We start from the raw sequence: 144,179 nt of genomic DNA on the forward strand, positions 1-144,179 counted from the left end.
TCCTAGGGTTGGGTTGATAAAGTGCCATAGAAACTGATGCACAATAACAATATAACTCAGTAGTGCGAAATAAGTCAACAAAATGACTTATTTCCTGAGCTTGTAAACAATATATACAGTAAATATATACAATATATTTGCACAACTCGAGAAAAACTGATATTTGTGAGAAGAAAAGGGGAAAATACCGATCCGATAACGCTGTACTGATGATATTGATATTTGTATAATGCCCCCATCTCTACTGGGATTCTCACCTGGATGTTCCAGTCCAAAATACTGCTTATGTGGCACATACCACTACTGTGGGGGTGGGGATCTCGACGTGGGATGTGGAAAAACAGGATTTGTCTTTATTTTGTCTCATGATTTGTGGTTCACCAAGTGTGACATTAACGTGTGTGCAACAAATAATGTCTTTATCATACAGCAACCCTAACGCTACGATAATGATAGTCGCCATCACATGGATCCCCCCTCCTCCTCCCCAGATGAACAGTCGCGGTCGGAGGAGAAGAGAGAGAGTTAGAAGGAGGAGGGGGGGTACTCTCCTAATTTACTGAGACACCTCATGTGACCAATGCTGACAGTGTCGCCGCGGGTGGACGTGCTTCTTTACCATTCTCGCTCGCTTTCTTCATGCATATTCGCGCAGGAGATTCCACGCAATCGTCTGGTGCGTCCGGAGCCCTCAGGTTACTTCCCCGGGTTTCACCGTCATGGCCTGGAGGCGATCGAGAACACGGTTCTTGTATCACCCAATCCGTTATATCAATTAGGATCGGGATTACTTGGGAGCAGGAGGCTCGGAGAAGAAAAGGTAATTTCATGCTTTTTAACTTAACACTTGAACAATAAGACGCGGTTATTCCTTGTCCTGTATCACGGCAGTCATTGGGTTTAGGGGAAATCGGGGCTCCCTGATTATAAAACCACGCAAGCGTGAATGTTTCTATGCTCCCCTCCTCTCGTCGTCGTTGTTGTCACGCAGCATTATTTGTATTACGTGTCTTTTTTGCATGTGGTCGTCCGTTCCTCGCAAAGTTGCGTCAATAAACCAGAGTGCGGTCACATTTAGCCCGCTAGCGTAGGCCTGCCGACTACATCCCACCGTGCCAGCATAGCCTGGTTAGCTCAGGGAAGCTAACATTTGCAGCAAAAACACGCAGCAACACAACTATGAGACATTTCCCTACCCTTGAAGAATTAATCGCTGGGATAAAAAGCCAATTTTTGTGCTAATTTCAGTGACGACTTGTGTGACGATGCTGAGGCGAGCGGTTGGAAATGGACAGCCAAGTTCCGTTATGTTTGTTTAGCTAGCAGCTGTGACACTTCCCAGCTTGTGACGTTTGTTTGAACGGTGTTCCACTATGTGTCTCATTTTAAATCGGACTTTTGAACAGTTTTGGAACTTTTGCGTGCGCAAAAATCAGACGTGTACGAGGTGAGGTCTGTCATGTTTAGATTGGCTGTTGGCCGGTTGTACTAAGGTCTGGCGACCTTCTGCCTCTACAATATATCACATTGAAATTCAGTAAACAAACCTTAAACCATATAAGTAAATCCACTTGTCTAAAAATGTAAAGCGCATTAATCAATTGGTAAGAAAGTGGCTAACTTTTCCAATGGGATGTCAGCCTCTGCGCACATTGCTACTAAATCTTCCTGCTTGGAAGATGTAGTCACCCATGCAAGTCCTACTGCCTAGGGAAGATATTTACGACACTCGGTGCAAACGGCTCTCTTATTTTGAAAGACGGTCATGGAAGTGTGTTCCGTGTGCGTGGAGAATGTGTATTTATGAGCTACGTTCAAAAATAAACATGCTTCTCGTATTTTTTTCAGAATTTCCACATCAAAAAGGAGTGCAAAACTATGTTTAAAAAACAAAACAAAAAACAAACTGACCTCTAAAGGCCAGAAAACATGCATCAATATTTAATATTGTCACAAAGTTCACCAGTAAATAAGTTTAATAGTTCACACACCGTGACGCGTACTTTGATACATAAGATAAATGAAATCCTGTCATCGTGAGGATAAAGGAAGGTTCATATGAGGGAATATTTACTTGGCAGACCGTTCTCACTATATATCACACTAAATCTCATCCTACTAAACTAAAATGGTTGTTTGCCGTTGAACTGTTTAAACAAGAGTGTCATAAAAAAATATCTGTATTTGAAGTTAATCACGAGCACAGGCATTACAGTTTGTTGAAGATTTTATAGCAACATGTGCAAAGGCGGTTTGTTACCAATAAATAAACGTGCGTTACAATTTGAGAGTGTATTTCATTATATGGGTTAAGGTTTGTAGCTTTTTTTAATTTGCCGCCTACAATAAATATAGATAGTAGGAGGTAGCTCTTTGGGACTTTGGGACTCTTTGGGTCATTTTAAAAGTCAGGTGAAAAAGTGAGAACACCCCTGAAAAACGTAGATGTCTCAACCCGGCAGTGACAACATTTATGGAGCTGAAATGGAGCACAAACGGCTTTTGACACGGAGTCAAAAGCCAAGATAACAGCACGAGATCAGAATGGAGCCATTCAAAGAGATAGCTGAGTCTACCACGTCTTCTGGAACAAGAGCAGGGGCGGCTCGCAAGACTGTACTATCTTGACGACACAGAATGGCAAAATTGATCCGTGTTTGTGAAATGACCAGTAAAACGGTCACGGTCATCAAAAAGCAAGGGCCATATCCGGCCCGCGGATCGCCACTTACTATGTCTGCTCTGGATTATACATGCATATCCTCAAGGATGAAACATGATCAACACTGATTATAGTATTTCTCGCAATTTATGTATAGCTGGACATGAAGATGAAAAGGAAATGTGGTTGAAAGCAGTTTTATGGTGCTGGGCTACAGTCCATAAGACTGTAGACAATTTGAGATCTTGAGTTGAAAATAGAGAGTGGGCCACTGCTGGATAGAGCAATGTTTGCTATCATATGACATTCAGACTAAGGCACATTTCCCCTTTTTAATAACTGTCAGTCTAAAATTGAAAAGATTTTACACATGAAAACAGTGTATTGAGAGAACCATAAATGAGTCTGCCTTTTTTTAATGTAACTTTCATGCTTTCTGCAGACGTGAGGGTGTGGTTTCCTGGAACTACCAAGAAGAGTTTCGACTAAAAGGTGTCTAAAGTAGAGATGTAACCATTACCAATATTAATGATAGGGTTGGACAATGTTTGAATTCAAGTGATTCCACGTTTTGATTCCTGTTACTAACCATCCTCCAGGTTAAAAGGTTTAACGTCAGGTTGTTTGTCTACGAACAAAAACTACACGGCCTGACGTTTGCTGGAGTTGGCCACCATATATGGTTTTCTCCGGGTACTCCGGTTTCCTCCCACATTCCAAAAACATGCTAGGTTAATTGGCCACTCCAAATTGTCCATAGGTATGAATGTGAGTGTGAATGGTTGTTTGTCTATATGTGCCCTGTGATTGGCTGGCCACCAGTCCAGGGTGTACCCCGCCTCTCGCCCAAAGACAGCTGGGATAGGCTCCAGCACCCCCAAGACCCTCGTGAGGATAAGCGGTAGAAAATGAATGAATGAATGAATGAAACAAGTGTTTTGCCATATACACCATAATTAATGAACACTCATAGTTTCGCCACTAGGGGGCGGTGCAGCGATTCTCCCCTACTAAAAGTACTGACTGGAATTCCTCATTCCTCTGAAGAAGGCTTGATGGAGAAGACATTGCTTGCATGTCTCATTTATTGATTTTAGTTTTAAAAGGTGAGTAACCATTCAGAGTATCATAAAATACATATATGAAGTATTAATACGCTTAGAAACAACTATATAAGTGGCTTTGTAGGTACATTTGAACAGTCCGACATTTCCGTTTTTTCCCCCGCTCGTCGGTGCCTTTGTCTTTGATGAATAGAGATTCTCTTTTTGGCTCCAGACTTTGATGCAACTTTGATGCAATTTAGTTTGTTTCTTTCGGCTTTTTCCTGATTACGGAGTCGCCTTTGCAGATCTATGTATTTGATCCGCATACTGATTTTTACATTCCGGATGTCCTTCCTGATGAATACCGATGATGCTTACAAGTGGAGATTCGAACCCGCGGCGTCCACTCCAAAGTCCAGAACGCTACACCACAACGGGCTCGCAACTTTGAAGCAATATTGATGTTTATATGTTTGTGACTTTTATATATTAAGGTAATGTTTGCACTTTAAGGGAAAAATGCCTTTTTTTGTCTAAGCCTGCCATTTCATACATGTATTCACTCTACTATTAACAGCCAAATGCTCGTCTGTTTAATAGTTGAATATGCACTATGAAGTAATATTTGCTTATTAATGCAAATTGTCTCATTTTAGTAAGAAAAGTGTGATCTTATTTTTGAAGAATTTAATGTGATACATAAGATCAAGAACAATTTGTATGTCCATGAGTATTGATGCAATGTAAATAAATTCTCCTGAGGAAGGCTTGATTTAGAAGACATTGCTTGCACGTCTCATTCATTGATTCCACAAACGGTGGAATTATAATCTGTTCACGGGATCTCCTACTGAAACCTGTAACACATACGATGGACAGAATTTATTATGACTTACCTTCCTGGTTGGAAGAGGTCCAGCGTCGCGTGTCAATAACGCTATAATCACTCGCTATAATCACAAGCCGGAAGTGTTTAATCATGTTAGTGGTGAAGCCTCCTTTGCATGATACAACGGGTTTGAAAACGTTTCACATGGAATTGTTTACCACAAAGAGATTGCCCTTATTTATTATAGATAAAAACCAATTTCTATCTGTGGATTAAATGCGAATAATTCAGAGTTAACTGTGGACAATGCAATTAATCATGATTAAATAATTTAAATTGATTGACAGCTGTGAATTAGTGTCAAAGTTAACGCGTTAGTGATGTGTTAACCGAAGTTTCCTTTTATGGCGGTAAATTTTTTGGACGCGCGATTATTGTGGGCTCCTCCTGTTTAACCCTCAGACCACACCGTAGTTTCTTTGAGGCACGGTAACTCTGTAGCCACAAGCTGGAACAAATGTTGAGCAGAAATGGAGAATGAAAAGAGTATTTTGATTAGTAAAGTTAGCTTTAAAGCCCACACTACGGTGTTCGGTGGCCCAACCGGAGGAGCGCAAGTTAATTGCGTGTCAAAAAATGACCACCGTAAAGAAAACTACTGTTAATGCGTCATTAATGTGTTAACTTTGACAGCTTGACGGCTATCAGTTGATTTAAAATATTTGATCGTGATTGATCACATCTTGTCCAGTTAACTCAGAATTAATCACATTTAATCGCAGATAGAAATAAGTTTTTATCTACAATAAATAGGGGAAAACTCTTTTTGGTAAACAATTCCATTTGAAACTTTTGCAAACCCGATAACGCGTTGACTTAAACAGCCCTAATTATTTCAGATTTTGGGTATGCGAATTTATGTTAATGTACAGTATTATATCCTGTGCATATTAATGGTCTTATTTCATATATCGGCCCATCAGCTGATGTATGGGATATTGTTTTTTCTCCCAAATATCAGTATCGGCCCCAGAAATCCCATATGGGTCGGGCTCTACAGACTGGTGGAAATTAAGCAAAGCAAATGAACACCAGTGTGAATGACACTCTGCCATAGTAGTCACACGGCAATTGTGGCCCTGGTACCTGCCACCACTAAAAGACCTGTTCTTTCCCATTGAATATTGTATTCCTCTCTCTTTGCTGTTATGCAGGTGATGACCTGGATGGTGCCATGTGAATGAGTGAAGACCATGAAGCCCACACACAAGCTGCTGTTCGTCCTGTGCCCCATGCTGGTTCTAGGCTTTATTTACTACTCCTCCTGGAAGCTACACGTATGGGGCCAGAAGTCACGTAAGTCACACCTGTAGTCTGACTGTTGCTAACGTTTATTCCTCACCTTATCATACCAGTCACAGCCTGATATCATTTGGAAACCTGTGCACATTTTCTCCTCTTTTTTTATTGAATAATGTCTCTTTCTGTGTTTCTGCTTTGTGCTGTTTGCTTGTGAGCCGTCTGCCCTTTCCAGCCTGTTTCCTTCCGTTCCAATTGGCCCTTTTACAAAGGGGGTCTCACCCAGATTCTTTTGTAGAAATCATGCTAAGAGACCAAATATTAAGTTTATCAATGTAATCTTCTATGCGAGTGAATAGTAAGGCCATTCCACTGGAGGAAATCAGCTGTTTGGAACCGAAGCCCAAAGAAGCCGCGAGCGTTTCCTCCTGATTTTACATATTTATCTTTCTATTATAACTTCTACTCCTCTCCCTGTTGGGTGTTTGGAGTTGGCCTCCTTGAGTAAAGTTTGTAACCACTGCTTCTCCTCACAACTTCAACAGGGCAATGTGTGTAAATGGCCAAGATAAGAAGTCCAAGTGGGAGATACGTCCTTAGACTAGACTCTTTGTTTGTGTGTGCTCAGAATTATAAACAGGAGGTGATATGTTTGAGGAGAATAGGACGTTCTGAGGAGTATGTTTGTCAGACATAACACACTAGTCAGGTGAAAAAAGATTTCCTCTCACACTTCATTTTTTTCCCTTCTTTCTCCGCATGACTCTGTGAGACTTTGAGTCTTTGTTACTCATTTCATAAATGATAATCCATGTTGAAAAAACCCTGAACCTTTCTAGTTTTGTTGGCCTGTTCTTCTTTGAAGCTGTAGAAATCAGTAGACCCAAATAGTACCCAAATGGGTCGTGTGATGGAACATTTTGCAGCCCTCTTTCTAAAAGTGATTACATTTACAGTTTCTCTGGACTTTTAAAACCACCAGAAGGAAATGACGTCATGAGGTTTCCACTTGAAAAATATGAAAGGGTACCTAGTTGAAAATGTCGTTCTCCAATTGTAGATTCTGAATCTGTTTCACTTTCCAACAAAATTGGCTTTTTGAAAGCTTCTGTACCAAGTTCAGAGTCAAAGTAATTTTATAATGCTGCTTAAATTGCATGAGCAAACCCCAAAAATTGTGCATGCTAATGCAAGTACACTGTTTTTTACTGGTGTGAAAGTGGTGAGGACTGCCCTATTTAAATTATTTTGCGTCTGTTACTAGCTGTTAACGAAAAATGAGGTTTGGATTTGGAGGTCTTGGTGGAGGATACAAGTAAACGTACTGGTGAACTCCAGCAGAGAAATGGCATGATAATCTTAATGCTGGATTAGTGTATTTTACAATGCAGTGGTGTGTGTTTGCCCCCTAAACATAATGATTAGTTGGACCACCCTTAGCAGCAACAACTCATCTTTGCAGAATTATTGTCATTCAGCCACATTGGAGGCTTTACCAGCATGAAACACCTTTGTAAGGTCATGCTTCAGCATCTCAATAGGCCACTCTTTATTTTTCTTCAGCCATTCAAAGGGGGACTTGCTGGTGGGTTTTGGATCATTGTTCTTCTGCAGAACCCAAGCTGGTGTCACGACCAGCTGGCAGGATGTTCTCCTTCAGGGTTTTTTGGTAGCCAGCAGAATTAATGGTTCCATTTACCACAGCAAGTCTTTCAGGTCCTGAAGCAGAAACACAGCGCCAGACCATCACACTACCACCACCATTTTTCACTGTTGGAATGATGTCCTTTTTCTGACATGCGGCATTACTTTTACCCCAAATGTAATGCCACACACATCAGTTCAAAACGGGATCTCTGCATACAACTTAAAATGTGATATTATCTTCCATTCTTGTACTTTCTCTTTTTAAATATTGTCGGAACTGAATTTTGTTTTGTTTTGCCATAAATTATTAAAGCCACAGGGTTCAAAGCGAGTGAGACAATTAGCTTATAGATACTCAGATAATTGCACAGCCAAGTGAAATTCCCGCCATTGCACTAAGGCACACCCAAATTGACAGGGCCACATGGTACTAACTACGATGGTCTGTTGGAATGATCCAGATGCAATGCCGTTCCAGCAGCTCTAAAATTGCATTGCTGGATAGACGATATGTTACTATTTTCATTTCTGACAGTCCAAATACGTTGACCGGCGTTGTGTGAAGCCTCGGGTAAAGCTGTGGTTTGTACCTGCCTTCTAAGCGTGGCGAGAATAGATGCAGAAACACCGACCGCCGATAGTTGCAGGGTTTGATAAATCACTTTGAAGATATGATTAGATTGCATTTTCTTCTCCCAGTGGTTAATTGGATCTGATACAGTATATCTGCATATTCATGAAGTAGGGTTGGGCGATATATTTCATGTATCGGTATACCGTTATAGATTCTTCCAATGATAAAAAAATTACTTATACAGGTATAAATGATAAAAGTTACAATGGAATACATAGCATAATTCAATTCACAGTAGCACATGTCCAAAAGGGGTTGGAAAAAGTAACTCTTTATTATATATTATACATTTATTATATTTATTCACTTCCTGTATTCCAAATGTGATTTATTTATTTAATTTTTTTTTGTAAGGTAGTGTAACCATATACTGACGTAATGGTGATTTTCGCAACCATCATAGATAATGATCATAAATATAACAATCAAAATGGTGATAAATAATAATAGAGATGATCTTCTTTCTCTTTTGACCTTTCCCTTCAGGGTTCACCACAGCAGTCTTCTGCATCTGTCTCTCTCACACCAACTACCCTCATGTCCTCCTTCACTACATCCATAAACCTCCTCTTTGGTCTTCCTCTATGCCTCCTACCTGGCAGCATCCTTCTATCAATATATTCACTATCTCTCCTCTGACTTTATCTCCAAGGCATCGAACATGTCATGTCCAAACTGGGACATCATAGCCATAACACTAGATCAGGCATTTTATGAGCCGGTGCCTTTTTCCTGCATAGAATCCAGCAATCATTCCGAATAACTGTGTACACACCATGACTCAGCTTCCCACAGTAAGCTAATTAGCCGCATGGCAATGCCAGTGCCAATGTAAGACTTGTCAGACAGTGGCAAACGCTGTATAAACATGACCTTGCCCCCAGCGCACACAGCATCCTTTACGGCATGCTTGGATGAGTGTGCGTGTGTGGAACAATTCATCATCAGTGATCTTGGGCTTAGCAATTGTGTCACGAGTGGAAGCCGTTATAGCTGCAACTATAGTTTCTTCCATTTGAGCCGTGATCACTTGGCCAACTACTTTGGTATATGAACATGCTCCTATCCGTATAATGGTTGAGCGTAACGTCCTATTCTTTCATGTTGCATTCAAGCTTTCCTGTGGGGTTTGCCATCTTAACTACTTTGGATTAGTTATGGGATTAATGAGGAATGTTTGCTCCATTAACTGCTTCACGCCACCCGAGATGGTGTTCTGAATGAACCCTAAGATAAATCATGTGGTGGACAAATTACAGTGATGTCACCAGACTCTACCATCACTTCCAGTTGTCACTAAGTATGCTTTCCCCAGTCAGTGTATTAGCAGTGAACATGTTCTTCATCTCTCTCCAGTCCCTGAAAGCAACTAAAGTCTGTGGTGTTGCCTAATGCTAATGGCATGCTTTTTAAAGCATATTGTACATCTATTTTGAGTTACAGCCATATGTTTGGATGGTTTGGAATGGTAAACCCTGATCTGGTTCGTGTTCCACCGTGGATGCATGGTGATAGCTTTGTCAGCTACGTAAAAATGTGTGATATCTTACCAGCATGATACAGCGCAGCAAAGAAAAATGCGACATAGTACCTTGTTTATTCATAAACAAGAAATCCAAGCGGCTTTATTCAGCCTCCCCACCACCACCGCCCCCAACCATAATCCCTGGTATTTGGAAAATGGTGTCTGTTTTGTTCTGGGATACTGTTTTCTTTTTGTCACACTGATATGATTAGCAATCATAATCCATGGAATTCCGAAATATAGGATTTGTGTTGGTTTCCCTTCAAATAGTCAATTCTCAGGTCCGTCACTGATCTTCAGTTGACTTTCACCAAGGATAGAGTCTGTAAACTGCCTTCATTTGACAAACATGTCCACACAATTCAAAAGTCACAACAGGACGTGCAATTTTTGGCTCAACATGCATGGAGGACGTACAAAAAATATCTGAACATGCATTGGCGGCACTAATTAGTTATGTGGGTTTGCTAATGTGGAACACGACACATACAGAAGTATGCCAGTGCAAGGTACGGACGAGTACCTAAAAAAACTGGTAGGACAAAGAACCTTTACACCTCTGTGTATTTCTTGCGGGTTTTGTTTTTTTTCATGTAGACCAGCCGTGAGCGCCCATACAACTGGTTGTGGCCTAGGCTTAAGTCTGCAGGCTTGTGGTTCCAGATGTTTGGTCCTAAAGAGGGTTAAAGGTTTAAGAAAGAGGCACATATTGACAGTCATGCCTGTCTTCTACTCTGAGCAGCTGAGCTTTGCTCTCTCATTAAGAGGATCACTTCTCAATATTCATCCCTGCTCGACCGTGGACTTTAAGTGCAAAAATGGAACCTATAGAGGATTATGTTCTGCTCGTCATACTGTGCATACTGTATATTGACAAAGCTTCTCTGGTATTGATGATTCTCACTGCCATGTACTCAGGAGTTGAGTGGATGCTTAGTCATCAGGCCTATTTTCATCTCACTGTGGGATATGAAAATCCATCTGATCTTAAAGCCTGTAGTATATCACGGAGCGCGGCTTGGAACATACCACATACCACAAGCATTATATCCAGCCGGCTTTTGAGTACGAAAACTGCACTGTGGGTAATGAGCACAGTTTTATTTATGACACACTAGGATACACAAACGGGTGGCAGATAGCTTATTTGTCCTTATTTTGAAGGACGGTCATGTGATGTGCGTTCTTGTGTTTCGTGTGTGGACAATGTCTGTTTACGGCTAAGATGAAAATAAAAATGCTCGTCTTATTTTTTCCCACTCAGAACCTGCACATTGTAAAACATTTGTTACATTAAACCTGAGTCGCACGCATAGTACAACCACACGAGCGTGCTAAACTAAGTTAACCCCCGCTCGCTTCCATTCACGCTACGTGTTTAGGTCAAGGAGGGGCTGTTTGGTGTTTGAATCCGCTGCGATTGAGCTATCCGTTGGGAAACTACTTCCTCACATAAAAGTTCCTTCTCACGACGACAACATTCATTCGCATTATGTCAATCTGTAAATGCAGAAATTCTAGGGCCCTAGTTTGGTACCAGTATGTTGGAGTTTCTGAAAATGACTTTTTCCTGTGCCCAAAGTTTGCTACCTCAGAGAATCTGGGCCAAGCTAATGGGACTGCTGCCAGTACTTGGCTGGACGAGTGTATGTACAGTATGTACAACTCATGCTGCTGTAGTATATGTCATTGTTTTAAACCAACAACTTTGTCTCCCCCCACCAAAGTGCTCTCAGGTGATGTGGCCAAGAATTATTTTAGCTGACGGGCACAAGCTGTCTGTATTAGTCATTCTGAAATCACATGGCTGTCTATATGGTTATGGTTATGTGGAAATAGGGCCTGCTGGGACACTGTTAAAACCTGAGCTTAACTTTTCCTTTATGCATCACGAGGCATGTTCATTGTCCTCTTTAGAAGAAGCATTTTGTTTGTAAGGAGTCTGAAGTAATATCGATTTACTGAACAATTTGACCTTTGGTAGTAAGGGGGGTTTAATTGGGTGCAGCAATGGTCAGCAATCACTCCAGGGCGTCGGGTCAGGACAGCAATTCTGTTCAGGCGAGTGCAGTAGCAATGAGGAACGTCCACATCCAGATTTATGGCTGCTTTATTTATTTGGATCACATGTCACATCACAGGTAGGTGGGTGCGCATGGGGGCATGCGAGTGTACATGTGTGGGTGTGGTTTGTTTATAGACACACACAGCTATACATAGCATCAACCACGAAGTCCGTGTGGACACATCAACGCCCGGAGCTAAACAGTTACCGTGACATCAACTCCCAAAGCTAGCAGCTACCCTGATGCGTTCAAGTACCTGACCAGCGTAGTAATTCCGAGCCACGCTCGCACACGTCAGCCTGAAATAAACCAGAACAGAACAGGGTAGAACAAGGAGTCTTTTGTACAGCCGCCCTCAAATTTGTTAAACAAATTTGACAATTTGGTGTCATCAATGTCCTGAGGTAAGGCTGGTAGCTTGACAAGACGAACAACTGGCCGCATGTACGTCCGGTCTTTCACTTGAATTACGGCTGTCCTCACTCGGCCTTCTGCTCCAGGAACGACAGTCTTCACTGTCCCTATTTGCCAGAGGGCTCTTGGGTCTTTCTGATCTACAATGAGGATGACTGTGCTGACGGTAATGTCATCACTCTCCGTCTTCCACTTCTGTCGGGCTTGAAGGTGGGAAGGAAGTGCTGAATGTTTCCAGAAGTGATCGGCTAGAATCTGAGAATGACGCCACCTTTTCCGACTCAGCAGTTCTGTTGCAGGGTAGATCACTTGAGGGAGTGATGAGTCCGGCCGCCCCATCAACAGGCAGCTGGGCGTGATTGGATCAGGGTCAGCAAGGTCAGAGGATACAAAACCCAAGGGCCTTGAATTGAGGATCCTTCTATTTCAATTAGAACAAAACACGTCCTCTGGCACTCTCTGGGCTACCAAAGTAGTATGCAGGGCATTCTTGACAGATCTCACTTCTTGTTCCCAGGAACCGGCAAAGCGTGGAGCATTAGGTGGGTTTGAATTTGAAACGGATCTGTTCAGCTGCGAGTCGGTCCTTGATTGCAGGTTCTAGGGCACTGAAGACTTCATGCAATTCTTTATTTCCTCCTTTAAAATTGGTGCCCTGGTCCGAGAGTAGTTCATAGGGCTTGTCTCTGAGAGCAACGAAGCTCCTCCTCTCTGTGCGTCGTCCCACTTTAATAATCATTGGTCCGAAACAATCAACACCAGTGGAATAGAAGGCGGGTCGACGTAGCCGCAAACTGGAGGGGGGTATATCAGCCCTCCTTGGTGCCTGTGGGCGGCTTCTCCACTTTCTACAGTCCATGCAGTAATGCTGGTGCTTCTTGACTGCTTCTCTGCCTTGCAGTATCCAGTACCCAACACGTATCAGACCTGATGACTGGTCATGTTCAGGAGCTAGGGTTACCAGTCTACTGTTTACCCATTTTGAGCAGGGATACTTCTGGGAAACTCCTTTATTTGGGTGTGCCTGAGGAGGGTCAGCTCTGCTTCATGGTAGTCTGCAGCAGTGGGTGGTGTGTTGTCAGCCGCCCCATCCAACTTCTGCGTGGTTGCCTCCAGAAGCTCTTGAAATGTTCTAAACTGAAGGATGTCAGGTATTGCTGAATCGATTGAGCTGACTGTCAAGCCACAAAACATAGCATTCCTCTGCTTCTTCCAGGACTGGACTGGGTGGTGATTCAGGCCACTGGTCAGACGGTTTTAGAAGAAAGGGGGGTCCATGACCCCATTCCAAGTTGATGCAGCATTCCGACAAGTGCACGAACTTTGAGAGCGAATGACTTAAAGGCCTTAATATCTCCCATCCTGATGTTGGGCCCATCCATCAACATGGAAATCCGCTTTAGCGCCAGCTGCTGTGGTTGGCCATATACATCTCAGTGAGCGCCCTCATGGTGTCCGCAAATGGCTGTGGACTGTTGCTGTAGGGGTCCGCAATGAGCAACATTTGAGATGATCCATGAGGATTTGGAACTTGAAGTGCTCTGGAGCATCATATGGAAGTAAATTGTCCAAGGCCAATTTCAGTCTTGCAAATTCACAAGGGTTTTCTGACTTAAAGTCTGGGATGGTTGGTTTCGGTCCACGGTAGAAGTCGAAAGCTGGCATTCGGCCATCTGGAGTGGTGGAAGGGTATGAAGGATATGGCGGGTCAGGTGGGTATCTCTCCTCCCTTTGCCGATTGTCATGTCCATAAACAGCGGTGTTATAATCATCTAGGTGACCTCTATAATCCGGAGGGTTTCGTGCCCATAGTAGCGGCTTTCGTGACGGGCTCTTGGTCGCTGCAGTAAGGATAACTTGGGTGGCGTGGAGTATAAGGATGATGATATTGGTTGTCACGGCTACAGGGGGGTTGTGATAACGCTTGTCGTCCTCTTCATAGCTTCAGCGATGCTTGACATAAGACTGACTAGGTGCAACTTTAGGCCAAGGTTGTTGGCCATAGTTAGACTGGGGGTGAGTTTTACTAGGTGGTGAGCTGTCTTGGTCGTCGTGGTGACGCAGCTCTTGGCACTCTTTTTGTGTAGCTCATCTCAAATTTGTCTTGCGAGCAAGGAGTTGAAATGCCAGATGTGACTTGTGACTCGGTGTGCCTGATTCCTGCAAACACTGTCTGAGGTCCTCAACAAAGTCACTTTGGTTGCCTTGTCAGGGCTCTACATTAAAAACCAAAATGACTTGCCCATAGGGAATCCTTAAGGTGAGAACTACTTGCCCGAACTTGCCCCATGTAAAATGAAAAGACTGCCATAATGATATCATGTAATTTTTTGTGGCATCACATGAGAATCTCAAATAAATCAAATAATAAAATAAATAATACTGTAGCGTTGCGTGTGTGTTGTATTCCGGGCTGTAGTTTCATGCATGGACGCTGGGGGGCAGTCATGTTCAGCTCACGGTCTTGGAGCGGGCGTTTTGGGACCAAAGAAGAGGAACGAGAGGGAAAAAAGGAGAAGTTCGGTTGCCGTGCGCCCAGCTAGTTAGTTAAGTCTGCAACAGGCCAGTAAGTTGTTTTTCATGCTGCCTTGGAAATAAAAAACCATGCAACGATAGAGGTTCATCACTTTTTGCTGTTTCCTTCAGAATTAGACGATGTTGGCAGCGACGCCATGATGGATGTTTTCGTAGTCAAACGATCGCTGATTGGTTGATTGCGAACAACGGTGTGGGTAAAACGCGGACTGTGGATTACGGACCGCGGTCTAAATAAACGATTCTGATTGGTCCATTGCAAGGATTGCTTTGCAAATTACCACCGGAATTACGCAGTCCGTGTTTTACCAACACCCAACAAGAACCGCTTTAAAAAAAACTCTTGGCAGTATGGAATGCCAAAGTGCACTTGCCCGATGGGAATATCACTGATTAGATTTACTTGCCCAAATTTTGTTTTAACTTGCCCCAGGCCATCGGTACATCGTTATTGTCGAGCCCTGCTTGTGGAGGTGAAGGAGCATCGTTGTTCACCAGTGGATTAATGAGTGGCTGACGTGGGCCTTGATGACCACTAGATGGCGTCGGCTTGCTGGCGATTGCCAGTGTGGTGAATATTTCCTCCATTTGGGGTCTGGACTGTGTTTGAGTCCTTGTGGAGGCTGCTGGGACACTGTGGATCATGTCTGAAAGACGTTGGAGATGTCTCCGCAGCTGGTCATTTTCTTCTCTCATGCTCTGGATCAATCTAATAATTTCTCGTGAAGACATTCATCTGGCTCTCGCTCATCATCACCAGGAAAGTGGCACCTCATAGGGTCACTGACCTCGTAGTCCTGAAGATGTGACGGCAGTTGTCTTACTCTTTGTGGGCGGTCCACACCTCTGGGCTCCCTCTCCTGTGGCCTGGACATGATGACTGAAGTGGTTGTTTCTATCCGGCTCGAAGGACCAAAAAATTGTAGTAAGGGGGGTTTCATTGGCCTTTATTATTATTTCCTAATTACAGTGGAACCTTGTTGACAAAGACAGCGAAATGGTAGCAAGATACACTTGGATTCCCCCTTTGTGTTTTGCTATGAGTTATTTATATAACTATATACACATGCAACTTTATTTGCCTGTATTGTGGGTTATTTCACAGTCGTGATGAGAAGAAAAGCAGGGACTTCTGGTTTAACTGTTGGCAGAGTCAACTGCTGGTGACACAGCGGACTCCCGGTTTCTGTTTCTGTTCTGTTGGCTCGCAGCATTTCTTTGCTTCACAAGGTCTGACTAGAGAAAAACCCACGAATACGTCATACCTTATCAAATAAAGAAATGAAAGGTCTTCATCGAAGACCTGATTGTTCCCAAAAAAACAATGTGGCAGTAAAACTCCACACGAACACCACCTTCTTATTTTGCCATAAATTATTTACTGAATTCAAGAGTGCTTCTCACCTCAATAACCCAAATTCTATTGTGAAGTTTACCGAAAAACATGCTAACCAAGTGTCCACTGTATTAGCAAGCAGGCTGCTAACAAGAGTGTTTTCTGATAAAAAAAAAAATACATTAAGAAGGCAGTTGAAATGAAGCAGTGTATTAATAACACCACAAGACTTGGATCACATTGTACGCTAACCGGAGAATGCACACAAACGGGCAAAATTTTACATTATACTTTTTTACATTGACTGAAAAATGCTAGTTGAGGCGAGGTTCCACTGCATTATTAAAGCCGCGAGAAACTTCTTTCACCGTGCCTCCTCAGTGCGTGAAATATTGTCTGATGGATGATCACTATTGAAATCGCCAGCAAAAAATCCTGATCAGAGTATCCCTTCTAATTTGAATATTGTCAAACATGTGGTCTATCCACTATGTTAAACGTAGTGTTTGCATTATCCTATCCCGGAGTTTGTTTTGCCTTTTGAGTCCACCCCCATGTGGTGTTGCTATGCTAAATCACGGCTTTTAAGGTGCCTGTTATAGCCTGTTTTCACTTAACGCTATCAAACATTCTAGATGCACCCTTTTAAATGTAAACACCCACATCATTTTCTCTTCTTTAGAGCTTCCAGGGTCAATAAGCTTGGTAACTGTGCATGTACGCAGCCTGATGTAATACATCCCTTACACACAGATTAGTTTTCTCCATCAGGGATTGTCTCTCTTTATCCTATAGTGCCCATGCACATATACAATTTCAGGAACAGAGGAATCAACTAGAGGAATTTGATCTCACAGAAACCTTTGCATAAAGAAGTTTTTTGTGTAAGCTGTTGAATTTGACTGGCATCAAGAGGAGCATGTTTTAATTTAAGACCTCGTTTTACACTTTTTTTGGCAACATTAACAAAACACGCAGCTAAGGGGAATTTGAAGACTAACAATGAAGATACCAGATACCCGGCTCGTGTTCTGTTCTTGCTCCTTCACGTACCTGGAGCATCAAATCACATGATCTCACCGTCTCAATAACAGTTTGCTTGCACAGTAGGAAGGGTTGCTGAGTGCTTCACACACATACACACTACATTGTTGTTTGCTGTGCAATTTATTGTGTTGGCGTGTACTTTTATTTTCGGACATGTTGGACAATCATTTTTTGTCGTCCAGAAATGAGGCTTACGTCACATAACCTAATTTACTCATGAGTCACTTTACAGTCCCGTATGCTATTCACCAGAATGTAACAGCCCTATGAGACATGCACACGGAGTCGGTAAATGAATAAGTGACTACACCCCTCCATGATTTGAACACCTCTTGTCACATCGGACTGAGCAATTATTTCCTCTTTTTGTTGTAGCGCTGTCTACAAACCACTCTCTGTGTGTGCATCTTTAGTTCCTGTTGTGCGGATATCATTCTCACAACTCTAAACCAGTAATGATTTTTCAGTGTCTTAATCAACTTTTGTTTTCAGAGCTTGATGCTGATGTGGCAACAGTAGTCCTGACTAAAGGGACTGAAGTGAAAAGAATTGCAGGTAGTAGGACTGGAATCGCATATTTCAACTGACTGTCTTAACTGCAGGCAGCTTGGTGGTGGTTGTTGATTTTTCATGCAATATAAATCACTTCTAACTGAACATGTTTAAGCTTAGGCTTTATTACTTTCATCTTCCTTTCATTTTATCACTGTGTCTGTGTTCATTCCATGTCCATGGGTGGCTATGTAATAACAACCTTAATTTGAGTGTTGGAATTATCAGTGTCACATTATTTATTCAATCTGCTGGGCGTAGGTGCACTAATCTGTCTTTCTCCTCCTTGTCCTTCTGTGCCGTCAGACACAGATTGTTCTCAAATGCGGCTAACTGACCCTTTTGTTTTTCAGAGCTGGAAGCGGATACCTCTGTAGGACGAATAGTAGGCTCAGGTACATCTGCAGCTCTACCGAGTGAACCCTTCCTTACCTATCCTTATTGTTTCTCTGTCAATCAAGAACTGAAAAATATTTTTTTTACTAAAACTAATCAAACAGCCACATTAAGGTGGGAAAAAAATGTCCACGTCTTCACTATTAGCAAACCCTCAATACCAGTTTAAGAATAAGCCCGGAATGAAAGAATTGTGATGTAACACTGCCCTCTGCTGTCATGGTTAAGTAGCTGCATAATGGAATGCTGGTGCATTCACCATATTGGATTTTAAATGCCTTTATTTGCCACCCTGCGTTATGCTTCTCAACAGAAACATAATGCATACACACTCACATTTGTCCTCCTTCCTGCTTTGGTAAATGTCCTCAGCCTCCAGGGCATTGCTTGGATCCTTCCCTAATGAGCTGTCATGCGTTCCCATTTTGCTTGTCTTTATCTTCTTCAGCTTCTCTGTGAAGACGAGCTCCACCACCACAGGCGTAATACTCTGCTCTTTCTACTTCCCACTAATGCTTATCTTGATAGACATTGTCTCCTCTCGTACTCTGTGGTCTCTGCATTGAACAGAACCCAACTTTTTGAACGTTAAGCATCACTAGAAACTAGTGACTGTCTAGTGTCCCACCAAGGGAACCACAGAAATGTCTGACACAGGTCAGTTTTATATGGATCATTTACAAATGTTGTCTGATGGTAACTTTACTAGTACAACTTAACCATTTTCATTTATTTTAAATGTGTTTTTGATCAACATCTTTTATGGTACATACAGTAATCCCTCGTTGATTATCGACATTTATTGGTTTCAGACCTGACAGTGATGCGTGAATTTCCACAAAGTAGGATTCCTTCTTTAAAAATGGTATGTTTTGTAGTTATGGCATAGAAAACCTGCTTACAATTTTCAAAATAATTAACATTATGAGAGCCCTCTAGACATGAACTAACACCCATATAGTTGCCTTTACATATTCCCCCATATAGTAGACACACTACAGTACAGACTAGTGCTTGCGCACGTTTCTATACATGTATTCCCTTGGGGAGGTGAGTGCTGGGTGGACAGGAAGTGACATCCAAGATTCAGAGTTGAGTTTTAGCCCGGCGTTTGCCTTTTGTGAGATAATTTAAACCTCCAATAAACATCTAAAACCGCTCTAGTAACTTTTACAATCATATTACCCTGGAAAGAACATTTCATATCATTTTAAAAGTCATCTAAGACAAAACTGGGGCCCGTGTGTCACAGAAAATGTGTTCTGGTGAACAGAATGGGTGGCGTAGATGTGACATCGGGGGTTTGGGGTCGAGTTTTCGAGTGTTGTGTGTTATGGCTGGAACAGCTGCCTGTGTTGGTATTGTGCTTGTTTTATGATTATTTAAACCGGCAATAAAAGCCTGTTGTTGCGGCAATCAAGTTTCACTGAACCATTACTGGCACCAAGTGACTAATATAGAATACACCATTCACAATTTAAATTGTCTGCATAAATCTTATTTCTTATAGTTGTTTATAGGATCAATTTAGCCAAATACTTAATTTAGCCAAAAACAACATACAATTTGCTTAAAAAAGCAATTTTTTTAACAAATAGGCCGATTTATTAAATAACCGCAATAGATTGACTCCGCAAAATCCAAACCACGATGTAGCGAGGGACGACTGTATACAGTATCATAAACAATGGTCGATGTGGCCATGTAAGACCATGTATAGCTCCTGAATACGTTCTCATCACTTCATAAATACGGGGTGTCCGAAAAATGTATACACACTACAAGAGTCATTATGTATTTGGTGTCTTTTTAGACTTCATCAAATGTCAATAACAATGGCAGCCAGACTAAACTTTAAACAAAGGAGAGTCATCCGCCAGGATGTTGGAAAGTACACATACAATGTTTCATTTGATATCCCATCCCTGGAAATGAAGTTTGAAAACCAATGATGCCTGTAGATCTTCTTGCATTTTCTTTTCATGTTTTGGCCTTCATGATAATGCAAAATGTAATACGTTTTTGGACACCACTGTATTCCCATCATTCTGTGCCTCTTGTCTTTTAAATGGCTTTCCCCTCTTCAACACCATAGCAGGCACCTATTGGCTGCCGCTTTGGTTGTCCATAGGTGATCGCTAACGTTTTTATTCCTCACTTTACTTTAGACTCAACAGATTATTTTGGCTGGCTTCTCCCTAACCTTTGCTTGTTTGTCTCAACCCTTTAATTCCAGTTCCTCTGTGTGTAAAAGTAATTATGTACACCTACACACATAGACAATGTGTTAAATGGTAATCAAACCAGTGTGAATTAACCCAACATGCTATATTTTCACTTTGCCTTCAACCTAAAAACCCTTTTTTGTCTTTCTCTTTCAGTGTTCGATAATCAGGGCTTTTTGCTGCAGCTAGAGACAAAATTGTGAGTATATTTTTTGTCTTATTTTTTATGAATGCATTACACAGCGCTTTTAAGTAGCTCACTGATGGGGAGATTGCCTTCAATTTGTCATGTTAAGAACATCCAAATTCGCAGTTAGACCTTAGTTGTGACAATTAGTAGGGATGCTCCGATCAAGGTTTTATGCTGCCGATTTCGATACTGATCATCCATTAGAGAGACGACATTGGCCGGTACTGATCACATTGATTATCTGTAGATTTTTCACTTTACTTATCGGTATTGGACAGGGGCGCAGAAAAAAATTGACTTAATTCTGCGATTGGCTGGCAACCAGTCCAGGGTGTACCCTGGACAGCTGGGATAGGCTCCAGCATAGTTGCAACCCTAGTGAGGCCCATAGTGTCGGATTGTCTTTTTTTGAGACATAATGAGGCGCAGAAAACCATTTAATTGGCGGACAAGTGGCATAGAAAATGATTTACACGTCAATGCCACCTCTGTCCACCAGAGGGAGCGATAGGACCCAGTTCCCAGAGCGAAGCTGAAGTCATTTCAGCGCCCCAATGGATGCATAGCTCAGACTCAATGCCTAATGGGAAAACTTTAGAATGTAGTGTTTTTCATTTGAAACTCATATTAGGACATGTTTGTATGTTTTTGAAGTATACCTTTGGACGATGTATTACTGTTAGTAAAGTGTTCTTGGTAACATTACACTGTGAGTCAGACTGTTATGTTATGTTATGTAATGACCTCCTGCGTTTTCCAGTATGTTGGCAAGCTAGTTGTGAGTGCACTGATAGCTCGCGATTGGTTCCTGCCGAAGAAAGAGCTAACAATTAGAAATAGTTCTGAAGTAAAAGAGATGTCACAAGATTAGAATTTAGCCGTAAATTAGCCGCACCCCTGCAGGTTCTAAGTTTAAGAAAAAAATAGCAGTTTATACAGCGGAATTTATGGTATCCTTATTCCGTGTAGCAGCCCATGAGGCACACAATGCATCTTTTGCAGCATGCAGCGTTGCTCCAGAGTGGCTGTGAACTTGCAAATGTTTGTCAACCAGACAGTGTATGTCTATGGTATCTGGATTGAGTATAATTTGCTGGTTTAGGCTCCAGCACCCCCCGCTACCATTGTGAGGATAAGCGGTAGAAAATGAATGAATGACTGAATGAATGAATGGTTAAAGTGCCATCTCCCTGAGCTCCACAAGCACACAGGCAATAATCATAAGCAGCTATCACCACCATGGCTCACAGGCTGTGTCTGTCGACACGTTCCAGACCGTAAAAACACTTTGTCAGTCCATACTATCAGTTGTTATCACATCGGCTCATTGTGTCTTGTGGGGCTTCTTACAATGCTGTGTTATTAATATGGACATCTACCATTTTACCTTTCTGTTTAGCATTAACATTGTGTACATTTTAAGCAAGCGCACCTTGGTCAAGTTGCTGTTTCTGCCAACTGTGGCATGTCGGGCCTCCTTCTCCTCTTCTCTGTTTATTTGAACTAGATTCATGGAATAAAGTTGTTTACGATTATGTTGCTAATCTAGCGGTTCTAGCTTTAGCCCTGCTGTCGTGATTATTTGTACAAGGCCTCCTCTGCTTCGTCTCGCCACACACAGGTGATATCCTGAGCGCTCGCTGACTTCCTAAGCATCACTCAAGAAGATTGTTTGACAAGCTTGGTTTTGAGTGTTATCGCTGTGGGTTTGATTAATCCCTGCTTCTGCTCTTTTCATGGACAGGCCACCAGAGTTGGCATACAAGTACGGCAATCTCAGTGAGGGAGCATGCAAGCCAGGATATGCAGCGGCGAAGATGACAACCATATATCCAAAGTGAGCAGGATTACCTTTTTCATTTACACGCAATCACATTGGAGTGTAGAGATGTTCTTTTCTTTTGATTTTGAAATTTCAGAGCTCTGCAAATAAAAAATTTGATGGCGTGTCATGAGGGGGGAGAGATACAGAGCTAGATGATGTCACCTCTGAAGACAAGTGTGCCTCAAGCGTTTTGTGATAGAAACAGAGAAACCCCCACATTCTTGTGCAATCTTCCCCAGTTTCAGTCATGCTTCTATCATCTTGTTCCCAACCACAAAAACTCGACTGTTGTCCTCATGCTCCCCCATTGGCACAAAAGAACCATTGTTATTTGAATACAAGGTCCCCCATCTTTCTCCTATCAAATTCTGGATCTTCACAGGCTTTCTCTGTGAACTACACCAACCAACTTCCTGTCCGTCGTACCATGACTCATCACCCACTTCCTTGTATCCAGCCTACACAGAGAATACTCCCCGGCCCTCTCTGATGTCATTGGCTCTTTTGATTTCTCGGGGTCCTCTTATTTGTTGCCCGTCGCAGTCAATCTATAGGACATTGTCCCGCGAGGCGCTAGGAGCACATTCTGGCCCGTGGGACTTCCTTCCAGTACAGCAATATCCAGTATGCCAAATTGACCCGTTGCCTGAAGATGTGAAATTTTTTGCACTGGAACTATAATGGTTTACTCGAACATTTGATGGGATAAAACTGAGGCCCTATCCATACGAGAACTTGTTTTTGTCGGATAAGTAAATAGTCTCATCCAGAGGGGAATGGATCACTGGGTGAAAATGATGGAAACAAACACGCAGACACCAAAACTTAAAAAAGAAAAAAGAATACTTGTGCATAAAGTGTCTACCTTATGTAGACTTACGACAAAGTAGAATTGCCTCAGCAAATAATTCAAGTAAGTCAACAAAATATCAGGAGAATGTTGACAGCAGTCAATCATGCCATTTGAACTATTCAGATGTTATTATGTTGGCTTGTCACCAACGCTTGCATGTGGTCATGTGACGCCGCCTGACGCCGATTTTCAGACAGTAGATGTTTGCTTGTTCTCACTGAAACGACATCAGATTTTTCCACTCTGGAATACCGTTTCAGGTCACGCAGAATGGTGTGGAATAGGTACAGATTCTGGAAGATCTAGAAAGTTTTCTGTGCAGGTTATTGTGTGTAGCTGCTCTACAGGAGTCCAAAACTCAATACAAAGGATTGAAAAAATAGCATAATGGGTCCCCTTTAACAATCTGGCGAAGTCTCCTCCTCCCGGTGGAGGGAGGGAAAGGGAGGGGGGACAGGGGACGGGGGTATTGCAGATTTGGCCGACATAATCTTGATACTTTTTTTTTTGTTTGGCTGAGAGATAGATAGACTTCCTTTATTGTCATTGCACAATAACACAGCAGTGAAATTGCCAACAAAATGTATATAAGTATAATAATAATAATGTGGAGAATTAAATAGATTACCTCAAATATGAACAACAATGTACAGCGTAAACAGTAAATTGCACAGATAATTTAAATAATTTTGAATAAATAATAATTTAAAGTTTTGCATGTGCGTGTGGGCAGGTAGAGGGGCTTATTTGGCATTGAGCCGTCTGATGGCCAGGGGAAAGTAGCTGTCTCTAAACCTGGTTGTTCTACAGCGGATGCTGCAGAGCCTTCTCCCCTCAGAGTAGATCCGATGGGCTCTTGATACGCAGCGGCTGTTTGCTATGTCCTTAATGGGGGTGGGGGCGTTGTACCAATGGTCACTCTCTGCACTCTTATCAAGATTGGGTGTCTATTTAAGCTTGTGTGTGGTTGAATCGACACAACCGTGCATATTTTGGTGTCTTTGCAAGGTAACAGGATAAATATTTTGACGGTGCAATTTTGATGGTGACCCTGCGGAGAAAACAGATCAATCAACATGTTCCAGTTGGTGTTGTGTCAATAGGTGTGCCGGGTTAGGGAGGAAAAAAATGACTTAACCTCCAATAGCGAGGTTTCGGGTCTCTCCTAATCATTTTTTGTTTTCTTAATGTTTGTCTTCTGACACTCCTGCTTTCTACAATCCAATTAATTTTCCACAGCTACCCCTCTCTCCGCTTTACCCCAAACGGTATAGACTGGAGTCCTTTATCAAGTGTTACCAGTGAACTTCCAAGTGGCACGGTTATGAAAATATTGCCAGTGAGAGATGGATTTAGCAGAGGAAATGAAGACAATGCGTTTTAGCCTTTTGGCTGTTTTGCAAGCCCTCATTATTTGACAACAAGCAGTCGCCTGTCTGCTTGGTCAGTGACGGACTGGACTGTTGGTCAGGGCTCAGTGACTTGCATTAATCTCTGTGCTTTGCTTTGAAGCCAGAGGATAATGAGGCTATCTAAAGACATATTAGGGTACATGGAAAGGAAACCAGGTGGAAGTAAAACTGGAAGGCCTCCACCTATTTCTGCCATGTTTGGTCAGTATGCTGCTGATATTTCTTCTGAAACCGTGGCAGTGTTCTAGTAGCAAGCGGTCTAGGGTTAGATTCCTTCTGAGAAATAAAGGGAAGGTCATAATTTTTTTGTTGTCATTCTGATAATTCAGACTTTTGTTGTCATCTGCACAAACAATACCAATATAAACACCTGAGACGAGTGAAGCATACCGGAAAACGGTGCCATAATGGTACCGATGGTCGTAACCAGACCAAAAAACTTAAGTAAATATTGGGAAAAAAAAACATAAAACAAAAAAATCAGATGGGAGAATCCTTGCAAATTGTCCCACACAACCTTTGTTTTTTTTCAGTGCACGACCCTTAGTGGAAAAAGTTTGGACATCCTTGATTTAGTTATTGAATTTCTACTGTATGAATTTGAAGAAAAGCTTTGCCACTTCATCCGTGCCAACATCTGAAAAGAGATGTATAGATTCTGTCCGTCTCCCTTGGTGTCACCACACCTTAGCATGAGGTCAAATAAACACACATCCATCCTGCAGCCCCAATCGAAGAGATGACATGCATTTCAGCAGTCAGGTCATGGGTGTGACTCTCAGGAAATGGCTTTCTTTTGATTTTTTCCAGCATCAATTTGTCATTTGAGAGGGATATATACAGACACACAGGATGGGGAAGAAGGGATGCTGGAGTTTAGAGGTCGCGGAGTATTAAAACATTGGCCCCAAGTATTTTTTGTAGCTGTCGAGAAAATACAGTATTTATTTGCTTTCTTTCACCGTGCTGTCACTCTTTACGGGCCAGACAAGTGTGTTTGGATTGATGCGCGTTAGAATAAATGATACTTATTGGATGTTTGTTTTTGCAGTGGTTTGTGTGGACTACTCAACTCTTCTCTTCTGTCTTACTAAAGGTTCATGAAAGTGGCACCCATGTTTCTTGACCCCAACTTCAAACGGCTCTCAAAAGTCAGCAGTTATTTGCCTCCGTTTGGATTCAAAACACAAGGTAAGAAATAGTTTTTGTATACTTGATTTTTTTCGTTTGTCGTCAAGGCAGACCAATGATAAAAATCAGCGACAGTGATGCTGTTTATGTTTAATCGCCCGATTTAGATGGATGAGTTTAACATTTGCAAGAAGAGTTGACCTAATGTGTTGCCTATCTATGTACTGATCACTTGACTGAAATACATGAAACGCTTCAGATACAATACCACTTCACAATGGGATATGGGAACGTAGGAGATAACATTCTACAAGCTTCCATGATGTACTTCAAAGCGTTGGTGCAGCAGTGAATGTTACCTTTGTGCTCTGTGAAGTGTTTTCTGTCACACACACAGATGCCCTCACTGCCGCACTCGTTATCAATAGTCCACGCTCTGGGTAAGCTTTACACCTGCTTTCTGTTTTCTCTACGGGCTACCATAGCAGCAAGGTTTTCCTTTTATTGGTGCTCATGTGGAGAGGTGATATGTGTCTTGAATAGACCGACACAAAAGTTTCTATGTAGGGAGCATAAACATGGATGAGATAGGCGCTTTCAGTTGTCAATGTGGTCTTTGAAACTTTGAACAGTTAGGGTTGATCCATAATATTTTCACACTAAATACCACAGTATTCAGTGTCAAAATGCGGTTGTGTGTACTCGCACAGTAAAAGCTTAATCGCATTTGCAGCTTGACGAAATGCATCATCTAGCTGCATCCATTTTTTTTTAGTGCCATGAAGTTTAATTTGTACTTTGTATGTTTTGAATGCAAAATTCCCATGCCATGCCTCATTACCGACTTTTTAAATACAGGTTTTGCCATTATTAGAGCCTTATAGGCATGAAATAACACCCCTATAGTAATCTTTACACATCAATTATTTTGAAAGGCTGAGATGATTTTTTTCTGAATGGTGCCCGGACTCTCCTTTAGAGAGAAGGTGAGGAGCACGGTCATCTGAGAGGAACTTGGAGTAGAACCGCTGCTCCTTCGCATTGAGAGGAGCCGGATGAGGTGGCAGCAGTTCCTCTCCAAGAATTGTAGATTGTATTTTCCAACCTTGCAACCTTTTCTTACTTGCGACCATAATTACAAAACGTCAGTTGTGGAAAATTAGTCTCACGCAGATGCCGCACAGAGGGGCGTGGTAGCAAAAGTGAAGTCATTTTGCCGGGCAGCACAGTGCAGACCTTGCTGATGCATCAAGCATTAACCAAGCTTTAGGTTGCTGCCCCTGTGACCCGACCTCGGATACGCGGTAGAAGATGGATGGATATTTTTTGTTAACACCACATTGCACAGGCTGCAGGATCACTGCAGGGACACAAGAAACAGCTGCAGGATAGAATGCTACAGACCAAACTAATTGGCCTCAAATTTACTTATTCATTACTTATTTATAAGAAAGTGTTTCAAACAGAGTGAGGGGTGGGGGGGACAAAGTAAGAAGCCAAAAAATGTCCACTTCCACACTGAATGGGAGGTTAAAAAAGTTTCACTTTGTCATGTTGGACATGCCATAGCGCAACTCTTAAGGTTGCACTGCTGTTGATGTGCACGGGTCAGAATAAAGTCATAAACGAGCATCACTCTGTGTGACTGTGGGAACGCTCTGTGCCCCCGTTTGCAGTCAAGGCAGAGGTTTAGCTTGCTATGATGTGCATAATAATAATATTATGATGACAATAATTAATGGCAACATGGAAAGACGGAATGTATGATCCTATCATGAGGGCATTTCTTGAGGTTTCTTTTTATCACTGCAGTGAATGAATACATACACAATGAATATATAGTGTGTAGGGGGCCATGAGGGGCCAAAAGAGAGAGAAAAAGTTAAGAGATGCAGATTGCCAATACATTACACAAGCCGTTCACTTTGGCAAACAAGCCAAATGATTAACCTGCTGAAGGGAAGAGAGCAAAGCAAAAGGCCATTGTTTGGGTGTGGTGTCGATGTCTGGCATCAAGCATCACCCTGAGCAGCATAAACACATCGCTGAGGACCACACCTGAATCCGAGTGGGTGAAAAATGACAAATCTCAATGAGTAGGATGACATGATAGCTAACTGTTGTAAGCACCCAATGTAAACATTTCAGTCGAGTATGTTCCGTGGCACAGGCAAAGACTAAAAGCTACATGTTCACAAAGGGTCTCCACACTAGTCTTCAATGACAAAAATCTTCATCACGCAACATATAAACACAGACACAGTGCTGGGAAGAGCGCAGCCTAAACAATATAAAAACATCAAGTCATCTGAGAATGGTATTTCATAAGGCTTGCGTTGTTGTAAACTTTCTGACGCAACTATGATTGTGATGAAGGAAATATTAGTAGGCCATTGTTTGTTCAATTGAATCCAACTATGTTGAAGAATATGCAATAATATTGTTCTTGTCTATATAGCAATGCTTTAATGCCCATTGTACATTGTTTATTGGTTCACTGCAAAAAAAGTTTTACATTCATTCATTTTCTACCGCTTATCCTCATGAGGGTCGCAGGCGTGCTAGAGCCTATCACAGCTGTTTTCGGGCGAGAGGCAGTGTACACCCTTGACTGGTTGCCAGCCAATTGGAGGACACTCACATTCATACCTATGGACAATTTGGAGTCGCCAAGTAACCGTGCATGTTTTTGGAGTATGGGAGGAAACTGGAGAAAGCAGAATCGAACTCGGGTCTTCTCGCTGTTTGGCCTGCGCGCTAACCACTAGTTCACCATGCAGCCTATAAACTCTACAACTACAATTTAAAAATAGCATGATTTATGTGTGGGCTGGAATAATTGTGTGAAACTGTGATTTATGAGGAGATTTACACGAAAAAAAGGGAAGTCACTATTATGAGAAACAAATGCATTGCAATTGATAATTACTAATAGTCGGAATATTGGGAAAACATTACAAAATAAAAGCTGTGCAATGAAATATGCAATATTTTAAATATTGTGATTACAAAAACAAAGCAAGGACAAACTAAAAAGTGTAATGTAAAAAGGAAACGTTCATACCAATAATAGGCACAATGTTGCTCCCTACACCTGATTTCCATGACTTCAAGTAGGACCTACCTATTCTGATATTACGGGTGAAAGAATTTCAAGTATGAGTCTCCTAAACAAGGCGAGGAGAAGCGGTAATATATGTAACGTCTAAAGCCGGAACCGTGACTCTTACAGAACACAACGTTGAACATGGCAGGAATGTACACTATGACTAAACATCCCCATTCTTCACCCTGCGATCACAGGGGTTCTCGCCATGCAGGGAGATGAGCTCAATATCTCCCACTTCACCGGGAGAATGTGCTTGTTTGAAAACAGCATTCCTCGCTAAGTGTTTTTTATGGGAGAGTTTCTTCATGCAGACGCATACCATTTAGAAAGCTTCTTGTCTCGTTCTTCCAGGTTCACTATTCTATTTTCCCCCTTCAATAGTTCCAGTGCCACCATTTCCGAAAGTTGATTTTGTCACACCTTATCTGTCAGGTGTTCTCTGCGCCAAGTCAGCTACTTTTATCTACCTGTGGTGGAAGTGTATGTGAAATCCTTGATGTGTTATGTGATTCTTTTGAAGCACTTTTCACTGTTAGGAACTTTCAGGTATACTCTACTGTTTGTTTTTGCATTCTTGGCAGTCGTCTCTTTATTCCGCAGAAAGAATCATTGACAGCATTTTAACCACCACCAAAAATTTTGGACTTGGAGATGAGTTGGACAGGTAATTTCATACTCAACTGGATGTCAAAAGGAAGTCAGTGTTTGCATTTGGTTTGGGATCACCAATTCTTAACCTGTCTGCCTTTCAGTCTCAGCTGTAAAAAATGTATCATTGTGGGCAATGGAGGCATCCTCTCTGACAAGTCGCTGGGTTCCCGTATAGACGACTATGATGTTGTGGTCAGGTGAGACATGAGTTTTGCTGAAGACACTAAGATGAATTACTGCAGATTTTTCTCAATAAACAACGGAACGCATGAATCTTCTTAGGTTTTTTTCTAAAACCCATTTTCCCATATTGTATTCACTTTGTTGCAGGTTGAATGAAGCCCCGGTGGCTGGCTACAGCAAGGACGTAGGGACCAAAACTACAATGAGAATTACCTATCCAGAGGGAGCTATTCAGAAGCCTGAACATTATGAAAAGGACTCGCTTTTTGTTTTTTCTGCTTTCAAACCACTGGACTTCAAGTGGCTTCGGCAGATGGTCTTCAAGGAGAGACTGGTAAGAACTTTCTTATCACTGTGTCTGTGGTGGGACAGGTTTGCTCACACGTTCTTAAGTTCTGTACACCTACAAGTTTCCCCTACCATTGTTAGGTTGCGCTCCTACTTTCAACGGACATTGTTCATGTTTTAGTTTACATGCTAGTAATTTTACCACTTAACTCAGACATTTTTCCAAAAACTATTGGCCATCATTGGCCACAATATTGTGGTCTGTGGCTATATAAAAATGGAATCCATTTTCTGTACCACCTATCTTCACGAGGGTCGCAGGCATGCTGGAGCCTACCCCAGCTGTCTTCGGGCGAGAGGCGGGGTACACCCTGGACTGGTGGCCAGCCAATCACAGGGCACATATAGACAAACAACCATTCACACTCACATTCATACCTATGGACAATTGTGGCCAATTAACCTAGCATGTTTTTGGAATGTGGGAGGAAACCGGAGTACCCGGAGAAAACCCACGCATGCACGGCAAGAACATGTAAACTCCACACAGAGATGCCTGGGCGGGGAATCGAACCCGGGTCTCCTAGCCTGTGCGCTAACCACCCACAGTGCAGCCACCTCTTAATATTTATAATGACCTTTTCATGCTTGGCATCCTGGTATAGCATTCCCACTTTTTTTGTGTGGCTATTGGTGCTTGTCTGTTTTTGTCAGCCTCCAACCCCCCCTCCCCAAAGGGTGCTCAGTTGCTCAAGTATGTAAAATCATGCCAGTCTTATTATTGCGATTGTATGTAGCGTACTGGGATGTGACAGTACACCACACACAATCTGTCCACCAACAGAGACCTGACTCAGTACCTGGGCTGACCTGTGAGAGGCAGCAATGTGCCGCAGTGTACCCAGTCTGCCGGAAAATCACATCAAATCAATAATAAGAAGCTAGACGAGCTGTCTATTTTTATAAAGCTTACAAGAAACAACCAGTTGAGTATTTGTTCCAATTCAGCTGCTACAACTTCTTTCCTTCCATCTTCTTCATTCGCACCTGATCGGCTCTTGTTTCGTCATTCCAAGTCTTGGACTCTGGGCTTTGTTCACCCACAGAACAGGATTTATATCGTAATTATTGAACATGTCTAATACCTGTGATTGCCACTTTTGACACACCTCGAACAACAGGATCATCTTTCCGAGCGCTCTTTATGGTCGGATGAATCTGGCTCATAATCCACCTGACAATCTTTGTGTATCATCACATGATTATCATTAAACTTAAAAGGCAGGAAGATGCTTCACATAGTCTATTTCGCTCTTTCTTATTTAACCTTCTTCTATTTCACTCTTTCTTATTTAACCGTCTTCTATTTCGCTCTTTCTTATTTAACCTTCTTCTATTTCACTCTTTCTTATTTAACCGTCTTCTATTTCACTCTTTCTTATTTAACCTTTTTCCCCCCATATAATTTCTGACTGACTGACTTGCACCCCACAGAATTATACAGTTGTACTGAAGACCTGTACTTTATTTTTAGGATGTTTAACTGTTTGAGTATCTGAGTTATGTGTTCCCTTTTTAGCAAAACATAGCAGCCTAACCTCCGATTACATTCTGTACATTCCTTCCCTGGGAAATCCTTAAGAGGACATCATGAATGTTAACCGTATGGTGGAGAGGTTTTAGATGGTTTAAATTCTTAATCTGGAAAGAACGGTCGAGGAGGGGGAAAAAACAATGGCTAGCATGCAGACCTTTCTCTCTGTGAAAACAACTGACATGCTTTTTTTTTTCTTTCTCAATATTATACTTCTCTTTAGATATTCTGGTTTGAAGAGATTATGAAAAGCGCTCCAAATCAGCAAGTTCTGACTGACCATACTGCGTTCTTATCTCTTTGAATATAATACACAGTGTTTTTTTAATGGCTTTATCTCCTCCCCATTCATGGTCACAATAAAGCTGTCATAAGCACTTTAGCTTCTCTTTGTGTCGAACCTTCCAAGTATCTCTACGACTGAGATTATTTCACTGGACAATGGGAAGCCTATTAAAGCATTTTAATTAAGCCATTTGAAAAACGACTAACACATACTGTCGACCATGTTCTACTGCATGGCATGACTTAAAGATAATATAGTCGGGGTCTTTATGCCCAGAAAGAATATACTATCTTAGCTTGGAGTTTCCGTTGAGTCTAATTGACATGTAGCACATCTGGACACAGCTAACAGTCATTACTGTTGTCATTAGTCATGAGAGTTGATGAACCCTAGGGGGACGGCAGAGAGCTTATCGCCCATATAAGGACGTCCACTCCTCTGTGACATCACAAAGGGGCAGTTTTACCACGCCTTCTGAAACCAAGCATTTTGAGCCATCCATTTCCAAATGTGCAAGAATCCTACATTCTAACTACATTTATGGGTCATAAAAGTGAAGGATAACAGGCCCCCTTTTTAAACTTTGTAAATGTGGGTTTTATTTTATTTTTATTATTAGAGCCCTGTATACATGACATAATACCCTTTTACACTCCTCTCATTCATCACATTGCTCAGGCTAATGGATCACTGCAGAGACATAACACATGGCCGGCGCTAGCATAGCAAGCTACAGAGGTGACTAGTTCGCCTCTCCAATTGACTTTTTCCTAAATGTTTCAAATTGAGTGGGAAAGAAGAACAAATAAGGCAACAACTTACCACTTCCACACGGAACGAGAGGAAAAAGTTTTTTTCGACTCGATCTCAGCCATGTGATGTTGGCTCGACTCTGCTGGCTCAGTAGCCAGCCTCCTTGAAGTGTGGAAGATGATGTAATCTAACATAATCTGTCATAACATTACTGAAGTCCAGGACCCTACATACTATATTCATTCATTCATTTTCTACCGCTTTTTCCTCACGAGGGTCGCGGGGGGTGCTGGAGCCTATCCCAGCTGTCTTCGGGCGAGAGGCGGGGTACACCCTGGACTGGTCGCCAGCCAATCACAGGGCACATATAGACAAACAACCATTCACACTCACATTCATACCTGTGGACAATTTGGAGTGGCCAATTAACCTAGCATGTTTTTGGAATGTGGGAGGAAACCGGAGTACCCGGAGAAAACCCACGCATGCACGGGGAGAACATGCAAACTCCACACAGAGATGGCCGAGGACGGGAATTGAGACCCTACATATAACTTGTTAAAAAATCTTTTGACTGTGTCTGAGCTATTTTTATGTATTTATTGTTTTAAATACTTATTAATTATTTGTTTTATTATGGTTATATGTGTGTGTGTGTGTGTGTGTGTGTGTGTGTATAGCTATATAGATATACGGGGGGTGGGCTCTGCGGGGGTCTGGCGCTGGGTGTTCCATCTCTGCCGCCTGGTCCTCCATGTGGTAGTGGGTCCAGGCCTCTGTCCCGGCTGGGGCGGTCCTGTGGCGGGGGCGCCCTTCTGCCCGCAGGTGTGTGGCCCTCGATGCCCTTCTGCCCTAGTGGGGTATGGTCTCCCCCCGGTCTCGGGGGTGTGGCTCTTCTCCGGCCTGCTGCCGCCCTGTTGCTGGTTGGTATTGCTCCTCCATGGCCCCTTGCTGGTCGCTTCTTGGGGAGTCGGCCCACGGGGCCGGGGGATCTTTGGTGGTGGGGGCTTGACCTGGCTGCGCGGGGCGGGGTTTACTGGATGGTAGAAGGCAGTCCCTCTCCTTTTGTCATTCTCAGTGACAATTACACATTCACACACACGCATTCACGCATATGAGCACACATATATGAATATATACACAGAAGTACACACCTCCTTATGTAGACTCACAGCACATGGGTGCTTCTCTACACAATCTACCATCTTATCCCTGATGTCTATATGCTATTGGTATGCTATTATTACAATAATAATGATGTCAAGCAGTGAGATTTTAATTACTGTAACTGTATGTTACTTGTGTTTGTGTAATTGTGTTTACTATCACGGTTCATGCCTCTCTCTCTCTAATGTCCTGATCTGTCCTAATCTGTTTAGCATTTAGATCAACAATACTATCTGCCCCAATGGCTGGATTGGACACAAAAAAAAAAATATATATATATTTTGGACTAATAATGGGCCATAGTCACCCACGAAAGAGCAATAATTTATTTATTTTGAGAACCACTGCTCTGAAGGAAGTATAGAAATAACTGATGTTTTTAATACAATCTTAAAAACTAAACAAAAATAATCCTCTGTCTAATCTAACCCACTTAGGTTTTGTCACACTCAATATGTGCTTTGTACAGTTTAGCTTGAAATACTGCATATAGCGAATAGCACTTTTTTCCAAAACAAAACTTGTTACTGCGGTAACTTTCTGTTTATGATGGAAAGTGGGTTTTGAGTCTTAGCTTGAAAGGAACTCTCGTTGTGTTAAAAGACTGTTATCCTAGCTTTATTTAGCCTGACTCACACCCAGCACTCGCTAATGCACTGGAAACATAAACATGCTATGAGTGTGAGGACATGCTATTGTGTGCGTATGCACGTGTGTCCTGTGTGCGCTCATTGACACATACGTGCATTTCTAGCAGCAATTCATAACTGCGTTTTTCATCATTGAAATCAAATATATTAGTAGCGGTCAGAATGGCGTTTGTTTTAAGATTCGTTTCGAAAGATCCATCCAGTTGCCGGACTTGATGTATCTTTCCAGTGTTTTGTCAAGTCCATTTCCTAGGGTTTTCTACGCAAAATAACAGCTGTAGGGGATGTAGGGCCTTTGCACTCCGCATAGTGTAGTGCCTATTTGTTCTTTTTTCAGTGCATGGGAAGAATTGTCTCACTTAGCCTCTGGTCAGTGAACTTGCCTCTGCTGTGCTTCTGTGGCTTTCTCGGAGCCCACGGCTTGGTCTCGGTTGGCTGAACAGAATTTGAATCTGTGAGGCAAATCCACCGTCTTTTATTCGGTGTCTTGGACACACACACTCAGTGTGTGTTATTTAGATTAGAGAACTACATATGCGCAGCTCTTTCTCTTGGATTTTCTGTACCTGATTTGCATATTACATGTCTAGATAGGTTTTCACAGTGCCGCATGTGTGCCATAGCCAGGTTGGTTACTCAGTTACATGCTATGCTCAAACGTGCTTTTGCAAATATCTTCTGTCTCTAATTTTGATTTGAACCTTACCCTCGGTGTACAGTCATGGTTCATGAAACCTGTCAGTTGTTTGTATACACAGTGATATTTTTCAAGCAGAGCCAGTGAAGGGAATACAGCAAGCAGTAAACACATGGTTTGAAGGTGGAACGTCGGTGTTCGTTCACCCTGGTTTGTTTACAGGAGCTCTCCCAAGCTCCCCACCGTCCTGGAAGATAACTGATGCATAGAGACAATTCAAGAAAAATAGTACCATGGACGTACATACCAGATATTTTGAGGAAGCTGCTACTTGTCTATTTATAACAAGTCATAAGTACCATATCACTCAATATGTTGTCGCACCCCATTCAAATAAAAATGCGTGTCTTTGCAAGCAATGTCATAACTAAATATATGCAATTTGTCAGATCTAACATCAGTGCAGAAGTCCAAAATAGATGCATATATGTGTTCATAAATATTTACATACTTGTAAACATGGGATTCAAACCAACCCCAGTTGACTAACATATGGTCCGGATGTCACTGATTAGCAGTGAGAGTGTTGTGTTTCAAAGATGACTTGCCTACCAAGCCTGCGCTCATTTACACCCGGACCTGCACCGTTTTATAGTTTTAGAAATACAGTGGAGCCCAATAGCAGTCTGCACTACGATTTACAGTATAGTCCTTCATCTACCCACTTTGAGCCACTGTGAGCCCCCTGTCGGGGGTCACCACAGCAAGTTGATTGCATGATTTCAAAATCAACGTCAACAAAATGCCAAAGAACATACATAATACATATATTGACATCAAGTGGACATGATGACCTTAGTGAAAAATACCCTGTTATAATGGGAGCAAGTAGAGTACATTTTCCTTTCAAACAGACTTTTTGAAATGACCCAACATGTACACAGTCCTAACAACCTGTAAACAGCTTTATGTGTGTTTGTTAGCAGTTCAGAGTTGTCATTTTAGTTTTTAAATGACTTTCAGTCTACCTTCCGCAATCCAGTCCACATGTGTGTTTTGTCCACTCCGTAATTAACATCACCTCTAACAACCCAACCACATCCTCACTCTTGTTTACAAGACTGCAACTGCAGATTGTGTGATGGAATGAAGGTCACTTTACTTACTGTATGTTGTACTGTAGATAGTAGTAATGAGCTCATTCCAGAGAAGTCCATAAAATGACTTCGAAATGCCAAACCTTCTAATCCCAAAAATTGGATTAGCTTGCACATGATGCTCCTGCTGGAAGTCACGTCAGTGTTTTGTTTCTGTGTGTGTGTTGAGTTTAGACTTTCATTTTGTGCAGCTGCAAAATAATGTCTTAAATCATTTTATTGATGTTATGGGTAGGCTTAGAAGTGCTAAGTAATACATGTCCAATCGTAAATTCTTACCCATTTTCCATTTTAGCACAGTGCCACTTCTTTTGGTGTTTGATCCCCCCACTTCTCTTGGCTTATAAGTAGGCCTCCTCGCCCTTTGACAGTATCTCGATCTAATCCCGGGCATTAAGATCTTTGGTGATGATTTCTATGGCTATGATTTTCCTGACAAATAAACTTAATTCGTAAAGTTCGTAAAGCCTTTGTTGTAGTCGACACTGAGAGGCTCTAACTTGGAATGGTATTAAAGAGGGATTGAAACCAATTAGGGTTGCACTTCCACAAAGTTGGGCAACATTTAAAAGACTAAAGAATCTTAAAGTATATTATCCCGGGTTGCTATGGAAAATGGCTAAAATATCAGTAACATTTGAGGGTGGGAAAATACAACCAGTACCAACAAGTTTTATTGCAAAATAGGAAACTTTGTTTCAAAATTGTGTGCATTGACGGAGTCATCATTTCTTCTGATATTCAACCCCTAGAAATTGGACTTGCATGTGAAATTTTGTGCCAATATTGTTCAATTTAAATATCAGGGGGATGAAACTAGGCCAAGCCATGTGACGTTTTCCCCGTTGTCCTATGATTCTCCTGTTTGGAGTCCGAAAAACCTACCATTTGGTACGGTCAATTGGGATGGTCAATTCGACGGTCCAACGGAGACTTGGTGTGATTGCGAAGTGTTAAATGAGACCTTTTAAGAATCATGTTAGTATTACCATATACAGTCCTCCCTTATCACGTTTAATCGGTCCTAGACCTGACAGCGATGCGTGAATTGGAAAGTTGTGACAGTGACGTTGGAGGTTCAGAGTTGAGTTTTAGCTTGTTGTGGGTTATGGGTTATTTGGATGATTATGTTATTATTGTGCCTGTTGTGAGATAATTTGAACCTGCAATAAACATCTGTTCTGGTGATCACGCCTGGTGCCTGTCTCGCTGAACAATTACAGACACCTATTGGCCAATCTACAATACTACAGTCACAATTGGAAGGCTTCTTCAAGCTCACCTAGGTAGTTCATTTAGTCATTTTTATGCTTGAAAGGCTTAATATAGGCCAAGAATAAGTACTGTTTTTTTTTTTTTTTTTACTAAGAATAAGCTGTATTCAACCATGAAACGGTGTTCATTAATTAGTTTTTGAAAAACTCAATAGAGTGATGGTGTGATGTAGCTAAGAAAAACTGTATAGTGGAACCTTGGTTAGTGTGCTTTTCTGTTAATGTCATTCAAACTTTTGCCTCGGTTTGTGTACATTTTCTGGTTAGCGTACAATATGGCGTGCGCCTTGTCATGTTAATGTAGCTGTGTTGTTAATGTATTTTTTTTTTTGTCACAAGCTAACCTTGTTAGCCTCCTATTAGTTTAGAAAAAGTAACCGGAAGTCAGCTCAGATGCCTGTCTATGATGTCATCAGCAGTTGACTCCGTAGTTCTGTTCTGATTAACACAGTTACGCCACTTTTCTTCACAGCTGCAAAATAACTCAGAATGGAGCCTAAGAAGCATTTTGACAGAGAAGGTTAGAAACACTATTGAATTCAACTCAATAACTCGTAGCATAAAACGAAGGTGATGCCTGAGTGGACCTCACAGCTACATCTCTAAACAATCACATATACAGTCAAAGGAAAAGTGATGTTAAATGCATGTTTTGTTAACATTTTTGGTTTTCTGGAACAAATTCATTGGATTGACATTATTTCTTATGGGGAAAAATTGTTTTGGATCAGGGTGGATCTTCTGGAACGGATTCATGATGCTAACCAAGATTCCTCTGTATTCATGATCTTTGTTTCTGTGAACATGTGTAGTGTTCAGATGAGATGCCAGAAGTGTTAGGTTATAAAATTGGGCTTTACGGCGAGAACCACCAGAATGTTTGTTTAAATTATACAGAGAGGCAATAAAACGGCTGTAGGTCCTATAAGCTGCTTGTAAGTATCCATGTTCAAAGTTGGGTTGTAGTTTGTTAGGGCAGTGTTTATTTTATAACGGCATGCTTATATAATGCCATCCTTTTGTTTATCTTCTGGGTATAATTGTTTTTTGATAGTGCTTCCTCCAATCAACATCATTTCTCCCATGGGAGACCAAGTCAACTCGAGTTGAACATTATTTTAAGTTTAGTCCAGCGTATGTTGCAATTCCCAATTAAAGCTTGTTTTAACAGGTGCTTTATGGAAGCACACACACTGTTGAATTGAACCATAAACAGTTGCAGGAGATGAGAAAAAGCCATTTCCTCTCCAACCAGTGAAAGCCCAAACTCCAACTCCTGCTACCTTTCGCACATGTTTGTGTCACAGACATCAGTGGTGGACCACTTCTGCAGCTTCCTGTTCTGTCTGTGTTCAAATGCCACTGGTGCAGCCGTGTTGCTCTTGCCTAACTTGCACACTCACACGGGGGTAAGCAGTCAGGCCAAAGTGGAGGCAACATCCTGTTCCCTGGAGGCTGTTTGTGAAAGCTATTTGAGTGCTACTCCCACTCTTCTCGCTGCTTCTATTGTCCATCTTACACAAGATGCGTTTAATTAACCTTTTTAAAGCTGCTCCCTTACCACTAACTAATACTGTGGTAAATTCTCACACCGATACGGAAAGGGCTCTAAAAACATTACAATGGTAGCTTTTTCATTGAACCCGGCCCTTTTGTTCAACTGTAGGCAACTTTATTGTGTTTTCACAGCTTCACTTTATCTTGGCTTTATTGCTTTGTAGTAAAATGTGGCCTATTAGTAAAACAAGTATGCATATTGAAGTGCATTTGACATATCTTTGCCCAATTTGAGCATTGTCAAGCATAAAAATATGTCATTCAGCACAACAAAACGAGTTAATATGAGCTAGCTAGCTACGGTCATCATTGCAAATACCTATTTTGACGCGAAAGCCTTCACAAAAAAAACAGCAACAGTGTTATTTACATAACTGACTTGTATATTAACCAAGCTACAGCAATATTATTATTGAAGCAGCTAACATGAAAAACTATTTATCTCGCAGATTAACACGTGTCGCTAATCGCTTGTCTCAGCGACGGAAGAGTGGATACCAAGCTCTCAATTTTGCTACAAAGACTCTACAAGATGCTTGTTTGTCGTCAGTATTTTTTACCTGAGAACTGGAGCACACGTCTTGTGCTGGAAGATACAGCCAACCATAGTGTTGTCGCTGTATCTATGCTGCTGTTATTGCCAAACTAGCATAAGTATGTGTGTCAATACGCCCTCGGAAAGACGTTTTGCTAGTGTTAGTGTTTTAAATCATCAAAATACCGCAAGATAATGCATGATCACTGCATGTACTATATCAAGCGATGCAACATTTTTTTCAGTTCCCCTTTTAGATGGCTTAAATACCCTTATTATGGCTACTATATCTGTAATATTTGTGAAAATGTTAGTATAGGGGTGTTAGTTTATGTCTAGAGGTCTCTAATCATGTTGCTAACCATATTAAAATGTTGTAAGCGGGTTTCTATGCTCTAACTTGGACTTTTAAAGTATATAAATTTTATATTTATTGCTAATCAATACTCGCTAAATACAGTCACTAAGGTAGTAACACCAATCTCTCCTGCTACAGAGGAAGTTCAACATACATTCACAGACAGACCCGATATAAAGTGTTTATGAGCGAGGGCTACCACAAATAAATGAATGTATGGGAAACATATGGGTGTGTTGTCCCGGCCGTAGTACTATAAACTGAGCCGATGACGTTCGCTGTAAACAGCTGCAGCCAACACACTAACAGCGCTGCACCTTTTCTCAAAGGCACCTGTACTTGTCCAGTTTTTTGTGAAGATCATCAAAGAGTTCCTCACCCCATACATGCCGGGTCATTGCTGTGCAAAGTGAGGGCGTGTATTGTGTGTACCATTTAGCTTGTCTCTGTCCTCAGATAAAGAAAAATATGCTTCACTGTCTTTTATTCAACGTACCCAAGACATACACACATCCACACAGATTCCTGGCAAACACAAGCTGTGTTGACAGGAGAGATGAGCTGTTGTTCCTGTTGCAGCTTGCCAAAAGCACAGCACTGGGCCTACGTTCAAAAAGAGCCGCCACTGTTGTTAAATCCAGCAGACTTGTTACCTTTGCCAGAGCGCATGCACGACACACACAGTCATGCACGGACGTATCAAAGGTAGCCCAACAAGCGCTATTTGAACAGGTGATTCCCATTTTCATTTTCTGATCCGCCTGCCTTTTATTCCTTGTAGGAAGTCACACTATTGGCCAAGTCAATCACGCACTGCCGGTTTGTTGCATGGACATTCTGTTTATCATGCGACACCTTCATGTGGAAGAAGAAGGCGAATGCCATAGGAGGTGCAAAGCCATTGTCAGGAAGTGTAATGCGTCGACAACAAGGCCTTGCATTTGATGCGTTGCATGACTGACGGGAGCAAGTGCATTTCATTAAGTTGAATTATTGTGTTCAGGTGCTGCAGCTTGTCTAACATACTTCCCAAGCACCTAATGATGAGGTCTCTAACAACGCCCTCAGGTCAAGGTGTGATTTTGAATCACTCTCATGTAAGTTGAGGATAATGTTTCAACTCCACCATCCTTCTTTCCAGTCAAATTTGTCTTCATTTCTATGTCCTTTCTTATCAAATGAGATATGTAATGCACACTGTACATATGTATGGAAGTAATAAGTGCCGATCTAGATTCACAGAGCCTAGTTGATATTAGTTGAAATTGTCTCAACAAATCAAACGCCATTTGTTCCACTAATGGAAACACACATGTGCTACAGAAACTCATTTGCATACCTGGAAGAATATTGTCCCAAATAAACATCTGCCGCCAGAAAGTAACATATAAACAAGCCCATATTGATGAAAAGGACTAAATTTAACTTGTTCCAAATTATATTTTTTGAACACACAATGTTCGATACCCTTCATCTACCCTCATGATTGCGTCGTGACCAAAAGGCTAAGATTGCATGGACAATTGACCGAAACGAGTTTCACCCGTTGGGTGGCCATGCTCTCCCTTGGAGATAAGGTGAAGAGCACTGCTGTCAGGGAGAACCTCACAAATAGAGCCTCTGTAGAGGAGCCGGAATGATGTGACGAGGGAATCTGGTTAGGATGCCTCCATGGTGAGGTGTTCAGTCCGTCTGGCAGGAGGCCTGGACCATGGACATGTTGGAGAGACTATGTGTCCAAGCTGGCCTGGGAACTCCTCAGGGGGAGCTGGACAAAGCAGCCGAGGAGAGGGAAGCCTGGGATTATTTTATGTTGCTGCCCCAGCGGCCACACCTCGTACAAGCAGAAGAAGGTGGATGGATAGATGAATAGTGTGATTTAAATTGTTCTGACTTGTCACATAAGGCAGTTATCATATTTTAGAATTATTATTCTCACGGTTGGTAGCACAGTACCAACACCGTGAGGCAAGCGGTACCACTCACCAACTAATTACCGATGTCCTCTGAGCCCCTTGACCTTGTGGAAAATGGAAATGTATGATATTTTGAAATGACACCCATTTGTCTCTTTCTTTCTTTTCCTTTTCCTGGATTGCACCCTACCCCAGCGAGGAACAGAGGGTTTTTGGAAGTCTGTGGCTCAGCATGTGCCCCGTGAGCCCAGTGAGATGAGAATCCTCAACCCCTACTTCATCCAGGAGGCTGCCTTCCAGTTCATCGGCCTGCCGTTTAACAATGGCAATATGGGAAGAGGGGTAAGATTCATGCAGGCACACACTTGCACCTTCATGATGAGCCAACAGTGAGGAATTACCCGCATTAGGCTTGGAAATTGGCTTATAATTTCCTCTTCTGTGTGTAAGGACAGAATCAGGAATTTGTTCAGGATCACAGAAAACAGACAAAAAGCATTCTCCTTCCTAAAGTGATTGAGAGTTGGCAGTCAGTGGAGCCTAAAATGCTCTCATCTGGCGTGAGTACATCAAAAACAAACGGGAGAAAGTAAGAGAATCAATCCCCAACTTAACTCAATACTAGTAACTCTTTTACTGTAAGAAAACTGTGTAAACTTTACCAATGCCAGAAAAATACATCATTGCACAATCTGCTGTCTCATAAGCAATAATTGCCACGAAGCCAAGCATGTTCACAAATGCTGTTTAACTGTTTACCTTTCCCTAAAGGTCACAATTCTAGTACTACCACATTTTTCTCAAATTGAGTTTGAAGAGAAAATGTTGCATATTGTTTTACACCTGAATATATTCTATATTCTAACATGCCTATATGTATTCTTGCAGGGTCTGTCAGCGTGTATATATCCATCATTTCTCTGGGCTGTGTTTACATGGGGCTGCAGCATCTGAATTGTGGGTGTGCGTGCCGTACATGTGTGCAAGGTTTATGTTTAGCCAGAAAATGAAGCGGGAATACTATCAGTGAACAAGCGGGGACATGGGGTGTATCACCCCAGCGTTGCCCTATGGGTCGTTCAGAACACCCCTTCATGAACCCCACATGTGTTCAACATGTGGGCATGTGGTGAGAGTGTGTGTGTGTGTGTGTGTGTGTGTGTGTGTGTGTGTGTGCGTGCATCTGCTCATTTGTATTAGCACATTTGTGTTTGTGAATGTAGGACTGTTGTCTCATGCAATGCAGATGGCAGGATTTTGGTCTTTTGATGGTTCCCTCCAGCCTTTTCCCGCCTCCTCTTCTGACCATCTACTGTATGTTTATGTATGTGAAAATGAATGAGTTGGTTGATTGGTTATGTTTAGCTTGTGTGTGTGTGTAAATTAATCTGTATCAGGGCGCTCAGTAGGGGGTTGGCCAGGTGCTGTCCACCTACCCCGAGGGCTGCAAATCAGGGTAATGATTTAAATGGGGTCTCCCTCCACTCTTTCTTCTTTTAAACAAAACACACACACAGTCCGTACCCCCCACGCCTCCCTCCCCGCGACCTGAGGCAGCCCGAGGCGAATAGGAAGCACAGTTCAACCTTGTAGATCACGGTGTGATAGAAGGGGGTCACGTCTTACAGGTAATAGTTAATCACCCCGTGTTCAAAGTCAGTTAGCAGAGCTGAAGACAGAAGGGGATACAGGAGTCAGATTGGACCCTTGGACCCTCAGCAAGTTTAAGACCATGACATCACAATGAAATTGAGAGTGATGAAGAATTTCTGTATTTCCCTACAGAACATTCCAACGTTGGGCACGGTTGCAATAACGATGGCGCTGCATAACTGTGATGAGGTGGCCGTGGCCGGTTTCGGCTACGACATGAGCATGCCCCACGCCCCACTGCACTATTACGAGACTGTCAAGATGTCTGCTATTAAAGAGGTGAGTGTTACACACATTCAAGTGTGCAGGTCAGTGTAGTCTATTAGCCGCTGCTCCATTCCTGTGCATACGTAGCGCTACTTCACAGCTATTGGAATGACTTGCACCAGTGATGGGCAGTGAGGTTCACAGCGAGTAAGGCACTGACTCTCTGGGTTTTTTACAGTCAATACAGTCATCCCTTTGCGGTTCAAATTTTGCAGCTTCACTTTAAAAAAAAATATTAATAAATCATGCTGATATGCCCAAAAAATGAAGCATATTTTATGGCTAAATTAACTAAAATACAAATATAAGGCATTCACAAAATGTATTCAAAGACGTTATGACGGATATGTAGCATTCTATACTGTCCACTAGGTGTCAGTAATGTTAGTGTGATGGTGAAAGAGACCACCAGACCTGATTGGCCAGATTCGTCTCACAATAATCCCTACTAAAAACATTACTGTGGCCACAACCTAAACCTTGAACCTCGGCCATCACTTTCTGTCCACTCACCACTCGGCTTCACTAGATAACACATTTATAGTAACACGCACAAGTCTTATTTGTTCTTTATGTGTTATTTCATATCTACAGGGCTCCAATAATGTTAAAAAATATATTTTAGAAGGTTGTAAAAGTCAGCAGTAGTAAGTTATCAACAAAAACTTTGCAACTCTAACACAAACAGGCCATATCTATTTAGCCAAAATGTTTATACAATGCTCCATATAAACACAAATAAATAGTTTTACATGGAAAAAACAATATTTTTACAAAATATAACACTATGAGCTAACAGATTGCTGCAGAGCATGCACTTCATTGGGAAAGATGCAGGCTGGGCTCTTATAAAATGCACTTCTGCCACCTTGTTGCCGTATTTTGGGGTCTTAAAACTGCGCCCAACATGCTCTCTTCTATCGTGGCGTTGCATCATCTCCTCTAAACGTAAAAGACATAAAAATACGTCTTTGGCAGTGAATGAATCAAGCTAAAAGGAGGAATACGCCTCAGATTCATGTCAGCTTTCTGCCCTGTATTCAGGAAATATGCTTCAGAAAATATTAAAAATGATTTCAATTATACAGACAGTGAATTTATTAACACAGTTCAATGGACAAATATTTATTTTATCTTTAGTATTTTTCATTAGAGCCTCCCTGACCACACTTTAAATGGTATTGTAAGGATATGCTTTTCCAGACTACAAAGATGTCACTTTTTCCAAATATAAATCGCAATGTCTGAGTGCTGTTGCAAAAGTTAATATGGTATGTCAGCGTTCATACTTACAATGAATTACACTGCAGATTTGTTTGGTTTCATGTGCATCATCAATTCGCTTTCCAATGATCTATTTTGTGGCATGGTTTATTCCATATCCATACGGGAGTTCTGTAAAGCTGCGTCTGGCAATGAATTTATTTTTCAGCGACTCGGAGTATCATTTTTTCTGGCCAGTGTTTGGAAATGGTGGAAAAATGAGTTCACAAATTATAAAATAAAAACAAAATAAACCGCATGCCTTTGTTGTTATGACTCAATGTAAGGCCACACCAGCAATGTGCTAAATCGTCTTTTAGCCTCTTTCTCACATGTTTATACTGAAAGCCGATCAGCCGAGCAGCGATGTCACCCGAGTGCTGATGTATGTAAACCATGAACGCCGTTTGATGATAACCTTCCTCTAAACTCCCAGTGAGATGTTGCCGTGTATTATCGCCTTCATCTGCGCTGTCATCATTCGCCATTCGTTGTGGGCGGCGTGCAACGTCTTGATGGCTGCTGTTTGGTCTTCTGAGCTCAGATAATGAAGTTGACCAATAGAGAGAGTCTTCTCTCTTATCGGGTTGTTGTGTTTCAAGGGCAGCTTGTCACTTGACAAAGTACACAAAAATGTCCTTTTTTCACTTTTCACTTCACTTTTATGCTTTTTCCACTTTTCTGACCTGTAAGTGTTGTTCAAATGCTTTATCCTCGTGTTAACGATACTAAAGTTTCAGATCAGGAGGTTTGCCCATTTGGAAGTGAGCCTTGAAGGATGTTTGAGATGGCGCTGTTTTTTCTAACAGAGTCGTCATTGCGATAGGGACTACAGATTGCCTGCACTCAGTCATGGCGGACCTACGTCTTTTGTTTTGTTTTGTTCAAATTCTCTTAATTCCATTAGCAGTGAAAATTACTTACCCTTTTTAGTGAATCAGTAATCCCTCACGGTTAATTCCTTATTCATAAATGGAACATTTGTATCGTAGTTGAGCCATAGAGAACCTGTTTACCATATTCTAAATACAGTTTTTAACGTAATCAGAGCCCCTTAGACATTGAAATAAGACCCCTATAGTCACCTTTCCACTCATATGACCCATCATATTAGACATAACAGTAAATAAGCACATATCTTAAATGGCTTAACAAAATGCAACCAATTTTTCATGAGCTAAACTCTGAGATATTCAAGTTTATCTGTGGTCACTAAAGGCCTATGGCACTCTAATATTATTCGTGGCATAGCAGGATTTTGATGAGTGTCTTAGGTTGGCTACAATAAAAGGCTACTCCAAAATGTGTTGTTAGGGGTGATCCGGAGCGGTCCAAAAACCAGTCAGTATCTGCTGTGGCCATTATTTGCCTCGAGTACTGCATACACCGATCCAGAGTATCCCAAACATTTTTGCATATGTAAGTTTCAGCAAAATATGACTTCTCATCCAATAATTATCAGCCCAGTATCAGTATAAAAATGTCATATTGGTATCAGATTTTTTTCCTGATCATGAAAACAGATATTTAAGAAATGCTGTCCACTTATGTGTGTTCATTCCACCACAGGAAATATGTCATGTTACACATATTGATAACAGCATTGGAAATTGGGAGTTGGACGATATCGGCATATCATTTTTCAGCAAAAAAGCCAATATCAGACAAAAGGCTTTTTGTGAAGATGCATTGCAGCCATAACTTTCACTTTGACACAAATTTAGCCACATATATTAATCCAAAATATCTAAACAATGATGCCACAACACAAACACAATAAAATAGTTGTTTTACATGGAAAAGATGCCTTTTTACTTCCTGGTTGCCGTGCTGTGTCTATTTTCAATAGAATAAATGCAGGCCTTGATGAGTCCTTATAATGCACTTCTGCCACCTTGTGATTATTATTATTTTTTGGCCTTAAAACTGCATCAAATATGCTCTCTTTTATTGTGGAATTGCATCATCACCTCTTTGTGCCTCTCACTCAAACAAAAAAAACGTAACAGACGTATAAATACAGTACGTCTTAGGTAACGATTGATTTAATTTAGAACACTTGCTTAAATATGCACATTTTTTGACTAATAATATGCTGTATTCAATCAGGAAACTGTGTGACTTTTATTAAAGTATTCTTGGAAAGCTGCAAAACTGCAAAGTGGCCAGGATGGATTCCTGCTACTCCAAACTAAATTGCGGTTGAAGTGTAATAGCATAAAAATAATAAATATGGTTGGCTTAGGTCAGGGGTCTCAAACTCAATTTACCTGGGGGCCAGTGGAGCTAGGGTCTGGGCAAGGCTGGGCCGCATCAGGTTTTCAAAAAAAACCCCAAAAAAACGCATTTATTAAAAACAGAAAAATATACAAACTCTTTCAGAAAAGCTCTGATAAAACATTCCACTGTTCTCAAATATCTTAATTTTTATTTTTCTACACAAAATAAGATGAAAAATAAATAAACAAATCAAGAATAAAGAAAATCAATCAATCAGTAATAAATAATAAATATAATAATAATAATAATAAAACTGCAAATAATAAAAACTTATGAAACCACATATAGTTGGTGGGTAGACAAATTATTTTTTTCAGATTAAAATGAACAAAGCATTATTAGAGCCCTGTAGACATGACAAAACACGACTATAGTCACATTTATACTCTTTTTATTTACAACATATTGCGCAACTGCAGGGTCTTGAGACACATGCTAACTCGCAAACTAGAGAGCTAGCGACATAAACGGTAGCCTTCAAGTTATTTCCTTTAAACTTAAATAGCCAAAAACTTACTACTTCCACACGGATAGGGAGGATAACTATTAACAGTTATTTAACCTTTAACATGAACATGAATCAAACGTAATAATTTTTTCTGGGTACATGATACCATACAGCATCCATATCAAACTTGCGCGGGCCGCACTAACATTACACTTTCATATCAAGGCGGGGGCCTCAAACTAGTGTCATGTGGGCCACATTTGGCCCGCGGGCCGCGTGTTTGAGACCCCTGGCTTAGGTTGTGGAGATGTGCCCTGCTTGACAGCACCAATAAAAATGGACATTAGATCATAAAATGAAAAGTGTGGTCAGAGTTTGTACATGATGTGCATACCCATGTGAATCCATGATTCCATATCCATATATTCCATGAATCCATATTCCTGTGTCAAAACAAATTCCTCCCAATTGTTTCCTCTGATTCCCCCAGTCTTGGACTCACAACATATCTAAGGAGAAAGAGTTCCTGCGCAAGTTAGTAAGGGCCAGTGTCATCACAGACCTCACCAACGGCATCTGAGTGTACGCCACTCTGGTCTCCGGCCCCTTCCCGATGGACCACAGCGCAGGAAGCCGGGGGCAGGAAGCCGGGGGCAGCAAGGAAGAAAGAACGAAAGAAAGAAACCCAAGTGTCCAAGCGGCCTTCACACTGTGGGCTTTTTCATATCAAAGGAGAGATGACTTGGAGTCAAATGGAGGTTTGTGGTGATGTGCGCACACACGTGCCTTCTGAACCAAAGACGCCGACTGATCACCCCACACGGGGCGAGGGGGGGGGGTTGACTGGATCCGCCCATTCCCTGTCTGGTGCCCCGCATTTGAACATTTACCACTTTAAACTCCGGTGTCACATGAATGACTTTGGAAGAGCAGACGCGTCCATCTTGGGGTCAAGTTGACACGGTGGACGGGCGGACGAGTATTAGCAGTGCCAAACGTACCTCGAACAAGGGAGAGGTGCTCCTCTCTCTAGTTTTTTTTTTTGCTGCCTGAATGTATTCACACCTCAGTGTAAATAGCAGATTTAGATTTTTACTTTTTAACCAGCTGCTGCAGCAGCCCCCCCCCCCAAAAAAAAATTCCTGATCATCCGTCAGCTCATCATCCGTGGTAGGTTTCATTTGGACGCTGGATGGCGTGCGTGCGTGCATGTGTACTGTCCGCCTCGCCACGTGAAGGTCAGCACTGATCTGAATGTCACAACCGATTCCGTCCTCCCGCTGCTGCAGATCTTCAGAAATCAGTGACATTTTTTGGGATTGTGGACTCAAAATATATATATATATATATATATATATATATATTCATATATATATATATGTTGTCATTATTTATTTTGTTACTGAGAGCCAATGTTAGATTCACAGGCTGGCCTGCTTTCTCTTTGTCGTGTTGGAGGAAACCCGAATCCATTTGGCGTCACCACGTGTGCTTCCTCCGAGATTGCGGCCACTTTGGTTTGGTGGGAATTAGTGTTTTTTTTTTCAATTGTTTCAATCTCAAAGTCCTCTTTGCATCTGCACACATCTGTCATCTGTTCATCTCCAATCAATTGTTTTTACTCAAGTATTTTCATACTGCAACGTGTACTATATGAATATGTCCAAATATGTGTTTGCTTGCCAACGTTGGAACAAGATCATCAGCTTTACGTCTCCATGCTGCTTCACCAAAGCAGAACGTTCTTGATTTTGTCTGTCTCAGGTGGGTTTTCATTTCTTTTCTGGAAGTGCATACTTACTGTAGCGTTCATGTTGTTACTCTCGGGAACAGATGACCTTTGAACTCTTAGCAGGCGCTCACACTGCCTTACATTTCATCTCCTGGAAGCTAGAATGAGAAGAACCGCCGCTGACCCAGTACGGATCGTCAGCTGTCGGTCGGGAGCGGTCACTTTTCATTTTGGAGATTTGGGTGCAGTCCATTGTGTGTGTGTGTGGGGGGGGGGCTTGAAGACACTGGTTGTCTTATTTGGAGTTTTTATCCTCCCAGTGTTAAGGTCCAAAGTGCAGCCCACAATGAAATTGACTCTTTCTTACTAAAGTTGAGTACGTGTGTTGTTTTTATTCCACATAAAGTCACCTCTATAAACGGCCATTTCACCGACTGCTGGCCGCTTATGCAGCAGGCCATGCTCGCTGTCATTTGTCCATTTTGATTTTACAACACGGCACATAGTGTGTTGCAGCAGCTTACTGGTGTCCTTGAACGCACCAACATGTTTGGTCCTTGCTGACAGCATCTCGATGCTGTGCCACTTTGGCTGAAACCATGACACATCAAAGTGTGTTTTCAGTCGGACACTAAACAGATGGCGGGTGGGGGTGAGTGCTGCCCCCAACCCTCACCCCCCCAACCCTCACCCCCACCCTTGTTTTAACGTCAACGAATGCAATTGGCATTCAGATGGACTGGACCCAAATCTCCCCCCTTGATGAAGAGGAATGTATTCAATCAGTCAAGTCTTGTTGATTTTTTATTAGATTTTTGTTAACATTTCAGCATCATCGATGTCGAGGGGAAGTGATCAAAAATGAAGGTGTTACAGTCTGTTTATATCCAAGTGTAAATTGCTTTCTGCAACTCGATTAAAAGGTTTGTAATGGACATTGTTTGGCGTCTGTTCTTGATTCCTCGTGCTCAAGGTACACCTGTATCATGACAGATCTCATTTGTCACCCTGCTTTAGTCATCTTGGCGCAAATTACGATACTGAAACCTTAAAAGTGTCAATGGAAATCATTGTCTTTCACCAGGTGTACCTAAGAGTGTTAATCTCCCCGATGGTTGAAATTCATGCCTTTGCCAGGGGTCTCGAACACACCGCTGGGGCCAGAGACCAACCCGCATCAATTACGCCACTGTAGCATCAGTGTTTCCGGCTTCCCAGCATGCCTTGCGGCACTTGTTTTGTGGAAAGTCGCATAAGTTACATATTTAGATTTAACGTAGTTCCCAGATAGTAAGTTGACGTTGAAACGATGTGGAATCGACATTGAATTGTTCGATCAGTGTTGGACTTCCAGTTTTCCAGAGTTAGCATCAGTTTGCACCCGTTGCTAAAACTGAAACATCGACTTTGTAACCACAGATAAACACTTTGGATTGTTTCCACTCATGTGAACATTGAAATGTTTACAACGCCCGGCGTGTGTGGACCACACTAATAGGAAACTTTGATGTCAAAATATACTGGAGCCCGCGGGCCGTGCGTTTCCTACCCCTGACCCACCCGCTTCCCTCCTCGTTTATTCTGATCCCAGTTTTGTGTCCCGTGAGGTAGATGTAGTTTTATTGTTGTGGCCCTGAGGGACCTATTTGAGGCCTGTTGCACAGACACGCTATAAACACACAACTTGTCAGCTGCTACGTCAACCTCCGTCTTCGAGGAACCAGAGGAGCGTCTGTGGGAGGGTCTGTGGGAGCGAGTGGCCAGTCCAGCTGTGTTGGCCGCCTGAGGAAGGACGAGGCGCGGAGGGCCCATTAGAAAGCAGTGCTGGACTGACCCCATCCTGCTGTTAATAGGGTGCCAGATCCCCCGTAAAAGTCACGCCTCGCCGTTCACCCGAACACCCTGAGCTCTGGTCCCTCAAACGGCTCCTTCTGCACGGCTGGGTGGGATTGAGAGGCGGCTGCAGCGGAGGGACGATATTTGCCACATGGGATCTCCTGCAGGCAGCTGGCTGACCAGCAGACCGCCGCGTGAACGAGCCTGCACCTCTTCAGATGATGGGTCTTTTTATTCTCCGCGACAGGTTCCCTGCCCCGCCTCTTCTCAGAAGGCCACGACCCCCGGGACTGAAATTGAAACTCTTTATGAAAAGATTGAATGATGAGAAAAACAAAAAGAAATTGGACGAATGAACCTTTTTTCCACCCTCCTTGTTTACATAAAGTTTGGTCATCTGGGATGATCTTATGTGTCCTATATTCTCTCAGCTTACCTTTGGTACCGGGTGGAACCACAGGCCATTACCTGCATCACAAAGGCAGCATCAATCTTTCTTGTGAAAGGATGTCGGGACTCTTGAGACAAAAGAATTGAGACACGCCTCGAAAAGCATAAATGAAACAAAGTGTTTGAATGTTGATGCTAATAATAATAATACTCTTATTTACTGTATATTACAAGACTACTGTACATGGGATTGTTTGTAGCCTGTTAAAAAGTTACATTGTTTGGCTTTTTCAGTATAAGCGGTAGAAAATGAATGAATGAATGAAAACCACACCATCACTTCACACTCAATTACTGACCGAGACAACTTGTGGTTTTTAGGGCAAGACTGAGCCCTATAGTTGCCGTTTAGGCATAGCTGGACGAGTTTGGTGTGGAAGAGGCCCTGACCTCAACTCCATCAAACACATTAAGGATGAACCAAAACAGAGTTGAGGTCCAAAATCAGTCACCTCTGACCTTAAGAATGCCCAACCATCATACCAACGGTAAAATACGGTGGTGGTAGTGTGGTGGTCTGGGGCTGCTTTGCTGCTCCTGAAGGAGAATATCCGGCCATCTGTTGGTGACCTCAAGATGAAACCAACTTGGGTTCTGCAGCAGGACAATGATCCAAAACACACCAGCAAGATCACCTCTGAATGGCTGAAGACTTTGGAGGGGCCTAGTCAAAGTCCTGACCTGGATCCTATTGAGATGCTGTGGCATGACCTTAAAAATGTACTTTATGCTGGACAAGCCTCCAATGTGGCTGAATGACAACAATTCTGCAAAATTCCTCCACAGCGCTGTAAGAGACTCATTGCAAGTCATCACAAACACTTGACTGCAGTTGTTGCTGCTAAGGGCGACCCAACCTTATTAGCTTTAGGGGAAAACTTATTTTTTAAGGATATAATATGGATTGATGAAAAAGTTTCATTCAAAAACTGCATTTTGTGTTCATTCATTCATTCATTTTCTACCGCTTATCCTCGCGGGGGTGCTGCAGCCTATCCCAGCTGTCTTTGGGGCGAGAGGCGGGGTACACCCTGGACTGGTGGCCAGCCAATCACAGGGCACATATAGACAAACAACCATTCACACTCACATTCATACCTATGGACAATTTGGAGTGGCCAATTAACCTAGCATGTTTTTGGAATGTGGGAGGAAACCGGAGTACCCGGAGAAAACCCACACATGCACGGGGAGAACATGCAAACTCCACACAGAGATGACCAAGGGTGGAATCGAACTCAGGTCTCCTAGTTGTGTGGCCTGTGCGCTAACCACTTGTCCGGCGTGCAACCTTCAGTCGTGTTGTCATTGAATAATAATTAAATTTGCTAATAAAATAATAATAGTAATTACCCGGTATCTTATCCTTTGTGTCTAAGGGATAGTGGCCACAATCAATGAGCCAATTGATTGAACTGCAATGCAAGCCGTGTTTTCTATAGATTGTCAGTGAATGATCATACATGTGATATCTTTCAGGTGTCACATGGCCATATTGAGCTGAGTCAGCAGTAACTGTGTAATGTAGCGGACAACGTAGAGGTTAAGTGGAAACCCCACCCCCACGCCAGGTCACCTGGTGCCACCCCTTAAGTCATTTCAGCTGTAAGTCTTAAAAATGGAGCTGACAGCTGATACGGGCTTCATTTGATGACTTTAGTGCTTTTAAAAGTCGACGCCCACCATTGCAGCACAATGGTGGAGATCTTCTAATGTCAGGAATGACGTTGCGGTGTCGTTGCTGCAGAGGCCACAGCACGGAACAAGCGTGTCAACATCATCCATCAATGTGAGCCATGAACTTGTTTAACATTGTTTGAGGCTTTGGAGCGTGACAATGTTTGTACAATCACCTCTCACACATCACATACATCACATACATCTTGACTTCTTTGACGGTCCTTTTAGGAATGGCAAACTTGGAAATAATGTATACAACAAAGTATAGAAATGGGAGAAAGTTGATTTGTATCATCTCCACCTCCTAACTCGTGACAGGAAGCAGGTTTGGCTCTTTATTTTTCTTCGTCTCTAGAAAAAAAAAAACCATTGAGATTTGGGTGTGAGTCTCAAAAGTGGATTTTAAATATTACGATTCCAACAAAACAGTGGCCTGATCCACCTCTTAATACACACAATTACACAAACCAGCAATAATAAACAAAAACACAATACAACTACTATGTTCTTTATCTTCGAAAACACTGCCTCTAAAATAGTCCAAACTCCAATCCTCTACACTACAACATCATCTGGAGCAGGTCAGAATCACAATTCATCTAAAAACATGACTAAAATATATTACATTAGGCTAATCTGAAATTGTAAACACCTCCATTGGGCCAGCACTTCTGATTCTGAAGGCCCTGGGAAGATTATATTCATATAGCAACACATATAAGATACAATCTGATGGGATAAACATACATATACATATACATATACATATACATATACATATACATATACATATACATATACATACATATGTCTTGTAGGTAGCTCTGTGACATCACAATGAGGCTTCTTTTACCACGCCTTTTGAAACCGAGCGTTTTGAGCCATCCCGAACTTCTTTCAGGGCTCACTTCCAAATGCGTAAATCTCATTATCTGAAACTTTGGCATCATTTAACACGAGAATACAACATTCTAACTACATTTATAGGTCAGAAAAGTGTAAAAGTATCATAGGTACCCTTTCATAATTTCTTGTGGCCATGCTGGTAGATTGAGCATTCAAATTCAAGCAAAATTTTGAACTTTGAGAGTGTCTAAATAAGAGAAAAATGTGATCAAATGTGAATGCGGGTCTGAAAAACGGGTCTGTATAAAGTGTATGGTGAGGGGTTTTACAGACGTAAAACATTACATATAATTATTATATTGAAATGAAGTTGCCGACTTTGCAGATTTCACTTTTTGAGGGGCTATTTTGGGAACCTATCCCCTGTGATAAACGAGGGAACACTTTATTATTTTTTTTTGGGGGGGGGGGCACAAAAATCCCGACATACCCATTCACAGGTTCATAAGTCGAGTCCAAATTGATCAAAATCATGACTTGAGTCACAATTTTGACAACTTGACAATATTATCAAATTCTTGTAACAGAACTTGAAATGTCAACACCAATGACTCAGGACTCGACTTGGACTTTAGTCTGATGACCTAATAATCATTTAAATTTTTTAGTTTTCATTGAATGTGTGCCTGTTTAACTGACATGATATTTTACATTTTTCCAGCCAGATATTAGACTATGAGAATGTACGGTGCTAAGTCCAGGCACAGTAACAAACTATAAATATTGTTGAATATTCCTCCTGTATTGGCTCTGGTTAGAAGTGTACAGGTGTCAGTGTTGTATGTTCTTGGTGTGATAAAGTGCATTTTATCTGCAAAACAAAGCATCAATCACTTCTGACTCTGACCTTTCACCTCCTCCTTTTGTAGCCCATCTTATTATCTGACTGTATACATTCCTGCATGTCACACACTTGAGCCGCGCGCATTGTTGTCGGGGTTGCTATTAATAGAAACACAGAACCAGGGATCCTCCCTGCATTTGTTTCTGACTTTACGCGGTGAGCGGGTCCTCAGTGGAAAAGTGTTTACCCAGCCTTTGTGCGTGGCGGCCTGGTGTTTGCTATGCAGGGAGTGCCTGGCTGTGTGAAGGGTGGAGAGACGACAGGGTCCGTGCTGGTGGTGATGCTGGATTAGATCCATTCCACCATCACTTTGCATTGGACTTTAACAAAACCGCTTATTAGCATTAAAGCTACAGACACACACAACAGCGGGTTCCCAGTCCTAAAATACTGGGCCATACAATTCCAATACATTCACTGGGAATTCACTCGTTTATTATCACGTTCTTTACCAAATTAGCAGTCGTACTCCATATCAAATGCATGGAGAGCACCCCACTCAGCAGCTCCTCGGATCCTTTGTTTGGGCATTTGATTGTGCGGCCCAGTGGTTAGCATGCAGGCCACACAGCTAGGAGACCCGAGTTTGATTCCACCCTCTGCCTTCTCTTTGCGGAGTTTGCATGTTCTCCGGGTACTCCGGTTTCCTCCCACATTCCAAAAACATGCTAGGTTAATTGGCCACTCCAAATTGTCCATAGGTATGAATATGTGAGTGTGAATGGTTGTTTGTCTATATGTGCCCTGTGATTGGCTGGCCACCAGTCCAGGGTGTACCCCGCCTCTCGCCCAATGACAGCTGGGATAGGCTCCAGCATACTTTGGATACATTAGGGGGCCGCACATAACACCTAACTTAAAACTGTTATTTCCAAATGCCTGCAAAGCATGCTGGGTAGTCCAGCGGCAACAACAATGTTAGCTCCTCCTTGTTTGCTTATCTGACGACGTCTTCAAACGGACAACAATGCAACAAATGCGGCAAAATTTGTGGAGAAAGGCAGGAATATATATTAGAAATATGAGTGTTCTTTTGCCATGGGTATTGTGTATAGATATTTCTTAGTATGTCCACATGCTAGCTAGGTTGTGTTGTTTGGATGTTTTTTTTTGTACAAGCTACAGATATTTTGGTCGATTCGCGCGTACCACAATAACAATGCAGTTTTCATGTGAAAGATTTGAAACAAGGAATTTGGAAATGCCCGGTGGCCTGGATGAACATGGCGGGCCGGATGTAGCCCACGGGCCGCAGTTTAGCCACCCGTGGTTTAGAATATACTGCAGGTGAGTCAAAGGAGACTTGTGCATTTCTGAGACTTTGTAATGTGTGTTGCTGTTACGTGAACGCCCCACGATGCTCCTCAGTCGATATCTCAGCCTCCTCACTCCCTCCTCCCTCGAGGAACAAAAACCACACATGATCCATGTTTGAGAAGGAGGGGAGAGGGAGACAGCGACGCAACGAGGGAGAGAGCGAGAGAGAGAAAGAAAGCGGGAGAGAGTGGGAGAGAGTGGGAGAGAGTGGGAGAAATCACAGCAGCTTGAAGAGCGACGAGCGCGCTCCAGTTTCACTCCTCTGACAGGCGGAGCGGCGCGCTCTTTTTACGCACAGCCAACACTGCTGCGGGCCATTGAAGGAACACTTCACTTGCCTTCACTTGGCTTCACTTTGCTTCACTTCACTCAAGCGGAGCGACAGAGGTCCTCATCACGGGATACCAGCCCCGGAAAACCCGATTTGAAATCAATATCACCTCAATTGAAGACGAGGACTGTTGCTGCGTAAAAGCATTACGCACTGACTTTTTAGGAAGTTGTGTGCACGTCAAGGAGGACATGTGAGACTTTTTCCTGTTTACTCATAAATCCATCCACGCTGATTTGGCGGCAGGACCGAACAGGTTAGTAGTGGAGCTGTGAAGGAGGGAAAACTACCTTCATCACAAGTGAGTCAGCACAGAAGCAATTTGAGGCCAAATATTTAAATGTCTGAATGTTTGTCTGCCTCCCTGCGTGTGTGTGTCCTCCACCTTGTGGCTTTATTTCTGTCAACACAAACAAACTGGAATTAGATTTAATAAAGGCCTCTCCGTGTAATGGCATGTTGCAGGATGTTGCTAAGTTTGTTTTCATGTCAAGTCCTGTGTGCCTTTTTGCCAAAGTCCTTTCCCACTAAAGTAAAGTAGTGCAGGACACATGCGTCCATTTGGGATCCATCCTTAAATGTGCACTTAAAACCGCCATGCACAGTCCGAGGACTGCGGCCTAAGACTTCTGCACGAGTGCTGCAGTGTTAAGATGTTTTTCGGAAGGATCTTGCATGCTTGATGGATCATCCGACTGCTAATTACATCAAATATTTGTCCCAAACGACACTGAAATCCAAACAATACTTTTTAAATTACTCCCGGATGTTTACCACTTCTGTGCTCTTGTCCAGGGGGGGCTGAGATTGTGCAAGTGTGGAAGGCCGAAGCAAGAGTCCTGCCACAGAGAGAAAGCCAGGAGGAGGTGCCTCCAGCCAGATGGATTCTTTATGTTTGTTCCACGCTCAGAGGAGACAGTCAGAGTCGGCTCGGAGCTCCTTCCCGCTGTGACGACAAAGCGCTAAAACATGACACGCCGCAGCGGATGGAGAGGGCGAATCGTGACCCAACGTGGGACGCGTGTCTCTCCTGACCCTTCGTGCACGCGCCTCTGGATGACATCTGGTAAGAGAGACGGTTAACGTTTGTGTCAGCATGTTGCCATGGTGATTTCATGACAGCTTCCTGATGATCAGGAGCTGTTTTTGTGTTTTCTCTGCGCTGCTGAGAGCCGTCATTTGTCACGCCGTGTTTGCTGGGACAACATTGGCTCATGTTGGATGGCTTTTCCATCGTGTTGCTTTCACCTGCCAGCTGCTTCGCTCTCACCACGGCGGGTCAAGGTAACCTGAAGGCAGCATTTATGGGGCTGGATTTAGCCTTTATTTGGAGGCTGTGTGACATGGACACTGAGGAGGAGGAGGAGGAGGAGGACGGGGGAAAGGCTTTGTGAAGGTTTCGGTCTTGACGTGGATTTAGAGAATACTGTGCTTGTCTCATTCATCCAGGTCATCGTATTCCTTTGGCATTGAACCCATCCCACTTGGACTGTTCAAGTTGTCTTTGTTGGCACCGCCCCTTTTATTCTAACAGCAGTCTAGGAGTCTCAAGGACAGTTTACAATTGAATTCATTGTAATGCCAGCACTGGAGAGTGTGATTCGCTGTCAGGAAAGGTTTTGCCAAGTCCATCCATTCCACCTCTGAACAGGAACCAGAATTCCCGAAATGTGGTGCAATGGATGTAAACTTTCCATTTTAGTTTAAACTGGCTCCTGACGGAGATGAAAAAGGTTGCATATCGCACTACCACCACCATATTTTACTGTTGGTATGATGATCTTTTTTCGGAAATGCAGCAGAAATGCAGAAATTTTCCCAAAGGTCAAAGATGTTTTCTGGCAAAATCAAACAAGCCTTGGTTGTGGTTTTGGTCTTTTTGCCCAGTGTCTTTCTTATGGTCATGAACACCGGCCTTAACTGAGGCAAGTGAGGCCTGCAGTTCTTTGTACGCTGTTGTGGGGTCTTTTGTGACCTCTTGGATAGGTTGTTGTTGCATTCTTGGGGTCATTTTGATTGACCGGTCACTCTTGAGATGGTTCACCACTGTTCTATGTTTTTGCCGTTTGTGGATAATGGCTCTCACTGTGGTTTACTGGAGTCCCAAAACCTATTCTAGACTGATAAATCTCAATGTTGTTATGTTTTGTTATTTTATTGATTTTTTTTACACCCCCTCCCTTCTTTAACCCACAGTAAAACAAGAGCTGAAACTCAGGTCAAATTGACCTCCCTAACCCACTACAGGTTCAAGTCCAACATTTAAGAAGTCGTTGTATATTGATGAATGTCCAAACTCCAGACCCCACAGGGTTGAAAATTGTAACAGTTGCAGAAGATGAAAAAAACAAACAAAAACATTTAGAGATACAGCGTTTTCAGTGGACATTAATGGGTGTGTTGCACTATCACACACAAAGACACACAGCAGACACTCTGTCCAAAACGGGTGAGGGGATCAGGCGCATATGAAGTGTCTTAATCTTGATGTGTTTTGACAGAGCCGAGCTCACTGAAGTGTGTCTTCATTCTCACATGAAACTGTTTTGATCGCCTCGGCTGTCTGAGCCGCCGGCTGCGATCCCAACATGACCCTTTCTTTTTCAAAATACAAATCCAGGCCTGGGACGTCTTTCAAGGAATCTGGCACACACCTCCGTGTCCTTTGTGGAATGTCATTGTTTGTGTTTTCCATGTCATTTGTCAGGATTGGGAGAAAAAAGGCACCTGGCTGACTCAGTTGAGTGGACGGCTTTCATAGCTGGCGACTGACTCAGTGACCCACTGACTCATACACTCATGTGCTTGCAATGTGTCATGCCAGAACACAGGCCAGGCTTGGTGGCGAGGGCCGACATCCACTGTTCAATCCCGCGTTCTCCTCTTTGCCGTCACATGACATATGTGACACATGTGGAGCAGACGTCCTCCTCCAAAGGGCCCTCGCAGTGTGTGAAAAGATGTCGTGAATCAGTCTCTTAAAGCCGCATGGGAGTGGCGGCTCACTTAGGCTTCTCACAACGCTGCCGCAGCTTTCACTTCCTGCGGTCAAAGGTCAGGGGGGGTCAGCGGCCCCGCTGAGGGTCAGGTACAGCCAGCCAGCATGATCTTTGGCGATGATGTGTGGTCTGGTTTGTTTTAACTGGCAGTTGGCTTTATGAGTTAGCGGGCATTTTTTGCGATTATGTGCTGTGATTATGTGCGGCCATTATTATGTGTTGTTGTTGTTCGTGTTGCGTTCACAGTCAATCAGTTCAAGGTTTATAACAAAAACGCCAAATGTGTTCCCGTTTTTCCTACTCATTTATCATCTCTTCTGTTGAGAGCCCCCACTATTAGCGGGGGCTGCATTCCAACACCTCCGGGAAAAAAAATGCAAATAATAGATGCAACGCCGGCTGTTTTTTTATTGGCCTGCGGGACATTTCAAAAATATCATTTAACAAGAAAACTAAAAAATAGACAACAAAAATAGAGAAATCTGGAGTCAAAAGGAGAAAAATATCATCTAATAAAAAGTCATAATTTTATTAGAATATCGCTGTATAATATGCAGAAAAAAAATTATAATAATAATAATAAACATTACATAATTTAAAGTTGTATTGTTATGAACAATATGTCATGTTATGAACAACCAAACAGAATAAATTTGTCATTTTGGGGAAATTTGATTGGGAAGAAAGTTCTCATTTTACAAGAATAAAGTCAAAATTTAAATGGATTGAAAATTAAAAAAACAGCCGTACTTTAACGAGAATAAAGTCAAAATATTAAGAGAAAAAAATATGACAAAAAAAAGGTTGCTTTTCTGAGGCACAATAACGTCATTTATGTAGCATGGCATTGAAATATTAAAGGAAAATGTGTTATTTTTTTAAAGTGGTAATATTATGAGAAAAAAAACAAAATGAAGTAATTCATTTAGAAAAATTAGGCTTGGGAAAAATGTACAATATTATGAGAATAAAGTCAAAATATTATGGAAATAATATGAATACATTAACAGTACAGTCAATGCACTATAGTCAACTAAAAAGCAGAGAAAAAAGACCACAGTCATCATTACTCATGTTTGGAAATTTCTCTTCCCAGCGGAAGAGAAAGGTGAGCTTGACATCACATTAATATCAATAAGTATTGATAGCGTACAATGAGGGATGACAATGTGCTATATCGCTTTATCAATATTTTGTTCTACCCCTGCTTTGCTATTCCTACACCAATTTCTTTTTCATAGACCTCCCTCTCAGGTTCCATAATCATCTCCCACTGGGGAATGACTTGGAGACAGACTGAAAGAAAAGTCCAAATCAATTATTGTCGGCCCTTAATAAATGTTATTAAATGTGCTCATGACCGAGAGGTGCTATATATTTCTGCAGTCAGGTGCCTAAGAGACTATAGTGGCGGGGGATTTTCTCTGGGTCCGCCCTTATAAATTTGCTAAATTTCCTTCTCGGTATTGAATGTAAAATTTATACCAGCAGTGCACCTCGGAGCCACAGGAGAGCGATTTTTGGTCCACTTGCAAATGCACGTCACCAGATCACTCAAAAGAATTGCTTAAAAAGGCAAAGCTGAGCTAGAAAAATGACGCGGTTCTTAATATTTATAGTACTCATCATATAGCGCATGCATCCAGGGACTCGGGATAATGTCAGCTAGTGCAAACATGGCCTAAACTCTGTCTGGAAATGTATTTTACGCACATTAAATATCCTGTATATGCTGGCTCGGGGTTTGGGTGGTCTGTCATGAAGACAAAGCATCCAATAATAAATACACCGGAGCCTCCAAAGTTGAACACAAGCTGTTCCGTGATGTTGGTTGACTTCCAAGTTGGTTTAATTTCAAAACTCACAGGAAATAATAAAATGAATGTGTTCCAGACTCAAGCCGTCACCATCGTAAAAACCTGGCTTAACTGCAGCGTCGATGTTTTAAGTCAAATGTAACATTCTTAACCATCATAGAAGTATAAATAGAAGTTAACGACTGTATAATCAAAGTCAATCAATCTGCCCACCAAGCGTCTGGGATAAGATTCAGCAGGCCTCAGGCAGAATAAGGTAGATTGCAGCATTTGGGTTGGGAGTGAAGTTCAAGTACATCGGGATGATTCGGCGCAGCAGCTGCTGCAGGGATGTGGTTGCTGTACTGAAACCGTCATGGTGAAAAGAGCTCAACCCATCTACGTTTCCACCCTCATTTATAGTCATGAGGGTCGGGACCTGAAGGAGTTTCCCCAAACGGGGGTGTGGGGGGGTGCCAATTGAGGTGGTCTGGACATCTAGATCGGATGCTGGGCATGCCCAGTTGGGATGCCTTAGGGTTGCAGGAGACTTGGAAGTCTGAACTTCCCTACTGAGACTGGTGCCCCCCCAAACCTGCCTACGGCCTTCCGTATACAGTTTTTAGCATTTCTAGAGACCTCTGGACATTAAATAACACCCCTATAGTCACATTTACACTTTTGTTACACAATATATCATAGATCCCAATGTATAAGTCGCTACATAAGCTGCAGGGTTCAAAGTTTAGCGACTTACATATCGTATACAGTTTTTAGCATTTTTAGAGACCTCTGGACATTAAATAACACCCCTATAGTCACATTTACACTTTTGTTACACAATATATCATAGATTCCAATGTATAAGTCGCTACATAAGCTGCAGGGTTCAAAGTTTAGCAACTTATACATTGGAATCTATGATATATTGTGTAACAAAGGTGTAAATGTGACTATAGGGGTGTTATTTAATGTCCAGAGGTCTCTAATAATGCTAAAAAACGTATACGGAAGGTTACAAACTTTGAACCCTGCAGCTTATGTAGCGACTTATACATCGGAATCTATGATATATTGTGTAACAAAAGTGTAAATGTGACTATAGGGGTGTTATTTAATGTCCAGAGGTCTCTAATAATGCTAAAGACTGTATAGGGAAGGCCTTAGGCAGGTTTTCCATGCTCTAATTCAGACGATATTCATTTTATAAGTCCAAAGAATTCCACTTATCTGAGTGTGCTTTACTTGCAATACTTTCATGAGCACATCGAACTAGAATGTCAAATTGCACAGCGTTTGCTTGTCCATCTGTTTTTTAGTTAGCCGGCTAATCATGGTCCATGGAGATGACAAACAGACCGGGGTGCTATTATGATTCCGGGGGTGGAGTGTTCCTTTGATGCCATGGTGACTCAAACTGTAATAACTTCCTATATTAGCCCCTTTAACCAGATGCTCACCAATATGTAAAGGATTCAACCTCGGTCCCAGGTGCCAACCTTCTACGCTGTTCAATTGAGTTGATGAATAAATAAACAGAAATAAACTTTTAGCCAGGATTTCAGCAACTCCTATGTGAAAAGGATGGAAAAAAAGGTCACAAGAACAACAAAGCTGGTGGTGGCTTAAGATGTTTCTCCTCGTCCTCCTCCAGCAGTGACAAACCTCAGAGCCACACTTCGCTAATAACGGCGATGAAATAAAATATACATCCATTAAAGTGATGGACGGCCTTTTGAGCGATAATGAGATAGCGGCATGCTCAGGGCCTGATGTGCAGTGTTACTCAGTGCAATGAGAGAGATTGATTATGCAACCTGGAGTGCCACAGGGCAACTTCAATCTGGAAGTGCTTAAAGTTCTCAGCGAGCTGCCGTGATGCCTTCAGGTCAAATTGAAGGAGGCATGATCTGACAAAAAGGAATTTGTTGGATGGATTCCTTCGGACAAATGCTTCCCATGCAGTCGTTTGGGTCTTTTCTTATGCTTTTGTCGCGCCGGACAATCTTGAAATTACCCCCCCCCCCCCTCCTTCTTCTGTGTTCTGCTCTGGGGTTGTTTAGTTGTTTTAGTTGTTCAAGTTCAAACAGCTTCAATAATTTCCAGCAAAGCGGTATAGTTAATCCTGTTGGACCGCTGATGAAACATGGAATGACCTGCTGCCTTTATCGCTAAATCTTGTCCTGAAAATGCTAAAGAATGTTAATGTTACGACGTGCGTGTGTGTGTGTGCGTGTGTGTTTTATGCATAGAAAGCTGAAATTAGCAGCTCCCGTTCATTAATCATAGCGTCTGCGTACCGCTTTGAACCATCAGGCCAGGTCATTAGAGGCAGCCTGTCTGGGGCGACACGGAAACACTTTGGAGAGTTCTGGTTCACCCAGACGCAAGACACGCTCATTATGACCGATGTGTGTGTCGCTTTGAGGAATAACAATGAGATAGGAGCACATAAAGGTCAAAGAGGGAAAGGACTTGGTGGATCAGTTTCCACATCATTTTCACACAGAGTTTTTCTGTGTGTGTTTGGGGGGGGGTCAGGATTTAAAAAGACAAAGTGATGCAGCCCAGAGCGTGTTCCCGTCTTCTCTTTGACGGCTTTAAAGCAGAGCTCCCCTTTGCAAGCACCGGAAAGAGAAAATCTCTCCTTCTGATCATCTCTCCCACACGTCCACAATGTGTTCCCATTTAAGGTGAGGATGAAGCCGAGCGCTCTCTGTGTGGCTTCCTTTTTAAAACCCAACTCAATCAGGCAGGAATTCAGGTTATTGGGGTCGGGGGACATGGACGCTGGAGCTGCTTCGCTGAGAAACAAAGCGAAGGAGAGCGAGTGCGTGTCAAGTCTTCATCTCCATAGGAAAGCTGTCCCGACTCTTCCTGTCTAATTTAACCCACCCATCCACTGCTGCATGTGTGTGTGAGTAATTAGCGCTAACTGCATATTAGCCTAACTTTCCAGTGACCCTGCAAGCTTAATCTCGTAGCAGTGGTTGCCGTGTAGGAAGTTACGGCTGATATGGAAAATCCTACTGCAGTCATTAGAATTCCTTAGTGGACTGGGAGCCTTTTTCTCTCCTCACTTGATGCTCGCACTGACTAACCCTAACCCTTACCCTAACCCTAACCCTAACCCTAACCCTTACCCTTACCCTAACACTAACCCTAACCCTTACCCTAACCCTAACCCTAACCCTTACCCTTACCCTTACCCTAACCCTAACCCTAACCCTAACCCTTATCCTAACCCTAACCCTAACCCTAACCCTAACCCTAACCCTTACCCTAACCCTTACCCTTACCCTAACCCTAACCCTAACCCTAACCCTAACCCTTACCCTAACCCTTACCCTTACCCTAACCCTAACCCTAACCCTAACCCTAACCCTTACCCTAACCCTTACCCTAACCCTAACCCTAACCCTAACCCTAACCCTTACCCTAACCCTTACCCTAACCCTAACCCTAACCCTTACCCTAACCCTTACCCTAACCCTAACCCTAACCCTAACCCTTACCCTAACCCTAACCCTAACCCTAACCCTACCCCTAACCCTAACCCTAACCCTAACCCTTACCCTAACCCTAACCCTAACCCTAACCCTAACCCTTACCCTAACCCTAACCCTAACCCTAACCCTAACCCTAACCCTAACCCTAACCCTAACCCTAACCCTTCATTCATTTCCCTCCAAATAACACTTGTTGCTAACAAGAAGCACAATAACGCAGTGGTGTCTGATGCTGCTGGCACAAACAAAGCATTACATTTCATGCATCACACAGTGCAGCACAGAAATCAGAAGTTATTCATGTTTGGAGCGTAAATTAATACAAGATCAGATAATGAAATAGCCTAAGTCAACCAGTTACATTGAAGGCGCTATAATTTTATAGCGCAGCCCAGATAATTTGGTAGCCAATTTGTTAGATTGGACGGCGCCAAGATGGGGATGGCGGCGCACCATGGGAGGAGTCCACATTTTCAACTTGGCGCAGTGACAATTTCATGATAAGACAGCACGCCACAGGTGAGGAGAAAGCTTGGCAGCTCAGACCTGGTCTATTCGGGGGCGCAGGCGAAGCGCAGCCTGCATAATGGTGAATTGGCTGACAGGCGCACAGATTACACTCGGCTGTGTCAAACCCTCTCCTGCCTTCTCTGGAGGCGTGGGTGCGCCAGACTGCGCTGCACTTGAAATTTGCAATTGCGCTGGCTACACCCTGTTGGATTGTCCCGTTGCGGCGCACCTGCCTTGTGGCACATCTACATACTCCACACCTGCGCCTAGTCTATGGAATTAGAGGCCATAGTCTAACTGGCAAGAGACATCAAATCCCTTTGGTGCATTTACTATGAAATAACATGCAAAATCCGTTCCCCTCTAATAAACTACGACGACTACAATACATTTCCAGGTTGGAGAGATGCTTGGCAGCAGTACATGGTACATACCAGCCATGATGACAGGGTGCAGCGTGGAATGTGTAGTAAAAACGTGAAGGGAAGCTCCTATTTGAATGTAGGGTCTGTTAGTTGAGCTGTAGCAATAAGACAATGTCAGAAACAATCAAGTTGGAATTGTAACTTTTGTTATTTACTTGACTTTGACGTTTTTCCTTGAATTGAACTTTATTACCTCCATTACGGCCTACATACAAGTTGATTCTTACTGTTTTATGCTCTTTATGGAATTCCAGCTTTCCCATTCTTCCAATGTTGTAAATGGAACTGACAAGAAACATCTTTTTTTCATTGATTGTAAAACTTGAAATAAAATCCTGCCTATCCAGACCCAGTGTAGCGTAGATTAACAGATTTACTTTGAGTCATTTTTTTCCTGGACACATCACATGCAGAAGTCATTGGAAAATGCAGTACAATATATTTACAGTGGCTGAGAGGGGCATCCATACATTGACCAAATGATCCAATCCCATTCCTGGACACCTCCCCAAGGAGGTTCCTCTGGCTCCTCTCATTGCAGAGGAGTAGCGGTTCTCCTCCGAGTTTCTCCCAGCTTATCTCTAAGGAAGAGCCCAGCCACCCTACGGAGAAACCTCATGCAGAGTCCGCATCGCTGCAGACGTGGACATTGTTGTTCAATTTTGCAATAATGTAAAATACACAATAATACTGTGGCATCACAAAACAGCCATCAAGTTAGCAGCTCCAGGTTGATGGAAAGCAACTTACAGCTCCATTGCCCTCCTCATCCATCACCACCCAACAACCATTAGACCAGGTTCTGCAGGAAGCCACTCAAGTTCATCATCAGGCACTCAATATGTTTCCCCTAATTGGGCCTTCTAATTAAGTCCAGGTTGAATTGTCTGACTTGAGGCCACGCTTGAAATGTGTTGTGTTACTCTTAAATCTGCCACTAGTTAACTACACGTATACACAAGTCAGTAATCACATCCATAATCACCGCAGTGTGACATCAAAAACATCTTAAAACTGCTGTAATAAATATTTTGACCACACCACAGAGAAATATTAGTGAGCTCCGTGGTTCCCTGCCTCCGTGGAGTGTTTATCACCGTTAATGTTGGAGTTTTACGCCATGCAATTTTGAAAATCTGCTCTTCGCAAGCTGCCCTAAGTGGGCCAGATGTTTTTTTTCTCCCCCCAAAGTAAAACGGAATTAAGAGGAGTCCAGCAGGTGGTCAGAAACACAACTTTAAATAAATCCCGGGATGCATGAATGAGCAGCTGAAGTTAGCCATGTCCCCGTGCTGCTTCCAAGCATGGGAATAAATCTTCTAATGCTCATTTTAATGCATAGGAGGAGAGCACGGACCTCCACCAGTGCTCAGGAATAATACAGTGGAACCTCTAAGCTCAAAAACAATCTGTCCCGGGGCTGAGGTCCACCTCTGATTTGTTGGGATTTCACAACATTCTTTCCCATAGAAAGCAATAGAATAATATTGAAAAGTTTAAAATAGAAGAAAACCTTTTGTAACTGTAATAGAGCTGCAGCAATTCATCGATAAATTAATGCATTGAACTGTTTTGGTAATGGATTCATTGTTTAAAAAATGTAAACGCTCTCTAATCCCATCCTCTCAAATGTGAATATATTAGACATCCATGAAAGCAGATTATCAAATCAAATCAAATCAAGTTTGCCTCTTTTCTGATACGTTGCGGACCAAACCATTAACTGTGTTTGGTTCATATTCATTTGGTTCTCGGGTGTCCAAAATTTTTTCCACCGGGGGCCACAAAAATAGAAAAATAATAATAAAAATCAAAGGATGTGATGGACACTTTTACATTTTTTTAACCAACGCTTGTAGATATGATTTTTATATCTAAAATGAAAAACTGAACTGCATATCAGTTGTGCGTTGTCAGTGACAAAGCGTATTATTAATGTGAAAATGTTCTCTTTATGTCACACATTTTGCTCATTTATTCTTCTTTTAAATAAACATTTTTAAGTATTCTAATATTATGTCTTTATACTCATAATATTTTGACTTTATTATAGTCACATAGCAAATTTTCCAAAAAATTGCAAATTGTTTTTTCTTCTCATAATATTAGGCCTTTAAAAAAAAAGATTATAGTCTTTAACTTGATTTATATTCATTTTTTCTCTAAATATTGTCACTTTATTCTCATAATATTTCATCTTTATTATTATTATTATTATTTTAAACGTTCTTGAAGAGCACAAAAGTGTAAAACGTTTCTTTTTGTTGTCGTTTTCCCATCAGTGAATCAATCATATGTTTGATTTTGCTTAGTCATCAACCGTCTAGTTCCAGTCTCTGTGCTTTTAATTTGTAGTACTTCCTTTTGTTTTCCTGGGTGTTTTTACTGTCCTTTTCTTTTTTCACACACCTGCTAGTAATTTGGGTTCTTGGTATTTAGTTCTTGAGTTTGTCGGAGCATTGTTTACAATTGTTTGTAAATGTCCTTAACGCTCTATGGTGAATCTCTGCCACTGCATGGCAGTCATTATTATTTCAAATAAACATTTAATCTTCTCTCCGCATCCTGGGGTTGTGTCATGACGCCACAAAGCCAAGACATTTGGAGTTACTGAGGTGATTCAAACACTGTTGAATGAAAAATAATAATAATAATAATGGCAAAACAGGAAGGTGATTCCTGCATGTCTTGCTCCTCCATCGTGTCTTTGGGAACAGTCATGTCAACAAATGAATGAAACAGAAAAAGAAACATGTTTTGTGAAACATATTTGACTTTGTGGAACAAATTAATTGGATTGGCATGATTCCTTATGGGAAACATTGATTTGGTTAGCATCCGTTTATGGTTAGAATCGGACCCTAACCAAGGTTCCACTGTATTTACCTCGGTTTATACTTATGTGCAGTGATCACATGTCCAAACACTTTTGTCTGTATTGTGTATGTGACACAATTTTTGTTTTACTTACTTGACTTCAGAGGCATCTCTTTCCTACTCGCTAACAAACAAATGAGGAGCCATGAAACAAAAACCTCCTTTTGTTGAGACACTTGAATGCAACGCCGTCAAGTCCACTTTAGGCCCAGTTTTAGCCTGTATGGTTTGTGACACATTATTCCTCACAGCTCAGCGCATTTTAACCTCCACACATGTTAACCCCAACCCCTTGCTTTCTCCGGGAGAATGAGATGTTAGTGGCTTCATAAAACCTCCAGGTGGGAGACGTGCGGAGCGGAGAGTTGGAGGTGTGGGGGTCACACAGGCAGATATCCTCCACTCCTCACCATCCTCCTCCAGGCTCGCCCGTGTCCACACCTCTGATTACTCTGAGCCGCCCCCCCGTGCGCTGGGGTGTGTGTATGAGAGAAATTGGCAGAGACACAATGTGGATGTGTGTGTCCACATGTGTGTGTGTTTTGAGGTGGTGGGAGGTTCATGTCCATCTGCACGGGACCTGCTATCTGTTTCTCATTTCGGTGCAGCGCTTTGTGGTTTTCCACCAGTGACAGGCCTCCGAGTGGAAACTGGCACTAACGAGCAATTACATCCCGCCTGCCCGCTCGGGATTATGGGATTACAGTGTGACTGGCAATTTGACATTCCCATGCTTCCCTGATTTAACTTTATCTCTGCTCCCATTCAGGACCTCAATTAGCTTTTTTCGCTTCCTGCTTCCCCTGAACAATAATCTATTCTCTCTTTTGAAATCTTTTTATCATCCCATTAACCCCAACACAATTATGATCAATTTTCCATTCTCCTGGTGACTATAAGGGTCAACCTGGTGCAGAGACGGTGTATTTAAATAGAAAACCCAAAGTACTGTGTAAAGGTCTGAGGCCACCATCGGCTTTGCTGTTTTAATGAGTTTGTTGAGTTTCGCCAGTCCCATATGCGGAGCCCATTCGTGTTGCCAAAAATCCAAAGAAATAGCAAACCGTATGCATGAGTTGATCCTTCGACGCTCGCCTATGTGTAAGATCGGTGATGTCATGCACAACGGCAGTTCAAATTGCCAAGTTGTTGCCACTGAAAATATTAGTTACATTTCAAAACTTAAGCATTTGACCTCAGATTCCTGTGAGTCTGGTTTTGGAATCATTTTTAAACGTTTTGAACATAGATAGTATTTTGTCCATCCAGCCATCCATCCATGGGTTTTCTATGCCGCTTATCCTCACTCTGCACAATACTGTATGAATGTAATCATGAGGTTGTCATAACTGCTCAGTATTCTATCCATCCGTCATACTCCATTGGAATCAAGCTCTCTATAAAGTCTTGAGAGAATTTCTTTACACTCGGCACAAACGTCCACTCGTATTCGACGTTGAGATGTTTTGATTTTAGTGCTCAAAGTCGAAGGTGACTGCTGACCCTACAGAATGTGTACTTCAACTGATTATGTGTATGTTAGGATAGGATAGGATGATTATTTTGACATGATTTGAACATCCAACAGGTCAACTTTGCTCCTACATCATTCATTCATTCATTCATTTTCTACCGCGGGGGTGCTGGAGCCTATCCCAGCTGTCTTCGGGCAAGAGGCGGGGTACACCCTGGACTGGTGGCCAGCCAATCACAGGGCACATATAGACAAACAACCATTCATACTCACATTCATACCTATGGACAATTTGGAGTGGCCAATTAACCTAGCATGTTTTTGGAATGTGGGAGGAAACCGGAGTACCCGGAGAAAACCCACGCATGCACGGGGAGAACATGCAAACTCCACACAGAGATGGCCGAGGGTGGGCTCCTACATCATGATATTCTATATATATATTTTTTGTCCCGTCCAGCCATTGGGCTGTATCATGATATTGTTATCTCAACACTATTATGACTACCAGGGAAAAAAGGGCGATGTTGCTGCTCGCTGCTGATTCAGTTGTAAAAAAGAAATACCACACCCAAAAATAATGAGGTGCCGCATAGTGGTTGAGTGGTTAGCATGTTGGCCACATGGTCAGGAGATTGGGAAGATCTGGGTTTGAATCTGGGTTTCCTCCTACATTCCCAAAACGTATGTTTGGCTTAATTGGCGACTCCAAATTATCTGTAGGCATGAATGTGTGAATGGCGGCTAAAAGTCAGCTGGGATAGGCTGTATATAAAATGGACGGGTGGATGTTTCAAAGGGATAGTTTTGACATGAAATTGTATGCATCAGCAGTGTACAACAGCCACAGTGGCTTAACCCCCCAATTCGTCTTACGAGTCAGTTTCTGGTCGCAGATTTCTGACGAGGAAAGTAGTTGCGCTTATTTGCTTTGGGCCGTTTAAGTAAAGAGTTTAGGTAAAGACTGTTTAACTAAAGACTGTTCAAGTAAAGACTGTTTAAGTAAAGACCATTTAAGTAAAGACCTTTTAGGTAACGACTGCTTAAGTAAAGACCGTTCAAGTAGACTGTTTAAGTAAAGACCGTTCAAGTAAAGACTGTTCAAGTAAAGACCGTTTAGGTAAAGACCGTTTAGGTAAAGACTGTTTAGGTAAAGACCGTTTAGGTAAAGACCGTTCAAGTAAAGACCGTTCAAGTAAAGACCGTTCCGGTAAAGACTGTTCCGGTAAAGACTGTTTAGGTAAAGACCGTTTAGGTAAAGACCGTTCAAGTAAAGACTGTTTAAGTAAAGACTGTTCCGGTAAAGACCGTTCAAGTAAAGATTGTTTAAGTAAAGACCGTTTTAGTAAAGACCGTTCAAGTAAAGACCGTTCAAGTAAAGACCGTTCAAGTAAAGACCGTTCAAGTAAAGACCGTTTAAGTAAAGACCGTTTAAGTAAAGACCGTTCAAGTAAAGACCGTTCAAGTAAAGACCGTTCCGGTAAAGACTGTTTAGGTAAAGACCGTTTAGGTAAAGACCGTTTAGGTAAAGACCGTTCAAGTAAAGACTGTTTAAGTAAAGACTGTTCCGGTAAAGACCGTTCAAGTAAAGATTGTTTAAGTAAAGACCGTTTAAGTAAAGACCGTTCAAGTAAAGACCGTTCAAGTAAAGACTGTTCAAGTAAAGACCGTTCAAGTAAAGACCGTTCAAGTAAAGACCGTTTAAGTAAAGACCGTTTAAGTAAAGACCGTTTAAGTAAAAACCGTTCAAGTAAAGACTGTTCAAGTAAAGACCGTTCAAGTAAAGACTGTTCAAGTAAAGACCGTTCAAGTAAAGACCGTTTAAGTAAAGACCGTTTAAGTAAAGACCGTTTAAGTAAAGACTGTTCAAGTAAAGACCGTTCAAGTAAAGACCGTTCAAGTAAAGACTGTTCAAGTAAAGACCGTTCAAGTAAAGACTGTTCAAGTAAAGACCGTTCAAGTAAAGACCGTTTAAGTAAAGATTGTTTTAGTAAAGACCTCAAAAATGCATATCCATCCTTGTGTACTATTACTTCCCTGACACCTGATTACTTCCCAGTCATTGCATCTTGTTTATGTATTTGTTCCACAAAAAAGAATCTGCTCTAATCAATCTCAGGAGCTGCTCTAATTTCTTTGTCGATTTGCACAACCATTGAGACAAAGCTTTTTCAAGCCGGGTTCTGCTTTTCTTTTTTCCCAGGTCACCGGTGTGTGTGAGTGACAGGAAGAAAAGCTCTGAGACGCTTGGGGAGAATGATTTTGGCTCCAACTGTTGGTTTGCCTGTATAAGTCTCGAGACCACAAATATCAGACCGCCACATCCATCTATTTTCATGACAGTCAATATTATGAAAAAGTAAATATTCCAATGTTGACTTTATGTAAATAGAAGAAAGCACACAATGCATCAACATTGACCAGACCTGGTGCACCTTAATCATTAGTCACATTTTTAAGGGATCCCCCACCCCCACCCCCCACCCCCACAGTGTGTTGGGTGTCTGGTAGTGATCAGCCAGCTCTCCTGGTGTTCTGCCTCTCCCACATCTCCTCTTACACTGCAGGTGTGTTTTATTGAGCCAGCAGTGATTTACTGTACCGCAGCAATCAGGCACCATGTTAGTGACAGGTTAACCCTCCAGGTCATTTTGCATTTGTGCACGCGCACGCTGCAGAGAGCGTTATTGTGTCACTAATAAAGGGTCATTATGAAAGACGTTTTTGGTGAAACATGAGATATGTTGGTGGTGTTTTTTGGTTTTTTTTAACAAGGTGAGAGGTTTATAGGGACTGTTGCAAGCGGCCAGCTCTAAGCATGTAACAGTATACAGTAGGTACCCTCGTGCTTAATCACAAACACATTCATTTCTAGTTGACCTCTTGTTCATTGCAAATCCAGCTGGTGTACGCATTATTATTATATATTATATATTATCATTTTGTCTTATCACTAGGGATGCCTGATTTTGGGAGCGGGCCGTTAAGGCAGCTTCTTTGTGGGCCTTCAAGGTGCTGTGGTGACGATGCTGGCGTTTTGGGTGGCGGGTGAGGTTTGGTGTGTTTTTTTCTTTCATCACAAAATGTTTGCGGATTGTTAGCTAGCCATTGCTCAAGGTGTCAGAGGCAGTGTGGTGGTCCCACACTATTGACGCCATGTTTGTTTACAACACGTTTACAGTATGGGTAATCTCACCTCATCGGAGCGTTTTTTTTTAAATTACCAGTATGATATCATAAATCCTTATATCGCTCGGATATTTATCGTCACAATATTTATCATGCACCCCTACTTAAAACCAAATGTAAAAAGTCTGAAGACCAAAAGCTAGGCGGATAATGCTAGCTAACTGCTAGCTAGCTGCTGCCCATGCAAATTACAGCTAGTGACAGTGAGGCAAAGCGAGTAAACAAAGATGCAAGAATAGTGAATAGCTCAATACGGGACACATCATCTTGTTGCTTTTTGTGATCGGCTTTTGTGTCATTTCTCAGCATAGGCCAATCATGTGTTTTGGTTGTTTTTTTTTTACAGAAATCGGCCCTAATTTCCCTTTTAATTACCAATAAAACACAAATTGTGCCAGATGTCTTCAATTTATTTCTAAATATATATATAGTATTTACAGTATATCCATCCATCTACTTTCTATGCCACTTATCCTCACTAGAGATGTGGGTATGCTGGAGCCTATCCCAGGGCACATATACAGGTCTCTACATTAAAAACCAAAATGACTTGCCCATAGGGAATCCTTAAGGTGAGAACTACTTGCCCGAACTTGCCCCATGTAAAATGAAAAGACTGCCATAATGATATCATGTAATTTTTTGTGGCATCACATGAGAATCTCAAATAAATAAAATAATAAAATAAATAATACCTTACACATCGTAGTCGTAGTAAGCAGTGATATTTATAAGTTGTGCACCACAATGAAACATTATTGAATAGACACATTTGTTTACTAGTAAAGTGTTTTTAATCCAGAAAAAAAAGCTCAATGGTCAAACAATAATTTGTGAAGCAAAGGTGATAAAAATCCACAGAGAAATGGAAGCGTTAGATTTTGTAGCTTGTGCAAAATCAGCACTTGGTATTGGATCTAATCGGTGGTGTTTCATTGTGACCACTTCAAATTGTCACAGCAATGTGATTCACTCACCTGTGCCATCATTTGATTTGCTGCCGCTAATAAAATACTTGTTTAGGAGGCACTGGTTCATCACTTTTTGCTGTTTCCTTCAGAATTAGACGATGTTGGCAGCAACGCCATGATGGATGTTTTCGTAGTCAAACGATCGCTGATTGGTTGATCGCGAACAACGGGTGTGGGTAAAACGCGGACTGTGGATTACGGACCGTGGTCTAAATAAACGATTCTGATTGGTCCATTTCAAGATTTGCAAGGATTGCTTTGCAAATTACTACCGGAATTACGCAGTCCGTGTTTTACCAACACCCAACAAGAACCGCTTAAAAAAAAAACTCTTGGCAGTATGGCATGCCAAAGTACACTTGCCCGACGGGAATATGACTGATTAGATTTACTTGCCCGAATTTTGTTTTAACTTGCCCCGGGCCATTGGTACATCGTTAATGTCGAGCCCCGCATATAGACAAACAACCATTCACACTCATATTAATACCATTGCCAATGAACCTCTATATTACTTCACCAGGCTGCATGGAGGAAGAATGGTTAGTGTGCAGGCCACACAGCTATGAGACCCAAGTTCGATTCCACCCTCGGCCATCTCTGTGTGGAGTTTGCATGTTCTCCCCGTGCATGTGTGGGTTTTCTCCGGGTACTCCGGTTTCCTCCCACATTCCAAAAACATGCTAGGTTAATTGGCCACTCCAAATTGTCCATAGGTATGATTGTGAGTGTGAATGGTTGTTTGTCTATAATTAATAAATAATAATTAATTAATCTAATAATTAATAATAAATTAATAAAAAATGAATAAATGATGTTGATAATTTGTGAATTAGCACACACACTGTCAGATCGGGAAGACCTGGGTTTGATTCTCCGCTTGGGCATCCCTGTGTGGAGTTTGCATGTTCTCCCCTCCTCCCACATTCCAAAAACATGCTAGGTTAATTGGCGACTCCAGATTGTCCATAGGTATGATTGTGAGTGTGAATGGTTGTTTGTCTATATGTGCCCTGTGATTGGCTGGCCACCAGTCCAGGGTGTACCCTGCCTCTCACCCCAAGACAGCTGGGATAGGCTCCAGCACCCCGGCGACCTTTGTGAGGATAAGCGGTAGAAAATGAATGAATGAATGAATTTCTTCACCATTCCAATTTTTACTAAATATGTGATTTTGACTTATATTAACAAACCGCCAATAACAAGCTTTATTCGATATTCATGATAATAATAATAAATTAAATTTATAACGCACTTTACATCATGATGATAGTAAATGGCTGGTTTGAAATGAAGCGGAGCAGAACAAACTGTGGAATAGCCGTCTCATTCTTGCTTCAGGAAGACTTAGCCACTTAACTAATTTAGAACAACAACTCAATTAGCGCAGCACTGACAATGTAAATGGAATGTGGCTACAAGTGGGCTTGCAAGCTGATGGACAAAGAAGGCTTTAGTCAGCCACTCCATTTCTCAACACACTCATGCACATCCAAAGTGAAAATGTCCGTCTATAAATATACATATGTCTGCTTACACGCCATCAGCTTCCAGTGTCCTGCTCCTTTTCTTCCCGCTCTCCTCACCACCTCAACGCATCCCTGAAAAGGCTGCAGGCGTCGGGTTGTAAACAGCTCCAGAGTACCAGGGTGAAATGAACCAGCAGAAAGGCCCCCGTAGACTCCCAGCGCAGTGATCTAAAAGAGGCTAAGCACTCCCAGCTGTGGCATTAGGAACTATGAATGGAACTCCTCCTGAGACGACCCGCAGAGGGAGGCCTGCACGCTACTGACCCCCCAGAACCATCGCGCCTCCCGCTGCTGTCAGGTTTTAGATCAGCTCGGTCGCAGAAGGCTGAGGAGTCAGCGTGGTTTGGTTTTAGGTTGCGGCCGTGTTGTGTTTGCTGTCTGACTGTGTGAATTATGTTCACCATCTTCTTCTCCATCTTGGTCGTTGTCCTTGGCCCACCCCTCAGTGTCGGTATGAGGACGACCATGTAGGATTGAATGCCACCAGAAAACCGATGTTTGTTTTCTAACTGTCCTTCTTTGGTGAGGAATTTGGAGTGACAGATACATAAGAAATGATGATTGGCTAAAGGGAGACTATAATTTCATGGTAAGCCAATCAGTGCCAGAGTTGAGGTGGGTGGTTAGTGTGGTTCCAAACGACAGAGCGACATAACAGAACTCCATGCAACAATGGTGGAACCGTAGCGGTGGAGTTACAACTGGTGTTTTTAAGATGAACTGTAAGTACAAACTCCATTTCAACATCATTGACGTAAATTAAAAAAAAAATTACATTATTCAATTACTTTTTGGGGAAAGTAACCAGTACTCATTATCGTTACAAAACACTAGTGAATGTTTCAAAAAAAGCCTACTGGTCCACTCATATCAGAGAGATCAGAGAGCGCATGAACGGCTCGGCTACGTTATTATTGTCCAGCTGCACTTCATTGCTTGTAGATAACAGAAGTGCTTTTCAGCAAGCATTTTTGATCTACAGATATGACACATGAAAAAAAAACTCTTTCTTGTAATGAGCGGCTGTTTGAAATGCATTTTGAATGCTGGTGCCTTCACTGACCTGAAATGCCAAAAAATGAACGTAGAGCTGCTTAATTCATCACAACATCCCGTAGAAATCCCAATCCCAAATATGTCCCCTCGAGGCAGTATGAGCAATCTGATTAGACACTCAGGTGATGCCATAACATTATTGCAGCATCGTCCATGATTCAGGCATTCATTTTCTACAATTTAGAGTCTAAAATGAACCTAAAAGCTTGTTTTGGGGCTGTGGGAGGAAACCCGAGAACCTGGAGGAAACCGACAAAATCACCCAAAAATCCCCTCAGGGATTTGACCTCTCGACCACTAAACTTGAAAGCATCATTTTTAATTCATAATCCACCCACCTCACAGTTGTGGCATTTGAAGAGCCCGACTAGACAGCGTGATTATTACTCAGAGGTGCCCAAGGTTGGCTACAATAAAAGGCTACTCCAAATGTCCTCCAAATCTAACTTGATGTAATTATGAATGCTAACTAACACGGACAATATTTGAGAGATGGCCTTTTGTGTACATAGGAGAAGTTGTACATCTTGTGTTCAGCTCATGAAAAGTGTTGTCTGGAAGAAAAGCTCTGACCTGCTTGGGAGAGCTGAAAAGTGTTGTCTGGAAGAAAAGCTCTGACCTGCTTGGGAGTTTTTTTTCATGTATTTAATATAGTAGATGAAAACAGGTGACAGTGAGGTGAAAATGTACTGTAATATCTATACAGTACATGAAAACAGGTGAAAACTACTTCTTCCCAAGCAGGTCAGAGCTTTTTTCTTCCACACCTTAAATATACCAGCCAACCTCTTGGCTGAAAAAGTTGTACAAAGTTGTACAGGTTACTGGTTTCTGTGAGTGACTGGTAAAAAAGCTCTGACCTGCTGTTTTTATGTACTGTATAGATATTACAGTACATGAAAACAGGTGAAAATGGCTTATTCCCAGGCAGGTCAGAGCTTTTCTTCCAGTCACTTACAGAAACCAATCATTTTCACCTGTTTTCATGTACTGTATTAATATTACAGTACATGAAAACAGGTGAAAATGGCTTCTTCCCAGGCAGGTCAGAGCTTTTCTTCCAGTCACTCACAGAGACCAGCAACCCAAGAAGTTGGCTTAAAAATTGGGCACGTTAGCATGATGGTAGTTTTAAGATGAATGATTAATGAAACAGAGTCATAACAGTATATTATTTTCTGATGTTAAAAAAGTGTTTTGGAAAAAAAGCTCTACCCTCAGAGCAGTAGTGTCAGATCCAAGACAGATGCATGAGATGGTCTTTTCTTGACACTGAGCGTCACCTGATGCTCTGACCTCCTCTAACATTTGGGAGGGGGGCAACAAAGGAACCTGCCGACCTCATGATGATTCAAGACGAGCGGCGGGTGCTAACCTCCGCACTGCACGTACTATATATAAACATCTGCATCCGTGACACCTCTTATCACCTGTCCTGCATGTCTGTGGTTTTTTGGCCTGGGACCTCCATGAAGTGCGCTCAGCTCTGCCTCAGGAATAACTGCTGAAGAATGCTTTTGACAAGTATATCGCAGATGTTGCCTTTTGTTGCCCGACTGTTTACATGGATGTATGAAGCGACAAGCCAACACTGGCTGGAAACAAACACTGGTCCTTTTTAGCAAGGCAGCAACAAAGACGCCACCCTCAGGCACGGAGGATGTGATTTATATGACACGTCGCCTTACTCAGGGGGGCCCGTTGGGCTGTGTTTTGTTTTGTTTTTTTTACAGTATCAGAACCTTTGTGTAGATGTTAAGACATCATATTGCCCGCATGTTGTGCTTTGAGTTTATGTTACCCTTTTTCAAAGGAAGAAGGAAAGTTGACAGAGTGAAGCCTTGTTCTCACATTCCTCCTACCCTCTTTTTCTTATTGCATCCAGGTGGGAGCCGATGGAGGAGTCGGAGGAAGGAGAGACCAGAGACGACCTTTGTGATGTCAGCTAAGGTTGGTCAGCTACAGTTGCCATTTTTCAAGTGCAGTCCATCTTTGCAAATAGCCTCCCCCTTATCATTGCAATTTAGTAACTTAATTTTTGGTACACTTTTTGGGGAATCATTCACAATCCCTATGTGAAACACGAACACATATTTCTTTCCCTTTTCTGTGCATTTCAAACAAGAAAAATCAATTTCAGCTAGCTAACAATGCTGTCATTGGGATACACCTATTTCGACTATGAAGCCCTCTAAAGAAATCCTCTAACAACATTGCATGGTTTGATATCCATGCTGTCATCATGCATTAACACGTACACTGATGATGTAATGTAAAAGTTGCAGTATTTTGCCATATTTTGATGATTTAAAACACCACTAAAACTTATTTTCACGTTGCATTGATACACATACTTTTCCTAGTTCTTTCAACAACAACAGCAGCGACAACAATTACAATGTCCGCTCTCCTTGGCATGGCTGTGTCTTCCAGCACAAGGCGTTAGCTCCAGTCCTCAGGTAAAAAATGCTGACGACAAATGAGCGTGTTGAGAGTGAAGTATCCACTCTTCTGTCTGTGAATGACGCTGAGGCAAGCGGTCAGCAAGCGGTCAGCGAGGTGTCTCGTTAGTTAGTTACTATCAATGCGCCGAGAAAAGAAATTCCAAAAACGTTCAGTTCCCCTTTGAATGTTTTAGATCATCAAACAAAGTTAGATATCAGTCAATGTCAACACAAGTGAACAACAAATGCAGTTATGAAAAAGTTATGATTAAGGAGAAATAAAATACAAACCTGCATGGCCCTGTGGGGAAAAGGGAGATTAATTGAGCTCTGTCAGTCTGGAAAAGGTCCAAGAGGTCACAAAAGACCCCACAACAATATCCAAAGAACTGCAGGCCTCACTTGCCTCAGTTACGGTCACTGTTTGTGACTCCATCCTAAGAAAGGCACTGGAAAAAAATAACATTAAGATTCATCTCAATACTTTGTGGTCTTTTTGGAAGGTGATGCCTTTTGGGGGCTTAAATGAATACCTTTGTGACAGAGTCTTTCTGTGTCCTTTAGGTGCTGCTGTGGGTGCTGCTGTCAGTGCTGCCTCTGGTTGACGGAGCGCGCGTGAAAGCCAACATGGGTGCCACTGGTGTGGGAGTGGATTCGGGCCATATGACTGGCCTGCTGGGAGGACAGGAGGGACTAGAACTTCCTGTAACGCTGCCCGAGTTGACGGAGGATGAGGAGCAGGAAGACGATAGTGATCCTTATTCGCCTTGGCATTCTTTTTATGGTAATGGTAGATATTTTTACGTGAATACAATGACCTGGATGAATGATTTGTTAAATTGTTATCCATGTTTAGAATTTTCAATATGTAAAAGAGGATGTTCTTACAGCCTTCTACTATTTTCTAGAGTAATTTCCAGCTCAACTATATCCATTCAACAAATACATTTTGGGCATAACTCTACATATACCGCAGAGTGTTACAAAAAAATGGAGGATACCCATTGGAATACATAGTGATTGTCCAACTCAATGCATCTCCCATTTCAAGTTGTGTTTATTTGTCAATTTCAGACCCTTTTGTTATTGATGAAGTTGATGATCATCCAAGCACTCGCTGGGCTGGCCGCATGCCACGTTCCTCAGATCCCACAGAACCGCAACTTAAAGCCTCACCTAAGAAGAAGAAGAAGAGGAAGAAGAAAGAAAGGGAAGAAGAAGCAGACGGCGCAAGTGGAGGAAGAAACAAGCAGCCAAAGCACAGCAGTCGGGACTGCCGAGTGGAAAAGCGAGAGATGAAAGTCAGGGATCTTGGACTCGGGTTTGACTCGGATGAGATCGTCCTTTTCAAGTTTTGCGTGGGTTCCTGCCAGTCCTCCAGGATGAATTACGACCTGGCGCTTAAAGCTCTGCTGAAGAACGGGTCGCTCCCACGACGCACCTCCCGCAAGGTCAGCAACCACCCTTGTTGCCGACCTGACCGCTATGAGCCAGTGTCCTTCATGGACGCTCAGACCACATGGAGGACCATCCAGTCGTTATCGGCTGCCAGCTGCATGTGTATGGGCTGAAGGATGGACCATTTTGGAGGTCATTTCCTGTGTTTTGTTTTCTTGCTGCAGAGGAACAAGTCTGGGTGCAGCCAATGACTATGGGCAAAGGTCAGAGCCTAAAAGGAGGCCCTCGTGGAACCACAGTGTGGAATTATTGTTACATCCTCAAAGAGCGAACACTTTTCTATGGACGATGTGAACGTGACTGATTTGATTTAACACACAGAGTGTCGAGAGACAGCACAAGCACCGACTCTGTGTTTATCTTTTAAAACAAGCATACAGACTGCTAAATGTTCAATATTTACTACTCACAGTGATGCCAGCTCTTCCCAGAAGTTCAATAACAAGTAAATGGGTTCAATGTTCAAGTGAGCTCAGCCAAATGGATGCCATGCATCTTCACGTATTACTGTATAAAAGTAAAATATATTTATTTCTGATAAGTTATTTATTTATTATAGCTTCGTATGAGAGCTGTTTTATCCAACTGTGTATCGTAGATGTATATCTATTTATTGCCAAAAGTCTCATTCCGTGTTTGAGTCCGTCTGCTCCCATACTCTATGTACATACTCCATAAAGGTGCTGAATTTTTTTTTCAGCAAGGTCAAATAAAGCCTAAAAAAACACCAGAAACAGGGCTCAATTCTGGTTTTATTTTAGTGAAAACCACCTTGATAAAGCTTCAAAATTCACCACAAATTGACGTCCATTGGAATGACATTGTGTGCATAATAAATATTTGCTTAACAGTACCTCACATACTTGACTCTGATGATTGACTGCTCTTTTGACTGATGTTGAGTCACCATCGTTAACAACTACACTGAAAACATTAAATCATTTGTACACATTTGCACTTTTTCATTTGGCTTGTTGTGGCCTGTTGTACTCTTATTTTGAAAAAAGGCTCATTTTCAACAAGGGTGATAATATGAGTAAGAAGAACAAGTATAGATACTGAAGATACATGAAAAGGTAGACTGACGAAGCAGTACTATCCCAACACTTTTGGCCGAATTTAGTCTGTTTTAACGCTATTGTTTAAGCATGATAATGATTTTATCTTGGTGATGTTTTCACTTCCGGTTGGTTTTGTCCCTCTTCCTGTTTACTTGGTTGGCCTCCCAGTAGGACTCGACCAGCCATTTGCGAACAAATGACTTTAATTTGTATATTCTGGCACAGGTTTGAGGAGAAGAATCACTACATGAAATTGTAGGCTGCGACATTAGCATCTCTCGCGAGTTGTTAGCTAGCTCTCCGCCCACTGACTAGCTGCTTGCCACTTCTAGTCAACAGGTCGAGTGGACGTGCTTATGCCGCCATGACAGTTAGGTATGTTAAAATATTACTCCAAACAACACCAACAAAGCTACTGGGGTGGAACTCCGTAACAAATTATTACAAATCGTCTCACATTTTTATGAAATTGGAGCAATTTAGAAATGAAGTTCTAAGCTGGGCGCTCCATTTTTGTCGTAACTGTAGCAGTTGTTGACTTAATTGTTATTGTTTTATGGCATTTTAATATACATGAACACACATATATATTACTTACACAACTTTAATATTTAATCTTAAATGTGTTTGAGTTTGCGCCATTCATTGGCTACTGTCAGCTTTAATTCGGCTTTTTGTGTTCTAGCCCCACCTGCTGGCTTAAGTGGAACATGACAGGTCAGTAACTCGTTTGCTGTGTTCTCTGCACACATCAAACACCATTCAACTTACAGCAGTATCAAAATATGTGCACGTACGTTTATGATATAAAACAGTTGTATACAAAACAATTGTATACATTCACTTGTCCTTGCATCATTTTTATGGCACAGAATAATGTAGCAGCATGTAGTTTAAAAAGTACATCTCCATCATGCATTGTATTAAGAAACATAAATCACATATTTGAGTCACACAAATTTGTACATTTAAAGATTTGATTGTACCCATGGGGTATAATAACGTTTTGTGTACATTCCCTTGCTTGGAAATTGGCACAGAATAATTTTAATGCACAATGTTTATTTTTGGACCTGCAGCTCTTTCACATGCAGAAGAAATATTTCACTCAACTCATGTTCATGTTTCACAGAGAGACTGACCCTGAAGTGACACAAGAATCAAACACTCTCATGTCCGGGTATGACCCACTTTTCATGCAGTTTTTTTTATATAAAAAAGTCAAATACACAAGCTAATTAAATGTAAAATAAATTTGGTTGGAATTAATTCTGCTGCCAAACTTATCAAACAAGCTGTCAAAGTAAAACATGACTAATTACATTTTGAAAAAGCACCATATTTTAGACTTGATGCTTGTTTTTTTAAGTATGCTGTGCAGCAGCGTTTTCCATCTTAAAATCCTCAAACCAGATTTGACTAATATTAAAGTAACACCGATTTTTTAAAATATACCTGCAAGCCAAACTATTACATACATACGTCTGCTCAATCTAATAAGATCCAGTAGCCCCGATACTTACACTCAGAAGTCACAACATCAGGTACACGTACACAGACCAGTGAGAGCCAATACAAGAGCTGTATCAAGATAAAAGTACGAGGTTTAGGGACTCTGTCAAGGAGATATTCATCTATGTATATTGCTGAGGTTGCAGTTGTGTAGTTATCCTGCATGGTGCTGAGGTGTTTTTCATATTTGGCCTTTTCATAAAACTGCAAAAGGCTGCCACAGTACTAAAATGATATATTACAGTGCCAACCATAATTGAGCATTACTTTTACTGGGTGCAACTTAGTGATGCCATTTGTGTTCCTAATGTTGTGTTTGTCATGATCCATTCATACCAGCTGCCACTGCTGAGACCATTCTAATTGTAAAGAGTACTTAAAAGTCCATTATAAGATAGTTAGAGGTATTTTAGTGACTGACCCGAGCTGGGGGTACCGAATGTGCATGTGACCATCTCGCCTCTTCTGATGTGTGTCGAAGGGGCATGGGCTGGTGACGCCTTCACTGATGACGCCCCCTGATTTGGATCAGCTGCTACTTCATCCTCGCCTCCTTGAACGGTGGTGGGTTCGACGCTGAACGGGTGGAAGTTGACACGAGCTATGTCGTAGTCCCACGCATGTCTCATTGCGAAGTCCGTGAAAGATGGAGCGTTCGTGATGGCCGCTCGCTGTTCCGTGTCTTTCCTGCGTAATGACGCGTAGCTGGTGTCATTCGTATTTAAAGACGGCGGGGAGTCCTGATCCCCGATCCAGCCTATATTGTCACCTCCACTTTCTTTCACTCGAGTCACTGCCATTTTCAGCCTCCTACAACCCTTCAAGAGTAGGTTCTTCCTGCACAGAATGTACACCCATGGGTCCAGAATTGGGTTGAAGGAGGCGAAGCGGATGGCCAACAGGTCGCTACGGTAGTCAGGATTCCCTCCAGCAGAAATATAAGCAGGATCGTAAAGCTGGTTCACAAATATTCTCACCTGACACACAGAAAGAAAATAATACATTACCATTAGAAATACCACAGTGTGTCAAATAATGATCCAGAGGAGTGACAACCAATACTTTGTTTTGTAAATAAATAATAGTCTGGTTAAGCATTTTTTGCAGGCTTTGGTGCCAACTTGATTTCCTTCAGACTAAATTCCCTTTACTTTACATCATATTTGCCAGTCCCACTGAATAAACCAGCCATTTACTAGCATAGATGGCACCTCGAGGGACTGAAATCGGTTCCTACTGGGCGTCAATTTCAGCCATCAGTACCGATAATGCAGGTGATGTTACATTTGGCTGAGTTGAAGAGGCCAGGTCTTACCACTAGAGGGATGGAGCACACCAGGAAAACGATGGTCATGAAAACGAGAAGCCAGAACATTTGGATCTCTGCTGCAGATGTAACCGACTGCAGTCGCGGGAAGCGGCGCCGTGACCCCCCCTGGTCGCACACCTCGGCCCGGACGATCCCCGTCCTCTGGTTCATCCCCACCAGAGACTTGCACACGGCCAAGTTGCACAGCACGGTCACGGCGATGAGCAGGAGCATCACTCCGCCGTAGAGGAAGGAGTAGCAAGCGCCAACCGGATCCATCGCCCTCCAGTCCAGGAAGCACCAAGTTCCCGGAAAGTGCCTGACGTGCCGACCGAAGCCGAAACTGGGCATGATGCACAGGACGATGTTGGCCAAGTAAGCCGCTAGAAGTGCGAAGCGAGCCATGGATCTGTCTATGTGCTGGGAGTAGAGGTAGGCATGGTTGATAGCCAGGTACCTCTCCACCGCCATGGCGCACAGGATGGTCATGCCGGCAGAGCCGAAGAAGAGCATGGAGAAGGAGAAGAAGTGACATAGCAGAGCTCCACCGGGCCAGCGGTTCGCCACGTAAGTGGCTATCACCACCGGGCTGGTGAAGCATGTGCCCAGAAGGTCCGTGATTGCCATGCCGCACACCAGCGTGTAGAAAGTGGTCTCCTTCTGCTCCTTCTTGGAGATGCACAGCACCACGATGGCGATGAGGTTGCCCAGGACGCCCACGCCGAACATAGTGGCTGAGGTGGCCAGAGACTTGGACTCGAGCCTCAGCGTGGGGAACACGCTGTGGTTGTGACCCAGGGGGAGATGCGTCTCGGAACCATTTGTGTCCAACGCGATGGTGTCGTTGATCATAATTTAGAAGAAGACCAAACCTTATCAAATCTTAACAATGAGCGTCCACTAACTTTATTTTAAAGTTGGACGAGCCTGTGATGGAAATAGAACAATTCGTCCCACAAATACATGACGAAAAGTTGCAAAAATGGCCATCAGCTGCGTCTAGCTGACTTCCACGAGTGTTATTATCCCGCATGGAGGTGCGCCTGTTTGCGTGTACACGCTCCCCGTGCGGGTATTTAAGCTCGGTGCTGATGTCAGGACTGTGACGTGCGGGTTGCATGCACCATCCGCTCCTTGAGGACCCCATTTCTCAGAGAGCAGTAGTGAGCAGTCTTCACATGGGGGGGGGGGGGCATGCCGAGGGGCTGCTACATCATTTTATGATGAATGGCAATATATGATCTCTGGTGGGGGAAGCTATTAGAAACGTGACACCTGATTGACACAACTGCACCTTATTCATCATTTATATTCGAAACACCTCTCAAAATTATGCAGTGCAGTAGACCGATGCAAACTATTTTCAGCATGAATGGCGCCAGGAAACTTGCTATATGGGACTGTATGCAACTCCAAATTACATTTTTGTTAAATCAGAAAATATAAGAACAACACCATAGGCTAGAATGTGTTACCAACAGATTGCACAAGGAAATGTAAATTATGGATTGAACTGCATAAAAATTGTCATAATTTAAAAAAATCAGTCAAGTCAAGGATCAGTGAGAAATTTGAGTATACAATAATACATTTTTAATGGGCTTTCATAGCAACATTTCTGTTATTTTTAAACTGATATACATGTTTGTAAAACAAGTACAAATAAAATGATTAATAATAATAAGACTGAAATATATGAAACATTGTTTAATAGTAAAGATAATTAAAATAAGTAAATAAATAAATATGTTATTAAATTATTATTTAAATATGTTATTTCCAGACTTTCATGGGCCAAATCTGGCCCCCAGGCCTCATGTTTGACATCTGTGCTTAAGAGTCAAGAGTATAAGAGTCACATGATGACCCCTGCACAATCTTCACTTGCCTAGATTTGATTAACAGAGCTAAATAGCCAAACTATGGCAAGTGTACTATAAACACTGCACATACATGTACAATCTTCTGAATCCTTGCTCACAAAGTGTCCATCGAAGTAAACATTATTATCTTTATCACATCAGTTGTTGATGCAGCTTCTATGTTGTGTGCCGGTGTAATGAAATGGGATGTGAAGTATAGTAATTGTACTGAGAAATTAAAATGATTAGCTCCATTTTCCATTTTTTGGTAGCTTTTATCCAGATGATGATGTTCATATTTTCATTAACTGAAGTATGTCAAATGACATAATTATCTTGGTTTTCATCAAAAAGACCAAATTTGTTGTCCGGGACTCAGTGGAGTCTGACAAACCAGCACCAAGGTCAGCTCCCTTAACTAACACATGCTGCTGTTTAAATCCACAAACCCATTTTTCTCGATTAAATGTTCATAATAGGACAGGTTTTTCTCCCAATGAGTCCTGGCACTACACAGGAGCCAATATGAGGCATACGGTTGAATAAATGCATGTTGCACTTTAAAAGTGGCTGACTTTGACCTTGTGAGGAAGCAAGCCAAACTAAGAATAACTTTTGTGTTGTGATGACTTGTATTCAAACTGTAGGCCTGTTGCTGATGGAACAATTGGAAGTCTCAAAGCTTCTTTAGAAATCTTCCTGAAAATGACTTGTGGAAAAGATGTCATCGAGTATTCAAATAGCAATAATTGTGCATAATTCTGTGTTTCTACATCTGCGCTAGAATTTGAAAAAAAGGAAAGCTAAATAGTAAATAAATGTAATGGGGAAAAATAGGCATATAATTTGTGACATGATTAAACATGTACCTAGAATGGGTGGAAATCATACATAAAAGCACTGTATTATATGCAAACTCTCACAAATGTTAACACAAAACCCATGTTTATAGTTATATAATTGTAACTTCACATACATAAACCAAGAAACGCATATAAATAGCGAATGACACAGCTAAATGAACATTTAAAGGTTACTTTTACGGTACAAATTCAACCTTCATTGAAGACTACTGTTCCCAAAGACCCGATGTGGCAGCAAGACACCACACGGACACCAGTTTCCTGTTTTGTCATGAGTTATTTCTTGAATTCAATATTGTATGTCACCTTCTTTAGCAAAATGATGGCATTTGCAACTTCCTTTTTCTCCATTTTGGGTCACAGTATTGAGAAGAGAACCACTATTAAATACGAGAAACAACTGGGGGTGGTTGATCTCGCTCCCATATCGTGTCTTTGGGAACAGCACATCAAGAATCACGTCTTCAATTAAGGTAAACGTAACCTTAAATGTGTGGTAATCCCTTCCATTCATCATTTCTATGTTTTTACATGCATTTCAAAAATGTTAATTTTGAAAAATCTTATTAATCACAGTTTTAAATTAATTAATTACGATTACTCACCATTTGCCACTGTGTGAAATATACCAATTTTTTTAAATCTCCCAGTACATTTGACAAAATCCTTCTCAATTAAGGTTGGTATCCTACAGTCACATTGCATTGCAGTTATACCAAAAATGCTTACTGGGTCTATTCAGTGGCTTTCCCCTCTGTTGGTATACCTAACTAACCATCTTTCTTTGTGTGTCCATCCTTGGCTGGGGGCTACATGAGATGTAACCTTATTAATGAGTTTGTAGCAGGGAAATGAAGCTTGGCACCTTTTTTGTGCTGCACGTTTCACCCAATTTCAGGGAGGCTGCGTCTCCTTTGAGATCTTGCACAAGACAACAGCAAATTGATGCTTAGATAGGACATGGCTTATTTGGAAGTAGAAGGTGCACACCTCCCTTAAAATCATGAGTTGCTATAGCGATTCGGACTGAAGGTGCATTAGCAGCTGAGCTGTATTTGTTTTGTATTTATTGAATATTCGATTCGTCCACTGTGTATTCACTTCCTGGCTTTTGCTTTCCTGGACTTTGCTCAGTGAAAAAAAGTTGATAAACAACTGAATCAATAGGAGTCAGTGTTGCTTCTTTCCAGGCAAACTAGCTTTTTAATTTGGCAAAGGTTTCCTCATACAAGCAGAAATGAAAAGGTAAGGGTGTAAATCTTGCTAAATTCACCTGACCAGACACTTGCAGTGGATACTGTAGTTTCAATACAGACAGAATCAGCAACATTTGAAGTGATAATGGCAGGTTTGCTATTGAATTAAGTTTTGGAAATCACACCGCCGTGATTGTTCACACTCCCTAGCGCTCCATAGGACTTCTGGACAGCTGCCGAGCTCATTTCGTCCGATTACACAAAATAAACACAGTTAGGACACCTGTTCACCTGTGATCACCTGTTGCTTACAGCTTGCTCTTCTAGTTGACATATATTTGTCTTGCTGGTCGGGAATCAGGAACTCTAACCACTTCTGCCTGATGCTTGCATCTTTACAACAAACATTTCCTGCATGCCATTGCTAACACGATGAACAGAGCGAGGCAGAGCAGGGGAGGGCGGGCCTACTGGATATCTGCCGATATAAGGAAGTCCTGGTTGCACTGACATCAATAGAACTTTGTGTTCGAACAAAGTCTGTAAAACACAGTGTGCAGAACCATCCATAACTTCTTTCAGGGATTGTTTCCAAATGCATAAACCTCATCTTAACATGACAATACAACATTCTAACAACATTTATAAGTCAGAAAAGTGGAAAAGCATATTAGGTTTCCTTTAACATACCTTGTAACGGATCCTGTGTCTGATTGAGAGTTAAGTTCACTGGCACTCACCACTGAGCCAAAAAGTGAGATTGGGCAGTGAATCCATTGACCAGCACATTTCTCCTCATTTATTTTTAATACATGCGCATCATGCCAAACCACATCTCTGTTATGACAGCAGATGGAGTCACAGTGTAGCACCCACACACAGCAATACAGAGTCTGACACTCTTATAACTTTATTCTGGTTTGAACATGTCAACAGCATTTCAACACCATATATGTATCTCCAACTCACAAACACGTCTCTAGTTTGCTCAACATTGGAACAACACTTCATTGCTGTTTATCTTTCAGGTCATAAAATACATAAAAAATTGCCATATTTCAGACACAATTCATTAATTTGAAAACTGTGCTTCATTTCATTAAAATTTTTAATCATTTGACAGCCCATTCAATACTTTCTATTATTTCCATTTCTATTCTATCAAGCTGCAGTTGTTTACTCCTCCTGGGTGATCTCTCTGGCCCATAATGAGTGCATGTGACTAATTGTTTGTCCGATAACCTTTTCATTTTATTGCCTGCACACTTTCCTTAGGCTGTTCTTCTTGTACAATTGTGAAACAAGTCCACTGCTGTGCCAATGAAATTGCTACATCTAACTTGTGTTGGTCTTAGACAGAACCTAACCCACATTCACATGGAAACCCACGTAGATAGAGGTACATTAAACACAAACACACCTGGGAACCCACACTGTGAAATCGAATCTGTGGAAATGAACAAATCTGTCATATAAAATGGAGGAAAGGCCTCTCTGATGGTGGACTGTGGCAGAGGCGCTTTGTCTTTGTCCATGTAAGTGGATTCCTCCTCAGCTTTGATTGAAGAACAGGAGAGGATGAGAGGATCCCGCCAGTCTGTGTTTGTGGGGTTGTATGCCCTCTGTGCACTAATAATCCAGAGACGTCAGTAGCTCTGATGGCTACATATATAAAAGTCCTCTCTCTCTATCACACACACACACACACACACACCTGAGGGACTCGTGTCTACTGCCAGCCTCAACAAAGTCAACAGGTTTAATGAGGATTTGTTGGCGTGTGGTTATGTGCATGAACGTCATCTAACCCAGCTCATGAAAACCTTGGGGACTTCCAATCAAATGACACTACGTTAATATAGTCTCCTAATCTAGAGTTTGTAGAGGGGAGATACAATCAATGGCACCTTTCTCCTACTGCCTTAAAAGGTCCTCGTACACAACTCTCGGTTATACTTTTTCAGCAGGTGTTTTATATTAACATAATCATGTGTTTCCTCATCTCCTGCCTCCAAGTAGACAGGAAGAGAGTTCACTCTGGGCATGGGTTTCCGCACCTTGGTGCGCTTGTTCCATAGAACAATGGCATGACCCAAGTGAGCCCTTTTGTCAGTCATACAGGCTCTTTGTCTCATATACACATGAGTGTGGTAGGCTGTATAACGTAGTAGAAATTCAATTTCAATTTTTTAAAAAATGATCGCTGCATCAGACTTCACAATGTGTGATATTAACTTCTAACTGCAAAATGCACTACCTCCTGATTGGACACAGTTTTCTGCATGAAATGATGTCATTTCTCTGCACGTAGCCACGCGGACCTTACGAATGCACAAAGCAGAAAACAAATCAAGAAAAGGGGAGCTTAATGTCAGCTGATTGATGTCATGTGACATCTACAATAGACACAAGTCATGAGGATTCAGGAGCAACTATAAAGAAATCAAACAACATTGCATGAGAAGTACACTACTTTTTGAACATCGCTTGCTACAAACAGGTACAAAGATTCTGCTGAGCACACCACTGAACGGATACAAACTGAAATAGATATAACTAATAAATATGTTAAACATATACGTTTTCTTAATACAATACACGACTGGTCACACAAATTCCTTCTTAATTCACACAGCAGGCTCAGCCTTGTAATCAAACGATGAATACAAAGTGTCAATTAGGGCATCTTAATAGGTGCTTGTACAGCTAGTTCCATGTCAGTGTATTCTACTGATTCTAATTCTATTCAGTTCACCGAGGGCACACTTTTATGACGCAATTAATGCCGTGTGGGGCTCAGTGGACATTGTGTATAATGAAGTAATGGCAAACGTGCAGTAAATAGGTCAAATATTGTAGCGTAGTGTGTGAAGATACGTTGCTCGCTGTCAGCTTAAGGGTCCTGCGATTGGCTGGCAACAGTGAATGAAACTTAGAAGTATGTTTTCATTGTGACATAATGTGCACCCTTGCCTAAAGCACTGAAAGTATGATCTAAGAGATTGGATTAGATGTGTGCCATGACTCCATATTGACTTGACTTACTCTAATTTGATGGTGACGCTGAGGAACCCCTACGTCATTACACAGCCCACTACGTGGGTAGTGATGTCATCCTTTTTCAGTTTTATCGCTGCTTTTCCACCGAGAAGATGTTCCAATCATGCTCGCTCCTTCTGCTGCAGTCTGCCAAGCTCATTACCTCAGGGAGTCGAGGCTCATTTACTCTCTCCCCTCTTCTATCTTATTTCTTTGTTTATCTTTTCCTCTCCTCTTTGCAGCCTTTATTTTCCAACCAATTTCACTCCATCTGAAAGAGTTCAAAGAAGACATGTTGTCGTGTTGTTCTCTTGTGTTAGTAAACGTAACAAATAACCGAAACATTGGTTATATATTATATATATATGGTTACAATGCGGTTTATTGTGCATGACATACTCTACGTGTCATTAGGTGTCAGTATTAATCAGGGAATATTACCCTTTATACTGCGTCTTTACAGTTGTCTGCCATGCAGCTGCAGGATATTAAACATGTAAATCATTTTAAAGCATGAACTAAATGAGCCACTGACACAAAACAATAGTATGTCATTACACACCAAGCTTGAGAATACTAGTTATTATATTCACTGTGTTTCAAGCCTCATATGGCTCAGGTGGTTAGAGTGGTTAGAGTGGTCGGAGTGGTCGTCTCCCAACCCGAAGGGCAAAATACTACAACCCCAGTTGCTCCTGATGCTGCGTCATCAATGTGCTAACAGTGTCAAAGCTTTTTGAGTGAGGTGGAAATGTGCTAAACAATTGAATGGCCATTTAACGTTAAGATCTTAATAAGTTTGCGGCTTCACTTTATCACAGTTTTTCAAAAATATATGCATATTGAAGCATTTTCAAACTAAAACATAACTATTAAAGTATTTAGAAGAAAACAATCTTTGGTGTGACACGGAACAATAGGCTTTTATTGTAGGTTTAAATTACAGTATCTCACAACAGTCACAATAATCCCAATTAAAATTGGCTGCAATTATTGTTGTGGCTGCAATCTAAAATCCAACTCTGAACCCCAGACCGTCCAGCACTTGTAGGGAACACATAACACATTTATAGCAACAAAAAAGAAGCACAAGTTTTATTAAGTCTTAAATGACTTATTTACTCTTATTATGTCTACTTTATTGGATAATACGAGTGTAAACATTACTATAGGGTTGCTAGTTAATGTCTAGAGGGCTCTAATAATGTTAAAAAAACATATTTAGAAGGCAGTAAACACATTGTTATTTGGAAGCAGGCGAAATTGAATAGTTATTTCTGAAATGTGAATATAATAACTTAATTTTTTCACATCAATAATGATGTGGAGTACATGAGAAAGTGTAACAGAAATTGTATTTGACCGTATGATATTTTATTGATAAAGATTGCACAACTCAGCAGCAACAGAAACAACAGCACTAATTTGGAGTCAGACAGCATTACTTGCGCTAACAAGTTGAACCAACAGCAGAGTTAGTGCTTTGTTACAGTTACAGCCCTCTTGTGGAGTTAATAAAGACTACATCTGCCAGAGTTGTTGATGCCAATGTTTTTGACTCAGCCAATTAAAGACCCTCACGTTTATTTGCTTTTGTGACCCATGCACCCAGCAACTATATGAGACTCGGGGTTAATTTACCAGAAAGGCATGTGTGGGGCTGTGGGCTACTCAAAATGCTTCTAATTACAGTGGACTGAGGATAATTCACACCCACTTGATAGTAAAACTGTCGCTGTGTCTTAGTCAGCTGCATTTTATTTCAGCATGTGTGTTATTAATGTCACAAAGTCGTCTCCTCTTTCCTCTGGTGGAATCCCCAAATAATATTAGTCAGCCATATTGAACCATCTCTTGTGAAAACCACAATGGTATCTTCAGGGATTAGTTACACGGAATCCAAATTGGCTGAAGCCAGAGAGAAAGAAATCAGATTATATGCTGGATTGCTGCTGACAGGATCAATGAGAGCAGAGGGATTAATAACATCTAAGAAGGGTGGGATGCATATAGGATCACACTTCATAAAGATGAGTAGGTGGAAAAGACACATCATGTTTCACCCGGTCTAATGAAAAGGGTTTTTTTTTCCTGCTAAAATACATGTGCAAGACAAGACCCACCAAGAACCAAGGGTTCAATTATGAAGACAGTGGGAGTGTGTGGGAGGTCAGTGCTGATGACCACCATCGAGCAAGGTTGCAGGCTCTTAAACAGGATGTTAAAGCGAGAGAGTTTGTGTGTGTACACATGTAGGAGGAAAAAATGCGCTACTTTTTTTTCCTGCAGGCTAATGACTCTCACAGAATGTTCAACAATAACAGTTTGAGGTTTCATATCACAAAGCATCCTCCTACTACAAAAATACATGCGAGAAAAAGACATTAAGCAACAAGGAATTCATGGATTTAAACCAGGGGGCCTCACAGTGGGCAAGTGGTTAGCATGTAGGCCACGCAGTCAGGAGATCAGGAAGATTACGATCTCGGGATCAATTCTTGATTTCTGCGTGGAGTTTGCATGTTCTCCCCGTGCATGCGTGGGTTTTCTCCGGGTACTCCGGTTTCCTCCCACATTCCAAAAACATGCTAGGTTAATTTGCCACTCCAAATTGTCCATAGGTATGTGAGTGTGAATGGTTGTTTGTCTATATGTGCCCTGTGATTGGCTGGCCACCAGTCCAGGGTGTACCCCGCCTCTCGCCCAAAGTCAGCTGGGATAGACTCCAGCATACCACTGCGACCCTAGTGAGGATAAGCGGCATATACAGTAACGGTTGAGACTGCTTTGTTGGAATCGTGACGTGGGGGGAGGGGGGTGACTACATACTAGATACTATGTGTACTAAGTAGTCGGCATACAGCTTGTGGAACAGCGTACATTTACTGTCCCCTCAAAATCACTCAACACACAGACAAAAGTGCATACACACTAGCTAACAGTATATATATCATAGAGGCTGCACACTGACTACTTGAATTGTAGCAAAGTACTGTTTCTGCAGATAAGTAATATCCTTATAAGATCCTTTAGTGTTGACACTACATCCATAAACTACTTTATTTTAATTAAATTAACAAGCATATAATTAATTGCGGTTTCCTCCCACTGATACGGTGCATGAGTTTGGTGCACAGACTTCGGTGGAATATGAAACTCACTTCCTAATTGGAATGCCTAATTAAAAGTATTTTTCTTTGTTCAGCAAAGTGAGTCGGCAGAGATGTGGAGATGCCACAGGGCAGCTAATTAACTCATGGGAACATCGGAAATAACACCGTCAGTGTTGTGTCTGTCAGTGTTGTGTCTGACAGTTTATTGTGAAACTTTTTCATGTGCTTGTCACTAATTTAATAATGTTTTTGGGGCATTGTTTTAAGAGCAGGGCTATTAACTACATCATGACGAGGGACGCAGTTGAAAAAAAAATGATGCTCACTTGATGCAAGCTCCACCGCCTGAGGGGGATGTGGGCACCCCCTACAGACTGCTGACCATGTCTTGAACAGCTGCCCCAAATACCAGCCACCAAAGAGCAACCTGGGCTTCATCAACCTGGTCGACGAGACGCTGGAATGGCTTGCTGCAACACAGCTGATGATCTCAAGAAGAAGAAGAACCTCGACATGAGTAAGACCATGTTGAATGTTTTTCTTTTCTATGACTTTTACAGCATTCCACCAGGGGCCCTGGGCAGTTGCCTGTGTTTACCTATTGGTAAGGCCGCCCCTGATGTGTGCCATGGTGAAGTTAGACTCACATTGGATATTTGGCTCCGTAGCTACAGCGGTAGTTCCCCCTCACTGTGGCCTGACTGCTGTGTCAGTTGTGCTGGGAGCTTGCAGGGAAACAGCTGCTGGTTGTTTATACTAGGGACAATAGATAAATGACGATTCCATTGAAGAAAGCTTGTTTTATATAAAAATTCATATATTTTAAATCACACCGTGTCAAAATTAGTCTTACCCCAAAAATAGTTTGCATGCCTATTTTTTCCAATGTGATCTTTTATTGGTTGGACTTTTATTGGATCTCATTGGATTAGGGACCTGACTCACAGAGATTGCAAAAGCCAAACAATATTGTTGGCTATGCTTTGTAGTAAAAAAAAAAGGAAATACTTTGGTTGCATTATTTTGAATACTTTGAAGACCTAGTTTCATAAACATATTCAATACCAATGCATATACAATACATTTGTTCTCAATCAGAAATCACTCCACACTCTTTATTGCTCTCTGGTTCTACCATATCTTACTTATTGTGTGGAAATATGGGCTAATAACGATAAAAGCAATCTTCACTCGCTAAATGTACTGCAAAAAAGGTCAGTAAGGATAATTCATAATGCCGCCTACAGAGAACATACTAACTCCTTATTTCTAAAATCACAAATACTTCAACTTGCTGATATAGTTCATCTTCAAACAGCTAAAATAATGCATAAGGCTAAAAATAAGCAATTAGCTAAAAATGTCATCCAATACTTCTCTACAAGAGAGGAGAAATATGATCTCAGGGAAGAAGTACATTTGAAATACTTCTATGCTAGGACTACGTTATGCTAGCCATAGCATTTCAGTATGTGGAATCAAACTATGGAATGGATTGAGTAAGGAAATCAAACAATGCACAACGATGAGCCAATTGAAGAAACAATACAAGCAGTTGATGTTTGCTAAATCCAAGGATGAAGAGTCTTGAACCAGTCATGATGTGCTATATATATCACTATATTGACACTTACTATGGTACCCATTATGGCATTGGATGCTCATATCACCTCCTACTTTGGTACGAGGTACAAAATAAAAAAAAACAAAAAAAAAACTTAAACTGTATTATGGAAAGCAGGAAGTGAACAAATGTAAGAGTTAGTGATTGTAAAAGTACCAGATGGAGGGGTAGGATTTAATAAGCTTTGCTTCTTCCTACTCCTTTTGGACATGTGGAACTGGGAACTGATTATGGGATGCACTCAATTGGAATCTGATGCATGTTCAAATGAAATAAAACCATTACCATTACCAACTAACCGCTATTGTGGCATTATGTCACCACAAATTCAAGTTTGTAATAAAAAAAAATATTTTTTAAAGGATTGGTATTGGATTGGATCATATCAGCAAGTTTTAAAAAATCATATCAGTAGATGGAGACATCCCTACGAACAACCACTTTCACCTATTGACAATTAACCTAAAACATTGATGTTTTAGTCATGTTGGAGGAATAAACACATGCAAACTCCACATTTCTGAGATTCAAAATCAGAACTACCTGGCTGTGAAGCTGACATCCTCAGAAAGCATGGCGCACCAGCTGCCACATCTGAAATTCTGATTACACAGTATTTCATATCCTAAAATGTACCTTGGAGAAAAGGATTCATGATTTTGTGAGCCTTCCTTTTTCTACTGTAATACACACATTTTTCTTTCTGCTCCACTTTCAATTCAGAATACATTACTGTTCCCTCTAAGGGTTGAGTAGTGAAATATTCATGCGGTGAAAACATTTAGCATCTCTAAAATTTTGCAAATATGACATAGAGACGGGGCTGCATGGCGGTCGTGTGGTTAGCGCGCTGACCTCACAGCTAGGAGACCCGGATTCAATTCCACCTTCGGCCACCTCTGTGTGGAATTTGCATGTTCTCGCTGTGCATGCGTGGGTTTTCTCCGGGTACTCCGGTTTCCTCCCACATTCCAAAAACATGCTAGGTTAATTGGCCACTCCAAATTGTCCATAGGTATGAATGTGAGTGTGAATGGTTGTTTGTCTATATGTGCCCTGTGATTGGCTGGCCACCAGTCCAGGGTGGACCCCGCCTCTCGCCCGAATGACAGCTGGGATAGGCTCCAGCACTCCCCGCGACCCTTGTGAGGATAAGCGGTAGAGAATGAATGAATGAATGAACATTAAGATACAAACAAGGGGGTTTTAAAGTGCGCTCATTTTTTATTCTTATGTCCATGTTCTGAAATTGTAATTAATTAATGTTAATAATATATATTATTTGACATTCCATTAAAGGGGACGGACCTATTATGCTTTTTCCACTTTTCTGACCTATAAATGTAGTTAGAATGTTGTATTTTTGTGTTAAACGAAGCTGAAGTGGAAGGTTTTGGAAGTGAGCCTTTAAAGAAGTTTGGGATGGCTCTGAATGCTTGTTTTGTCACTGTGACGTTACAGTACCCTGTGAAAAGTCACCATCTCATTATGGGAGTGAGGGGGACCAATCACAGTGGAGTGGGCGTTTGGAAATCCAATCCAAAGAAATACAGCTGGAATAGGTGCCGATTCTAGAAGATCTAGAAAGCTTTCTGTGCATGTTATTGTGTGTAGCTGCTCTATAGGAGTCCATAACTCAATACAAAGTGCTGAAATGAACATAATAGGTCCCCTTTACTAACCATCTCCTATAACACAAAAGATAAGATGACAATATTTTTTCAGATAGCTATTGATCGACATTGAATTGGCTTTAACATAGAAAGGTGGTGCCTGCATCCTTCATTTTTTCTGTAGGCAGCCCACAGTGGGAAAGGGCTTGGACACCCCTCATTTAAGTGCTGCATGAACCTGTTCATCTCACTGACACGCTAATCAAGGACATATTTGAAGAGAGTATCTGTACATGTAAATGCCACTTTGCTGCTTTTCTAAAATCTACAAAACCTACAAAATAAGTGTCAACCTTGTCTCCAGAATCGGAAAAGCTTGCCTTTTCACCGATGTTGTCTGAAGGCTTTTCCATCCTCCCACACCTTAGAAAGACTTAATAACTGTCTCTGACTCACTGTCATTACGTGCGCACAGCACTGTTTCAAACAACCTTGGTTCTTCACAGAGTGAACTGAGCTGGGAAGCATGTGACCTATACAGCGTGTACGTTGCAGACGTTGACGTGCGGGAGGCTCATACGCCTGCCATTCTAAGGGGATCAGCAGCATAGAAAATGGATTATAGTAAAGATAATGAGTGCATGTATAAACTGACAACCGTGTTAATGAATGATACTCCTTACGTTGAAGTCATATTTTGGTACGTGACTCATACCACCTTTTATTATTAGACTTTGAAACTATGAGCTGATATTTCTGATGACATTCCACCATCTTCTGGGTACTATTTCCAAACAGCCTAATTTGACTGCATTCCGTGCGTGCACACAAATTGTACTATGGAGACTGAGCGCCAATGAGGTAAATATGCAAATATACTTCAGTCATGCAACACCAATTTGGAAATCTAACGTCAATCGTTTCATTCTTCTTGGAGGTTGATTTAGCATATGAATTAGCATTTCAATTACAAACATTAGATACAAGAAATGGGAAAATGCAAAAGCGGCATTCATTGAAGCAAAGAAAGCTGAAACATTCACCGAGTTCTCGATCTGTTAACAGCCGCATGCATCCAGACGCCTCTCACACCAAGCAAACAGAGCAAATAGAGGTTTGTGGCTTAAGGGGAGCTCCGTGTTTCATAAAAGTTAAATTGCGTTTGAGAAGATATACCTTGCAGCGAACAAAAGAGGGAACAACTTATCCTTGACAAAATGCTGGCTCTTCTTCTGACTAAATCATACATTCTGTCTTTTTTTTTCTTCTCAGCATACATGTAGTCTGCTGTGCTCTCCGGTCATGGACACCTGGCTTGAGAGATACAGATAATTAGCTACTGGACCAGGAGGGGGTCCTGCACCGCCAGATTCCGCTGCAGCGTTTTTGTCACTGTCAGTGTGTGTGTGTGTGTGTGTGTGTGTGTGTGTGTGTGTGTGTGTGGTGGGGTTGATGGTTAAGTGGAAGGTTAGGCAGATGTGCCCTTTAGTTTGACAGACGAGTAAGGTAACCTAATTCTGTCTGGAGCTCCAGTACTGTTTTTTTAAAAAAAGACCACAGGATGCTGTCAGCTCCAAGCCATCAGCTTGTGACTCATTATTGGGATTTTAAGGTGCTGCTGCCACTTATCACATAGAAACAATGTTCAGACTGAAAGAAGAGAGGCGCCCTAATAAGTTTGTATTGCACGCTCATGTTTCGAGTGGAAAAAAATGAAGTGAAATTTGCAAATAGTGTTCCTTTGAAGCCTTTGAGGAAATAAAAGGCCAGCCCACACACTCAGGAGTAATGAAAATGCGTTCTAATGCATGCTACTGCTGACTAAAATCCACACTATGCGCACTCAACATCATTTTAATACAACACAATGTGTTGAGCTTTCAATTTGTAAACAGTGCCTACTGTGAAACAAATTGGATGTCATTTCCCATTTCCACACCATAACGCTGGGAAACAATTGTTAATGTCGGTTCATGTGAATTTATTTGGAACACAGAGTATTAAATGTGTGCTTTGGAGGTAGAAATGTGAGGTGATGTATTGGGTTCAAGCGCACGGTGTCAACGTTGTGTTTACTGTAAATGTACTATCGGCCGTTGGCACAACTAACAACTGAAATTGCAGCTCAAATGTTGTAGTTTTCCTCAAAGAAATATTATTAGATTTGAGCTCGCACAATCTACTAAGACTGAGATTCGACATCCCTAAAACAACAAATATTAGATGCACCGTTGAAACATTTTGATTGTGTGCGGGTATCTGTTGGTTTGGCTGATTTGTTTATATGAGACCACTGGTGTTTCTGAAAACAAAGTACGTATTTGCTTGCTAAAAGCTGCTATCGTTGTCGATCGATGTCAGTCTTGCCTACTAAACTGTAATATCTACTGTCGTATTTACTGTAATATTTACTCAAAAGGCACGTCTCTTTAAGTTTAAATAACTCGTGTATATAACAGTCAAACGTACTGTACATATATGTTTTTATATTTCCTTAATCATTATTGGCATGCACATAACGTACTTACTTAAATAGCCTAACAAATACGCTTTATAACCATTTCCGGAAATACGGCCGTATAGTGACGTAATGAACGTGCGCGCTTTGTATTGGTTCGACAAAATCACATGGTTCCTTTGCGCGCTTTCCCATTGGCTGCGTTGTTAAATCTCCTTACCCGTATTGGCCAGCAATCTCCGTATGTGATTGGCTCAATTCACGCACGCTGACAATTTGAAATCGGCGTTTTCGTTAGATTCGCTGAGAGGGGAGCAACAGCTGAAACCTTGCAGGTAGATATAAATATGTTTTTAATCAACCACCATGCACGCATTTCGACCATTTAGTTGTTTTGTTGTTGTTGCATTTACGTAGAAATAAATGAACTCGTGATGTTTTTGTTGTCAAGAGTCAGCTTTCAGCTTTTGTGACCAAGCTGTGATTAATTTGTGTATTTATATGGCCTTTATATGACTTGTAGGAAAGTAGCTCCAATGTCTGGAGCTGAGGATAGCAGTGCCCAATTGCAGTGTTGTGTAACAACCGAGCATCTAAATGCGTCAGGACAAGCCACCCGCAGGCAGGTCATCCGCAAAGCTACTGTTGTCCTGGGAAGAAATGAGTTCCAGGAAATCATCCTTCGCATCCATGACGGAAAAGTGCCGCAAAATTATCCCCTGAAAGACTTCAAACTTTTCACCAAATTTGCCCGTGATGGGAAGTGCACCGTCCAACTGCTCCCTGAGAACATCCAGGTGCTCATCTCCAACTGCCCTCCCGACCAACTCGGCCTCTTCCTGAGAACTCTGAGCATCAAACACCAGGCCAGGATGGGGAACAAACCTCTGAGCGACCGAGAGAAGCTCAAAGCGGGGCTGCCACGTAGCTTTGAGGCCATCAGCCCCCTGCAGCAAAAAGACCTCCAGAAGGTCAATGAGCTCAGAAGTACCTGGAATGGTCCCCCCAAAGGCCTTTCAGACCGCACTAATAGGAATATGGCAGCAGGAAGTGGACAGCAGGTCAAAAGATCAAGGGGGGTCTGTGACTTCAGCCCTGTGAGTACATTTTTGGTCCTTTTAGAACTTAGTTTGAGGACTGTGTTGATATGGAGGAAAGGAACATGTGAAACACAAATGAATGAATGGACAGCATGCAAAGTGCTAGTGCTATTGCTAGTGCTATTGCTGTTGTGTATTTCCAAAGCGTTCAACCGGAATATGCACATGTTGTTATTTCAGGTGAAAGCCAACCCCAGCAAGAAGCCCATTCTGTCTCTACCGTCACGCAAGCTGAACAAAGGACAGGCTGCTGTCCTCAGTGCTGTGCTGAGGGGGAAGAACGTCTTCTTCACAGGCAGTGCAGGTGTGATGATATCAATCAGCTAGCATTTGTTTTCCGCTTTATATTCAAAATGTGCATATTGCAGTATTTAGAGAAACAGAAATGCCTTGATTGTTTTGGGTCGACTCCTGGCTGGTTCTTGCTACGCGGAGATCAGAGTGCTGAGTGGCCAGCTGTGTCCAAACTTTTTCCACGGGGGGCCACATACTGAAAAATGAAACTTTGAGTTAATGTAAACCAACACATGTATATATGCTAGGAAGTGGCATATATTTCAGAAAGAAAATGCATCTCAGTTTTGATATAGGTGGAAAAGTGTATTATTTCTATGAACCTCTTTTTCCCATTTCCAAATATTTGCACATTCTTTTTGAATAACTGTATTTAAATTGTATTTTTGTAATTTTATAACTTTTCCCCAAACCAAATTTTCCAAAGATTACAACTTTATTTTGTTTTGTTTTTTGATATCACAACTTCAAAAAAAAACAAAAAACACATTTTTTTCTTTAATATTTCAACTGCTGCTAAAAGGATGTTGTTTTTCTTTATAATTTTACTGGTTTATTCTTGTGAAATTGAGACTTTTGTTCTTGTTAGAATGCAACTTTTTTTGTCTCAATATTTTGACTTTATTCTTGTAAAAGTACATCAGTTTTTTTGTCCATTTCTGCTATTTTTGTATTTCAACTTCTTGTAATCATGATTTTATTCCCATACTATTTTGACTTGATTATCTTAATATTATAACTTTTAAGTTAATTTTCAATGTTTTGTTTGTTTCTCAAAATATTACACCTTTAAAAAATATGAATGTAAGACAACCTCTTTTTTTTATGGTGGGGGAAAAAAACAAATGCAAATTATAATTTGTAAACATATTCTAACACAAAATCAAAGACAGTGTTTTTGTTGTGATCATCTTTTCAATATTAGTAATTAAATCCGTTAACTTGCCCAGTCTTCAACACACCATTTTAGAGTAGGGTTACTGGTGTGTGAGTGAAAAAGGTGTGGCTCATAGTCTGGAAAATACGGCGAAAACACACCACCATCTAGATGCATCAGTCTTTGCCTGTGGTAAATAAATCCCCTTATGCTTTCAGGGACTGGGAAGTCCTTCTTACTGAAGAGAATAATTGGGTCACTCCCTCCAAAGAGCACCTTTGCTACTGCCAGCACAGGAGTGGCTGCATGTCACATTGGAGGAACAACACTACACAGCTTTGCAGGTCAGTCAGGCTTTGGCAAAATAAAACACGGTGAAAATGATATCAAAACTCTCATTTCAAGCAGCACTGCTGACTGGCTGAATGCTCCCAGCTCTGTGTCCTGCTAAAATCCCGTAACATGCAATCCAGGTATTGGCTCAGGCTCCGCCCCATTGGAACAGTGTATTGAGCTGGCCCAGAGGCCCGGGGTGCTGCAGCACTGGACCAGCTGTCGACACCTCATCATTGATGAGATCTCCATGGTTGATGCTACATTCTTTGACAAGCTGGAATCCGTGGCCAGGTGAGATCTTTAGATCTAAATCAACAGCAGCACCTGTCCTTGTATTCCTATTGTAGAACCCTGTTGAAGATTTCCTCTTTGCTCACAGGTCGGTGAGGAGGTCCACTGAGCCGTTTGGGGGCATCCAGTTGGTTATCTGTGGGGATTTTCTCCAGCTGCCTCCTGTTTCCAAGGGGCAGGAGAAGGCCAAGTTCTGCTTCCAGGTAGATGATTGCTTGTGTACTGTATGATGTGTCAAAATACAAATTATTTAATTTTCACTCCCATGTTAAACGCAGCTCATTGAAGCTAGACAGCAAGCTAAACTCACCCAGACGTGAGTGTCGAAATGCAGAATGAATATAAGCGTATTTAGATCACAGGGAGGTGGAATCGGTCAAAAAAAGTAGAGCAAGTGATTGCAAAGCACTATTCAATTGCATGGTAGCACTAAATGTCTGCATACTTTTTTTTAAATGCTAATATGCTATTGTTAGCAGGCTAGCATTAAGATGCTAAGGGTTCATATGTGCTTATATAAGTAATGTGGGCTTTTTAATTTCCCCACTGCAGGGCTGTGTGAATTCTTTCATTTAGTTTTTTTCCCTCGCCGTCACTTCTTATGATAGAAAAGAAGGTTAAGTGATTGAGGGCCAATTATTTTTTTGTGGTGAGATATTTGAGAAGCCACTGTGTGACACATGGAGGGTGTCACCTATTAATTGGCACAGGAAAAGGCAACCAAACATGAGTCTGTTTGCCACTGGTTGAGGTGACTGGTGGTTGCAATCTGTAATATCACCGCTAGGGGACACTAAATGACGACATTAGGATGGTGTCATTCATTTTAGCGTTTTAAAAATTCTATTAAATGCAATTATGTGTATGAGTATTATAAACAATTATATGCAGTAATGGAACTGAAATTGGTTTCACACAAATCATTAAGATGTGTAAAAGTATAAAATGTCTATTTTTTTCATTTTTAAATGGATTAGGCCAGATGTTGGCGTAAAGTCATCCAGGTCAACATGGAGCTAATGGAGGTGCGACGACAAACAGATGAGTCGTTCATCTCCCTCCTCCAGGCGGTGAGGGTGGGCAGGTAATTTCTAATCCAATCCCATCACAATCTTTTTTTTTTTTTAAAGCCTTTAAATATTGAAACAATTTCTTCGCGCAATGGCTTGATCAACTCCTCACAGGGCAACAGAAGAGGTCACGGCCAAACTGATAAAAAGTGCCTACCATCAGGTGGACAGAGACGGTATCATAGCAACCAGACTGTGCACACACAAGAACGATGTGGAGCTCACCAACGACAATAAGCTGCAGCAGCTGCCAGGTCTGAAGTGTTTCCTACGTTTCCTCTCAACTTTGGAAGGTTTTGTTTTGGATTCTGGTGAAAATGGGCAAAAACAAGTCATCTTGCACACGTCTCAGACCCCGTTGGTTGCGGTTGCTCAGTCATTACTTATGTATATTTTACTTTTACCGCCCTTTTTGCGTGTGTGTGTGTGAGACACACTCATTTCAACAGGTGAAACTACTCACCCTTTGAAGGCAGTAGACAGATACGTGACAGAGAGGGAGAGTTAAGCTGTTTGCAGAGTTTCATGCTAATCATGAGCAAAAATGCTTTCAGCTACATGTTATTTATGTTAGCATGTACTTGGTAAAATTATTAGGAGAAATTTAAATGTTCCTGGTTTCTAATATTTTTTGCACATTTGTCACTCCAAACCTAAATGTCATTGCCCCCAAGACCTATTAACTGGTTTGGCAATAACTTACAATGAGTCTCTTACAGCGCTGTAGGGGAATTTTGTCCCACTCATCTTTGCAGAATTGTTGTCATTCAGTCACATTGGAGGCTTTTCCAGCATGAAGCCTTTTTAAGGTCATGCCACAGCATCTCGATAGGATTCAGGTCAGGACTTTGACTCGGCCACTCTAAAGTCTTCATGTAGCTTTGGTCTTGGATCATTGTCCTGCTGCAGAACCCAAGTTGGTTTCAGGAAACAGATGGCCGAACATTCTCTTTCAGGATTTTTTGGTAAACAAAATAATTCATGGTTCCATTTATCTCAACATTTATCTCAAAACAATCTTAGCCCATCACACTACCACCACCATATTTTACTGTTGATATGATGTTCTTTTTCTGAAATGCGGCATTACTTTTACGGCAGATCTAATGGGACACACACCTTCCAAAAAGTTCAGCTTTTGAGATGAGCCTTAACGTTTTTGTTCAGCGATGGTTTTGGTCTTGGAACTCTGCCATGCAGGCCGTTTTGGCCCAGTGTCTTTCTTATGGTGGAGTAATGAACACTGACCTGCACTGAGGCAAGTGGGGCCAGCAGTTTTTTGGATGTTGTTGTGGGGTCTTTTGTGACTTCTTGGATGGATTGTCGCTGCACTCTTGGGTAACTTTGGTTGGCCGGCATCTCCTGGGAAGGTTCACCACTGTTCCATGTTTTTGCCATTTGTGGATAATGGCTCTCACTGTGGTTTGCTGGAGTCCCAAAGCTTTAGGAACTGCTTTATAACCTTTTCCAGACTGATCTCAATTAATCCCAGTCAAGTTATGTTTTCCCAGGGAAGGGTTGAATTTTTTTTCTTACTTAATACTTACTTTTTAAAAAAAAAAAAAAGTGTGACAAACCTGCAAAAAATAAATTTCACACCACTCTATATGGCTCAAGAAATACAAATTGTACTACGTTCTCCACGTTTGAGGTGCCACTGCATTATTTTTCATTCTCCACGTGCGTTGAAAAGACTTGACTTGACTTCTTTAATGAGTAAAGTTCTGCTTGTTCTTCAGGGTCAGCACGACTATTCGAGGCTCTAGACAGCGACCCAGCCCTGGTGAGGACCATAGACGCCTACAGCCCCGTCAGCAGACTGCTTCAACTCAAAGTGGGGGCACAGGTACTGTGGTTTTGTGATAATGTTTTGTGATAATGTTGTTGACCAGTGACGACACAGCAGTTATCATGGATTTGTTTTTTTCGTCATCAAGGTCATGCTGACAAAGAACCTGGATGTCACTCGAGGACTGGTGAATGGAGCCCGAGGGGTTGTGGTGGCTTTTGAGCCTGGAAAACATGGTTAGCGCGAGGCTTATTTCATTATTAGTGCAAGCTGTGTGGAGGACATCATCCTTAAATGTGAAGAGTTACTGTTAAGTCTAAAATCATTTAGAAGTCAATTTTTTTGGCTAAAGTTGTGCTAGATTTAGTCGTCCCTTCACGCTTCACTCTATCATGTTTTTAATAAATGTATTAATTTAAATCCGCATTATTTCATGGTTAAATACAGACTATTATTAGTTGAATATGTATTAAGTTAGTTTTCTTGTGTGTAAAATTAAGCATTTTCAAGCATAAAATCTCTAAATGGAATAAAATACACACAAGGCATTCAGAAGACGCATCCAATGGCATGATGATAGTTTTCTACACTGGTCACTAGGTGTCAATAATGTTACATTGATGAGACGCCACAGAAAGTACTATACAAAAGACGCAGTTAAAAAAAAAAAGCCAATGTATGTTTATATTATATATATATATATATATTATGTCTTATTTTCTCTTATGTTTGCTGTACGGGGTAATATGAGTGTAAAAGTGACAGTAGGGGTGATTTAATAAGGACTCTTCTTCTTTTTTTTTGGGCTTTTCCCTTCAGGGGTCGCCACAGCAAACCAATCTCCTCCATCCAACCCTGTCTTCTGCATCTGTCTCTCTCACACCAACTACCCTCATGTCCTCCTTCACTACATCCATAAACCTCCTCTTTGGTCTTCCTCTACGCCTTCTACCTGGCAGCATCCTTCTACCAATATATTCACCATCTCTCCTCTGGACATGTCCCAACCATCTCAGTCTGGCCCATAACTGACTTTATCTCCAAGGCCTCTAACATGTTATGTCCCTCTGATGTACTCCTTCCTGATCCTATCCATCCTGGTCACTCCCAACGAGAACCTCAGCATCCTCATCTCTGCTACCTCCAGAACCAGATAGCATCTAGTATAATCTAAAAAGCAGGGGTTTACATAGACTGAGGCAGGCCTCCACTGGGAGGTGCCAGAAGACATTAGGGTGACGTAGACCTATTTGTAAAACCCTCTAAGCTGCAGTAACTTCTGTTATGCTTAATGGCAAAAAAAAATCTCAAGTACTCTACTCTTTAAATGAATAAATAATTCATTTTGGGTGTAAAAATTAATAATAAATGTTGGTGCATGTAATTTCCATTTCAAATGACCCATTCATGAAATATATAAAATCATCAAACATATGGCCAGGGTATGTCCTGACTATGTATTTAGTCATGCCTATTCCGTGAATAGATGTAGAACATTCCATTCATTTTGACAAAATTTCGCCTCACTTTAGATTTTTTTCCACAGGACTCCCACGTGTGCGCTTCCTGTGTGGTGGCACTGAAGTGTTGAAGCCTGAACGCTGGGTGTTTAAGTCCGGGGGCGGAGCCTACCTGAGCCGACAGCAGCTGCCACTCAAACTGGCCTGGGCTATTTCCATCCACAAGAGTCAGGTGAGCGAACACGTCTCCACAAATGATAGAATCAACTCACGTGGTTTGAGTGGTTACGTCAGTGGTTTCTGTTGTCTTTCTCCTGAGCCACTTGATGCATGTCTATTTTTAATTACATTTGCCATACAATCAGATTATTTGTCTGTATCTAACCCCACCCACGCTGCTAAAAATGGCTGCAGTCTCCAAGCGGACATGATGTTTAATCACTTTGATTCAAGGTCGAAATATTTCTGCATAAATTTGGTCAAAAACGTCATGTCTGCCTGTCAATTCAGGCCTCATTGAAATCCACATGCAGGATGGTGTAACCCACTCGCCATCCCGGCAGGTGAAACAAGACCATAAAAGTTCTAGACGTTCCGGTCGCCCTCTGGAGGAATCGTAAAGTCAGCCCTTAATTTCTCATGCAGCCTTTCCCAGTAATTGTGTACGAATAAGACGTCAGTGACAGTCAGGAAAGCGAAGCAAATGCCTTCTGTTGACGTCAAAGAACGTCTGCCATTAAGCAGGTTTATGATGGACTGGCCTTTCCAGTCCATCTATGGGGAGAGTAGTCTCTTAATGAGGACCTATTATTCTTTTTCCACTTTTCTGACCTATAAATGTTAGAATGTTGTATTCTCGTGTTAAACGATGCCAAAGTTTCAGATAATGAGGTTTATGCATTTGGAAGTGAGCCCTGAAAGAAGTTTGGGATGGCTAAAAACGCTCAGTTTCAAAAGGCGTGGTAAAACTGCCCCTTTGTGGTGTCACAGAGGTGGACTTCCTTATATGGGCGGGTCTGTAAGCCAGCGTCTCTGCCCTCCTCCAAGCTCCACTCCCTCTGTTTACTTGCTAGCAATGCCCCGTACAGGAGTTCCAGCAAAAGAAACGCTTTTTAATCTGTCAACGGTATTTCACACTGCACCGTTTTGTAAACATGGTCCAGTATGCAGCTGGACTAGCCGACGCCTTTCCAACATGAATTGGTCGTGTAATCTGAGGAAGCAGTAAGTAATAATTTATCAGTGTCCGAACATTAGTGTTAGGATGTTATTAATGTCCTAACGGTGTTTATTTTGTGTAAGTCATGGAGCAAAAGCGCTTGCATAAAGGGAGCGGGCGGGGTTGCTAATAGCCGTTTCCCATTGCAATTGGTGTCCACGTTAGACGTTATCAATGCTGTAGAAAACCTAATGCTAAAATGCTAAAGCTACTTACCATTCAACGACGTCTTGAAGTAACCTCTTCTTGAGAAACGTCATACTGCCTAGTCTCTACTTCCGGATCAGGTTCGGAATGTTAAATGTTAAAAGCCAACATTTAAAAAAGATCCATCGCCGTTTATCATCAACTCCTATACTGTTCGCAACTAGTGACGAGTGTGACCAACCACAGAAGAGTGGGCGTGCCTGGAGGTGGGTGGAATGAATGAAAATGGATTATTTTTGCGGAAACCACGAAATCCAAAGATATTCAGCTGAATAGGTGCAGATTCTGGAAGAACTATAAAGCTTTGTGTGCTGGTTATCATGTGTAGCTGCATATTTTCCATTCTTCTCCATATTGTTTATCACTGGCTTTTATTGGTGATGGTGTGGAAACTGAAAGGGTGAACGAAAATCAATTTCATCACAATAGATCATCACAATAGATGAAAATACAGTAAAGTCTCGTTATATCGATATCGGTTATAACAAATTACTACTTATTACGATACTATTTTCATTTCCCGGCAAATTTGTAGTCTTTTATGATATAATTAGTTCCGTTAGTACGATACCCGGTTATTATGATAATCCGGTTACTACGATGCCCTTTTCATCTCCCGCCAGCCAATTTGGTCTGCTTATATCGATACAAAAGCAGCTTAAATCAATCTTTGCTTAAGGATTTCAATACCAAAAAAGAACACGGCGAACGGCTGCTTCCAGTCAACTATTTTTCACACTTCCACCACCAGAGCACAGCACACACACCGATCCGCACTTCCTGGTTCACAGGTCATGCTCAACCCGCCCCACATAGCTGGCCAAACACATGCCTGCAACAGAAGAACCAACTGACATAGCATACACACCTATTCCAACGAAGACACAAGCGTACAAATACATGTATTTAATTGTGTTGTATTCAGATATATTTTTATCGCTTGCAATAATCACTGTTTTTCATATGTACATGCTGGCGTTCGTAGCATGTGTTTGGCCAGCTATGTGGGGCGGGTTAAGCATGACTTGTGAACCAGGAAGTGCGGGAATCGGTGTGTGTGCTGCGCTCTGGTGGTGGAAGTGTGAAAAATAAAGTTGACTGGAAGCAGCCGTTCGCCGTGTTCTTTTTTGGTATTGAAATCCTTAAGCAAAGATTGATTTAAGCTGCTCGACATTGTTCTATACTATAGAACAATGTCGAGTGCATTATTGCCCACTTTTAATGCAGTTCGGCGCAGGATTGGATATATGGTTAGTCCGGTTATATCGGTATTTTTTCCGACTCCCGAGAATATCGATATAACGAGACTTTACTGTATGAGCTGGAAACCTCATATTACAAATATACAACATAAGGTGGCCAGAAATATTTCAGTATTGAACAAAGCAAAATTTGTTCTCAATCAGAAATCACTCCACACTCTTTATTGCTCTCTGGTTCTACCATATCTTACTTATTGTGTGGAAATATGGGCTAATAACTATAAAAGCAATCTTCACTCGCTAAATGTACTGCAAAAAAGGTCAGTAAGGATAATTCATAATGCCGCCTACAGAGAACATACTAACTCCTTATTTCTAAAATCACAAATACTTCAACTTGCTGATATAGTTCATCTTCAAACAGCTAAAATAATGCATAAGGCTAAAAATAAGCAATTAGCTAAAAATGTCATCCAATACTTCTCTACAAGAGAGGAGAAATATGATCTCAGGGAAGAAGTACATTTGAAATACTTCTATGCTAGGACTACGTTATGCTAGCCATAGCATTTCAGTATGTGGAATCAAACTATGGAATGGATTGAGTAAGGAAATCAAACAATGCACAACGATGAGCCAATTGAAGAAACAATACAAGCAGTTGATGTTTGCTAAATCCAAGGATGAAGAGTCTTGAACCAGTCATGATGTACTATATATATCACTATATTGACACTTACTATGGTACCCATTATGGCATTGGATGCTCATATCACCGAGTACTTCGGTACGAGGTACATTATTTAAAAAAAACAACAACCTTAAACTGTATGGAAAGCAGGAAGTGAACAAATGTAACAGTTAGTGATTGTAAAAGTACCAGATGGAGGGGTAGGATTTAATAAGCTTTGCTTCTTCCTACTCCTTTTGGGCATGTGGAACTGGGAACTGATTATGGGATGCACTCAATTGTAATCTGATGCATGTTCAAATGAAATATTACCATTACCATATTGTACTGAATGCTGCACAAGCTAACTTGCTCGTTACAAAGAAGCATTTAGTTTAGCAGTTTGATTTTCAAATGCGACACATTGCCATTAACGTGTTAGATGCTACCTTTAGCCTTTTCTCATGAACACGCTGTCTCTCTCACATCACAAATCATTGTCTGTCTTGATGGTACTTTCCAATATCCTGACCTCAACAATTGGTTGGAGACAAAACAAGAGAGAGAGACCTCTGGGTAATTGAGTTCATTTGTCATGACCACCGTGTCGGCAATGTTTAATCTCCACCAGAGAAAGCTCGGCACAGCAGCTGCACACGTGCAGCCTTCGCAGGAAATGAGATTACTGCAGAGTGGTCGTTGGTAACGGTAGTTGGAGGAGGAGAGGGTGAACGCACTTTTAATGAGCCTTTCTTCATTTCTCCAGGGTATGACATTAGACTGTGTGGAAATCTCTTTGGCTCGTGTTTTTGAGAGCGGCCAAGCATACGTGGCCTTGTCTCGGGCTCGGAGCTTGGAAGGTCTGAGGGTTATGGACTTTGATCCGCGTGTGGTCCGGGCTGACCCAGATGTTCTTCTGTTCTACAAGAAACTGAGGAAGGAGAGGCTTCTCATGCAGGTGAGTAAAAACGTGTTGTCGTATTTAGCCTATGGTGTTGTGTATCTAACACAGACACAGGGATGACATTGTGGCCGCTACATTACACTGGATGGCTAACATTTTACTCTGTGAACTTCCTCTGTCTCTGCAGGCCGCCATGGATGATTATGTTGACAGTGGCAACAAAGAGAATCTCCTGTGATAATAGTCCTGCACCATCTGTACGATTTCAGTTTTATTGCACTTGCTACAATGACAATGTAGCCACATGGGGGGGGGGGGGATACCTGATTATCAAGGAAAATCCATTGGGGACTCTTTTAGTTCCCATTTTACACAATGTGGTCATACTGCCACCATGTGTTCAGTAGTGACTTTTTATATTTTTTTAATAAAGCGTTTAAATGCCTTATTTATTGTCGTCATATTTTATAAAATAAAATATTTTTCAGTCATCTCATGTTTTGATAATTTTTGGAACTGATAAAATTGATTCAATTGTGTTTTTATGTTCATATGTAGAGTAACTTGCATGTTTTGAGATTGTGTAGCACATTGTTTTTCCTTGGTCTTCTCTATTCCCTCAGATAGTGTTTTTATCTTTCCTGATATGTCTTTTTACAGTGGTGTGAAAGTGTTTGCCCATTCCTGATTTGTTTTTTTGCATGTTTGTCACACTTGAATGTTTCAGATAAAAAAATAAAAAATTAATGGCAACACAAATGTCCACAAAATCCACCCATCCATTTTCTACCGCTTATCCTCAAGGGTCGCGGGGGTGCTAGAGCCTATCCCAGCTGTCTTCGGGCGAGAGGCGGCACTCGTGGCCTTGTGGGGGACCACCCAAAAACAAGCATAACCTGATATTGAGAACTCGGTCTGAAAGAGGTCAAAGCCATTTCTAAAGCTTTGGGAGTGAGAGCCATTATCCACAAATGGCAAAAACACGTAACAATGGTGAAACGTCCCAGAAGTGGCCTGTTAGTCAAAATTGCTCCAAGAGAGCAGCAATGACTCATCCAAAATCCTTACTAGGGTTGCAGGTATGCTGGAGCCCATCCCAGCTGTATTTGTGCGAGAGGCGGGGTACACTGGACTGGTCACCAGCCAATGATATAAACAACCATTCACACTCACATTCATACCTATGGACAATTTGGAGTGGCCAATTAACCTAGCATGTTTTTGGAATGTGGGAGGAAACCGGAATACCCGGAGAAAACCCACGCATGCACGGGGAGAACATGCAAACTCCACACAGAGATGTCCAAGTGGAGATTTGAAACCCAGGCCTTCCCGATCTCCTGTGTGGCCAACATGCTAACCATGGTATGAGTTTAAGTTTTGTTAGTTGCCATTTTGTAAAATGTTTATATAATCTTGCTGAGTAATGACAGTATTAAACTGGTAACCAAAGGCATTTTTTATTTCGAGGTCAAGGGGTAAAATCCACGACCCTGCATTAACAAAGAATGTTATATATATTTATTTATATGAACTGACCACATATTGAAAGTCTGAACCTGAGTTTTTCTGTACAAGCAGGAATTGATGTACTAACTGGCTCATTCCCTTAAAGCAATGTATAGTGAGGATGGTGTGTGTTCAGCTCAGTTTCTCCACACAGCGTACTGTATTAATATCGGGAAATAACTTTCAGGCACTTCCTACTTATTTTACAGTTATAGTCATGTCAATCACACATCTGCAGTTGTGGGTTGGGCTGATTATTTGACATTGTGGAACAGCTTGCTTGCTACCTGTAAGGAAAAAATAAAGAGGCATTAGAACACACAGAAAATATCTCCTGTGTAGTGCATGTGTGGGTCACTTACACAGTGGTCACGTGCATGCAGGAAGTCAAACAGCTCTTCTGTGCACTCTTCTTCAGTGTTCGATCTGGAGGACACACGGGCCTCACAGAGCTCCAGACGCTCCTTGTAGTGCACACAGTGTTCAGTTTCCTCACACTTGGCTCGGATTGTTTCTAGGGGGTCCTGAAGGGGACAAAAAGGTGAAAAAGCAGAATAAACTTTAATAGTTGAAACCATATACTACTACTTACAATAAAGGTTCTTGTATAGTTGACCTATTTCTGCCTTACAATCACTCCTGTAGACGCATAAAGGAACCTACCACCAGGTCTTCCTCTTCTTCCTCCTCTTCCTCTTCAGGGGCATCCTCCTCCTAGCCAGTGATGGAAATAAAATGCATTAGAAAGTTTGTAAAATACATTTTAAAAAGCGCGTTTAATACTGTTAAGTCAATTGCAAGTAGTCCTATGTTGTTTTAAGTGCACAATTGCCATGAAAATCGATGGAAATCACATGTTAGCGTTATGCTATATTACCAGTGCCCTCGGTTCGACATGTAAAAGACACATTTCATCGGCATTTCCTCATCAGGTAATGCAACGCAAGTTTTCAAATAACACAAACCCAGGCTAAGAATGACCCTACCAGCAAAAATAATTACGATCTTTTTATATACCTCGTCTTCAGGGTCGCCGTTAGTGAGCATTTTTCTCTCCAACACCATATTTGCGCTGAAATTCTCGCCAAAACGGACACAAACCCGAGTGTGCCTCCTGAGCAGATATCCGTCGAGGGCGATAGGTCGGTCACACACAGGAAGCGTCTGGGAGGTCTTCCGGGTGAAAGCAATATTATTGGATAAGGTGTGTGATTGAAATCAATGTAGTCCAATTGTACTGGTATTACCTTAAAGTCCCGCCTACTCCAGCAGTTTTGTCATCCGGAACGTTTAATTCCTGACGTAGAGCCATGCCGGGGTGAGAAAATTGGCGGACTGAAACATGCCGCTTCGTTTAGATGCCACACTTTTAATCCGAAAAATTAGGAATTTAAGGAGTTTAACGTTTAGAAGACATCGAGTTAAAGAGAAATGGGTATGTATGTAATGTCATTAATATTATACAATTGATATTCCTGTTCTCACCGTGCCTCCCACATTGCAAAAACATGCTAGGTTAAACTCCAAATTGTCCATAGGTATGAATGTGAGTGTGAATGGTTGTTTGTCTATATGTGCCCTGTGTTTGGCTGGCCACCAGTCCAGGGTGTACCCCGCCTCTCGCCCGAAGAGGACAGCTGGGATAGGCTCCAGCATACCACCGCTACCCTAGTGAGGATAAGCGGTAGAAAATGAATGAATGAGTAAATCATATTCATTGAATAAGCTGAAACGTGTCACATGGTCCGCGCAAGATGTGTTTGTAGATATAAGAAGATATTTTGTTGGTGCAGTGTAGTATGACACCAGACTGCGATGGCAATTAACATATTGTTGACTTTTTACAGGCTGCTTCTCGACCCAAGCACCCTCCTACCAGTTTAGCTCAACAGCATTTTGATGTGAGCTACAACACTCAGCTGGGGCCACTCTGGCCATCGGCTCGGATTGCCCTGCTCTCCGAGAGAAAGTATGGAGCTCTGGTTAATCATTTCTGCAATGACGCTTTTGTAGAAGACCTCCACTCTCAAGGATGCACAGATTTCATCACGGATACAGACAGAGAAGGTGGGGCAGGACATACTGTAATTGATTCTCTTAAAATTGCCAAGTGTGGTGTATTTTGTGTTACTACGTATATGTTATGTAATGAAGTTAATATACAGTACAATTGACTCTGCATCTTTCCATCATTTCTCCAGTACAAGCAGGTCAGGTCTCAGAGTGCAAAGTGGAGAAATGTGATGATGTTGTTCAGCAACAGTTATCACCCCCACATCTCAATCCTAACATCAAGTGCTTTGTCTTTCCAAGAGGCGATATCACAAGATTCAAGCCAGCGAGGTGAGATTAGTATGATTATGATCTGAGTCCTTAGGACGTTCTCTACTCACCACATCTGCTAAGTGTCAGTTTTCTCTTCAACCCAAAAGACCAGACATGTCTGGGCTGTTGCGCTACTACTTAATGGATGCTGCGTCAGTATTGCCTTGCCTTGCACTGGATGTTCACGAGGGCCACAATGTGCTGGACCTCTGTGCTGCCCCAGGAGGAAAGAGCTTGGCTTTGCTCCAGACCCAAGCAATAGGTATGTATTAGAAATGGTGGGTGCTCCCATCAGGGTTTTCTGATTTATGCTTTCACTGTATGATATTTTGTCAAAAGTTCCCAGATGAATGAAAGGTGTTTTGACCAACTGTCATTTGAAATTCTTCTAGGTCTGCTTCGTGCTGATTGTCTTTCTAAATGTTTGCGGATAAGGTTAACCATGCGGCATTTATCTGCGCTCTCCAAAGGTTTTTTGTGTTTAAACGATGCCTCTGTGTCTCGGACATTACGACTGAGAAAGGTGCTCCACAGCTATGTACCCAAGCAGCTTTTAAGCCACGAGAGGCTCCGCATCACTTCCTTCGATGGCACCAAGTGGGGGGAAATAGAACAGAACACTTTTGACAGAGTAAGACGAGTCATGCTTTCATTGCATGTATGCCACATCATTGAAATACTATTTGTTCTCCTTCTGTGTTTAGGTCCTTGTTGATGTTCCTTGTACCACAGACCGACATTCACTCATGGAGGATGACAACAATATATTTAATAAGAGCAGAACTGGTGAAAGACGACGGCTGCCTCAGCTACAGCTGGAATTACTACTGTAAGCAGTGAACACACTTGATGGTGTTATGTCAGTGACGGATGGACACAACACCATCTTTCATCTTGCAGGGCGGGCGTGGTGGCAGCAACTCCGGGCGGTGAGATTGTTTACTCCACCTGTACGCTTTCTCACATCCAGAATGTTGCTGTTGTTGAACAAGCCATCTACTTGGCCCAAGAGAACCACGGCATCCAGCTTCAGGTCCGTATGAAACAACACACACATTACATCAGTGAAAATGGGGATTATAAACCAGATATTTTAAGATATTTTTGTTTTGTCCTCTCCAAAATTGAATCCATATGCAGGTAGTGGATCTGCGACCACTCACACACATGTTCAAGAACACCTTTCACTTCGCTTCCGACCTCCACCTGGGTGAGCTGGTCGTCCCACACTTAGCTGCTAACTTTGGACCCATTTATATGTGCAAGTTAAGGAGGCTGACGTAATTATTGTTAGCTGGGTTTTCTCTTTTTGGACTGTACTTGTTCACTCGCCAAGCTCAGTTTAAAGTGGATGGGTGGCCACAAATCAGATAACATTCAATAAGAGTCCAAATATTTTATTGTCAAGAGTACAGTTCAATTAAATCATTTTGACTTGTAAGTTACATACTTTCAGGAGTACACATAAAGAACCTGAGCTTTGTGTGTACTGCTAAAATAATAAAACCTTATTGTCCATTTTAGAGGAAATTTGTTGTTTGTTTTTAACAGCATTACTAACACCGTTAGTGTTGTCCACTGGGTAACCTAATTAGTTACAACATTACAACGGAGTTGCTGATAGTGAAATGTTGTGTGTGTGTGTGTGTGTGTGTGTGTATGTATTGACTGCTATATATATATATAATCACTCCTCACGGTTCATGCCGAACACCAGGAACTAAATAGGTGGAATGGTAGGAAATAAATGGTAGGAAACAGTGTCCCCCAGCGTTTTGATGGAGAATTGCAAATCACAAGCTCAATTGTCGGTAATAAAAAAGCAATTACCTTCCCAGGTAACCAATTACATTTATGAATGAGTAACCTTCTAACTGTTGCTTTTTTCTGTGAAAATACCTATAACTACATACTCGGGATGTTCTGATCAGGATTTTATTCTGCCAATACCGATAATCCACAAGTGAAATGGACAGATACCAATACCGATCACATAGATGCAGTGTAAATGTTTAAATCTAGCTATATTAGGCTTCACCGAGGTTTTGTTCTTGTGAGAGCTACTTTTACTACTCATTATTTACACACAATGCCAATATGCTTGTTTTACCACAATATTAACAAAATGCTGGAATCCGCAGCTCACCTTTCTAGAACATAGGTAAGTTTCAGGAAAATATCAGTTCCTGACTAAAAAGACAGAAAACTCGTTTTTTTTGTGAAAATATATAAAATATATATTTCAAGCTTAACTTTCACTTTAACACAGTGTCAGGTTCATGAGCCTCGTTTTTTATTAATAATAATAATAGCAACCAAGCAAACTGTGAGCAAACCAGTTTTGTTAACTGCAATATTTTAAGAGTTTCATTTATAAAATCTAATAGACCTTGAATATTCTTTGGCCACTAGAGGCCACAAATGAGCTATCACAAATCTTCCATGAAGCCAGTAAATCCATCATATTTTACCTCCTGCTCTGTGTCAGATGATAATGCTTTGAGCTTGAGAAATCACAAATGTCTTCCCAAATACACCAGCACCCTCTTTCAGCTTTCCAAAGAGGGCCGGGTATTGGTCAGGTTTGATAGCTTTGCCTAATAATGCGCCACATAGCAGGACTTTATAATGAGCAGGCAGGCCTTGGCTTATTTGACCATCTCAATATGTGCATTACGGTGCTGCTCCACCTCTGTTTTGCATTGGCATCACTCAGAGGTGAAATGTCCCCCTAAATGTGAGCGGCAGAGAAGTGCTTCTTTTTCCATCACATCATAGATGACCCTTTATGTTGTCCCGGCCAGTCAATGTAGCATGAAAAAGGTGTGTGAAAAAAAAAAGAAAAGAGAAGCGTGAGTGTGTGTCTCTAACGAGCGGGGCATGCGAGAGTGTCATCCACTCTCCACTATCATTAAGCTGCTCCGAGCACACTGACTCCCATCCACATTGGACGGCCACGCTGCTCCCAGATGAACATTAAAAAGGCAGCAGAGAGCTAAAATGGGACGTCTGGCCCGCTTTTGCCCCTCCGCTTTTTTATTCCACAGATGAGTGCAGATAATTATCTCGGCGATTGTGAGTGATTACTGTATTACTGAGGTACAAGGGGGATGTATTGGACAATGCAGAGGGAATTAATGACACATAAAAACTATTTTTGTATTGACTGCTTTCGTCTCCAGGGCCTTGAGTGCCTGTTCACATCTCTTGTGATTACCTAAACATATTGTAAATATGTGTTTCCTATGGGGCCCTTACATAAATTTACATGTTTTAACACTCAGGAGACGGCAGACTGTTAGAGATGAGTTAGCGCTCTATTCGGTCTGTCTCGACTTTATTGAATTGGCCAATGAGGCGCTGTGCAGTTTAGTCTCCATGTATAAGCCAGCCATAGACAGACGCATGCTGCGTATTAAAAAGATGAATATCACGGGTTTAACCCTGTTTCTCGGAGGCCTGCAGAAACAATTTGTATGATGTCTTTTTGTCAATAAAGATGCAAAACACTCAGTCTTGCACATTGTCCCTCATAAAGTATTGTACGCATGAGATCATTACAGTCATTAGTGTCCATATTCATCAGTTTATGACTAAAATAAAGTTTATCAAGCTGTTTGGGGGTTAGATTCAAACAAATTCTGAGCAATTCGGCATCAATAGTGGTGTAAAAACTTTGAAATAAAATAAAACCTCTCATCAGAGATATCAATTTGCTGTGACGAATCAATCAGAGGACTGAAACATGCTGCCATTATTGCAGGCTAGCTAGTATATGTGAAATATCATTGTTTAAAGTAACAGCTCCGTTATTAATAGTGTTTAAGTGACAAGGGCCAACACTCGTGATTGTGAAGGCCATGTGCAGAATATGGCAACATAAAGAATCTGAAATCTGATTGGACAACAAAAATCTTTACACCTAAACTGGAAGCAGTGCAGCCAAGAGACATGCTACCAAATTAAAATAATAGACTATTGGGAATAAATCAATACATTTTCATGGAACAAATACCAGAATTGAAGTTGTAAGTGTAGATGAGTGCTTTAGACCAGCAGAGAAGGCTTTGCTGGCCTTGCCCGCACATCAATGGAATAGTCATGTAAATGTCATTATATAAAGAAACCTGTAATTATGATTTTCCTTTCCAGCCGTTTATAATCTTATTGTCTTATTGAAGTGTTTGTCCATTTAGCATTTCTGGACCTTGGATGATTTTTCAGGAAATATTAATGTTGCCACACAAAAGGTTTCATGTGTTATATAATTTGTGTTGTATATGCGCAGTATATATATATTTTTTCCTGAGGTATATTACATTTTCAGTATATTTTCATATTTTTGATTTGAATGTCCTCAAAAGTAGGGATGTTCCGATCAGGGTTTTAAGCTGCTGACACCAACCTGATCATCGATACCGTTACCAATCACATAGGTGAAATGTTAATGTTTAAATGTACTAATGTACTACTGAATATACTGTATTAAGAATCATAAATGGGTTTTTTTCTTGAGAGAACTACTTTTACGAAATGGAAATGGAAATGGAAATTGGTTTGCCCGCCACTGCTGGGCCCCTCCAGCTGCATCCCCTGCCTTCTGAACCAGAGATGCAACCAACACCCTCTTCTGTGCCCTCGGCATCCCAGAGAGGAGACTTTAAAGTAAAATTAAATTAAATTTCTTGTGTTTTAATGATGTTAAGCAGTATTTTTTGCTACCAAATGTGTCATTTGAAGTTTTTTCTCTCCGCCAATGGTAGCTACAAACTTTCCTGGAGGGCACCTTATCTTCCTTTTGGAGGCCCACATTAGAAATGCAGCCGTAAATTTAGGCTGCAACCAGATTAGCGCGAGACAGAATGGGGGTTTTCTTCTCTCTTAAGAAGATTACCCGGGAGGGGCAAGATCGCAGCCGCAGTGTTTAGGAAAAAGGGGACAAGGAGAAAACAGAAGATGAGGTGGAACTAATGGAGGGAGGCCCGGGATGCCGTTTAGACACCTGTTGTTTTTAATGGCTGTCTGTACTATCTTTAAGGCAAAAGTTAGTCCAAGTCCCGTGAGTGCTGGTTGTGTCGTCTTGGGTGTTGTTTATTCAGAGGCACGTTTTGGCCTTGCAGCTGCAAGCCAGATTGTTCCTCTCCTTCAAGTTCCTGCTGGCGCTTTCCAGGAGAGCTTTGATGTGTATCTGGCCAATGCACACTATTAGAGGGATTTCCCCAGGCCTGACAGCTCAGAGAATATGCTGCAAAATGGCCATGCCAGTGGGCTAAAAGAATGCTGGAAACAGGATTAGGATCATTTTCTGGCAGACCTTGTCACCTCCTCAATTGGCCGAGGTTTCTTACGCTGGCACTTTTCATTCTCGGCATGGTTAAAACCTTTAAGGGAACCATGGAGAGGGGGCAGAGAGAGGCACTGATTGAATGGTACACTGTGATTTTTGTGTGGGGAGGCTTGCTCTGGGGGGTTCTGTGTGGTACTGTGAGAGAGTGGCAGTAAAGCAGCGGGCCTGGGAGGCTTGTTCGCAAAACCTTAAACCTTTTAGTGGGGCTTTTGTTTTTCTGTTGTGCTGGACGTGACGTCAAAAATGTAGAATTTATGCTTCTACTTGTAATGGGGATGAACATTTTACACTTGATTAGCAGAGTGAGTGGCAGACAGGAAGTGATGCGGGGGGATTCACAGTTGAATTTCAAATTGTCATGGGTTATGACCACAAAAGTAGCCTGTGCTTTAGCCTGTGGTGGGGATTAATTTATTAGGAATTATTGTGCCTGTTCTGAGATTATTCACACCTGCAATAAAAGCCTATTGTTTTGGCAATCAAGTCTGGCGTTGATGTCTCACCAAACATTACTGTAGCATTACTGACACCTAGTAGCCAGTGTAGACGGCTACGTCATCAGCTTTGAATGTTGCTGAAGTCTGACACCTTTCTGATGTCATTTGGTCCTAATGAAGAGTCAAAGGAGCAAGGTGTAAATAACAATTTATTATTGTCTGTGTTTATTTTGTGTAAGTAATCGAACAAAATGGACAGAAGTCCTCGGGAGCGTTTGGAAGTGTGACCAATCACAGCAGAGTGGGCTCGGTGGGAGGCATGCCGAGAGGAGGGCTTGAGGTGGAGAAAATTACACAGGTCGTTTGGGAAACACTTGAGGAAGAGGTGCAGAGTCTGGAAGACCTAGAAAGCTTTCTGTGCAGGTCTCATGTGTAGATGCTCTATAAGAGTCCAGAACTCAATACAAGGGCCCAAAAAGGAGTATATTAGATCCCCCAAGCAGCAGAGGCACTTCTGATCCAATCTCAACTAGCTTGTAGTTAAAATAACACCAGGAAACAATAGTTCACTCTGCCAATTCAATTGAATATAAAAATAGTTCAACAACTGTTAATTGTTCCCATTGCTCTCCTGGGGAACACATTTATAGCCACACATACGAGCACACATGTCCTATGTGTGCCTTAAATGGCCTATTTATTCTTATGTCTGCTATACTGGGTAATCCAAGTGTAAAGGGGACAACAGGGGTGTAGTTCAAGGGCTCTAATGTTAAAAAACTAGTTTAGAAGGTCGTAAAACACGTTTTCTTTGTTCTAACTGTGAAATATTCCATTTATAAGTAAGCAATTTTACTTAAATTCACCTATCACAGTCGGGTCTGGAACCAATGAACCTTGATAAACTAGGGAATACTGGATATGGCTTCTCCGTTGGAATATACAGATGTACTACGTACAGTATACCCAATGCTGCATAACAGTTTGCAAGTGGCTGTAGTGTTGACAATCCAGAGATGAAAGCAACCTGATCCAACATCAAGGGCACTTGACCCTGCAGCAGTACAATCTAACAATCCCTGTTCAAGCCTTAGGCGTGTGTTTTGGTGGGAGGGAAGGATGTGTGTGTGTGTGTGTGTGTGTGCGTGTGTGAATACTAGAACAGTATTGTGTTATGTTAACAAGCCTATAACGCCTCATGGGAGAAAATCCCGCTATGTACCTGGACAGGTTGTGGATAACAAGGACATTCACATTGGCTGCATATATAAACGTGATGGTACCAGAGGTGCAATCAGGACGCCCTTGGAGGAGAACACGCGTGTTGTGGTGTAATGAAACACAACAAGGTCAGGGTGATGTGTCACAACCACATTAATTCTGCTAATCTTCTCAGCTTGTTATCTTAGTAGCGTTAATTTATAGCCATCTTAAGAATTGCTTCAAGCAACAAAGAAGATGTATTTGTTATTTACACAACAGGAGGAAAAGGCTCAACGGAGCACTCTTATGTGTTTGCGTGGGAAGACCAAGGACACATCTTGGAGGTGGACAAGCTGTTTAAATGCCCCCTTTTGTGTGCGTGTGTGTGAGTGTGTGTGAGTATGTGTGTGAGTGTGCTTAGCAGCAGGGCGGGAGTCTGTGCGTTTTGACAAACCATGCTGTTAAAGATATAATAGCAGCATAATCACCGCCCCGGGCCGCCATTCTTCAGGATAATGGCCTGCTTATTCATTGGGGACGGCTTATGTCTCCATGCAGCTTTTTATTTTACACATCATATTGCTCTTTTTTTGCTTCTGCATTCAGATTTTTATGTGTGTTTTTTTTTAATCATCATAATTGATTTCCTATCCCAAGCCCTTAACAGCATTATTGTCACTCCTCAGATGTGTTTTCTCACAAAGGCTGCTTAAGATTCTTTTTTTAATTTTAATGTTTGTAATTAAAAAAACATAGCTCTGATTTGGATATACAGTAATACCTCTTTTTTATTGTGGTTCATTGGTTTGAGACCTGGCCATGATAAGTGAATTTCTGCGAAATATAGGATTCCTTATTTGCAAATAGAATATTTTCATAGTTAGCATATAGAAAACCACCTTCTGAGTACAGTTTTTGTTATTAGAGCCCTCTAGACGTGAATTTACAGTCCTATAGTCACCTTTACACCCAATATGTTAGTCATAATAAGAGTAAATAAGCCATTTAAGATATAAATAAGATTCATGCTGGCTGCACAGTGGTCGAGTGGTTAGCGCGCAGGCCACTAGCTAGGGGACCTGGGTTTGATTCACCCCTGGGGCATCTCTGTGTGGAGTTTGCATCTAGGTTTTCTCCAGCAAAAACATGCATGCTAGGTTAATTGGCCATTCCAAATTGTCCATAGGTATGAATGTGAGTGTGAATGGTTGTTTGTCTATATGTGCCCTGTGATTGGCTGGAGACCAGTCCAGGGTGTACCTCGCCTCTCGCCCAAAGACAACTGGGATAGGCTCCAGGACCCCCACGATAAGCGGTAGAGAATGAATGAATAAGACTCATGCTTGTGTGTGTTGCAATAGGAAGTGATGCTGGGAGTTCAGAGTTGAGTTTCAGCTTGGAATGTATTACAGCCACAACAGTATCACATGTTTTTATAGGGTATTATTGTGCCACAGTTCCCCACAGAATGCAAAAAGTGTATTATCAGTGACATATTGCTTTGTAGTACTTCAGGAGGTTTGCCACCAGCTGCTTATAGTGATCTCCCTTGTAGGGCCCAAGAAACTCTGATGTCAAAGTCACTTTCTGCTACCGTTCATGTCATTTCTCTACATGCATGCATTTTGTCCACTTCCAAGAGAGAGATTTCTGATGTCAAAACTCTACATATTCCAGACCTCCATATTAAAATGAATGTATAGGAATGTGCAGACAGACTTTCGGATAAAACTAGTTGCTTGTAGACACACTGTATGTTCTGATAAACTACAGTTTTTGCCTTATTCTGCATAAACCAAGAAAAGTTTCACTAATTTTGGACCGGATTTTGCAGTAATTGTGCCGTATTCAACCACAACACAGCATAATTTATGAATTGATTTATTTCCGCAAAGTGTCGAGGGACGACCGTACTATGCAGAAATACTGTTTAGCAAATATGTTCCTCTCTTTGTGTATTGAAACACTCAGCAGACACGTCTCAAGTATAAAGATCTTCAAGCAGTATTTTTATTGGTGGATATTTTACAACAACACTAAGTCAACACTGTCTGGGCAGAGGAAAGGAAACAACATCCCCCCCACATTAGAAGTCTATCTAGCACAGGACCAAGTTGGGGACAAAGACGGTAACAGCAGCAACAACCTCAGCTCAAATAAAACCGAGACAGCAGAACATAGATGACTTGGGGCCCAACAATGGCTGAAATATTCTCAGCAGTCCAAAGCAGGACCAGTAAATGTCTTGATCCGTTCCAAGATGGGTCAAGGAGGAGTAGATGGGATGGGATGAGCAAGTACAATCTTACAGCTAAAATGACTTTTATCAGAGTTCATTATCAATAATACAACATAGTACAGTACTTTACAATGACCTTATCCGTAAACATTAATAGATAGATTTTATATTTCACCTATTAAAATAATGTGCATGTTTTTTTTTGTTGTTTTTTTTTTTTATTTTGAGCAACATGAACAGCCAACATCAGAAGTGCTAACACTGAGTGTTTCCTCCAGAGATTCTGTTTTTATTTAGTTTCCGGATTGATCAAGTCGGTGATGTCGCTACATGACTCGACATCTTAAATGTAACTACCCCTGGAAGTGATAAAAGTCAATCCTCAATGATATGCATGTTCATTATTACATTTGCCCCCGCCCATCTCCGCCTGCGGCCAAATCTAATTAAACGCTTTGAGAATTTAGTCACTGAAATCATTTTGTCATTATCGAGTCAATGCGGCGGCGTTACCGTTCGTTCAACTGGTGAATTTGTGGCTATTAATGACGCTGTTGAGGAAAACCGGCCTGTGTATGCTCTTGTGTGTGTGAGCACGCGCCATTGAACTGTTAACCAGTACTGCAATACAATTGGTTTTCACAAGCTTCTTCACTGCAATACGTCACAAAGTGCCTCACATATTCACATTTTTCTTGTAAACATTACTAGTCATTGTCTTTTTTTCCAGTCTTTTGTCCTTTTTTAATGAATGTTCACTTTCTGTGACGTCCTCTATTCTTTTTCCCTCCTTTTATGTCAAGTTTGAAGCAGATGCTGCAAGTCAGCAAGCTCTCTGTGACGTGACTAAGAATCCATGAAGGGTCCATCACTCCTCGGAAACGTCGCATTATCTTTTACTCCACCCAGGTGGGATTGTCAGTTAGACAACGTGTCCAGTCCCAGCGAGGCGGCGTGCTGTTTGGCCCTCAGCCGCAGATTCTCGATGCTGGTGGTCTTGCTGTTGTGGCTGCTGAGGCCGCCCCCGGCAGACGCCTGCAGCAGCGGGCTGTTCCACACCTGCTGGGCGTGATGGGACAGCGACTGGTAGTACGACTGGCAAGGGAGGGTACCCAGCGGCGCGGGGGGCATGTTGACATTCATCCCCAGGTATGGGAGTGACGAGGGGGCGGCGAGGTCAAAAGCGGGGTAGTGCACCAGGTTGTTAGTGGCAGCCATGTGCTGGCGGAACTGCTCCTGCAGGCGGAACAGGCTCAGAGGGGAGGAAGCGTAGGAGTGGTTCTGGGTGAGCGGACCTCCGGCGGCCAGACCACTGCTAGACGACGAAGGAGGGGTCACAGACGGAGAGACGCCGGGTGAGTCTGCACAGAAGGAAATGGCTTTTAATGTCACGTAGCCAAGCTTGTGTTTTGATTGCGTTTTAGTCTGTTTGTCCAGGAACCACGTGACTGACAGGTCATGACACAAGGAAGTACTTTGTCAGTTTTTTCTGGTACCAACCGAAGTTGAAATCCAGTACTTAGCTCAACATCAATGACAATTTTCAGCTGCCCTGTTTGATGCATTGTGGTCATCTACGATTATCTATTTGTTTAACATTAAGGCACGCTTTGATGCTGATACAAATGAGCACAGTGAATAATATTTTAAAAATTACCACTTTATTTTGTTTTGGTTCTCATAATATTATGACTTTTAATACTTTAACTCAGTGCTACTAAAGTTTTTTGTCAGAATTTCTTTGCGATTTTTTTCTCATTTTTCTTTTATTTGTTTTTTAAATTTCTGCTTTTGTTTTCTACTATTTCAATTTTCTTGTATATTGTATATTCTCTTGTTAGAATTATGACTTTGTTCTCCTAATATTTAGATTTTATTCTCATAGTGTTGTAACCAAATTTTTCAAAAATTCAAACTGTGTTTGTTGTTTTGGTTGTTTCTCATATTATGACTTAAAAAAAACATTATTAACATTATAACATTATTATAACATTATTTTTCTCATAGTATTTTTACTTTAGTCTTGTAAAATTACTGCAGATATGTCAATTTTTGCAGCCAAAAAAAAGCCACACTTGATACCTCAGAACGTTATTAAAGTATAAATATTAGGAGTTTAAAACGTGACAAGATTTCTCAGAGTTTGTGGGCGCTAGGACTGGGATGCTAATAAATACATTCATTAATCACACTTTTAATTTTTCCAGCCTCAATATCATACAGGATAGTGTCTTTGTTTCGGTGGGTGGAGACGGGGCCGGTAGCATACACACAGAGTGCAGAAGAGTGTAATGTAGTCATTATTATATTAGTAGTGCAGCTGGTGTGTGACATTTTTTTATAGTTTTCTATTGTACTGCTCTTAAAAGTAAAGTTACAGTTGCGTCTCATCTCATAGACCCAATCTCGGGTACGGTCTCGCGACGCTGACATCGCTGATAAATATTGAGGCATTTGCAGACATTAGAGTCTATGAAAGTACAATTTCATCAGGCTAATTTCCGTGTGATGGCCTCCTACCTGGTTTAGGACTGAGTCTTTTGCAAGGAGAAGAAATGTCTGCGGGCGTCACGGCTCTCTCGCTCTGCATCTCCTCGGTCTGACATTTACTGTCATCCTCCTTATCCGTGCCGTTGTCCTCGGTGGCAGACTCGCTGCCGGACTGCTCGGCCGACGTGACGTTGAGTTCCATGTCAAGCGGTACCGGACGGACCACGTTACCATCTGTTCCCAGAGATGTGGAAGAGGAGGGTGGGGGCAGCTGAGAGTCAGGAAGGATGGTGTCGGTGGCGGCGGGGGGATCCTCCTTCTCAGATCCTCCTTCAGCGGTTGGCTCCTTCTGTTTCTGCAGCTGCTCCTTCTGGAGGCTGCGCTGCTTCTTACGGAACTTGGCCCTGCGGTTCTTGAACCAGACCTAGGAGAGACAGACGAGGGACCATTTTGGTGAGTGCTCAATGTTTGATTGGTGCGGCAGATAGGCCGACATGTAGGATGAGCCTGAGATAAGATGAAGATAGGAGTGATGCTAATATGCAGATCTTAGAAAGGCTTCTTAGACCAGACCTACCTGCACACGAGCCTCTGGCAAGTTGGTGCACATGGCCAGTCGCTCCCGCATCACCACATCGGGATAGTGGGTCTTCTGGAAGGTCTTCTCTAGAGCCTCCAGCTGCTGGGCGGTGAAGGCCGTGCGACTCCGGCGCTGTTTGCGGTGCTGAGAGCCGTATCGAGCCTCCAAGATGATGTCTTGAAATGCACAGCCGTTGAAAGAGAAAACATGGGAGGTTTTATTTGAAGGGCGGTGTGAGCAGTTATTAGAAGGGCTCTGTTTCTTTCTTTGTGACACTTGCAGTGTGCATGTGGAAATATGGGGAACTTTAACCTGTGTCACGTATGAGCTGTCAGAAAAACTAGCCCACAAATTTGCACATTCTTCTGCTTCAGAGTGTGTGTGTGTGTGTGTGTTTGTGTACTCAATTACCAGCTAGTCTCTCTGCCAGTGTGAGAGCATGCACAGAGGGCCGGTAGTCCGGAGCGTGCTGCGCCTGTTGCGCCGCCTGCTGGTGGAGGTTGTACATGGCGCTGAGGGAGTTCATGGCGTGCAGGGAGTATCCGTTCACCCCGTAGTGCTGCATCCTGCCGTCTTTGACTGTTTATGAGCAGATGACAGACGGCCCATGCACCTAAAAGGCCAACGGGTGTTAATGTTTGCATCCCAATAAACGTGTTATCCATTAACATCCAATTATCGCTCGGTTCATTCCATTAATTATACAAAAGGCTTTTAATTGGGGTAATTACCACTCGTTCCCATAATGAACCGTGACGGATGCCTTATTCATGAATGTATTCACTCTGATCCCACAAGCCAAATCCACATTGCTTTCACTTCAAGGCATTCATGAAAGGAAAATGATTTTTAAAAACCGAATTGGATTATTTTGAACAGGCTGTGATTCATTGAAGTGACGCCTCTTTATTTGCTGGTATTTTTCATATCTAAATCTTATTAATCCAGTCATGCTTTTTGAACAGAACCACCCTCCACGCAATATTCCACGCGGCTGCAAACTCCATTTTTGCAGTTTTCGATGTACCGCTTCAGGACATGATTAGATATGTATTAGTCAGGAGGAGGCTGACTGGGGGGGGGGGGGGGCATCTCCGAGGCTCTAACTATTATCTATATAACTATTACTATCGCTCATATCTAAAAGTTATGTTTTTTATGCATGTGTCATAGTAAAAAATCATTTATAAAAATGAATCAATTATGTTATTTCATTCAATTTGGCTATGATGTATTCATTGATTTTAGATACTTATTTATAGATACTTTTGAAGACTTCCGTAATAATAATTCCCATTCATGATTGCACTGACATTGGAGTTCGAGGTTAGAGAGCTGTTTGTAATATTATATATATATTATAATATTTGCTGTCTTGTTAGGTTATTTTATTTTTGTACAGTCCAATTTTTGAATATTTTGTACTTGGACTGGATTTTTTAGGGTAGATACATATTATTATTTCAATGTTGTTATTATATAATTATTGTTAGGTATTGAGAAAACACAATCCATAATCATTTGTTTCACATAACCATGCAATATATTTGTCATAGTCATTCTATGCATGCATATTTATCATTCATTTAATTTATATTGTAAATTATATAAAAAATGAAACTCCAGTTGATTTCTTAATTATTTTGATTATTTTAAAAACGCAGTAAAAATGCATCTCATAAAATTGTCAAAAAAAAGATCGGCAAATAATCTGCCAAAACGTCCTCAACCTTTAATTGATCTCTCAGTGTGAACGGAAGTCTTGAATCGAATAAGTTTTGCAGCATGTATTATTATGATTCTGGAGATGCGCCTGTATAAAAGAGACATTTTATGGAAGGCCTTCAAGTGGCAATCTTGGACTATATTGTTTAGAAATGTTACTTTTAGTCGACAGTTACTCCATCGGCGTGAAACTTGTATTATGCTGAAGTGTGTGCGTGTGTGCGTGCGTGCGCGCGCGGCCATCCTCCGCCTATTAGGAGGTTGCTGAGGCTGATGAATGTGATCAGAGGGCAGTGGGGAATAGTTTAATTCGCCGGGACAGAAGGTGCTTCGCTAAACATTTACTTTAGTCCCTCAAGTATTTGAGTTGAATGGCCCCCCCTCTGCACCCCTCCTCCATCCTCCTTTCCCCTCTCTGGCGGCCTCTTATCCCATCGCCCCCGGGCAACGTTTTGGCTGAGATGTATTGCTTCTCCGCGGGTAAAAATATGCATGTTGATCCCCATTTGGCTCCGCGTCTAATGGAAGTGCAAATAGGTTTCGACTGCGAGGCCCTCCATTTATCATCAACGCTGACATGCGCAGGAAAAAGGAACTTTACGGTTTTTTCATCGAGTCCCCCTGAAATTTCAACTGTAACTTTAAGCGACTGCGTGTTGCAATGATGACCAAGTTAACGGCTTTAACGCTTTTAGTGTCCACCTGCAGACAAAGTATGAATGCTTCCTGTTCTTATTGTCATTCGTAAAGCTGCATGAGTGCTGCGGGCACCGCGGGGACCTCCTTGGCGGCTCTGCTCAATGCTTCGATTATCAAAGCGTCATTATGTAAATTGGCATGTACAGTGCAACTCTTTCATCCCACTAAATGAGGAAAAATGTTATTTGCTCCAGCAGCCCTGCGGGGCCTGACAGTCTGCTCTTTGCCGTGTCACGGTGGGTCACCGAGGGCGAGGAACCCCCTTTTATCCCCCTTTTATTCTCTTATTAGAAACATTTGTTAAGCGGAGACAAATATGGGCATTATGTCAATGTCTGGTTAGATTATTCTCTTGACAAAGAGAACAAAGTGTGCATCAGGATATTATTACATTTTGCTCTATTATAGGCCTATATTTGCATTTATAATATTAATATTAACATGTACTTATTTATCATACAGGTATATATTTATTATACGTTAGAATAATTAAAATTACATTTTAACTGAATGATTTATTTCAAAAAAAGTTACATTATTGCCGATTTGCATAATTTTCTGAATTGACTGAAATCACGTGCGTCAATAAAACTAATCAAAACCACGTGTTTGTTTTGCATGGTCTTATCACGATTACATTGCGTACATAAAACACAATATATTTGTAATTGATAGATCCATTATACTGACTTTGGTACATTTTGGAGTAAGATTTAGCATTTTAATAGAGCCGTACTTTGAAATGATGTTTACATCGTACTTGGTAATAGTTATGGTCTATAATTTATTATCTCTTTGGAATGTAAGCGTTTAAAAATGAGGAATGTTTTCAACTTGGCAAAACATTGCCATTTTCTTACACATTTTTCTTTACATGTCAGGCGAGCAAAAAGGAATATAATATTTCAAAAGTAGTTTTTACCTTGTGATTTCAATAGTTGTCCCAGCGAGTCTTCGGTTATCCCTCAAAAAGTCTTGAGTCTTGTTGCGTGTCGTCTCCAAGTCCACAGCGGCTTGCTGCTGAGAGCTGAGACCAGGGATTTTTAAAGAGCGCTTGGAGAGGCTGTTGCTGGCTTCCTATTGGCTGCTTGAGACGTCACTCAAGACAACGAGCCAATTATTCGTCCAGCTGCACGGGGGCTTTACAGACTGGATTTTTTCCCCCAGTCTAACTTTCCAAAACGATACGTTTTAGACATTTTTGTATTTCGAAGCTTCGGTTTAATGTGGAGCGCGTTTTGTTCTAATTCGACCACTTTATACCTTTTTGACTATTCGGTGTATTCGTTTGTCATCAGAGGCCCGAAGATATGAGCCAACGCAGCACTTTTGCTAATGGGTTATGCAAATAAATACAACGCAATTATAGTGAAGATGTGTCATCACATTTTAATTAAGTATAATTATTTCACGTTATTTTAACACATTTTTCCACACGTCCCATTGCTTCTTAAAAAGCGCTGGTGCGCATAAATCCAATTGGCTGTCTTTAGTTTTTGTGATGAAAACCTTTGGTTTGTTTGCGTTTGGGCTTTTCCTCCCTCCTTCATGCTACTGGAGGGAAGAGGGACTTTACAGAGGTGACTAATAGATGCCAGGGTGCTGCTTTTCCCGGCCTGGAAGGATTTTGGGATGGAATAGGGAAGACAAGACGCCACCTCAGCCTGCAAAAACCCCTGTCTTAAAATGACTGCGGGTAAGAGGATTAGGGCAATAATGCCCTTCTCTTCTTCAAGGTTTTTTTTTCCAGAGAGAAGATTTTTTTTCTCCCGGAGCAAAACCGTTTAGGTAGGGAATTAAGGGCAGCGCAAAGTAGCCTTTTAATGTCAAGCTTGCATATTTTGCTGTAAAAGATTCTCGAGGAAAGTGTTTTTTAATTTATATCTTTCACCGTGTTGGACGCAACTTGTCAGAAAAGATATGCAACATGGAATATTAATATTAATATGCAAGAATGTATGTGTATATTTCAATGAAGATGGGTTTATTTGATGTTATAAAGCCTGAAAAATCACTTTTATTTTGCATAGTTATCATTATTATTATTATTATAACATTTCACTCATCCTTTCCCATATGCCTTCCCTCTCACCGTTCCTCTTCTATCTGCGCCTTTCTTCGGGGTCTGCGCGAGAAAGAGGATTAACTTGTGAACCAATGGAAATAAGAACTTAAACGGGAGGTAAATCTGGCCACTGTCTCTTTGTAAGGACCGTCTCTAAAGCAATTAAAGCGAGAAAGAGTTTCTTCTGAGCGCCTCTCCACCCAAAGCTCCTTAGAGCGTCGAGAGCTGTCCAGCGCATCTGAGGGGCTTAAACGCCGCCCCCCCCCGCAAAAAAAAACACATCTCCCCTTACTCCTGTAGCCCGATGCACTGCTCAATACAAGGTGGCTCAACAGTGACCCCCTTCTCAGTTGAGGGGGACACAACAATTAATGTGAATTACTTTTAAACCATGCATGCTATTTTGCAGAAAATATTTTCTTTTGGATAATGCATATAAATTATACAGGTGTAAATATGCCACATGCCATGAGGGTAACACACATCACAACAGACAATATCAAACAATTCATAAGCAATAAAATACAAGAAAAATCACAGGGAAAAAATGGTCACGTGTCACTAGAAAATATGCTTAAATGCTGCTGAGCGATGCTCCCTAATAGCTAATTAATACTCTTAATGATGTCTCTGCAACTTCATGAATACATTAGATGTACAATCCTGCAAGACTCAGCCTCCGCGGCGCCATTCAAGGGTGTTTCAGCATCTGTTCACACCACAGCAATTCATCATTTTGATGTGTACTTTAAAATCGACTACTTGCAGGGGACCCTTTTTTTTGGACAAGAATAACAAAGCAATTAGCCTTGAGCCGCCTATTAGACACGTTATTAGCACGCTTGCACAGCCAGAAACACACTCCTGTTTTCCTTTACTTATTTTTCCAAATGAATTTAAAGAGGCCTTGGTTGCTTCCGGCAGGGGTGTCCAAAGGGCGGCCCGGGGGCCGTTTGCAACCCACCACACTTTTTAAAAACAAAACCTTTTTAAAATATAGGCCTTGGCACTTTAACAAATGGGTTGTTTTTAGGCATTTTTACAAAATATGGATGGAAAAAGTGTGGACACCCCTGGTTTAGATTTTATTGTGGGCAGAATCCTTCTCATACCTTTTTATTGGTGACAAGATCTCGGAGCTGCTGTGCAAACCTCTTTAAGTTTGGAATCGGTCACTTTCCTCTAATAGTTGTAGAATTCTCCCTCCCATCCATCCATCCATCCATCCATCCATCCATCCATCCATCCACTTCTCCTTTCTCCCTTGTCTCAATTCCTGTGTCGCATTTCTTTTCCTTGCCTTCACTCCTCTCTTTCTCTCCCTGGCCCGCATCCCTGTGCACAAGGGCCTCCATTGTATGGTCCTAATCCAGAGGCAACACAGCTTTAGGGACATGCAGGGATAAAAGGACCATCAAGCCCACAACTTTATGGGGGCAAATCTCTCCCTAATCCTTCGCTTTATCTAAACAAAAGCCCCTCTGCCTTAATCCACCTATGTGCTGCAGAAAAACTGGAGATGCAGAGAAAGAAAAGAAGACAGAACAAGGAAAAAAAAGGTGAGATCGTATAAAAGAGGGGCTTGGAGTCTGCAGGGAGGGGACTGAAGCAGGACAGTTTGTGTGTCACCATATGTTTACAAAGGTGGAGGTCATAGCAAAGTCATACACCTAAACTGAGGGTTCAAACCTGATCAATTGTGGCGCCCCCTACGGGTTGTAGTCAAAATGCTTTGGAACACAGAAATCCTCAAAGTCTTATTGTCAGTCCCCTTGTGGTGCGTGCCAAATTTCAGGATGATTTGTTTATACACCCTCAAGTTACAGAAGGTATTTTGTCGCTTGACACATTCTGATCACTTCAGGAGCCCAAACAAATACAATACATTGGGATTTAAATTCAATGATAAGGAATGTAGACAACAAACACGAATCAATGGGAAGTTAGCTCATGTTTTAAGTCTGTACATTTGTTCATTCATTTAGTTTCTATGCCGTTTGTCCTCACTAGAGTTGCAGGGGCATGCTGGAGCCTATCCCAGCTGACTTTGGGCGAGAGGCGGGGTGCACCCTGGACTGGTGGCCAGCCAATCACAGGACACATATATAGACAAACAACCATTCACACTCACATTCATACCTATGGACAAGCCTTCATTTAACCTAACATGGAGTATCCAGAGAAAACCCATGCATGCACGGGACTCCACACTAACGGAGATAAAAACCCAGATAACAAATATACAAACCTCTTTCGTTTATCAAAAAAATACCCAAATTATGTTGAATTTTTGATTGAATACCGAATCACAGCGGCTGATTCCTATTGAGTAAAAGGACTATATGGGATTAAACGCTCTTAACATGCTAATGGTTTGTGAGTGGCTCATCATTTTTCTTGTTTAATTCCCGTGTTTAAAATTGGTGTTTGACTCACTTAAAGGTAATCCCCACATTCTTGAGCTAATCTTCCAAATGCTATTAGATTCAGGTGTGGCCCTGCCTTCATTCTTCTCCCTCATTTAAGACCATCTTAACAAGCTCTGGAGAAACCACCCTGTTGTACCACAATCCCTTCACTTCCTCTTCAACATCTGTCTTACTTTTAGAGACAATCCCGCTGTATCTGCTGCACTCTTCAGCAATAAGCTGCAGATGACTTTCTGAACCTTGAGAGCTTACGCGGTTTAAGTCAGAACCAAAAAAAAAACCCACCCTGCTCCACTTACTTGCTAGGACTCTTAAGTTTCATTAAGTTTCATTGTCCTTGCGATTTGACTGAAAATCAACATTTAATTTAATAAACACATTTGCCATCATTACCTCTGTCAATTACCGCCTGTTCACTCCTAATAGAGCTAACGGTGCTAATGAGGCAAATAGTTGTGGCAATTAAGTCATTAAAGGCAATTAAGACCTTCCAATGCAACCCACCAAGGAGCAGAAGAAGAAGTAAAAGCAGCAGCATCTTCCTCTGCGGAGTCACAGAAAGCTTTAGACTGGATTGAGGGAATTTCCCCCCCGGTGGTATCACTCGAAATACTTGAACCATTATAAGGCTGATCAGCCGTTGGCTGAAGGCGTCTGTGGTTCCGCCATGCAGGGATTACACCTGGCCTCAGGAGGGGGGAATGTTTCCCAAATAGGCAGGCAGGCAGCGGAGGAGACGCAAGGCAGACTCCATGCATTCCTTCACAATAAAGTATAAATCCTCTTCTTCACAGCGCATTACAGGAATGAACATAAGGGATTGTGTCATTGTTGCCCTATAATCTGGATCAAACTCCTTGTTTTACAAATGGCCCTCTTTAAAAGGCTTGTTCTTTTTGTCAGCATCTTTCTTTATCCTGTATTAACCTGCTGTTTCCTCATCAGCAGTCTTTTTTCTTTCTTCTGGCTCGTCCGTATGCAGGTCAGCCCATAAAGAGCTGAGGATAATATGGTATTTAGACAGAAATATTGGGACGCATGGGAATTTTAATACAGTGATCATCCCTGTTGTCGTTTATCCCAAAGATGTTTGACAGGTCAGTGCTGTACAATTCTTCCACACCCAGCTCATCCAAGCATGCCTTTATGAACCTTGCTTTGGAGGCCTTCCCCAAAACGGTTCCTACTACTGTAAGTTGGGAGCATATACAAAAAAATGTATACACTTACTGCAGCAGTCTGTCATGCCAAGTGTTACGTTGAGGCCTTTTATTTCCACCCTCACACAATCATTCTTTTACATGCAGTAAACAATTTTAAATGCATACAAGTGATGAAATAAATGTAAAGTTAAGTTTACGTGATTCTTGACATGACTGGTCCCAAAGACACGACGTGACAGCAAGATCAAGACATTCCTCTTAAACACCACCTTCCTGTTTTGCCATGAGTTATTTATTGAATTCAACAGTGTTTCTCACCTCAATATGAAACCAACGAAAGCTGCAAGTGCCTGCATTTTGATTAAAAAACAAAAACAGGGCACGTGACTGAATTGAAGAAATAACTCATGGCAAAACAGGAAGGTGGTGTTAAAGAGGAAGGTATTCACATGGTGACTTTGGGAACTGACAAGTACAGAATCACATCTTCAATGAAGGTAAAAGTAACTTTAAAGGTTGATTTATCCCTTTCATTCAGCATTCAGAATTGTTTTATACATAAAAAATAGAATTATACAACTATAAAAATGTTTTCTATTTGAAAGTCAACTGTTAATGACGTCATGGATGGGTGACAAAACTGACTTCTGCTTCTGGTTTCCATTTTGTTAGCAAGGTCGGGATGCCAACAGGACGTTTTGGGATAAAAGTACATGAACACAATTGGACTCACGCTGTGTATTAATAACACAACAAGATGCATGCTAATTTGTACGTGCTATCTTCTAAGTTGTGCATCACATCCAGATGCAAATACCTGGAAATAAAATCAGAAATCCATCTTTTGATATCAAACCCTAATGTTTTGAGTCTAAGGAACTAACCTGACTGTTCCAATAGTGTTGGAGGTCCACACATGCTCCGATATTATCACTTCCCAAATGCCTTTGCATGTGTCCTTGGCCAGAAAAGCTAAGGGTAATATCCTATCAAATGCATCCAAAGTGGAGGTGGCAGCACTTTTTTCTGTTCGTTGAACAGGCGCTCGGCATGAAATCACCCCGCAAAGAAATGCTGAAGCTGTCACCCGAGATATCATCACAAAAGCATTTTGATTTTGTATTTAAATGAATGGAGATGTTTTATGTTGTCCTTGGTAGGTTTCTTTTGACATTTATTAGCTTTTGGTGAGAGTATTATTCATGCAATTATGATTAAGTAGGCTCATTCATTCATTCATTCATTCCTTCATTTTCTACCACTTCTCCTTATGAGGGTTGCTAGGGTGCTGGAGCCTATCCCAGCTGTCTTCGGGCGAGAGGTGGGGTACACCCTGGACTGGTGGCCAGCCAATCACAGGGCACATATAGACAAACAACCATTCACACTCACATTCATACCTATGGACAATTTGGAGTGGCCAATTAACCTAGCATGTTTTTGGAATGTGGGAGGAAACTGGAGTACCTGGAGAAAACCCACACATCCAAACATGCATACTCCACACAGATAGCCGAGGGAGGAATTGAACTCCGGTCTCCGAGCTGTGAGGCCTGTGTGCTAACCACTCGATTACCGTGCAATTAAGTATAGGCTCAGTATAGGTCGACGGAACTATTACAATATTGGATTTTCGGGTGTGCAGAATCGCATATGGCAGCAGCTGAGATATAAAGTCGTAGAGTTTTTCAACGCTTCTTTTCATGAAAACTATTTCAGTTTTAGCTGGATTCAGTGGCAGTTCTAGCTATGGGCTACATGGGCAATTGCCCAAGCCGGCATTGTCCAGGGGGTGATGCGGGGGTGATGTGGGAGTGATGAAGGGGTGATGCGGAGGGGGAAAGAAAAAAGAACCTATTGATATATTAATTATATTGCTGACCAAGAGCCTCCAACATGCTATTTCACTTTGAAAATGTGAAAAAAAAGTCGTTATGAGTTGGCCCAGTCTAAGCTTCTTGTTGGGTGACGTTAGGAGACGCTAAAAATGCTGTTAATTTATGTCAACATAACATACAAAAGCCAAAGCCATCAGGTGCACAATTTAGAAAGAAGAGGAGAAACGGGCCCAAGATGAAGGTATGGCGCTCTAGCATCACTTTACCAAAGTTACTTGGTGGCTATGTGTCTACGAACGCTATGTATAGCTATGTATCTTCTCAACACCTTATATTTGTATCTGGTAAAATGCCCCATTAATAGAATGGAGATTTGGGCTGAGGCCCAGCAGAGGGTCTGCTCGTCTTTCCACTTGTTCCCGTCCTATCCTTTCCTTCTCCTGCTCCTTGTTGGAGTCACAGAGCCCCCCCGACTGCTTGCCTCTTCTCCGCTCTCTCCCATTGCCTCTGAAAGGAACCTTGCTGGGCCCAACTGTCTGTGTAACAAGCTGGGCAGGGCACCACCAGAGGGGTCCGAGCCACTCTGTGTGTGGGGGTGTGTGTTTACATTTGTGTATATGGGCTTGCAGTGAGCACTTTGTGCACGTTTGTTAAAGAAACCTCCCAGTGAGAGAGCAAGCTCTCCGACACACACAGACGCATCCTCCCCTCTCCGTGATCCTCCAGTACTTTGTGACAGCAGGGGAGGAGGCGGAGCAGGAGGCTAATAGATATGTTTGTTTACCTATTTGTCCTTGACTTGATCAATTGATCAGCAGACTAATTCACTGCCAGGCTAGCTCATTACATTTCCATTTAAATTGCAAATGGATTTCTTCGAGTTTTCATCTTCCATTCCCAACTTTGTGGGGTGGGAGTGTGTGTGTGTGTGTGTGTTTATGTGGAATGAATATACTGTCAGTGTGTGTCTAGGGACACTGATGAAGTTCACATACAAGGGAATGCTCTTGTCTGCTCAAAGGAAAGTTGCAGGATCATTACTTGTATTGCAAATGAAATGGCTGCAATCAAGACACACACACACACACACACATTCCCACAAGAGGAAAGAAAGCCAAGCCTGCTAAAAGCTGCTGATTATGTTCTCCTCAGCAGATTTCAGTGAATGATTACTGATGTGGAATTTAACAGTAGGGGAATATGCAAGCAAATTGAGTAGCAGCAGGGGATTGCTAAGCTAAGCGCTAATTGACACTATCAGTGATGGGCTTGTTGGTATCGCAGTTTGGGTGGCATGTGGGCCTAACCGGAATACTCTACTTCAAATGTTACTCCAGTATTCCAAGCATTGGAAAGACATTTTCCAAAGAAGCTGATGCTGTCCGAATTTCTGTCCGAGGTAATTAGCATTAGATTAAGGTGGAAAACAATGTATTCCGAGATACTGGTCCACTTCCGATTTGGTCAAATCTGAAAACAATTCATATGCAGTACAGTGGTGTGAAAAATGTGTGTTTTGGTTTTTTTTGCATGATGTGTAACAGAGTTAAAAATTGCACTTTATTTATATTAATTATTTTCTAAATGTGTGAATTTAGGCTGCACGGCAGTCGAGTGGTTAGCACGCAGACCTCACAGCTAGGAGACCAGGGTTCAATTCCACCCTCGGCCATCTCTGTGTGGAGTTTGCATGTTCTCCCCGTGCATGTGTGGGTTTTCTCCGGGTACTCCGGTTTCCTCCCACATTCCAAAAACATGCTAGGTTAATTGGCCACTCCAAATTGTCCATAGGTATGAATGTGAGTGTGAATGGTTGTTTGTCTATATGTGCCCTGTGATTGGCTGGCCACCAGTCCAGGTTGTACCCCGCCTCTCGCCCGAAGGCAGCTGGGATAGGCTCCAGCACCCCCCGCGACCCTCGTGAGGATAAGCGGTAGAAAATGAATGAATGAATGAATGTGTGAATTTATTCTTATTTAGTAATTGTGTGAATTTGATCTCAATGAGTTATTTATTTTCCTTATCTTGCTTACTCTATTTTCATCGCTTTCCTTCTATATGCTTTATTTTATCCTTTCTGCTCCTCCCGGGCTTCTGTAGTTGCCCCCAGCTCTGGTGGCACTCCTTCTCTTTGACACAAAGTGGTTGGCATTGATGAAGGGTGCAGAAGTGGAGAGGAAAGAAACTTTATTTTCATTCTTTTGTCCTTCTGTGACTTAACAAGGCCGTTACATACGTCACACTTAAATGTTTCATATCATCAAACTCATTTAAATATTAGTCAATGACAACACAAAACACAGTTTTTATGTGACACTTTATTATTATTAAGGGAGAAAAACATCCAAACTTACATGGCCCTGTGTGAAAAAGTTATTGCCCCCTAAAGCTAATAACTGGTTGGGCCACCCTTAGCAGCAACAACTGCAATCAAGCATTTGTGATAACTTGCATTGAGTCTCTTACAGCACTGTGGAGGAATTTTGGCCCACTCATCTTTGCAGAATTGTTGTCATTCAGCCACATTGGAGGCTTTAGGAGCACCTTTTTAAGGTCATGCCTCAGCATCTCAATAGGATTCAGGTCAGGAATTTTACTTCAGCCATTCAGAGGTGGACTTGCTGGTGTGTTTTGGATCATTGTCCTGCTGCAGAACCCAAGTTGGTTTCAGCTTGAGGTCACCAACAGATGGCTGGACATTCTCCTTTGGGTTTTTTTGGTAGACTTCAGAATTCATGGTTCCATTTATCACAGCAAGTCTTCCATGTCCTGAAGCAGCAAAACAGCCCCAGACCATCACACTACCACCACCATATTTTACTATGATGTTCTTTTTGTGAAATGCGGCGTTATTGTAATGCAGCGCTTCTCATATAGTGGGGCAGGCCCCCTGGTGGGGGCGCGGAACTGTCTGGGTGGGGGCTTTAATTTCAGTGTAGACCTGCCATTTTATAGATTTTAAGGGGGGGGTTGTTTTTCCACACAGGGCCATGTAGGTTCGGATATTTTTCTCCCTTAAAAAGATAAAGTTTCATTTAAAAACTGCATTTTTTTGTTCAATTGTGTTGTCATTGACTAATATTTAAATTAGTGTAATGATCTTGAGTGTGACAGACATGCAAAAAAAAAGAAGAAATCGGGGAAAGGTCCTTCTGGAAAGTGTTGCAAAAAAAACCAAAGAAAAAGCCAGTACATGAGGAGGGTAAATTGTTTGGGTTGATTGAGTTGAGCCTTAATGAGCAACACTTACGGGTTTTTCCATTATTGTTTGACTTCTGAGGTTTTTGTGTGACTGTGGAGGCATATTGATGCAATTGTTTTAGTTTCCATATTGTAGAGCATTTAAATGTTGATGCTCAACTGTATGGTGAGTTTTCCAAAGGTCATAGATAAATGATGGATGGAGCTTAATTTGGAGTATCACGGGAGCCATTCCTTTGCTTCCCTGGCTTGTTTGGCCGTAATGGGCTTTATGTGATGACTCCTCACCCCTGTCAGAATCCACAATGATCCAAAAGAACGCACACACACACGGAGCTTCGATCAATGGTAATAAATTTGATCCGTGACAAGCCCGACACAAGCACCCACGAGGCCTTTGGTCACACTGTTTCTGTTGACCACTCCTTACACAACACACACACACACGTGCAAAAACCTGCTCGCCACTTCCTTCCCGCGACACACTTGTCAAGAACCTCGTTGACCCATGACCCCGCCCCACTTGGCACCATTATTGATTTTCTTCCCTCCGACCCGCTCAATCTTGGGTGAAGAAGGGAGAGGACGGGGGAATTAGTGGTCCTAGTCAGGTATAAGGGAGGGCACGGCGAGGATGAAGGCGAGCGATCAATGCTGTCTGATGGCTGAGCCTGCAGCAGCACAAACAACACTCGGCCGTGGAGGAAATCAAAAAGGGCTCCGGCCCAACGGCTGAGCAACACTCATGCTGGGGAGGGTGGGAGGATGAGGGATACTTAGTAGTATTTTACTAGTACATTGCAAAAAGGTATTAGTATATACGTACAGGTACAGTACTGGATGCACCTTCTCATTCAATGTATTTTCTATTCTATTCATGCTGGGGCCTACCCCAGCTGTCAGGGTACACCCTGGACTGGTGGCCAGCCAATCACAGGGCACTTAAGAACTAGAATTATTCTCTCGTTCATATTTTTGTCTGGAGCAAACTACTTAAATACGGGGGGGAAATAGCCTTGGTTTTTGTACGTTTCATTTTTTATCAGACATTTTGTCGCAAACTAACGGCAATTTTCTCAGTTAAATACATTTTAGAAATGATTCACTTCCATAAATCTAATGTAAGAGCCGTTTAAAAGATAATAACACCTTCTGTCTTGTTTCTAATAGATTTCCTTTGCCATGTTCTTAACTCATTCCAAAAGGTCAAATATAAATTTGAACATGAAAACAGAGGCAATTTTTCCCATAAGAAATATTGTAAATCCAATCGTTCTGTTCCAGACCCCCACAAATATTCATTCATTCATTTTCTACCGCTTTTTCCTCAGGAGGGTCGCGGGGGTGCTGGAGCCTATACCAGGTGTCCTCGGCCGAGAGGCGGGGTACACCCTGGACTGGTGACCAGCCAATCCCAGGGCACATATAGACAAACAACCATTCACACTCACATTCATACCTATGGACAATTTGGAATGGCCAATTAACCTAGCATGTTTTTGGAATGTGGGAGGAAACCGGAGTACCCGGAGAAAACCCACGCATGCACGAGGAGAACATGCAAACTCCACACAGAGATGGCCGAGGGTGGAATTGAACCCTGGTCTCCTAGCTGTGAGGTGTGCGTGCTAACCACTCGACCTTTGTGCAGCCTAAATTCACACATATAAAATAAATATTAAAGTACATTTTTAACTCCGTTACACATACATGCAAAAAAAGAACATGCAAACTCCACACAGAGATGGCCAAGGGTGGCCCATAAATATTATGAAAGAATACATTTTATAGAGAGTATTTCTAATTGTATATGTAGAAAACAATGGAAAATAATAATATATTTTGCTGCGGACTTCTCGTACATCCAAGATTGAATATGAAAGTGTTTTTCACCTTCTTTGTCACAACATTCTTTGGCCCCATGGCAAGTTATTTATCAGTCATACTCAATTAAAAAAATACACAGATGTTTTTTTTTGGCCACTTGATTTAGTGCAACTACACAATAAAGAGGAAATGGGCCAATATTGTACAAAAAGTGAAGATTTTTGATGAAAAACAATTCTCACACACACCTGAAGCGTACGAAGTTAAACGTAAGTTAAAGTGATACTTCTCTCCCAGTGTAATTCAAACCTGAGCATTGTTACCTTTGTAAATGGTGCAGGCGTACCTAATGAGTGTCCAGTGAGATTGTGTCGAGGAGGTCAGATTTTCTAGCTGGCTTTTTGTCTTTTTTGAGACATTTCCTTGGAATGTGTGCAGTATGTGAGCGTGCTTCCTGTCAGTAGCGAGCAAAAGGCTTTTCAAGCAACCATTTGTCCTTTTTCAACGCAGCTTGCAATAATCCCTTCTCGCTCCTCCGCTGCGGCGCCACCTGCTTATGGATCAGGTTAGAGATTTCACAGCAGTGTTCGGAGGTGACACACTTAAACATAATCTTTTTTTCTTATTTAATTTCCTGCCGTCCTCTCAGCTGATTCTCTCCCTGTCACATTAGACGCAGCTGAGAGACTGATTTGGCGTCCATAATCTCTTCTGGCCCCCCCACTTGGAGAAACCCTGAAATATCATAAGGAGATTATTTTATTCGTAATTGATTGAGTAGCTCCTCACCTCGGACCAAGATACTTCAAAGTGTCTGAATTAAGACTTGGGATGGGAGGGCTGGGAGGGCTGTGAAGGCGGCGTGTGCCTCCATGCAGCCGGGGTCGTGCGGCTGAGCCTCTTTGGCGGGCAAATAAGAGCTGAATCGTAGCCTGTGATGGTGGCTAATTGGCTAAAGGAGAGACGTGTGGGTCAGAGGAACGTTCAGATGATTCCGTTCAGCCTCCTCAGGCTCGGTTTTAAGCTCCGAAATGGGTCACCCAGGGCTGC

The 144,179-nt window shown here is 41.8% G+C and overlaps 7 protein-coding genes across 9 annotated transcripts; 4 read left to right on the plus strand and 3 right to left on the minus strand.

Moving 5' to 3' along the window:
- The first annotated feature begins 501 nt into the window (after window positions 1-501).
- On the plus strand, window positions 502-50,317 carry st3gal3b (ST3 beta-galactoside alpha-2,3-sialyltransferase 3b). The gene is made up of 13 exons (XM_058065989.2): window positions 502-820; window positions 5,752-5,893; window positions 17,533-17,595; window positions 17,946-17,987; window positions 20,370-20,412; window positions 22,148-22,240; window positions 25,590-25,684; window positions 29,334-29,397; window positions 29,486-29,581; window positions 29,715-29,901; window positions 41,935-42,081; window positions 43,525-43,671; window positions 48,141-50,317. The coding sequence occupies exons 2-13, from the start codon at window positions 5,791-5,793 to the stop codon at window positions 48,228-48,230; spliced, it is 1,170 nt and encodes a 389-aa protein (XP_057921972.1). The 5' UTR covers window positions 502-820; window positions 5,752-5,790; the 3' UTR covers window positions 48,231-50,317.
- A 6,940-nt stretch (window positions 50,318-57,257) lies between these two features.
- On the plus strand, window positions 57,258-82,100 carry LOC131124968 (artemin b). Of its 2 annotated transcripts, XM_078791010.1 has the most exons (4): window positions 57,258-57,812; window positions 78,967-79,031; window positions 80,090-80,309; window positions 80,600-82,100. In XM_078791010.1, exons 1-4 carry the CDS (start codon window positions 57,716-57,718, stop codon window positions 81,094-81,096), a joined length of 879 nt encoding a protein of 292 aa, XP_078647136.1. In that variant the 5' UTR covers window positions 57,258-57,715; the 3' UTR covers window positions 81,097-82,100. The 2 variants fall into 2 exon arrangements, with proteins under 2 accessions (XP_078647136.1, XP_078647135.1); XM_078791009.1 differs by lacking the exon at window positions 57,258-57,812 and having other exon boundaries at window positions 78,258-79,031; window positions 80,600-82,098.
- Window positions 82,101-83,205: 1,105 nt separating this feature from the next.
- ptger4c (prostaglandin E receptor 4 (subtype EP4) c) lies at window positions 83,206-85,717 on the minus strand. Its single transcript, XM_058065982.2, has 2 exons — window positions 84,872-85,717; window positions 83,206-84,533 (listed from the first exon to the last, which is right to left on the minus strand). Exons 1-2 carry the CDS (start codon window positions 85,715-85,717, stop codon window positions 83,955-83,957), a joined length of 1,425 nt encoding a protein of 474 aa, XP_057921965.2. The 3' UTR covers window positions 83,206-83,954.
- Window positions 85,718-101,130: 15,413 nt separating this feature from the next.
- pif1 (PIF1 5'-to-3' DNA helicase homolog (S. cerevisiae)) lies at window positions 101,131-112,358 on the plus strand. The gene is made up of 12 exons (XM_058065980.2): window positions 101,131-101,730; window positions 101,914-102,037; window positions 103,123-103,248; window positions 103,378-103,531; window positions 103,620-103,734; window positions 104,509-104,615; window positions 104,716-104,855; window positions 106,341-106,447; window positions 106,539-106,626; window positions 107,937-108,082; window positions 111,915-112,106; window positions 112,240-112,358. Exons 1-12 carry the CDS (start codon window positions 101,146-101,148, stop codon window positions 112,288-112,290), a joined length of 1,935 nt encoding a protein of 644 aa, XP_057921963.2. The 5' UTR covers window positions 101,131-101,145; the 3' UTR covers window positions 112,291-112,358.
- A 1,140-nt stretch (window positions 112,359-113,498) lies between these two features.
- LOC131124970 (cytochrome b-c1 complex subunit 6, mitochondrial-like) lies at window positions 113,499-114,721 on the minus strand. Its single transcript, XM_078791011.1, has 4 exons — window positions 114,579-114,721; window positions 114,225-114,275; window positions 113,924-114,085; window positions 113,499-113,848 (listed from the first exon to the last, which is right to left on the minus strand). The coding sequence occupies exons 1-4, from the start codon at window positions 114,624-114,626 to the stop codon at window positions 113,816-113,818; spliced, it is 294 nt and encodes a 97-aa protein (XP_078647137.1). The 5' UTR covers window positions 114,627-114,721; the 3' UTR covers window positions 113,499-113,815.
- Window positions 114,722-114,850: 129 nt separating this feature from the next.
- On the plus strand, window positions 114,851-117,506 carry nsun4 (NOP2/Sun RNA methyltransferase 4). The gene is made up of 8 exons (XM_058065986.2): window positions 114,851-114,996; window positions 115,409-115,628; window positions 115,763-115,904; window positions 115,994-116,148; window positions 116,357-116,517; window positions 116,591-116,715; window positions 116,787-116,919; window positions 117,027-117,506. The coding sequence occupies exons 1-8, from the start codon at window positions 114,904-114,906 to the stop codon at window positions 117,168-117,170; spliced, it is 1,173 nt and encodes a 390-aa protein (XP_057921969.2). The 5' UTR covers window positions 114,851-114,903; the 3' UTR covers window positions 117,171-117,506.
- A 7,107-nt stretch (window positions 117,507-124,613) lies between these two features.
- Window positions 124,614-131,614, minus strand: dmbx1a (diencephalon/mesencephalon homeobox 1a). 2 transcript variants are annotated; one of them, XM_078791645.1, is made up of 5 exons: window positions 131,529-131,614; window positions 128,594-128,795; window positions 128,180-128,358; window positions 127,633-128,026; window positions 124,614-126,473 (listed from the first exon to the last, which is right to left on the minus strand). In XM_078791645.1, the coding sequence occupies exons 2-5, from the start codon at window positions 128,745-128,747 to the stop codon at window positions 126,031-126,033; spliced, it is 1,170 nt and encodes a 389-aa protein (XP_078647771.1). In that variant the 5' UTR covers window positions 128,748-128,795; window positions 131,529-131,614; the 3' UTR covers window positions 124,614-126,030. The 2 variants fall into 2 exon arrangements, with proteins under 2 accessions (XP_078647771.1, XP_078647770.1); XM_078791644.1 differs by having other exon boundaries at window positions 128,180-128,372; window positions 128,593-128,795.
- Window positions 131,615-144,179: the final 12,565 nt, after the last annotated feature.

Source organism: Doryrhamphus excisus, linkage group LG6, assembly GCF_037039965.1.
Source record: "Doryrhamphus excisus strain RoL-2023G ecotype Guam linkage group LG6, RoL_Dexc_Guam_v1.1, whole genome shotgun sequence".
Lineage (NCBI taxonomy): Eukaryota > Metazoa > Chordata > Actinopteri > Syngnathiformes > Syngnathidae > Doryrhamphus > Doryrhamphus excisus.

What these genes read in the sequence shown, in the direction of transcription:
- LOC131124970 (XM_078791011.1), bottom strand. Translation starts at nt 114,626, where the DNA reads ATGGTGTTGGAGAGAAAAATGCTCACTAACGGCGACCCTGAAGACGAG. An exon ending in ACGGCGACCCTGAAGACGAG is followed by an intron (nt 114,276 to 114,578) that starts GTATATAAAAAG and finishes ATCACTGGCTAG; the next exon opens with GAGGAGGATGCCCCTGAAGA. An exon ending in AAGAAGAGGAAGACCTGGTG is followed by an intron (nt 114,086 to 114,224) that starts GTAGGTTCCTTT and finishes TGTCCCCTTCAG; the next exon opens with GACCCCCTAGAAACAATCCG.
- pif1 (XM_058065980.2), top strand. Translation starts at nt 101,146, where the DNA reads ATGACTTGTAGGAAAGTAGCTCCAATGTCTGGAGCTGAGGATAGCAGT. An exon ending in AAGCTGGAATCCGTGGCCAG is followed by an intron (nt 103,532 to 103,619) that starts GTGAGATCTTTA and finishes CTTTGCTCACAG; the next exon opens with GTCGGTGAGGAGGTCCACTG. An exon ending in AACTCAAAGTGGGGGCACAG is followed by an intron (nt 106,448 to 106,538) that starts GTACTGTGGTTT and finishes TTCGTCATCAAG; the next exon opens with GTCATGCTGACAAAGAACCT.
- LOC131124968 (XM_078791009.1), top strand. Translation starts at nt 78,834, where the DNA reads ATGTTAAGACATCATATTGCCCGCATGTTGTGCTTTGAGTTTATGTTA. An exon ending in CCTTTGTGATGTCAGCTAAG is followed by an intron (nt 79,032 to 80,089) that starts GTTGGTCAGCTA and finishes TGTGTCCTTTAG; the next exon opens with GTGCTGCTGTGGGTGCTGCT. An exon ending in GCCTTGGCATTCTTTTTATG is followed by an intron (nt 80,310 to 80,599) that starts GTAATGGTAGAT and finishes TGTCAATTTCAG; the next exon opens with ACCCTTTTGTTATTGATGAA.
- st3gal3b (XM_058065989.2), top strand. Translation starts at nt 5,791, where the DNA reads ATGAAGCCCACACACAAGCTGCTGTTCGTCCTGTGCCCCATGCTGGTT. An exon ending in CGTATGGGGCCAGAAGTCAC is followed by an intron (nt 5,894 to 17,532) that starts GTAAGTCACACC and finishes TTTTGTTTTCAG; the next exon opens with AGCTTGATGCTGATGTGGCA. An exon ending in GACTATGATGTTGTGGTCAG is followed by an intron (nt 29,582 to 29,714) that starts GTGAGACATGAG and finishes ACTTTGTTGCAG; the next exon opens with GTTGAATGAAGCCCCGGTGG.
- nsun4 (XM_058065986.2), top strand. Translation starts at nt 114,904, where the DNA reads ATGCCGCTTCGTTTAGATGCCACACTTTTAATCCGAAAAATTAGGAAT. An exon ending in ATCGAGTTAAAGAGAAATGG is followed by an intron (nt 114,997 to 115,408) that starts GTATGTATGTAA and finishes GACTTTTTACAG; the next exon opens with GCTGCTTCTCGACCCAAGCA. An exon ending in AACAGAACACTTTTGACAGA is followed by an intron (nt 116,518 to 116,590) that starts GTAAGACGAGTC and finishes TTCTGTGTTTAG; the next exon opens with GTCCTTGTTGATGTTCCTTG.
- ptger4c (XM_058065982.2), bottom strand. Translation starts at nt 85,717, where the DNA reads ATGATCAACGACACCATCGCGTTGGACACAAATGGTTCCGAGACGCAT. An exon ending in TGTGCTCCATCCCTCTAGTG is followed by an intron (nt 84,534 to 84,871) that starts GTAAGACCTGGC and finishes TCTGTGTGTCAG; the next exon opens with GTGAGAATATTTGTGAACCA.
- dmbx1a (XM_078791644.1), bottom strand. Translation starts at nt 128,747, where the DNA reads ATGCAGCACTACGGGGTGAACGGATACTCCCTGCACGCCATGAACTCC. An exon ending in TGCCAGAGGCTCGTGTGCAG is followed by an intron (nt 128,027 to 128,179) that starts GTAGGTCTGGTC and finishes TGTCTCTCCTAG; the next exon opens with GTCTGGTTCAAGAACCGCAG. An exon ending in AAGACTCAGTCCTAAACCAG is followed by an intron (nt 126,474 to 127,632) that starts GTAGGAGGCCAT and finishes CCTTCTGTGCAG; the next exon opens with ACTCACCCGGCGTCTCTCCG.